Raw genomic sequence first — 131,652 nt, 5'->3', positions numbered from 1 at the left:
TAATCCTCTTTCCATGCTAATACATTAACCATAATACCATACATCTTTATCTTATGCAGCAGCCATTTGTGCGACACCCTGTCGAATGCCTTTTGGAAATCTAGGTACACCACATCTACTCAATCCCTGTTGTTCACCGTAAAATCGCTTTTTTAGAAATAATGGGGCCTATGGGAAAAGTGGGATTTAGGACAGACCACCAAAAAATATCACTCACGATCGCTCAAAAATCACCCAAAAGCCGAACACAAAGTATACAACAGCCTAAATGAACGTTTAAATCATATTTATTAATGAAACAAAAGTAAATTTAACACATTACATTGAAAATATATTGTTAATGCAAGTTCAGAGGGTTATCATCATCACCATCTTCAGGTGCAGTTGTGCAGAAGTGGATGGCTGTGGTTGACTTTCTTCTGATTGTTTCTTAGGGATTGGTTTAAAAAAAACATCCAGTTTTTTCTGCTTTGCCCTCTTCTGTCTTGAACAAACTGTTCGTAAGGCGCCAGATGATATATTTTTGAATGAACTGATACCCTGCTGCATTCTGCATTGTAATTGTCCTCTAAGAGCTGCAACTACCTCACAATTTCCCTCAGGATAGAAGACAAAAAAGAAGTGGAAAGTATTCGTGGTACTGCATCCTGGACTTCATCTTTCTCATCTCTAGCTTCCAGTTCCACCTCCGTGACAAGCTGTTGTAGATCAGCTGTCGAGAAATCTAGCTTCTCTTCCAGTGTTATAGCCTTTCTTTTGCATTTGCCACCCACAATTTTATCACCAGGGTGCTTCTTGCTAAAATTCTTGTCACTATGCTCCTCCAGTTTAGCAAAAGAAAGGATAATCTAAGAGTAGATTGTGTGATATACAATTACAAGAACAAATTAGAAAGGCAAATAATATGTATAAGAATAATGCAGTCCTGCAGGAATTATACAAGGATATTCTCGTGTCAGACGGGGAGCAATGAACATTCATTAGTTGAATTTTTGAGATGAAGCTGCTCAATATATAGTACTGTACCTCTCTCATGCTCTGACAGCAACTGATATCAGCGCATGTGCAGAATGGTGCAGAGACTTCAGTGCTAACATTGGCGCATGTGCAGAACGAAGCATGCAAAACGATCACCAATTGAATCGCCCTGTTGCAAAAAGAGGTAAGTGTTCTGAAAAATACCATTCCCTAATTCTTCAGAGATGTTATAGTCAAATTGTGCTGCTGAAACACATTCTATGCAAGGACTATATGTACTGATTACCTTCAGTTCCTTCCTCTTAGTAAACCCTGTGTTCCCCAACATTTTTGAGATATTATTTGTGACTTCCTTTGTGAACACAAATCAAAAACATGTACTTTATTGGTCTTTAATTAAAGGGACCCAACATTTGTTTTCACCTAAGTTAGGCCATTCAGCCCATTCAGTCTACTCCACCATTCAATGAGATCATGGCAAATTTGGTAATCCTCAACTTCACTTTTATGTCTTTTCCCTATCAATCTTGATTCCTTTCCTGTTTAAAAATGTCTATCTTCGCCCTGAATGTACTTAACAATGCAGCCTTGACAGTTCTCTGAATTCCACAGTACCCTCTGACAGAGGAAATTCTTTGGACCTTGTATAGTTTTAGGAAAACTTCCCTCTTTTGTACTCCATTCCCTCTGAAATAATGTTCCATTTGCCTTCCCTGTTACCCATTGAACGTGGATGCCAGTTTTTTTGTGATTTATGCATGAGAACTCCTAACACCCACTATGCTGTAACTTTCTACAGTCTTTCTCCAGTTAAATAACATTCAGCACCTCTATTCTTCCTGCCAAAGTGCACAACCTCAAATTTTCATTACACTCTATTCCATTTGCAAAGCTTTTGCCCACTCGCTTAACCTCATTATATTCTGTCTACTTGCGTATGGTTAATGCCCATAGTCAGACCATAGTAGGAAAACAGTGAGCAGTATTGGGCTTGTTATTTAAGATAAAATATGCTAGCATATGGAGACATTCTAGAGAAGGGTCACTAAGCTGGCAGCAGGTACAGAGTGACTGTCTTATAACTTGGGTCTGGAGAATCAGAGTTGTACAGCATGGAAACAGACCCTTTGGTCCACCCAGTCCATGCTGACCATAATCCCAATGTAAAATACCTCCCGCACCTGCCTGTACTTAGCCCTTAGCCCTCTACAAGTTTCTTATTAGTGTACTTACCTAATTGTCTTTTAAATGTTGTAACTTGACCCACATGCACCACTTCCTCTGGAAGTTCATTCCATATATGAACCACGAATGTAAAAATGTTGTCCCTCGTGTCTTTTTTAAAATCTTTCTCCTCTCACCTTAAAAAATATGCCCTCTATCCTTAAGGAAACCCTAGCAACACACTGCAGCACCCAGGAACTACAAGCAGCAGAAGAAAAATACTTAGACAGCGTATTGAAGAGCAATGGGTACCCAATAGACACAGTCCGTCGATTCTGAAACAAGAAACTCAAACAAGGAGACACAACACGTCCAGAAACCCTAGCCACACTACCATACATCAAATACATCTCGGAGATGACTACCAGACTACTCCAGCCCTTTGGTATCATGGTAGCCCACAAGCCTATCAACTGTAAATATATTCCTTACTTAAAAAACAGAAGGCTGGCTGTGACTCTGGATGGATTCAGCACTCAAAACCCTGTGGTGACCCTGTAACCCAAGCAGGGGGGGTGGTCACGTGACGTCCCCGGCTCGCACCCGGAAGAGTGCGGGGCGGTCACGTGACGTCCCGTTTCGCACCCCGGAAGAGGGCGGGCGATCACGTGATGCTCCGTTTCGCGCCTCGGAAGTGGGTCGAGGAGGTCACGTGATGCTCCATTTCGCGGCCAAAAGAAGGTCACGTGAGGTCGGACATCTAGGAGTGCGAGGAGGTGGGGAATGGAGTCAGAGCAACACCCAATCAGAAGATAATTCTACCTCACTGTTTATATGACATTTTTTATGGTATAAAAGACTGGGGCAGGGACAAAACGAGGTCTTTCTTTTTGAACTGGCACACGTTGTAGTTTGTCAGGGACAAAGAGGTTTAGACCCAGAGCTCTGAATGCCTTGTCCACTTACTGTGTAAAATAAATTAAGAGTGTGAGACCGAATATCTTCTCCTAGTGCTTCATTTAAAAGAACACGCAGGACTTGGCTCACACATAGAAGAAAGTAAATTTAAATTGGTAGATTGAGCCAAAGTCCAACAAATTGGTGAGCCTGACGTGATGAAGACGGAGAAGTGACAGAAAGAGAGAAAAATAGAAACAACGGACAACTGACATTTGATGACAACAACAAGTGGCGCCGCATAAAAAAGGTGAGCAGACACCTGTTTACATCGAAGTTCTGCAATTGGAGATACTAAATTGATTGTTGTCATGTTACTGCAAGTCTCCTAGTAATAGTAAGTGGACAAAGTATTGATAAGGTACGTACAGGTTTAAAGTCCCTTGGGGTTAGAGTCCCCATAAAAGCAACAAAGTTTGATACGTACAGGTTTAAAGTCCCGTGGGGTTAGAGTCCCCATAAAAGCAAAGTTTGATACGTACAGGTTTAAAGTCCCTTGGGGTTAGAGTCCCCACAAAAGCAACAAGGTACGTAAATGTGAGGAGGTTTAAAGTCCATGGAGCAGGATCTCATAAAAACAACGCTCACAAATTTTGATGTATGATTGATGTTTTGTAAGTTTTAGAAATTATATTGGGGAATGTACGGAGGGTGGTAGAAAAGCCAGTAGCATTTTGAAAACCAAGACGGTGGTGTTTCAGTGAGAGAGAGTTGGTAGTGGAGACCAAAAACTACTGATAAATCTCGCTGAAAGGGTCAGTTGCTTGGGTGTATTTCATCCAAACTGACCAGCCACCGGCTTTGTCTTTGATTGGGTTGGTTGTTTGGTTATATTTATACCTAAACTAACTGTCTACTGGACGGGAGGATTAAAATTAAAACACATAAAATGGAAGGGGAGTTTGATAAAGAGTGTGAAGAATATGGAGGATGTTCTTCCGATTTAATGTTGCCCGTAAAACAGCAGTGGGGTAAAGCCAGAAGTCAGTTAGTCAGTGGGCTTGCAAAGAATAAACAAAAAACAATGATGGAGAAATATGATAAGATTTGGGAGGAATTACAGAAACAAGGCAAAGTCCCTAAAGATGAGGAGAAGAAGAAATTGTCACTGTTTTTAGGAAAAGCAGAAGAGCAAGCTAAATTAGAAGTAGAAGAGCACATGAAGGGAAAGAAAGGGTCAATATTAGTTAGAAGAAAGTGGACAAAAGAAGGTGGGGGGAAAGAAGAGAGGAGGATTCATCTGAACAACATGACGTTAGCCTGTATGGCGGTAGAAACATTACAAAAGAGAGTAGGTGGGACCTTTACAACAGATTTGACAAAGGAGATAGAAAAGGCAGGACCATCTGCGCCATTATATCCTAAATTGCCTGTGGTACAATCACCGCCCCCATATCCTGTAATACAGATGCCACTTATGTATGTTCAAGAAGGGGTGTTAGACATGCGAGAAGTAGGAACAAGAGAGTACAATGTAGTAAAACAGAGACTGGCGGAGGCTGTAGAAGAAAGCATTAGAAAAGTAGAAAAATTAACATTAGAAGTTGATCAGAGGGTTAAGGAAGCGGAGGAAGCAAATAGGGTGACAATGATGCACAGTAGGAACAAAGAACAGCTAAAACAGGGGAGGTGTTTTGCAGGGCAGGAGCCAGATGCTCATTCAACACCATATAGTGCTGAAAATGAAAAGAGGGAAAGATTACATGATTCAGGTCAGTTATTGGATGATGGGTTCTCAGACAGAAGAAGGAGAGATTTGAGGGAAGAACAGGATAGGGAGAAATTGGATGAGGAGGAGTCTAAAAGTAGTATAGATATTGAGGACGAAGAATCCTTGACAGACGATGATCCAAACACCTACCCAGTCACCTTAAAAGGCTCACTTACAATGCATACCGAACATGGCCCTTCACTGAAGCCCATCCCTGAACCAAGTTATAACTTGCGTCAAAGAGACACATTGCGACAACCTATAAAGTATCAGCACCACCAAATGCCATTAATTTACAGAGGCTCTTATCTGGGGAATGTTTATCAGCCTTTCACATATACTGATATGAATTGTATCCTGGACAGAATGCCCCCACCCATAGAGGGAGGTGGGCCCTGGATGACAAAATTTTCTCAATATACACTAGGTCACAAGTTAGCTATGGGCGATTGGAGAGCATTGTTGGGTAAGCAATTGAGTATGTGGGAAATACAGCAGATTGAAGTGTCTGCGGGGACCACCTTATTACCTGATTCGGACCCGTTTGCGCAGCATGCCACCTGTGTGGGAAGGGCAATGAGGGAGAGATTCCCGATTCCACCGGGAGCGATGCACTCACTCACCTTCACAATGAAGGAGGGTGAGGATATGCCTGCCTTTTTGGCTAGGTGTAAGGACAAGTGGACAGACACTGCGGGGAGCCATCCAGGGTCGGGTCAGTTACAGACCACGTTATTTAGGAACGCAGTTATGGCAGGGATGCCTAAGGAAGTAAAAGAGACAATGGAGACTAATCCTGACATCCCAGTTGTTCTACAGAACAGTGGGAAAAACATTTGACGCACCACATGAAGCGTTATAGGACAAAACAGGATGAAGATAAACAGAGTAATGAGTCAGCTCAAGTGCAGTTGTTGAAGTTACAGCTCGATGAGGCTAGGAGGAAGGCTAATGATACAAAGAAGGCCTCCGCCTCCCAAAAGATGACTAATCAGATGGTTCAGCAGCCGTGGCCACAAAACAACCCGCCGAGTTTAGACCCAACACCTGATTGGATGCCACCCTACCCCAAATATGGGGGCAGACCTCTAGGTGTACCAGGAGGAATGCGTGGTAGAGGAAGGGGCCGCGGAGGATTTAGAGGTCAGCCACTCAACACCTGTTTTGAATGTGGCCAACCCGGGCATTGGAGAAGGGATTGTCCCATGTTGTGGGGAATCCAGGGAGGCCAGGGATTGATCCGAGGACAGTATCTCTGTGCAAGTCAGCCTCCTCTTCAACAGGCTGTTCAGCCTTATCAAGTCCCAAATGCAGCTGCAGCCCCGGTGCAAGGACAGTACCCCCAAACTATGCTGGAAGGGCAGGGGTATGAATATTGATGGGGCCCGAGAACCCAGGGGCATGTGGGGTTGGCAGACCCCTATATGCAAATGAGGGTAATGGACAAGAATCTGTCTTTTTTGGTTGACACGGGTGCAAGATTTTCTACCATCACTTGTGATATACCTCGGTCAAGCATGTCATCCTCTAGCGTCCAGTTAGTAGGGTTCTCAGGTAAACCAGAAAATCTGCCTTTGACATCGCCACTAATCACATCAGTGGCCGGACAGACCTTTCGTCACCAGTATATTTCATCACCTGCATGCCCCGTGAATTTGATGGGACATGACTTGCTGGTGAGATGCGGGGTTTCGGTTCTGTGCGGACCAGACGGACTGGTGGTGACCTTTCCAAATGGCCATTCCGTCAACTGTTCTGTGACAATGATTCACTCTGGATCCCAAATGATGTTATCACCGGACACATCACCAACAGCAGAAGGGCAGTGGGCAGATATATACTGGGGACTTCTCGAACCCGAAAACAGGCAAAACAACGGCATACAGTCTTTATACAGCCAATGGCGACCCTGGGTTCAGATGCTGCACCCCTATGCTCCTCCTGCAGATCCCCTTCATGTTACTTTATATTATGATAGAGATGCTAATGAAATCTATCAGCATGCATTCTATCAGCACCTGGAAGGGACTCAATGGGACATTTCTTCCAGTTGCATTCTGCTTGGAAAGGAAGGTGTGGCAGGTGTTGTTGAATTAAGTGCAGAACAGTTGGAATGGTATGAGATGTCTGAAGAAGCTATACCTCATGTCACATTGGCCGTGCATGCTGAATATCAGGCCAAGGATCTGGGACCTATGTCCAAACGCTTGATGGTGCTAACGGACTGGGTGTGGACTCAGTTACCCAGTTTACAATATTCACCATCAGAGGAAGCCTATCGAATTATGTACAGGACAACTGACAAGGTACTGCTGGAACATAGGCAGATTGAACGGTTTCATGGTAGGGAGAAAACAGACCATCCACAGGCTGCGGCGATGCTCGACTCTCTACCAGATACCTTGTGGTCAGCAAGTTCAACGGACGTTGGTTACTGCAAATACGTCACACCAATCACATTTGATTTAATAGACCACACTCCGATTTGGCAGAGACAATATTCACACAAACCAGAGGCTGAAGCCGGTATTGCCGACACAATTGAAGGGTTGTTAGCAGCAGGGGTGCTAGAACCCTCCAGTCAGCTTGGAACACTCCTATCTTACCTGTAGAGAAGCAGAATACAGGCAGATATAGGATGGCACATGATCTTTGACGGATTAATAGTGTCGTTTCTACTCCAACAGTTCCAGTTCCAAACCCCTACACTGCAATGTCTGTGCTGACCCCTGACCATAAGTGGTTCTCGTGCATTGATCTGGCCAACGTGTTCTTTTGTTTGCCCTTAGCTGATCATTTGAGGGACATTTTCTCGTTTACCTATAAAGGCCAACAATTACGTTATACAAGGGTCCCTCAAAGGTTTATTTTGTCACCTGGGGTGTTTAGTCAGGTACTGAAACAGCAGCTGAAGGATCTGACGCTCCCAAAGGGGGTGGTATTGATCCAGTATGTGGATGACATTCTTTTGGCAACACCCGATCATGTTTCTTGTTTGGAAGCCACAAAGTCGTTGCTGTTTCACCTGTATAGTGTCGGTTTTAAAGTTTCACGGGTTAAATTGCAATGCTGCAGACAAACGGTGTCTTTTTCGGGTAGAATTATTTCCGCTAAGGGAACAGGTGTGTCTCCGTCTCATAGATCCTCCATTCTGCATCATACCAAACCAGTCACTGTAAAAGACATGCTCTCCTTTCTTGGTTGGCAGGATATAGTAGACAATTCGTTGCATCATATGGGGAGCTCACTTTCCCTCTCAGGGCCATGGTAAACGAACAAGGTATGAGAAATTTGTCGGCCCATTTGCAGTGGACTACGGAGGCAGACGAAAGTTTCATCTCTCTTAAACAGGCTTTAACGCGGGCTGCTGATTTAGCGGTCCCAGATTACAAAGAGCCATTTTTCCTCAATATTTCTGAAAAATTACACACAATAAATGGTGTTCTTTTTCAGAAAAAAGGGGGAGGCAGGCAGGTGCTGATGTACGTAAGTGTTACTCTTGACCCAGTAGAGGACAGACACCCGCCATGTACACGACATGCAGCAGGGGTAGCAAAAATTCTCCAAAAGGTAGCACATATAGTCATGGGCCATTCATTAACAGTACTGACGACACATAGTATAGTGGCCTATGTGAACTCAACAGCCTTTACAATGACGTCATTGCGGCAAACTAGGTTAGAGAAAATCTTGAATGCACCACATATAATTTTTACACATGAGGGAATTAACATGGCTGATAATATGGGAGAAGGAGAGCCACACATCTGTGAGGAAAGGGTACAGAGAGATACCAAAGTTAGGGCAGATTTACAGGCAATTCCATTAGTAGACCCAGAAGAAGTGCTGTTCACAGATGGTTGCTGTTACAGACATCCAACTGAAGGACTTAAAGCAGCCTATGCAGTGGTGCGACAGACAAGTGAGGGATTTGAGGAAGTGTTGACAGGAAAAGTGACAGGTAAAGAATCAGCCCAGTTGGCTGAACTACAGGCAATGATAGCTGCGTTAGAATGGTCAGAGGGAAAAAGAGTAAATATCTATACCGACTCTGCATATGTGGCAGGGGCTATACAGGTAGAACTTAGTCAATGGATCAGGGCAGGATTCTTAGCAGCAGCAAAAACCCCAATTAAACATGAAAAAGATATGAAAAGATTAGCGGAGGCCCTAATGAAACCTGCAGAAGTGGGGGTGGTCAAGTGTAGAGGACATGATAAAGCAGACACAGTAGTAGCGAGGGGCAATCAGGAAGCAGACTCAGCAGCGAAGAAAGCAGCAGGGTATACACCACAGTATATAATGATGCAAACAGAGAGAACAGTGTATGACCTGCTGCCCGCTTGCGATGCGAATGTGTTAATAAAAGAGCAGCAGAAAGCCTCTCCTCATGAACTGACAGTATGGAGAGAGAGAGGGGCCACAGAGTCAGAAGGGAATTGGAGGTCACCGGACGGTAGACCAGTGCTACCCCCAGGTTTGATAGCCTCTATGCTTCAGGAGGCTCATGGGCTCACACATTGTGGAAAAACACAGATGCAGAGGTATCTGACACATTGGTGGCATCCGTTCTTGCCAGCGATGATTGAAAATTATATCAGGGAATGTAGAACGTGTACAGAATATAACGTGAGACCAACAGTGAAACCACACGAGGGAAAATTCCCTCTTCCAAGAATGTCAGGTCAGGAAATAGTGATTGACTACACTGATATGATAGAGAGAGTAAACGGATATCGGTACCTTCTGGTAGCAGTGGATGCATACACTGGTTGGCCAGAAGCAATACCTGCGAAAAAGGAAGATGCAAAGACAGTGATCAAATTCTTGATAAACCAATACATTCCAACGCATGGGTTTCCAAAGAAAGTCAGGTCAGATATTGGCACACATTTTAAGAATAAAGACCTGCAAGAAGTTGAAGCAGCTTTAGGACTGAAACATGCGTTTGGAACAGTGTACCATCCTCAGTCACAGGGAAAAGTGGAAAGAACGAATCAGTCCATAAAAGGAAAAATAGGAAAAGTGTGTGCACAAACAAAGTTAAGCTAGGTGGATGCCCTACCTTTAGCTTTAATGTCCATTAGAAGCTCAGTAAACTCTATTGCAGGGTTCACCCCGCATGAGCTGACAACAGGGCAGCAGTTCCCGGGACTAGGAGCTGGAATACAGATGTTAGAGGGAGGAGGAGCCTCTCTAAGGTACAAACCTTACTATGACCAACTAACAGCTTTGGTGTCAGCTTTCTCCAAACAGGTTGGACCGGAAAAGGGGGAACGACAGAGCCAGGCGCCATCTACCACAGACTGGGTCCTGCTGAAGGTGATCAAACGGAAGTGGTCGGAGCCGAGGTGGACAGGACCTCATAAGGTGGTGGAGAGGACATCTCATGCGGTCAGACTACAGGGGAAAGGAGAAAGCTGGTACCATTGGAGCCAGTGTGCAGCCACAGAACCGCCAATGAGAACTTTAGAACAAATAAGAACAGAAAAAGAGTAGAAGGGTCTTAAATGTTTAATGTTTGTACGAAGAAGGTTCTGGAAAAAGGGGGAGAGGTTCTCAAGATTTCTAAGCAAAGTTGTGTAAAGGATATAATGTTTATCTCTGTAAGCAGCCCACATTACCTTAGGCTGTGGAGGTTGGGAGTCTTTGCTATTGTTTTATCTATAAGTGTTATGCTGCTGTTAATAGGAGTATTAACCACGAGGGACAAACACACAGGCGAGGGAGGAAGTTCCAGGAATAAAAGAGCAGTAGGACAAGAGGCGGATAAATGTTTAAGGGAGACGAGGAGCCGGGTACATATCAGACACGATAGAAATCATGGTACAACATATCAGTTTGATTTATGCGAAGTAATTGATTGTGGCAAAGATATAGGGAGCTGGAGGGAGTATGATGTATACCTTTGTTTCTATGCCGTTTACGATGACCCATGCCCGTCGTGGGATCATGTATTAACATGGACTGGAGTACGATGGACCCCCAGGAGGTCGTCACTTTCGGATAATAGATGGGACATTCGAGACCATGTGAGCCTGACAAAGGGGCAACTTGATCATTCTTCAGAGTTAAAAAAATCCACTTTTGTTAACCCTGACAAAATTTGATATTAATCCGAGTCCAAAAGTGGTACAGATGTACTGTGAGAGTGATGACAGAAGCTTTTATTTTGTAATAGGTGTAGATCAATCTGGAGTGGATAACATGGGATTATTAAAGGTAACCTTAGTGGACCCTCCTACGAGCCAGCCACAAACTGAAAATACAAGTATGGAGGTAGAACCAAGTTCAGGAGTTGTGGTAATAGACCACAACAACCTTACGAGAAGGGAGATTATTAAATTAGCTACCGGGTATGGGGACAAGAACTTATGGCTGGACTGGATGACAGCGACCGCAACCTCAATGAATATGAGTAATTGCGTCGCGTGTTCTTCGGCAAGGCCAACCCTATTTACTACCCTGGCCCCATTGTTCTCTAATATAGACCCAACAGGATTTCACTGTATGATGGCCCTCACTATGCAGGCAGACCCTCCAAATTGTACCACATTAAGTGCTATTTTCCCACCTGTAAAGAATTCTATGTTGCCTCCAGTGTTTACACCAAGAGCCAACAATTACACGTGTTTTGCTCGAAAGTCAAATATTGTCTTGGGAGACTTGCCCGCTGACTGGTGTCAGGACACAATTAATGTAACTGGCTGGCAGAACGCTAGCACAATGGTTTGGGCCAGAGCTGATCTTTTTTGGTACTGTGGAGATAGAACACTGCATATTAGTCTACCTCCAGATTGGTCTGGAACCTGCGCAATGGTTAGGTTAGGGGTACCCTTATTCCTTTTGGGAGAATGACAACAGGGAATAAATCTGTATACACGAATTCGTAGGGATTTGTTTGATGTCACATCTGGCTCAACCACTTACATAGATGCAATAGGTGTTCCCCGAGGTGTACCTGATGAATATAAATTGGCAGACCAGATAGCAGCAGGGTTTGAGAATCTCCCAATTATCAGTGTTTTATTCCCAGTTACGCCGAATAAAAACGTTGACCGAATTAATTATGTACATTACAATGTACTTAGGCTAGCCAATAGAACTAGAGACGCGGTGGCGGGACTTTCTGAATAATTGGCAGTAACCTCATTGATGACAGTCCAAAATAGAATGGCCTTAGATATGTTGCTTGCAGAAAAGGGGGGAGTGTGCTCTTTGTTTGGAGATCAATGTTGTACGTTCATTCCCAACAATACGGCACCTGATGGTTCGGTCACCAGAGCCTTGGAAGGACTAAGAATTTTGTCTGAAGAAATGCATGAACATTCGGGTATTTACAATCCTCTAGGAGGACTGTTCGATTCATGGTTTGGGAAATGGAAAGGATTAATTGCCTCTGTGTTTATGTCCCTCGGAGGTATGATTATTGTGTTAGTGTTGTGCGGATGTTGTTGTATTCCCTGTATTAGATCTTTGTTGAACAGGGTAATTATTACAGCAATTGAAGGGAAGGCTCCCCCGTCTTACCAGATGTCACAGATGGAGACGGAAACCATGGCTTTGGCAAGAGGGGAAGACTATGCATCAGAGAGTGAATATGATGTATAGAACTGGTTGGTTGGTCTCATTTTCATGAGACCAAAAGGGGGACTTGTAAATATATCCCTTACTTAAAAAACAGAAGGCTGGCTGTGACTCTGGATGGATTCAGCACTCAAAACCCTGTCGTGACCCTGTAACCCAAGCAGGGGGGGTGGTCATGTGACATCCCCGGCTCGCAACCGGAAGAGTGCGGGGCGGTCATGTGACGTCCCCGTCTCGCACCTGGAAGAGTGCGGGGCAGTCACGTGACATCCCGTTTCGCGCCCCGGAAGAGCGCGGGGCGGTCACGTGATGTCCCGTTTCGCGCCCCGGAAGAGTGCGGGCGGTCACGTGATGTTCCGTTTCGCGCCCCGGAAGAGGGCGGGCGATCACGTGATGCTCCATTTCGCGCCTCGGAGGTGGGTCGAGGAGGTCACGTGATGCTCCATTTCGCGGCCAAAAGAAGGTCACGTGGGGTCGGACATCTAGGAATGCGAGGAGGCAGGGAATGGAGTCAGAGCAACACCCAATCAGAAGATAATTCTACCTCAGTGTTTATATGACATTTTTTATGGTATAACAGACTGGGGCAGGGACAAAACGAGGTCTTTCTTTTTGAACTGGCACACGTTGTAGTTTGTCAGGGACAAAGAGGTTTAGACCCAGAGCTCTGAATGCCTTGTCCACTTACTGTGTAAAATAAATTAAGAGTGTGAGACCGAATATCTTCTCCTATTGCTTCATTTAAAAGAACACGCAAGACTTGGCTCACACATAGAAGAAAGTAAATTTAAATTGGTAGATTGAGCCAAAGTCCAACACAACACAGTGAAACAGCTACTGATGAACCTAAAGGACCCTATACCAACAACCAGCAAAACGAATGTATTTCACAATATACCCTACAAAGATTGCAACAAACACTACATTGGACAGACAGGCAGAAAACTAGCACCAGGATACATAAACACCAATTAACCACCAAAAGACATGATCCACTATCACTAGTATCCTTCCATACAGATGAAGGACACCACTTCGACTGGGACAATACATCCATCCTGGGACAGGCTAAACAGAGGCACACATGGGAATTCCTACAGGCCTGGCATTCAAACCAGAACCCCATCACAGACACTCACAACCTCCCATCCCAGACACACACACACATTCCTACAGACACATACACTCCTACGGACGCACACACTTCCACACTCACACATGCATCCTCTCAGAGACTTAGACACTCTACACTCACATACACACACACTCACATTCACAACCTCCCCGCCCCACACACACACATAGACACATACTCACACACACACAAAGATCCATATGCACATATGTACATATATGTTTGTGAAATGAATTTGCAGAGTTACATTGTATTTTGCTGAAAAACTGCATGAATTCATGTAAAACTCTGTTATCTCACTTTTTAGATTAGAATCAGTCTAAATATTATGGCACTGACAGAGAACACGGGGGGCTAACACCTTCAACATATTGTCTGGCTAACATCAATTGTTACAGTTAACCTGAGAATGTAACTTTTAAACAAAAGGTTTTGTGATTTACACATGAAAGAAGTGAAACTATCATGGTATTCAAACAGATGAAAGACTCAACAAACAATCAAGGTATTTTTCAAAGTATAATTTCAGTTACATCACACTGTAAACTTTTGCTGTAAATTTTTTGTCTTACAGTTGTGTCCTCCACTATCACCTGATGAAGGAGTGGCGCTCCGAAAGCTAGTGCTTCCAATTAAACCTGTTGGACTATAACCTGGTGTTGTGTGATTTTTAACTCCATCAATAAACACATCGATTTGGATCCCATTTACCAACCTCTGAGAGAAAGAAGCGGAAATTATATCACCCACCTTAACAGACCAAGACACATAAATAGAAAGCGGGACAGAACACCAACGCTTCATCGGAGGCTCACTGATGATGTTACCTAGCATGGTGACAAAATGTCTGAGAACAAAATTGCCAGCTCAACCAGCAACTTACTATCTTTCTTCACTTTCCATTATACCACCAATTTTGGTGTCATCCGCAAACTTACAAACCATGCCTTCTATATTCTCATCCAAAACATTTATATAAATGACTCACTTAAATTTAGAAGAAAGAGGCAATCTTATTGAATCATACCAGATTCTTCAGGGACCTGACAGGGTTGATGAGAAATGATTGTTTCCCCTCATTGAAGAGAATAGGACCAGTAGGCATAACCTCAGAAATTGAGGTTACACATTTGAAACAGAGATGCTGAGGAATTTCTTCTCTCAGAGGGTAGTGAATCTGTGGAATTCAGCAGAGTGCTGTTGAGGCTGGGTCATTAAGTATATTCAAGATTACAGTCTTCTGGCGATAGACAGAACTTTAATCAAGAAGGGAAACAAGCATTGTAGGGAAAAGACAGCAAAGTGGAGTTTAGGCTCACCAGATTAGCCATGATTTCACTGAATGCTGGAGCAGACTGAATGGCCTATTTCTCCTACTTCTTGCAGCCAAATTGGAAATACATATCTAGAAAGACAAGGGGCGACAAATACATGGGAACCATTTCAAACCATTCGGAGTGGGAGGGGAAAGATCCAGTGGTCATTGTCCATGTAGGTACCCATGACATAGATAAAATTAGGGCAGAGGTTCTATGAAAGGAGTATCAACAGTTAGGAGCTAAATTAGAAAGCAAAACCAAACAGGTAATAATTGCTGGATTACTACCTGAGCCACAAGCTAATTAGCATAGAGTCAATCATATTAAGCAGGTAAATGTGTGGCTCAAAGATTGGTGTGGGAGAAGTGGGTTTGAATTCATGGGACATTGGCACTAGGACTGGGGAAAAAGGAACCTGTTCCGATTGGATGGTCTTCGTCTGAACTGTGCTGGGACCAGAGTCCTAGCGAACTGTATAACTAGGCTGTAGACAGGGCTTAAACTAAATGGGGGGGGGTTCAGTTCTAGGGTAATTAGAAAGCCGAATTAAAGGAGGAGGTAAGAGTGCAGAACTCAGGAGAGGTTATTAAAATCGCCAAGGCAAAAGTGAGGACTGCAGATGCTGGAAAGCAGAGTCTAGATCAGAGTGGTGCTGGAAAAGCACAGCAGGTCAGGCAGCATCCAAGGAGCAGGAAAATTGACGTTTCGGGCAAAAGCCCTCCATTCCTGATGAAGGGCTTTTGCCCGAAATGTTGATTCTCCTGTTCCCTGGATGCTGCCTGACCTGCTGCGCTTTTCCAGCAACACATTTCCACTCTTATCTAAACACTATTAAAATCTCCAGCACAGACACAAATAGGACAGAGAAAAGATTAGCAATCAAACTTCAAGCACATTGGACAAACAAATGACAATGAGAAGATGGACGGTTAATATACGGCTGAAGGTGTTATGTCTGAATGCATAAGGAATAAGGTAAATAGGCTGTGGCAAAATTGGCAGGTCTGACGCGGTGGGCATCATGGAGACATGGCTGCAGATGGATCAGAATTAGGAGCTGAATATTCAAGGACATGCATCCTATCAAAAGGTTGGCAGAGGCGGTGGGGTTGTCTTATTAGTAAGAAATGAAATTAAATCAACAGTAAGAAATGAAGGAGAGTCAGATGGTGTAGAATCTATGTGGGTAGAATTAAGGAACCGCGATGGTAAAAAAAAACATAGCTGGAGTTATGTACAGGCATCTAAACAGTAATCAGGAGCTGGAGCACAAGATCCAAAGGGTTTTTACAAATACATTAAGGACAAAAGGGTAACTAGGGAGAGAATAGGGCCCCTCAAAGATCAGCAAGGTGGCCTTTGTGTGGAGCTGCAGAACATAGGGGAGATACTAAACGAGTATTTTGCATCAGTATTTGTGGAAAAGAATATGGAAAATATAGACTGGAGGGAAATAGATGGTGACACCTTGCAAAATGTCCATATTACAGAGGAGGAAGTGCTGGACGTCTTCAAACACCGAAAAGTGGATAAAACCCCAGGACCTGTTCAGGTGTACCCGAGAACTCTGTGAGAAGCTAGGGAAGTGATTTGCAGGGCATCTTACTGAGATATTTGTATCATCAATTGTCACAGGTGACGTGCCGGAAGACTGGAGGTTGGCTAACGTGGTGCCACTGTTTAAGAAGGATGGTAAGGACAAGTCAGGGAACTATAGACAAGTGAGCCTGGCGTCAGTGGATTTTTTTTTAAGATTACTTACAGTGTGGAAACAGGCCCTTCAGCCCAACAAGTCCTTACCGACCTGCCGCCCACCCAGAACCATTTCCCTACATTTACCCGTTCACCTAACACTATGGGCAATTTAGAATGGCCAATTCACCTGCACATTTTTGATTTGTGGGAGGAAACCGGAGCACCCGGAGGAAACCCACGCAGACAAGGGGAGAATGTGCAAACTCCACACAGAGAGTCGCCTGAGGCAGGAATTGAACCCGGGCCTCTGGCGCTGTGAGGCAGCAGTGCTAACCACTGTGCCACCGTGCAGTGGGCAAGTTGTTGGAAGGAATCCTGAGGGACAGGATGTACATGTATTTGGAAAGGCAAGGACTGATTAGGAATAGTCAACATGGCTTTGTGAGTGGGAAATCATGTCTCACAAACTTGATTGAGTTCTTTGAAGAAGTAACAAAGAGGATTGATAAGGGCAAAGTGGCAGATGTGATCTATATGGACCTCAGTAAAGTATTTTACAAGGTTCCCCATGGGAGACTGGTGAGCAAGGTTAGATCTCGTGGAATACAAGAAGAACTCGCCATTTGGATACAGAATTGGCTCAAAGGTAGAAGACAGAGGGTGGTGGTGGAGGGTTGTTTTTCAGACTGGAAGTCTGTGACCAGTGGAGTGCCACAAGGATCGATGCTGGGTCCACTACTTTTCATCATTTATATAAATGATTTGGATGGGAGCAGAAGAGATATAGTCAGTAAGTTTGGTAATGATACCAAAATTGGAGGTGTAGTGGACAGCGAAGAAGATTACAACGGGATCTTGATCAGAAGGGCCAATGAGCTGAGAATTGGCAGATGGAGTTTAATTTAGATAAACGTGAGGTGCTGCATTTTGGGAAAGCAAATCTTAGCAGGACTTATACACTTAATGGTAAGGGCCTAGGGAGTGTTGCTGAACAAAGAGACCTTGGAGTGCAGGTTCATAGCTCCTTGAAAGTGAAGTCACAGGTAGATTGGATAGTGAAGAAGGTGTTTGGTATGCTTTCCTTTATTGGTCAGAGTATGGAGTACAGGAGTTGGGAGGTCATGTTGCGGCTGCACAGGGCATTGGTTAAGCCACTGTTGGAATATTGCGTGCAATTCTGGTCTCCTTCCTATCGGAAAAATGTTGTGAAACTTGAAAGGGTTCAGAAAAGATTTAAAGAATGTTGCCAGGATTGGAGGATTTGAGCTATAGGGAGAGGCTGAACAGGTTGTGGCTGTTTTCCCTGGACATCAGAGGCTGAGGAGTGATCTTATAGAAGTTTATAAAATCATGAGGGGCATGGATAGGATAAATAGACAAAGTCTTTTCCCTGGGGTGGGGGAGTCCAGAACTAGTGGGCATAGATTTAGGGTGAGAGGGGAAGGTATAAAAGAGACCTAAGAGGCAACTTTTTCACACAGAGGGTGGTACATGTATGGAATGAGCTGCCAGAGGAAGTGGTGGAGGCTCGTACAATTGCAACATTTAAAAGGTATTTGGATGGGTATATGAATAGGAAGGGTTTTGGAGGGATATGGACCAGGTGCTGGCAGGTGGGACTAGATTGGGTTGGGATATCTGGTCGGCATGGACGGGTTGGACCGAAGGCTCTGTTTCTGTGTTGTACACCTCTATGACTCTATACACCAGCAGATAGAAAAGATATATAGGGAAGGCTACGTTACAGTGATCATGGGGGATTTCAATATGCAGATGGACTGGGAAATCAGGTTGGGTGTGGATTGCAAGAAAAGGAGTTTGTGGAATGTCTTTGAGATGGCCTTTTTGGAGTAGCTTGTGGTGGAGCCCACTAGGAAATAAGCAATACTGGCCTTAGTGTTGTGCAATGAGGTAGACTTAATGAGAGAATTTAAGGTGAAGGAACACTTCGGAGTCAGTGATCATAATATGATGGAATTTACTCTGCAATTTAAGAGGGAGAAGATAGAATGAGAGGGAACAGGTATGATAGTTGAATAAAGGCAACTACAGAACCATGAGGGAGGAGCTGGGTAGAATTGACAGGGAGAGAAGCCTAGCAGGACAGGCAGTGGAACAGCAATGGCAGGAGTTTCTGCGAATAGTTCAGGGACTCAGCAGAGATTCATCCCAAGGTAAAAAGAAGCATGGTACAGAGAGGATGAGGCAACCTTTGCTGACGAGATAAGTCATTGATAACATAAAAACAAAAGAGAAAGCGTGTAACATGGGTAAGGGCCGTGGGAAACCAGATGACTGCAAACCTACAAAGACCAAAGTAAGGAGGGAGAAGATTAAATATGAGGGTAAGCTAGTCAACAATATAAAGGAAGACTAAGAATTTATTTAGATATATAAAGGGGCAAAAGAGAAGCAAAAGTGCACATTGGGCTGGAAAATTACACTAGAGAGATAGTAGTGAGAAACAAGGAAATGGCTGAGGAATTGAATAATTACTTCACGTCAGTCTTCACAAGTAATATCCCAAACGTTTAACTGAGTGAGGGCACAGCTGAATATGGTCATCATCAAGGAGAAGATGGCAGAAAAACTGAATGGTGTGAAGGTAGATAAATCACCTGGACAAGATGGACTACACCCGAGTTCAAAAGGAGATAGCTGAAGAGATAGTGGAGCTGTTGGTGGTGATCCTTTCAGAATCGCTAGAATCAGGGAAGGTCCCAGAGGATTGGAAAATTGCTAACGTGATACCCCTGTTTAAAATGGGACTAAGGCAAAAGTAGAAAGTTACAGACAGATTAGTCCAACCTTAGTCATGGATAAGATCCGAGAATCCATTGCAAAGGATGAGAATTCTTAATACTTAGAACTGTATGGTAAAATAGGGCAAAGTCAGCATGGTCTCATCAAGGGGAGGTCATGCCTAACAAATCTGCCAGAATTCTTTGAGGAACTAATGAGCAGGTTAGACCAAGGAGAGCCAATGGATGTTATCTACGTGGACTTCAAGAAGGCCTTTGACAAGGTGATGCACAGGAGGCTACTGAGTAAGATAAAGGCCCATCGTGTTTGAGGCTAGGTGCTTGTTATGTACAGACCTCCTAACAGTGGTCAGGACCAGGGGCGCAACATGTACCGGGAAATAGAGAAGGCATGTCAGAAAGGCAAGGTCACAGTGATCATGGGAGACTTCAATATGCAGGTGGACTGGGTAAATAATGTTGCCAGTGGATCCAAAGAAAGGGAATTCATGGAATGCTTACAGGATGGCTTTTTGAAACAGCTTGTCATGGAGTCCACAAGGGAGCAGGCTATTCTGGACCTAGTGCTATGTAATGAACCAGACTTAGGAAGCAGCGATCATAATATGGTAGAGTTCAGTCTTCAGTTTGAAAGAGAGAAGGCAAAATCGGATGTAATGGTGTTACAGTTAAATAAAGGAAATTATGAGGGCATGAGAGAGGAACTGACGAAAATAGACTGGAAGCAGAGCCTAGCAGGGAAGACAGTAGAGCAAAAATGGCAGGAGTTTGTGGGTAAAATTGAGGACACTGTACAGAGGTTCAATCCCAAGAAGAGAAAGATTATCCGGGGAGGGATTAGACAGCCATGGCTGACAAAGGAAGTCCGGAAATCTATCAAAGAAAAAGAGATAGCCTATAAAGTGGCCAAGAGCACTGGGAAATCAGAAGACTGTGAAAGCTACAAAAACAAACAGAGGATAACAAAGAGAGAAATAAGGAAGGAGGGGATCAAATATGAAGGTAGGCTAGCCAGTAATATTAGAAATGATAGAAAAAGTTTATTTCAATACATAAGAAACAAATGACAGGCAAGAGTAGACATTGGGCCACTTCAAACTGATGCTGGAAGCCTAGTGATGGGAGATAAGGAAATAGCTGGAGAACTTAATAAGTACTTTGCGTCAGTCTTCACAGTGGAAGACATGAGTAACATCCCAACAATTAAAGGGAGTCAGGGGGCTGAGTTGAGTATGGTTGCCATTACAAAAGAGAAAGTGCTAGAAAAGCTAAAAGGTCTTAAAATTGATAAATCTCCTGGCCCTGATGGGTTACATCCTAGAGTTCTGAGGGAGGTGGCTGAGGAAATAGCGGAGGCGTTGGTTGAGATCTTTCAAAAGTCACTGGAGTCAGGGAAAGTCCCGGATGATTGGAAGATCGCTGTTGTAACCCCCTTGTTCAAGAAAGGATCAAGGCAAAAGATGGAAAATTATAGGCCAATTAGCCTAACCTCGGTTGTTTGTAAAATTCTAGAATCCATCGTTAAGGATGAGGTTTCTAAATTCTTGGACGAGCAGGGTCGGATTAGAACAAGTCAACATGGATTTAGTAAGGGGAGGTCGTGCCTGACAAACCTGTTGGGAGTTCTTTGAAGAGGTGACAAGTAGGTTAGACTGGGAAAACCCAGTGGATGTGGTCTACCTAGACTTCCAAAAGGCCTTTGATAAGGTGCCACACGGGAGGCTGCTGAGCAAGGTGAGGGTCCATGGTGTTCGAGGTGAGCTACTGGTATGGATTGAGGATTGGCTGTCTGACAGAAGGCAGAGAGTTGGGATAAAAGGTTCTTTTTCGGAATGGCAGCCAGTGACAAGCGGTGTCCCGCAGGGTTCAGTGTTGGGGCCGCAGATGTTCACGTTATATATTAATGATCTGGATGAAGGGACTGGGGGCATTCTAGCGAGATTTGCCGATGATACAAAGTTAGATGGACAGGCAGGTAGTACTGAGGAAGTGGGGAGGCTGCAGAAGGATCTAGACAGTTTGGAGGAATGGTCCAGGAAATGGCTGATGGAATTCAATGTGAGCAAATGCGAGGTCTTGCACTTTGGAAAAAAGAATAGAAGCATGGATTACTTTCTAAACGGTGAGAAAATTCGTAAAGCCAAAGTACAGAGGGATCTGGGAGTGCTAGTTGAGGATTCTCTAAAGGTAAACATGCAGGTTGAGTCTGTGATTAAGAAAGCGAATGCAATGTTGTCAATTATCTCAAGAGGGTTGGAATATAAAAGCACTGATGTGCTACTGAGACTTTATAAAGCTCTGGTTAGGCCCCATTTGGAGTACTGTGTCCAGTTTTGGTCCCCACACCTCAGGAAAGACATACCTGGCACTGGAGCGTGTCCAGCGGAGATTCACACGGATGATCCCTGGAATGCTTGGTCTAACATATGAGGAACGGCTGAGGATCCTGGGATTGTATTCATTGGAATTTAGAAGATTAAGGGGAGATCTAATAGAAACTTACAAGATAATACATGGCTTGGAGAGGGTGGACGCTAGGAAATTGTTTCCGTTAGGTGAGGAGACGAGGACCCGTGGACACAGCCTTAGAATTAGAGGGGGTAAATTCAGAACAGAAATGCGGAGACATTTCTTCAGCCAGAGAGTGGTGGGCCTGTGGAATTCATTGCCACAGAGTGCAGTGGAGGCTGGGACGCTAAATGTCTTCAAGGCAGAAATTGATAAATTCTTGATGTCACAAGGAATTAAGGGCTACGGGGAGAATGCGGGTAAGTGGAGTTGAACTGCCCATCAGCCATGATTGAATGGCGGAGTGGACTCGATGGGCCGAATGGCCTTACTTCCGCTCCTATGTCTTATGGTCTTAGGAGTAGAGGTTTGGCTGTCTGGCAGAAAACAGAGAACGGAGATGAAAGGATGGCAGCTGGTGACAAGTGGCGTTCTGCAAGGCTCAGTGTTGAGACCACAACTTTTCATTTTATACATTAACGATCTAGATTAAGCAACTGAGGGCATTCTGGCAAAGTTTGCAGACGATACAAAGAGGTGGCAAGGAGGCTGCAGAAAGTTCAGGAGAGTGGGTAAAGAAGTGACAGACGGAGTACCACCCAGGATTCTGTCGAGGATAGCAAATGTGGTTCCCTTGTTCAAAAAGGGGAGTAGGGATAGCCCTAGTAACTATAGGCCGGTGAGTCTCACTTCTGTTGTGGGCAAAGTCTTAGAGAGAATTGTAAGGGATAGGATTTATGCACATCTGGATAGGAATAATGTGATCAAGGATAGTCAGCATGGTTTTGTGAAGGGCAAGTCGTGCCTCACAAACCTTATTGAATTCTTTGAAAAGGTGACGAAGGAGGTTGATGAGGGGAAAGCGGTAGATGTGGTATATATGGATTTTAGTAAGGCTGTTTGATAAGGTTCCCCATGGTAGGCTACTGCAGAAAATACGGAGATATGGCATTGAGGGTGAGTTGGAGGTTTGGATTAGGAATTGGCTGGATGGAAGAAGACAGAGGGTAGTAGTTGATGGCAAAGTTTCTTCATGGAGTGCCGTCACTAGCGGTGTTCCGCAAGGATCTGTTTTGGGACCATTGTTGTTTGTCATTTTTATAAATGACCTGGAAGAGGGGTTAGAAGGTTGGGTGAGCAAGTTTGCGGATGATACGAAAGTCGGAGGAGTTGTTGACAGTGAGGAAGCATGTAGCAGGTTACAGCAGGATATAGAGAAGCTGCAGAGCTGGGCAGAAAGGTGGCAGATGGAATTCAATGTAGCTAAGTGCGAGGTGATTCACTTTGGGAAGAATAACAAAAAGATGGGGTACTGGGCTAATGGTCGGATACTTGGTAGTGTGGATGAGCAGAGGGATCTTGGTGTCCATGTACACAGATCTCTGAAAGTTGCCACCCAGGTAAATAGTACGGTGAGGAAGGCATATGGCGTACTGGCTTTTATTGGTAGAGGAATTGAGTTCCGGAGTCCTGAGGTCATGATGCAGTTGTATAAGACTCTGGTACGGCCGCATCTGGAATATTGTGTGCAGTTTTGGTCGCCATACTATAGGAAGGATGTGGAGGCATTGGAACGGGTGCAGAGGAGGTTTACCAGGATGTTGCCTGGTATGGAAGGAAAATCGTATGAGGAAAGACTGAGGCACTTGGGGCTGTTTTCACTAGAGAAAAGAAGGTTTAGGGGTGACTTGATTGAGGTGTACAAGATGATTAGGGGGTTAGATAGGGTCGACAGTATGAACCTTTTCCCGCGTATTGAGTCGGGTATTACAAGGGGGCATAGCTTTAAATTAAGGGGGGGTAGATATAGGACTGATGTTAGGGGTAGGTTCTTCACTCAGCGAGTCGTTAGTTCATGGAATGCCCTGCCAGTAACAGTGGTGGACTCTCCCTCTTTATGGGCATTTAAGAGGGCATTGGATAGGTATATGGAGGATAGTGGGTTAGTGTAGTTTAGGTGGGCTTGGATCGGCGCAACATCGAGGGCCCAAGGGCCTGTACTGCGCTGTATTCTTCTATGTTCTATGTTCTATGTTCTAAGGTAAACTTGCAGGTAGGAAAGCAAATACAATGGTGGCATTTATTTTGAGAGGACTTGAATATAAAGTAGGGATATACTTCTAAGGGTCCATAAGGCTCTGGTTAGACCACATTTAGAGTATTGTGCACAGTTTTGGGCCCCATACCTCAGCAAGAATCTACTGGCCCTGGCGTGTTCAAAGGAGGTTAATAAGAATGGTCCCAGGAATGAAAAGTCTATCATATGAGGGACGTTTGGAGACTCTGGGTCTATACTCGATGGAGTTTTGAAAGATGAGGGGGATCTAATTGAAACATAAAGAATACTGAATGGACTGGACAGAGTAAATTTTTGAAAAATGTTTCCATTAGTCGGAGAGACTCGGACCTGAGGGCACAGCCTTAGAGTAAAGGGAAGATCTTTTAGAATGGAGATAAGGAGAAACTTCTTCAACCAGAGAATGGTGAATATATGGGATTCCTTGCCAAAGAAGGCTCTAGAGCTAGGTCATTGAGTACAATTAAGACTGAGACATACGTTCTTGAGTATCAAGGGTTACAGGGAGAAAGCGAGAGAATGGGGTTGAGAAACGTATCAACCACGATTGAATGGTGGAGCACACTGTATGGGCTTAATGGCCTAATTTCTGTGTCTTATGCTGACTTAGAAGTGTATCACAATTCCTTCAGGAACACCGGATCAAATCCTGCACAGTACATTGGATGCATCTGCAGCGTAGGTACGTGGTGGTTCAAAAATGCCATTCGCCACAATCTTCTCAAGGGCAGGGTATATATTCCCAGAAAGACTCCGCCCACCTCTTACTGATTGGCTGGCAAAGCAATGGGCGGAATCAACTGCGATGATTGACAGCTCAATTGTCACATGCTCTCCGGCATCTCGCCAGCTCCCCTGACAGAAGGACGAAGGTATTTTCAAACACGGGTTAGAGCGTCCATAACCCTTAGAGTCTCTCGTCTCGAACAACACTATCCACTCATCCTCGCCGACAGACAATGAGCGGCTGCACAACTGGAGCTCGCTGGTCATCCCCGTGGTGGCTTTTAACCTACATCAATCATTTTGATCGATCTTTGTTGCACAATACAGATAACGAATATTGAAATTTAATACGTATGGGTCCTGACGGGGTGAGGAAGATGGAAAATTTGAAAGCGCCGCCGTTAACGGCCATTCCGCGCGCCAGGCACCGCCCTCTGGGAGCTATGGTCGTTCCGGATAGGTTCATTTAAAGAAAACCGTCATGCTCTGCGCCGTCTGATCTCTCCTTGACCTTTCCCTGAGACCCCGCCCACCTCTTCGACCCCGTCTGGGTGAGGCCGGGGAACACACGAACCAATGGGAGGGCCGTTACCGCGGCGATGCGGTGACGGTCAACGTGCAGACTGGCCAATCGATAGCGAGGAATTCACACCCATTTCGTCGGGAGGCGGGCCGTGGTGATGTCACGTGGGGGGGGGTACGGCTTCACTTTTTCCTTCCGCCGGTATCGACTTTTCAAAGCGACTGGATTTTTCCTTAATCTGAGCGGTGTCTGCGTTTTCGTTTTGTGAAGTTATGCCCCGGAAAGGTAGTTGTTTTAAGGTGTTGTTCTCTGTCTTGTTTTGTGTGTGTATTGTGTCTGTTTATTTTTTGCTGCCGGTAATGGGCAGGCTTTCCTTCATCTGGTTTGTTTTAGGCCTCTGCAGCTACAGTTATACGTGATCTCTCAGTTTTATATTGCACGTTTTCCCAACAAGCATCAGGTCTGAAAGTCTGTTTTGTAAAGATTCGTTATGGTCACTGTAAAACATAAGCCCGTAAGAAAGAGGAACAGGAGTAGATCGCTCGGTTGTTCGGGCCTGCTCCACCATTTTACTATAATTATCCCTAATTCGACATTTCTCTTGTCCATTTTCCTTCTCGTTCCTATATTGTACTTAAAAGTGTACAAGGCCTCCGCTCTCCACAGCTATCTGTTACAAGAAGTTCCAAAAATTCTTAAAGCTCAGAGAGAAGAAATTCTTCTTCATCTGAGCCTTTAAGTGGCACCACTGGATCCTGAGTAGGATAAAACATTGGTACACCATCGAGGGCTGAAGCACCTGTACTGTGCTATGAAACTGTGCCCTTCTGTGTGCATATAACTTTTTTTTTGTCTGGATTGAGGCTTGGGATATTTGGTCTTTTTGTATTTAAATGTCTCCAGTCTGTTCCAGTGCCATTTTCCACTACTTTATTGTTTGATGTTTAAGCTGTATGTACACTGTGACTGTGAGCAGAGTGTCACAGAGTCACAGCCCAATTGTACATGTAATATAAGTAAGTGGAATTAAAGCTAAAGGTTGTTATTTGTTTAAACAATTTAGTGCTTGAGGAATTTTTGCTGTGGCAGCTTTTGTTTTACCTGTAATATTAACTATAATTTTAGTAACTTTCTGGCTCTGAATAGAGAAAGGATTTTTGCTTCACTGTTGCTATCTATTGTATCTATACATCTCTCTTTTGTATCCATTACTGTAACCTTTTCATATTGCATCCTGTTCCTCTTTCACTTTAAAATTTCACTGTCCTGCAATTGAAATTAATTCCTATTGGTCCTCTCTTTGTTTCAGGATCTCAACTGCAGAGTTCCTGCTTTTTGTATTCTAAAATCAGGTTCTTAATTGGACAAGTGTTGAATTACAAAATCATGTCTTCTGTCTTGTTGAAAAATGATTAATTTTGTCCAAGTTTTCCAGCTGTCAGGGTATTCACAAGACTAGTTATGAAAAAGAGAACAATGTTTTTATCAACTTTTGCAAGGAGTATTTGATTTGCAAACGAACTTTGATAGAGATGTGACCATATAGATTGTAATAAATATGATAGCTCACTTTCAGGTAAACTAAAACAAAGTAGTACAATTCTGAAACAAAAATAGAAGTGAATTGACAAAACCCAGCAGATCTAGGGGAACAAGGTGTTTTAAAAAATTCTCAAGGTCAGGTTCGTAGGAGAGTAGTCTGACACAGAACAAACGACCAAGAGGCTCTACATGTTACCGGAACTGGGAGCCGTCAGTTCTCGTAGAGCGGTTGCCAACAACCCACGCTCGGCGGTTAAACGTAACCCCGGAGCAGACTCCCGGGTCTGGCTTATACTCACTCTACATGTTACCGGAACTGGGAGCCGTCAGTTCTCGTAGAGCGGTTGCCAACAACCCACGCTCGGCGGTTCCCGTAACCCCGGAGCAGACTCACCGAACTGGAGACTTTTCCAGCTGATATACTCTTTTCCAGATATAAACATTCATGTGAACAGCAGAGCAAGGCTAAAAAACACATTCCATTCTGGTTACATACAGATAAGAAGATTCACACGGGGAGGTGTGTAATAAGATTCACACGGGACTAAGCAACACCTCCATTCCGGTTAGATTCACACATGTATTGGGACATAATTTTTAACCGTTTCACCACATTCCACTGCTTGGCCCAATACATGTGTTACATTATGATTCACACATGTATTGGGACATAATTTTACACCACACAAGGCAAAGTTAACATTGAGACCAATAACTCCTGAAAAAGTTCTGATGAGAGTTATCTGACTCATTGACTCTGCTTTCACCTGTTATGTTGCCAAACCTGCTGCGGTTTGTCATTGCACTTTGAAGCTTTGTTTCAGTTTAAACTCGCAAGGTTGACTCTCGTCAAGATGTTAATTTCTGTAAGTAGTGATCCAGAGAATGGTTGTTGCCTATTTTAAATTGAAACAGGTGCAATGTTTACATCTTTGAGTGCAAAGAACAGTGCCCAACTTAGTACATACAAACAAGGATCAAGAGTAGGCCAGTCACCCTTTTGAGCCTGCTCTGCCAATCAGTAAGATTTGATCTAAATTTAACCTCCATTCCACATTGCTACATGCTCCCAAATATTTTTCATTCCCTATGTAATCAATAACCAATCTACCCGTTAAAAATAATTAGATTCTGTATCCACTGCCTTCTGAGAAAATAGTTCTAAGTCTCAATCCTCAGGAAAAAAAACATGATTTCTTATCTCAGTGGTAAGCACTGCTGCCACACATCAGGGTTCCGTGTTTGATTCCAGTCTCGGGCGACTGTCTGTGTGGAGTTTGCACGTTCTCTCTGTGTCTGCATGGGTTTCCTCCAGGTACTCTCATTTCCTTCCACAATCCAAAGATGCGCAGGTCAGGTGAATTGATCATGCTAAGTTGCCCATAGTGTTCAGGGATGTGTATATTAGGTCTTCTAGTCAGTGGGTAAATATTGGATAATAAGGGAATGAGTTTGGGTGGGTTACTCTTCGGAGGGTCTGTGTAAATTTGTTGGGTCAAATGGCTTGTTTCCACACTCTGGATTCTATGAACTTCTTTGTTAAATGGATGCCTGCCTCCTTTTGTTTTTAAAATGACTCCTCGTTCTGGATACTGCGACAAGAGGAAACATGCTTTCAGCATTCTTCCAATCAAGTCCTGTCAATCTTTTACTAATGTATCTTGCACTTAAATTTAAAATGTGCACCAAAGTAATCTTGAGTTTGGCTAAAAGCAGGTAATGTGATTGTAATAAGTAAATGCTCGAGAGACACGATTTCCTTGAGGGGCGACCAAGTGAGAAGTGCAGATGCTGGAGATCAGAGTCAAGAGGTTGGTGCTGGAAAAGCATAGCAGGTCAGGCAGCATCCGAGGAGCAGGAAAATTGACATTCCAGGCAAAAGCCCTTCATTAGGAATGAGGCTGGGAGCCTCTGGAGTGGAGAGATAAATGTGGGGGGAGGGGGAAGGTAACAGAGTGCGATAGGTGAATGGAGGTGGGGGTAATGGTGATACATCGGACGGTAGGGTGGGGCGGATAAGTGGGAAGGGAGATGGGCAGTCATGAGGGCTGTGCTGAGCTGGAAGGTTAGAACTGGGATGAGGTAGGGGGATGGGAAATGAAACTGGTGAAATCCACGTTGATGCCATTGGTTGGAGGCGTTCTTCCTCCAGGGGTTGGGTAGTCAAGGAGTGGTGATGGAGGAGGCCCAAGACCTGCATCTCCTTTGTGGAATGGGAAGTGGAGTTGAAGCATTTGGCCACAGGGCAATGGGGTTGGTTGGTGCAGGTGTCCCAGAGATGTTCTCTGAAGCATTCTGTGGGTCAGCATCCTGCCTTCCCAATATAGAGAGGACTGCATCAGGAGCAATGGATACAGTAAAAGACATTTGGAAGTGCAGGTGAAACTTAAATTGATGTGTAAGGCTCCTTTTGGGGCCATGGATGGAGGTGGGGGTGGGGAAGGTGTGGGCTCAGGTTTTGCAGTTCCTGCGGTGGCAGGCCAACTTGCCAGGAGGGGAGGGTGGGTTGTTGGGGGACATAGACCTGATGAGGCAGTCACTAAGGGAACGGTCTTTACGAAGAGCGGATGGGATGGGGAGCGAAATATATCTCTAGTGAGGTCTCTTTGTAGTTGGCTGAAATGGTGGAGAATGATGTGATTATATACAGAGGTTGTTGCGGTGGAAAATGTCAACACAGGTGGGGGGGTGGTGTTTTGTCCTTGTTGCGTTTGGAGGGGTGGGGTTCAAGGCCGGAGATGTGGGACGTGGATGACATGCGCTGCCATGGTACCACTAATGTGTTGTCCCATTAGTGATACCATTATAGGGCAAACCAAACAAAGAACAGCCAGGGAATTCCTAGAAGCATGGCACTCATCCACAAACTCCATCAACAAACACATCGACCTGGACCCAATATACCGGCCACTACAGCGGACAGCAGAAACTGACAACCGGAAGCGGCAGGGACAGGCCACGATAAATGCTGGAGGAAACACCACAGAAGCGCTTCACAGGAGGCTCCCAAGCACTGAGGATGTCACCTAGACAAGGGACAAAACGTTTGCAACAAAAACTTCCAGCTCGGCGAACAGAACCACAGCAACGAGCACCCGAGCTACAAATCTTCTCTCAAACTTTGATAGAGGGCACTAATAGAAAGGATGCTTGTGGAATGTAGCAATAGCCTCTCTGTTTTGGGCTTATATGGTTTAGTGAGAAGTGTAGTCTTCTGGATGAAATCCCTAACCCTACCCATCCCCTCCTTCACAGCTCCTTCAAACCTGGACCGTGCCCTAGATGTAGGCCAGAAAAAAAACAAGATGATCCTTAAATCAAGAGAAAAAAGACCAAGTCAGGGTGAGCACTTCACCCATCCCTGGCTTCATGTCACCCCTTCTTGTGACTAACAGAGAAGCAGAGCAAACAGAAAAAATGGGGGAGAGACAACAAAGAACATCCACAAAATTTCCCATCAGAAAATCCAGTTATTTTAAAAAAAATAGAAACAACTTATTCCAAAGTCTTTTCCCCCCTTTCCAAAAAGGAAATTATTTGTGAGAAAGAAAGGAATTTTTAAAAAAAGGAAGGGAAAAATAGGGGAATATATAGAAAAGAGAACAAACATTAACCATATTCTTCAGGCCAGTCCGTCTACTTAAGTGTCCACAAAGTTTTTAGCCTTATCTGCTCAGTCAGTTGTATAAACTGAGTCCTTGTGGCTGAAACAAAGCACTGCGGGGTATCTCATGGAGTATTGGATGCCCAGGTTCCTCAGCCTCTTTTTAACTTAATCGAAGGACTTCCTCTTTTGAATTACAGCTGCAGAGAAATCCTGGAAAAAAAACATGACTTTTGACCCCTTGTACAGCAAGCCTGCGGATCTTATCCCAGGGATCTGGAAGCTTATATGACTTTTTGCTTCTCCTCATGAATGGAAGTGCACTTGGAACGAGCGGGGACGCTGCACCACCCCAGACCTGTGCACTGTAACCCGATAAGCCCTTTCAATCTGTAGCCTGCTGGACTCGATGTGAAGGCCCAAAAACTTCGGCAGCCAGTTTTCGAAGAAGCTGACTGGCTGCCCACATTCCTCGCCTTCAGGGAGCCTGACAATTCAGAGATTTATCCTCTGACCATTTTCAAGGTCGTCGATATGGTCTCGCAAGGCCCGCACCTCTCGCTGCAGCACCTGGATCCGACTGGATGAGGATTCCATCGAAGCTTCCAAGGCTTTAGTTCGACCCTCCACCTCCTCCAGCCTCTCCCTGAGGCCCTGCATCTCCTGTTCATTCTTCTGCAGCATGGATGCGATAGGTTGGATTTCATCCAAGAATCTCCCCACGGATTTCCTCAATCACAGCCCCAACTTTCAAGGTAAGTCTCTCCATCGCCACAGCCACATCCTGTGAGTCTGTCAGGTCCCCAGGGGGTTCAGGAGAGGCTGCTGCAGTCTCTGGTGTACTAGGTGATGCAGGGGAGTGTTCTCCCTGCTGCTGTTTGCTTGCTTCTTTTCCCTTTGGCATCCTTCCCACTCCCGAATATTAACAAGTATGTGTTCTGTAAGGTTTTAAACTAATAATTCCACCACATAAGTTGGCCAGGGATGGCAAAAAACACCAGTATACATACCTTGGCTGTTAGGCAGAGCTATCCACAGCAGTTCTACAGAATCGCCGCCATCTTGCCGAGTCAGTTTTAAATTTAACCATTACTTGGAGATATGTGGATTAATTTTGTTCAAAGACAACTCAGACTTGACTGACTTTTGTTTTAAAATGCAATAACAATGGATTGCTGAGGGTAATGCAGTTTAATATGGGCTTCTATCAAGGTCTTTTAAGTGTTACACAATGAGCTTCAACTTTGCCAGGAAGTTCATTCAATGGAAGTGGAAGTGGCAGTTTGGATATGAAGTTGGCTGAGTGACAGTAAAGGCAAACTGAAGAATAAAATGTAATGGGGTTTCCCGAAGATCGTACCGATCAGGACCAGTTTTGTTTTGACCAACGTTTAAGGACCTTGATTTGGATGTGCCGGGCACAGCTTCAATATGACAGACTTGTCAATAGTGTGATTTCTGAGAAGGTTATTGACTAGCTTCAAGAGGGCATGGGGGTCAAGATTAGAGTGGTGCTGGAAAAGCACAGCAGGTCAGGCAGCATCTGAGGAGCAGGAAAATCGGTGTTTCGGGTAAAAGCCCTTCAGGAATCAGAATTCCTGATGAAGGGCTTTTGCCCGAAACGTGTATTTTCCTGCTTCTGAGATGCTGCCTGATCTGTGCTTTTCTGGCACCACTCTCTAATTTTGGCTCTAATCTCCAGCATCTGCCGTCCTCACTTTTGTCTTCGAGGGCATGGACAAGCTGGTGAAAGTAGACGTAGTTGAATAGGAGATTGAGGAGAAAGTGTTATTGATTTTACAATCATAAAGGCAGGTTCATCAATATACTTGTGAATTAATGTGCATAATGTTTTAAGGTGGTAGTGCAAGTTGTGATTTTAAAAGGCGTGCAGAACAGTTGTCCATAAGTAGATACATATAAAAGCAAGGAGGTTATGATGAATCATTTGATGAATCAACTTCAACTGCCAACTGTCTGCAGTTCTGGGCACCGCACCATGTGGTGTGGATGTGAAAACATTAAGAATGGTGCTGAAAGGATTAACAGCAATGTTTCCAGGAATGAGGAGGTTCAGTTGTATTATAGATAGCTGTCCTTGGAGAAAATAAGGTTGAGTAGGGATTTTATAGAGGTGTTTTAAAGTTATGGTCGCTCAGGATGGGGAATTTATGCCCGTTGGTGATAGGATTGAAAATCAGAGGACACCGATTTAGGGTTACTGGCCAAAGTAGAAAAGACAATGTGGGGAAAAGCTATTTAAGATGTTGTGTTCGGGATCTGGAGTGCATTGCCTGAGTATAAAGGTAATTCGATCAGTTATTAGAAGGGAATTGAATAATAATCTGAAGCAGGAAAATATGCATTATTACTTAGATTAGTAAATTGCTCTTGTCACAGACCTAACTAGCTAAATGCCCATCTTTGAGGTTGTGACATCAGATTGTAATTTTTGTTGTGGTCTCATCTTATTTTAATAAAGTAGTATCTTTATTAACTTTCTAATGGCTGAGTGAAACAGCTTGAGGATAAAGAGCTGCTAAGATAAATGAATTGGGGGCACGTATTTGCTTTAATTGCATATTATCCTTCATGTATGCTGGAGTGGACCCCTTCAGAATTGAGCCGTCAATGTAAATTGTTGGGCATGCAACTGGTGCCTTTTGCCAGCTATTGATCATCGTGGTGATGCACACAGCTCGCAGGTGATGTTTATATTTCCCCCTCTGACCAACTAGTGCCTTTCTAGCACAGAAATTAATGTATAAGCCAATTGTTTCATGTTATCGTGTATCCTGAAGCAGAGCTTTGGGCTTCTCTCTTTCTCTCTAGTTGCTCCATTTATGTAGAAAATCCTTCGACACATATTGACCTTTCATTCTGCGAATGTACCAGAGTCAGCAAAGTTGCCTTTAGTCTAGAGAAGAAATTTTCCTGCTTGCTGTCTTTTTTTTTTTTATTGTTTATATAAATGGTTTGGTTGCTAAATTTACCACTGTTGAGTGCTGTTCTTCCTGGTGCAATGTATTCATGAGGATCCTATCTGAAAATGGGATGTTTTGCAGCAGGAGCTTGGGTAAATCAAGAAAGCTATGGTGTTCAACTGTAAAGTGCAGTAAGACATGTAGTGCTTTTGAGATGGAAACTGTATTGGAGAGATTGTCTGCAGTAGTGAGTAGAGTGGGTTCTTTCTTGACTGTTTTTTGGAGATGAGCCTTTTAATTAAACTTAAAATATAAGCCATAACTATTCATTTTCCCTGCGGCAGTGTTTGTAGAGGAATAAGACAATAAGGAATAGAGGATAGTCAGCATGGTTTTGTGAAGGGCAGGTCGTGCCCTTACTGAATTCTTTGAGAAGGTGACGAAGGAGGTAGACGAGGGTAAATCAGTAGATGTGGTGTATATGGATTTTAGTAAGGTGTTTGATAAGGTTCCCCATGGTAGGCTACTGCAAAAAATACGGAGGTATGGCATTGAGGGTGAGTTGGAGGTTTGGATTAGGAATTGGCTGGCTGGAAGAAGACAGAGGGTAGTAGATGATGGTAAAGGTTCATCTTGGAGTGCAGTTACTAGCGGTGTTCCGCAAGGATCTGTTTTGGGACCGTTGCTGTTTGTCATTTTTATAAATGACTTGGAGGAGGGGCTAGAAGGTTGGGTGAGCAAGTTTGCGGATGATACGAAAGTCGGTGGATTTGTTGACAGTGAGGAAGGATGTGGCAGGTTACAGCGGGATATGGATAAGCTGCAGAGCTGGGCAGAAAGGTGGCAAATGGAGTTCAATGTAGCCAAGTGTGAGGGTGATTCACTTTGGTAAGAGTAACAAAAAGATGGGGTACTGGGCTAATGGTCGGATACTTGGTAGTGTGGATGAGCAGAGGGATCTTGGTGTCTATGTACGCAGATCTCTGAAAGTTGCCACCCAGGTAAATAGTGCGGTGAAGAAGGCATATGGCTTTTATTGGTAGAGGAATTGAGTTCCGGAGTACTGAGGTCATGTTGCAGTTGTATAAGACTCTGGTGCGGCCGCATCTGGAGTATTGTGTGTAGTTTTGGTCGCCATACTATAGGAAGGATGTGGAGGCACTGGAACGGGTGCAGAGGAGGTTTACCAGGATGTTGCCTGGTATGGCAGAAAGATCATATGAGGAAAGGCTGAGGCACTTGGGGCTGTTTTCATTGGAGGAAAGGAGGTTTAGGGGTGACTTGATAGAGGTGTACAAGATGATTAGGGGTTTAGATAGGGTTGACCATGAGAACCTTTTTCCACGTATGGAGTCAGCTATTACGAGGGGGCATAGCTTTAAATTAAGGGGTGGTAGGTGTAGGACAGATGTTAGGGGCAGATTCTTTACTCGGCGAGTCGTGAGTTCATGGAATGCCCTGCCAGTAGCAGTGGTGGACTCTCCCTCTTTATGGAGAAAGTGAGGTCTGCAGATGCTGGAGATCAGAGCTGAAAATGTGTTGCTGGAAAAGCGCAGCAGGTCAGGCAGCATCCAGTGAACAGGAGAATCGACGTTTCGGGCATAAGCCCTTCTTCAGGAATGAGGAAAGTTTTTGTCCAGCAGGCTAAGATAAAAGGTAGGGAGGAGGGACTTGGGGGAGGGGTGTCGGAAATGTGATAGGTGGAAAGAGGTCAAGGTGAGGGTGAGAGGTTGGGAAGAAGATTGCAGGTTAGGAAGGCGGTGCTGAATTCGATGGATTAGACTGAGACAAGGTTGGGGGAGGGGAAATGAGGAAACTGGTGAAATCCGAGTTCATCCCTTGTGGTTGGAGGGTTCCTAGGCGGAAGATGAGGCGCTCTTCCTCCAACCGTCGTTTTGTTGTGGTCTGGCGATGGAGGAGTCCAAAGACCTGCATATCCTTGGCGGAGTGGGAGGGGGAATTGAAATGTTGAGCCACAGGGTGGTTGGGTTGGTTGGTCCGGGTGTCCCAGAGGTGTTCTCTGAAACGCTCCGCAAGTAGCCGGCCTGTCTCCCCAATATAGAGGAGGCCACATCGGGTGCAGAGGATGCAATAGATGATGTGTGTGGAGGTGCAGGTGAATCTGTGGTGGATATGGAAGTTTCCTTTGGGGCCTTGGTGAGGGGGGAGGTGTGGGCGCAAGTCTTGCACCTCCTGCGGTTGCAGGGGAAGGTGCCGGGAGTGGAGGTTGGGTTGGTGGGGGGTGTGGACCTGACGAGGGAGTCTGGAGGGAGTGGTCTTTATGGAATGCTGATAGGGGAGGGAAATATATCCTTGGTGGTGGGGTCCGTTTGGAGGTGGCGGAAGTGACGGCGGATGATGTGCTGTACATGGAGATTGGTGGGGTGGTAGGTGAGGACCAGTGGGGTTCTGTCCTGGTGGCGGTTGGAGGGGCGGGGCTCAAGGGCGGAGGAGCGGGAAGTGGAAGAGATGCGGTGGAGGGCATCGTCGACCACGTTGGGGGGGAAATTGCGGTCCTTGAAGAAGGAGGCCATCTGGGTTGTGCGTTTTTGGAACTGGTCCTCCTGGGAGCAGATGCGGCGGAGACGAAGGAATTGGGAGAATGGGATGGCGTTTTTACAGGGGGCAGGGTGGGAGGAGGTGTAGTCCAGGTAGCTGTGGGAGTCGGTCTATGTCTATGTTCTAAGACGGTGTTACTTTCTGGGTCTGTAGATTGTGAAGAACCAAAAATGGCCTTTATTAGAGTGAAATATGCTTCTTGTCAGATGTGAGAGCTAACAGAGTTTAAGGGTTACTGCGGATTATATCTGCCATAAATGCTGTTAAAAATCACAAAACACCAGGTGAGAGTCCAACAGGTTTAATTGGAAGCACACTAGCTCTTGGAGCGACGCTCCTTCATCAGGTGGTAGTGGAGGACTCAATCCTAATACGCAGAATTTATAGCAAAAAGTTAGTGTGACCTAACTGAAATTATACATTGAAAAATTGATTGTTCAGCCTTTCACCTGTTAGAATACAGTGATAGTTTCACTTCTTTCATGTGTAAATCACAAAACCTTTTTTATTAATTAAAAAGTTGCATTCTTGGGTTTGCTGTTAACAATGGTGATAGCTAGACAATATGTTGAAGGTGTTGGCCCCCTGTGTTCTCTATCTATGCCATGATGTTTAGATTGATTCTAATGTAAAAAGTGAGGTCACGGAGTTTTACATGAATTCATGCAATTTTTGAGCAAAGTACAATGTAACCCTGCAATTACAAATTCACCCCACAGAATGTGTGTGCATGTGGGTCTTTGTCTGTGTGTGTGTGTGTGTGTGTGTGTGTGTGTGTGTGTGTGTATATAGTGAGTGCAGAGTGTCTTAAGTGTGTGTGTGCGCGCGCGTGTGACACGGATCTGTAGCGGAGCGATCAACTTGGACCCCACCGGAAGGCAGCTGCCCTGGGCTTGACATGTATGCTCAAACTGTCAGGAAATATATAAATGCCAGATTCATCAGCCGTACCCAAAAGGTAGAACAAAACATCGTCCGTTCACAACACAATGCCATCTAGCGCCTCAAAACCAATCACAACATTGTCATGAAACCAGCAGATAAAGGAGGAGCCACTGTCATTCGGAATAGAACAGATTACTGCAAGGAAGTGTACCGACAACTGAACAACCAGGAACACTACAGGCAACTACCAGCTGATCCGACCAAAGAACACACCCGTGAATTAAACACACTGATCAGAACTTTGGATCCAGTCCTTCAGAGTTCCCTACATGCCCTCATCCCACGTACTTCTCGTGTAGGTGACTTCTACTGCCTTCCAAAAGGTACACAAAGCCAACACACCAGGACGTCCCATCGTGTCGGGCAATGGGACCCTATGAGAGAATCTCTCCGGCTATGTGGAAGGCATCTTGAAACCTATTGTACAGGGGATCTCCAGCTTCTGTCACGACACTATGGATTTCTTACAGAAACTCAGCACCCACGGACCAGTCGAACCGGGAACATTCCTCGTCACAATGGACTCTACACCAGCATCCCCCACAATGACAGCATCGCGGCACCAGCCTCAGTACTCGACACCAACAACTGCCAATCTCAACACTGTCCTACAACTCATCCGCTTTATCCTTGAGCACAACGTCTTGGGCTTTTAACAACCAGTTCTTCATCCAGACACACGGATGAGCCATGGGGACCAAATTTGCACTCCAATATGCCAACATTTTCACACAGGTTCGAACAAGACTTTTCTCGATGCAGGATCTCCAACCAACATTATACACCAGGAACATTGATGACATTTTCTTCCTGTGGACCCATGGCGAGGAGTCACTGATAAAACTACACAGTGACATCAACAAGTTTCATTCCATCATCTGACTCACCATGGACTACTCTCGACTGTCTGTCTCATTTTTGGACACGTGCGTCTCCATCAAGGATGGACACCTCAGCACCACACTCTACCGCAAACCCACAGACAACCTCACAATGCTACTCCTCTTCTCCAGCTTCCACCCAAAACATATTAAAACAGCCATCCTCTATGGACAAGCCCAACGCGTACACCGAATCTGCTCTGATTGAGGAAGAACTTGACGGACACCTGGAAGTACTCGGATGCCCTCAAGAACAGGGTACGATACTCAACTCATCGACCGCCAGTTCCGACGTGCCACAGCAAGGAACCGTAATGACTACCTCAGGAGACAGACATGTGCTGCAACTGACAGAATACCCTTCGTTGTTCAGTACTTCCCAGGAGCTGAAAAATTACGCCATGTTCTTCGTGACCTGCAACACATTAGCAAGGAGGATGAGCACCTCACCAAGACCTTCCCCACACCTCCACTGCCCGCCTTTAAACAACCGCCAAACCTCAAACAGATTGTTGTTCGTAGCAAGCTGCCTGGCTCTCAGGACAACTCCATACAACCCTGTCACGGTGGACGCTGTCAGATTGTGGACATAGATACCACCATTACGCGTGGGGACACCTCTCACCTTTTACATGACAGGTACTCATGTGACTCAGCCAGCGTTGTTTATCTTATACGTTGCAGGCAAGGATGCCTGGAGGCAAGGTACATTGGGGAAACCGAGCAAAGGCTACGACAACGGATGAATGGGCACCGCACAACAATCAACAGACAGGAGGGTTCCCTCCCAGTTGGGGAACACTTCAGTGGTCCAGGACATTCAGCCTCGGACCTTCAGGTGACCATTCTCCAAGGTGGACTTTGGGACAGGCAGCAGAGAAAAGTGGCCGAGCAGAGGCTAAGTTCGGTACCCATAGGGAGGGCCTCAACCGGGACCTTGGGTTCATGTCACATTACAGGTGATCACCACTGCACTATACACACGCGCGTGTGCACATGCACCCCCTCACAGACTTTAGACACGCACACGCGTGCGCGCGCACACATTATGTGGTGAATTTGTACTTGCAGGGTTATACTTTGCTCAAAAACTACACGAATTTATGTAAAACTCCGTTATCTAAACATCATGTCATAGACAGAGAACATGAATCTTTGCAGGTCCTTGGCTGCCTCCATCGCCAGACCCTGACCACACAACGCCTAGAGGAAGAGCGCCTCATCTTCCGCCTAGGAACCCTCCAACCACACGAGATGAATGTAGATTTCTCCAGCTTCCTCATTTCCCCTCCCCCACCTTATCTCAGATTCAGCACCGCCCTCTTAACCTGCAATCTTCTTCCCGACCTCTCCGCCCCCACCCTCTCTCCAGCCTGTCACCCTCACCCTCACCTCCTTCCACCTATCATATTCCCAGCTCCCCTCCCCACTACCTTTTTATCTCAGCCCGCTTGGCACACCAGCCTCAGTCCGGAAGAAGGGCTTATGCCTGAAATGTCAATTCTCCTGCTCCTCGGATGCTGTCTGGCCTGCTGTGTTTTTCCAGCACCACATTTTTCAACTCTGGTCTCCAGCATCTGCAGTTCTCAGTTTCTCCTAGAGAACACAGGGCACCAACACCTTCAACATATTGTCTAGCTATCACCATTGTTAGCTAGAGAAGGTAAAAACAATGACTGCAGATGCTGGAAACCAGATTCTGGATTAGTGGTGCTGGAAGAGCACAGCAGTTCCGGCAGCATCCGGGGAGCAGTAAAATCGACGTTTCAGGCAAAAGCCCTTCATCAGGAATACAGGCAGAGAGCCTGAAGGGTGGAGAGATAAGCTACAGGAGGGTGGGGGTGGGGAGAAAGTAGCATAGAGTACAATAGGTGAGTGGGGGAGGGGATGTAGGGTTGGCGGTGGGGGGGGTGGAAAAGGATGGAGTGGATAGGTGGAAAAGATGATAGGCAGGTCGGACAAGTCATGGGGACAGTGCTGAGCTGGAAGTTTTTGAACTGGGGTGAGGTGGGGGAAGGGGAAATGAGGAAACTGTTGAAGTCCACATTGCCCTGGGGTTGAAGTGTTCCGAGGGGGAAGATGAGGCGTTCTTCCTCCAGGCGTCTGGTGGTGAGGGAGCGGCAGTGAAGGAGGCCCAGGACCTCCCATGTCCTTGGCAGAGTGGGAGGGGGAGTTGAAATGTTGGGCCACGGCGGTGTGGTTGATTGGTGTGGATGTCCCAGAGATTTTCCCTAAAGCGCTCTGCTAGGAGGCGTCCAGTCTCCCCAATGTAGAGGAGACCGCATCGGGAGCAACGGATACAATAAATGATATTGGTGGATGTGCAGGTAAAACTTTGGATGTGGAAGGCTCCTTTGGGGCCTTGGATGGAGATGAGGGAGGAGGTGTGGGCATATGTTTTGCAATTCCTGCGGTGGCAGGGGAAGTGCCAGGATGGGAGGGTGGGTTGTAGTGGGGCGTGGACCTGACCAGGTAGTCATGGAGGGAACGGTCTTTGCGGAAGGCGGAAAGGGGTGAGGAGGGAAATATATCCCTGGTGGTGGGGTCTGTTTGGAGGTGACGGAAATGTCGGCGGATGATTTGGTTTATGCGAAGGTTGGTAGGGTGGAAGGTGAGCACCAGGGGCGTTCTGTCCTTGTTACGGTTGGTGGGGTGGGGTCTGAGGGCGGAGGTGCGGGATGTGGACGAGATGCGTTGGAGGGCATCTTTAACCACGTGGGAAGGGAAATTGCGGTCTCTAAAGAAGGAGGCCATCTGGTGTGTTCTGTGGTGGAACTGGTTCTCCTGGGAGCAGATACGGCAGAGGAATTGGGAATACGGGATGGCATTGTTGCAAGAGGTAGGGTGGGAAGAGGTGTAATCCAGGTAGCTGTGGGAGTCGGTGGGTTTGTGAAAAATGTCGGTGTCAAGTCAGTCATCATTAATGGAGATGGAGAGGTCCAGGAAGGGGTGGGAGGTGTCAGAGATGGTCAGGTAAATTTAGGGTCAGGGTGGAATGTGCAGTCTCCTCTACATTGGGGAAACTGGACGCCTCCAGCAGAGTGCTTTAGGGAACATCTCCTGCACCAATCAACCACACCGCCCTGTGGCCCAATATTTCAACTTCCCCTCCCACTCTGCCGAGGACATGGAGGTCCTGGGCCTCCTTCACCATCGCTCCCCCACCACCAGATGCCTGGAGGGAGAACACCTCATCTTCTGCCTCGGAACACTTCAACCCCAGGGCATCAATGTAGACTTCAACAGTTTCCTCATTTCCCCTTCCCCCATCTCACCCCAGTTCCAAACTTCCAGCTCAGCACTGTCCCCTTGACTTGTCCTACCTGCCTATCTTCTTTTCCACCTATCTACTCCACCCTCTTCCCCACCCCAACCTATCACCTTCATCCCCTATTGTACTCTATGCTACTTTCTCCCCACCCCCACCCTCCTCTTATCTCGCCTGCCTGTATTCCTGATGAAGGGCTTTTGCCTGAAATGTCAATTTTACTGCTCCTTGGATGCTACCTGAACTGCTGTGCTCTTCCAGCACCACTAATCCAGAAGCTAACCCGAGATTGCAACTTTTTAATTATAAAAAAACGGTTTTGTGATTTACACATGAAAGAAGTGAAACTATCACTGTATTCTAACAGATGAAATGCTTAACAGACAATCAATTTTTCAATGTATAATTTCAGTTACGTCACACTGTAAATTTTTGCTAAAAATTCTGTTATGATTGAGCCCTCCACTACCACCTCATGAAGGAGCGTCGCTCCGAAAGCTCGTGTGTTTCCAATTAACCTGTTGGACGATAACTTAGTGTTGTGTGATTTTTAACTTTGTACACCCCAGTCCAACACCAACATCTCCAAATCATAAATGCTGTTGGTTGCGAATCTTATCAGATCGAATGGATGGGTTGCTTCTAACTGTCTTTCCGATAAGGAATTTGTAACAACAGTGTGATGGATGGCAGTTATAGGACTGGGGGAAAGTCTCAGATACACTCTCACTCACCTTTCCTGGAGTTAACCCATCTGTGTAAGAGAGGCAGGCAGCTAGTGCAGGAGTGTTTTGTGGCTATACCCATTTCAAACAGGTATGCTGTTTTGGAAAATGTAGGGGGTGATGGATTCTCAGGGGGACGTAGCACGAACAGCCAAGTTTCTGGTATTGAGACTGGCTCTAATGCAACGAGGGGTACGTCTGGTTCCAAGAGATCAATTGTGTTAGGGGATTCTCTAGTCCAAGGTACAGACAGATGTTTCTGTGGCCAGCAGCTAAAAAGCAGAATGATGTGTTGTTTCCCTGGTGCCAGGATCAAGGATGTCTCAGAGAGGGTGCAGAATGTTCTCATTGGGGAGAGGGGCCAGCAGGAGGTCATTGTCCACATTGAAACCAACGACATTGAAAGGGAAAAGGTTGAGTGTGAAGGGAGATTACAGAGAGTTAGGCAGAAATTTAAAAAGGAGGTCCTTGAGGGTAGTAATATCTGGATTACTTCCGGTGCTACGAGCGAGTGAGGGCAGGAATAGGAGGATAGAGCAGATGAATGCATGGCTGAGGAGCTGGTGTATGGGAGAAGGATTCACATTTTTGGATGATTGGAATCTATTTTGGGGTAGAAGTGATGGATTGCACCTAAATTGGAAGGAGACGAATATACTGGCAGGGAAATTTGCTGGAGCTGCTCGGGAGGATTTAAACTAGTAAGGTGGGGGGATGGGACCCAGGGAGATAGTGAGGAAAGAGATCGATCTGAGACGGGTACAGCTAAGAACAGAAGTGAGTCAAACAGTCGGGGCAGGCAGGGACAAGGTAGGACTAATAAATTAAACTGCATTTATTTCAATGCAAGGGGCCTAACAGGGAAGGCAGATGAACTCAGGGCATGGTTAGGAACATGGGATTGGGATATCATAGCAATTACAGAAACATGGCTCAGGGATGGGCAGGACTTGCAGCTTAATGTTCCAGAACGCAAATGCGACAGGAAGGATAGAACGGGAGGCAAGAGAGGAGGGGGAGTGGCATTTTTGATGAGGGATTGCATTAAAGCTGTACTGAGGGAGGATATTCCCGGAAATGCATCTGGGCAAGTTATTTGGGTGGAACTGAGAAATAAGAAAGGGATGATCACCTTATTGGGATTGTATTATAGACCTCCCAATAGTCAGAGGGAAATTGAGAAACAAACTTGTAAGGAGATCTCAGCTATCTGTAAGAATAATAGAGTGGTTATGGTAGGGGGTTTTAACTTTCCAAACATAGACTGAGATTGCCAGAGTGTTAAGGGTTTAGATGGAGAGGAATTTAAGTGCGTACAAGATCACTTTCTGATTCAATATGTGGATGTACCTACTAGTGAAGGTGTAAAACTTGACCTCCTCTTGGGAAATAAGGCAGTGCAGGTGGGGGAGCACTTTGGGGCCAGTGACCATAATTCTATTAGACTTAAAATAGTGATGGAAAAAGATAGACCAGATCTAAAAGTTGAAGTTATAAATTAGAGAAAGGCCAATTTTGACGGTATTAGGCAAGAAATTTCAAAAGCTGATTGGGGGCAGATGTTCGCAGGTAAAGGGACGGCTGGAAAATGGGAAGCCTTCAGGAATGAGTTAACGAGAATCCAGAGAAAGTATATTCCTGTCCAGGGTAAAGGGAATGCTTGGTGATGAAAGAAATTGAGGGTTTGGTTAAGAAAAAACAGGAAGCATATGTAAGGTATAGACAGGATAGATCAAGTGAATCCTTAGAGTATAAAGGAAGTGGGAGTATACTTGAGGGAAATCAGGAGGACAAAAAGGGAACATAGCTTTGGCAAATAGAATTAAGGAGAATCCAAAGGGTTTTTACAAATACATTAAGGACAAAAGAATAATTTGGGAGAGAACAGGGCCTCTCAAAAGATCAGCAAGGCGGCCTTTGTGTGGAGTCGTAGAAAATGGGGGAGATACTAAACTCGTATTTTACATCAGTATTTACTGTGGAAAAGGACATGCAAGATATAGACTGTAGGGAAAGAGGTGGTGACCCCTTACAAAATGTCCAGATTACAGAGGAGGTAGTGCAGGATGTCTTGAAATGGGTAAAGGTGGATAAATCCCCAGGACCTGATCAGTGTACCCGAGAACTCTTGGAAACTAGAGAAGTGATTGCTGGGCCTCTTGCTGAGATATTTGTATCATCGATAGTCACAGCTGAGGTGCCAGAAAACTGGAGGTTGGCTAACATGGTGCCACTGTTTAAGAAGGGTGGTAAAGACAAGCCAGGGAACTATAGACCGGTGAGCCTGACGTCGGTGGTGGGCAAGTTGTTGAAGGGAATCCTGCGGGACAGGATGTGTATGTATTTGGAAAGGCAAGGACTGATTGGGGATAGTCAACATGGCTTTGTGAGTGGGAAATCATGTCTCACTGATCGTGTTTTTTGAGGAAGTAACAAAGAGGGCAGAGCAATAGATGTGATCTATATGGATTTCAGTAAGGTGTTCGACCAGGATCCCCATGGGAGACTGATTAATAAGGTTAGATCTCACAGAATACAGGGAGAACTAGCCACTTGGATACAGAACTGGCTCAAAGGTAGAAGATCGAGGGTGGTAGTGGAGGGTTGTTTTTCAGACTGGAGGCCTGTGACCAGTGGAGTGCCACAAGGATCAGTGCTGGGCCCTCTACTTTTTGTCATTTACATAAATGATTTGGATGTGAGCATAAGAGGTACAGTTAGTATGTTTGCAGATGACACCAAAATTGGAGGTGTAGTGGACAGCAAAGAGGGTTACCTCAGATTACAACAGGATCTGGACCAGATGGGCCAATGGGCTGAGAAGTGGCAGATGGAGTTTAATTCAGATAAATGCGAGGTGCTGCATTTTGGGAAAGCAAATCTTAGCAGGACTTATACACTTAATGGTAAGATCCAAGGGAGTGTTGCTGAACAAAGAGACCTTGGAGTGCAGGTTCATATCTCCTTGAAAGTGGAGTCACAGGTAGATAAGATAGTGAAGAAGGCTTTTGGTATGCTTTCCTTTATTGGTCAGAGTATTGAGTACAGGAGTTGGGAGGTCATGTTGCGGCTGTACAGGACATTGGTTAGGCCACTGTTGGAATATTGTGTGCAATTCTGGTCTCCTTCCTATCAGAATGATGTTGTGAAACTTGAAAGGGTTCAGAAAAGATTAACAAGGATGTGGCCAGGGTGGAAGATTTGTTGCAAACGTTTCGTCCCCTGTCTAGGGGACATCCTCAGTGCTTGGGAGCCTCCTGTGAAGCGCTTCTGTGATGTTTCATCCGGCATTTATAGTGGCCTGTCCCTGCTGCTTCCGGTTGTCAGTTTCAGCTGTCCGCTGTAGTGGCCGGTATATTGGGTCCCACCGACCTGGACCCAATATACCGGCCACTACAGCGGACAGCTGAAACTGACAACCAGAAACGGCAGGGACAGACCACTATAAATGCCGGAGGAAACATCACAGAAGCGCTTCACAGGAGGCTCCCAAGCACTGAGGATGTCCCCTAGACAGGGGACGAAACGTTTGCAACAAAAACTTCCAGCTCGGCGAACAGAACCACAACAACGAGCACCCGAGCTACAAATCTTCTCCCAAACTTTGAACTGGTAAGATTCATTAGGTTATAGGGATGACTGGGCAACAAAGGTGACCCAAGAGACACATTATGACATAATGATTGGCCTTAAAAATGGGTGAAGGTGAAGTCGTGATCCACTGTTTAAAGTACTAAAGCCAAGGTATTCCATTGTATCAGTATATATTATCCCTGCAAATCTCCAAATATTTAATTCCTTTTTGGAGCCCATTTTCTTATATTCTGAGTCCATGGTCTTCAGTGGCTGAGAAGTAGTCACCTGTTACAAGCAGGTTTTAAGTGCAGCTCACATGCCAGCTCATTTCTAGGTGGCTTTATCAGGTACTTTCTACTTGAATTTCTCTAAGATGGAGACTGTGGGGAGAAGGAGCTGAGCCTGACTTCCACTGTAGCTATTCATAATTCAACACTAGGGGCTGATTCTTAATTTCCCCAAACTGTGTATTGGAATTCTGTTACATGTCAATACGTTTACAAGATCTCAAACGTAAACCAAAACCACCTCCAAAGCTGTCTATTCTGGTTTTAGCAGTATTGGGTAATCAATCTGTTGGCAAGAAGTAGGTTGTTAATTTGAATATTAAAATGAAGACACACAGCCTTAATTATTGTAACAATCATTAATATTTCATCACAGCCCTCAGGAAATCTGGCAGCTTGAAGGAGGCAAGGAGCTGACTCCATGTATTAAGTACTCATCTGACCATCATTGTGACCAGAATTTACCTCCTGCCCAACCCAACCTACTCTGCCACACATTCTTTCACTTCCGCAGAATACTTGCTCTCTTCGGCTTGAGCCTTGTGAAATCAGCTTCTCTTCTGAAAGTCTCCACACTGTCTGCAGGTGGACACACCAAGGAGTCTAACTATTCAATTTGGCAGGGCATTGTGAAATCTCATTTTCAAGTCCCTGACCTTGCAACAACGTCTCAACGGCACCAACTTACTCGTGTGCGATTAGACTTTGAGAAATTTCAATTGTCTGCTCACAGCAGACAAAAGAATCCCATGGCATTATTTGAGGAAGAACAGGTACTATGATTTGCCCAAAAAAACCATTTGGGTTCTTAGCCTTTTATAATTAGAGGTATTAGTTCAAAAATAGGAAGCTACGTTGAACCTTTTGTGAAGCTGCTGAAGCCACAAATAGTGCCTTTTGTTCAAGTCATCACACCTCGGGATGAGTGTGCAGAAAGGTTGTAATGGTTCTATGAATGCAAGAATTTACAGGAGTACAGGAAGTTTGCATTGGAGAAGGTGAGGTTATCTTTTGAGCAAGAGAAGTTGAAGATGTACAAAATTGGTGGCTTGAGATGAGAGAGATTAGTAAATCTTCCTGGTAGCTGATGGGGCTGGGGAGAGGAATCATAGATTTAGGATATTACAAAGGAAATACAGGGTCGAAGTAAGGATCTTTTCTCTTGCATAATAATAACCTAGTAATACTATGGACCTTGCTGCCAATAAGGATGATGGAAGCAGAAAGTAAAAGAAAAAATGGATGGGCACTTGAAGGAAACAAGCATTGTGGAGATGGAGGGGTGGAATAGGGCTGACAGGGGTTCTCTCTGCACAACCTCTGGGACATCATGAACCAAATGTTTTTTTTTGTTATGTTGTATAGACTTTTTGATTTAATGATACCTCAATCAGCATCTGGTCCTTTATCTTTCATTGTGGAACTTTATTATACACAATTAGACTTTCACAAGTGCTTGAATTGTAGGTTGCTTTAGGATATCAATGAAAGACACTTCTATATTATTCCATTTTATTTACATGGATGAATTAAATGAATTTGTTGTTATTTTTCAGCCTTTTCTGATTGTGAAAATGTACTGTTGCATAATTTCAATTTTAAAAGAGCATCTTACTGGCAATCATTGCAAATACAGGCATGTGTTTCTTGGCTATTTTTAGAAGCGAAGTGAGGTAGCTTTGAGAGAATTATACAGCACCTTGAAGCATGTTTGTGAAGCACCTGTTGAAAAAATGTTTGGTTGACTTTACAAAGTGTGAGGAAGCTCTGGGTAAGGACTAAAGGTGGATCAGTAGAGGTGAGATAAAGATCCGCTTGAACAAATTAAATGATGAAACAAGTTTGAGGGACTGTGACTTGTCCTAACTCTGAAGATGTAGATCTTCAATCAGGTTCATTTTAGTACACAGAGCTGTGCTGTTGTGCTGAACAAAGCATTGAGAACTGTCAATGGAATTATTACATTTAAGAACTGTGTGGGGAGATGGGTGAAATGCAATGTAAAGTCCATTTCGTCAGGAGTGTATTTTTCATTGTTCAGTGTTCCTTAGCCAACCCAGATCTCGATTGGTTTATGGTCATGCAAAGAATTATCATTCTTCAACATATCATCCTGCTCCCTGATTTCATGTTTTAAATACATTTGACAATCTGTCTGTCTTTATGCATCAACTGATTAGATCCTGAACTCATGCCAACACCCAACTGGCTGGGAAGTTTAGAAATGTTATGTCAGTGCACTGCACATACAGCAACAAAAGTGAATTTTTCATACTTTCATTTGTCAGGGACTGTGCTGTGTGAGGCAGCATCTAATCTGTATTATGGTGTATTAGTTCTGTCAGTCTCTTAAATCAGAAGATTTTGGATTCAAATCCCACTCAGAGATTGAGTGCATATTGTAAGTTACCATGAGTTGAGTGCTGTCTTTGAGATAAAACCTTCAACAGAACCCTTACCTACCTTATCAGGTAAACATAAAGTTACCACCATGAGTTCAAAGATACACAAGGGAGTGTATCTCATGCCTTGGCCAATACTTTACTCTCAACCAATATCACTAAATCAAATTCACTGGGAATTTATCCCATTGTGATCTACGGAACACCTTTTATATGTGAATTGGTTACTGGAGTTTCGATGCAGTAACTAAGACTGATATTTAAATACTTTATTAGATCAAAGCACTTCAAGAAGTCCAAAGATGATGTGAAAAGCACTGTATAAATGCATATTTTATTTTCCTTTTTGTTACAGCATATCTCCATGTCATGTCCGGTTGGAATGCGAACTGGTAGATTCTCTCTTCTGAAGCATCATCTGCTTTCACAAAGATTCTGAATTTCATTTGACAACATAAAGGACATTTTAATACTAACTATAAATTAAGGGAGCCAGATCTACAAAATCTACAGACAGAAGACATGTGGCCAGTCAGAAGTTAAGCGTTGATTCAGAAGACATTCCTTGAAAGTACTGATGAAAATCTTTTGAATCTTCTCAACTCTTGTCTTAATTTCAAATAATTTGAGAACGCAATGAGCACAGTAAGTGCAATTATTTTCTCATTTAAGTCGATATCCCAACTTTTGCCAAGTAATACACTACAGCTGAACCCACATTTCAGGTTTTTTGGTAATCAGTAAGTGTTCCATTATGCTTTTCTATTAAATATAAAACTACAAAAATTCACCGCTCTCAGATGGGCCTGAAACCCATTTGGTGGGATTTAAGGTTATATACATGAAAGAACAAATGATGATATCAAATCATGTACTGATGCCATGATAGTATAATGATGCAAAGATATTTTCCCCAAATGAAGAATTTGAAGATTAAATGGAGTGACACAAAATATAGAGAAGACACTGACCCTTTTAAGCTCAGGAAGTGGGACTCAATATTGCATGAGCAGGCAGTCCCAAAAAGGTTTCATGCTAATGCAATCATGTTTGGAAATACTTTGTGTGCAAAACTGTGGCAAATCAATTCTACCCATGCAAATACTTTTGGCATTAAAATTGATAAAATGGCTACTTTCTGAATAGTGGAAAGCTAGGAACAGTGCAGGTTCCAAGAACTATAATGTACTGGTTATACTGATAACTAGGCATTTTATTTGTTGCACCTATGTGTATTTTTTTAATAGAATACTAACTTTTGTGTTGAGCAAGTGAATATAATGGATTAAAAGTTGTTTTCTCTGTATAGTCCTATTCAGACTACATCTAGAATGCTATGGAATTCTGCGCCCTGTAGTCATCACAGAGACCATTTTGGCCCATTTGAGTTGGCAATCACACTCCAAAGAGCACCTAGCCTATTCCCACAATCTTACATTTACGCTATAAGGTAGCCAGGAAGGACTTGAAGAGAGAGCTAAGAGCAGCAAGGAGGGGACATGAAAGGTCCTTAGTTGGTAGGATTAGGGAAAACCCTAAGGCTTTCTATAAGTATGTCAGGAATAAAAGAATGACTAGGGTAGGAATAGGTCCAGTCAAGGATAGTAGTGGGAAGTTGCGTGTGGAGGCTGAAGAGATTGGGGAGACACTGAATGAATACTTTTCGTCAGTATTCAATCAGGAACAGGACATTGTTGTCAATGTGAGTACTGAGTCACAATTAAGTAGAATGGATGGCTTTGAGGTATGTAGGGAAGAGGTGTTGAAAATTCTGGAAAGGATGAAAATAGATAAGTCCACTGGGCCTGATGGCATTTATCCGAGGATTCTCTGGGAAGCAAGGGAGGAGATTGCAGAGCCATTAGCCTTGATTTTTATGTACTTGTTGTCTACAGGAGTAGTGCCAGAAGATTGGAGGCTAGCAAATGTGGTTCAAGAAGGGGAATAGGGATAACCCTGGTAACTATAGGCCGGTGAGTCTCACTTCTGTTGTGGGCAAAATCTTAGAGAGAATTGTAAGGGATAGGATTTATGAACATCTGGATAGGAATAATGTGATCAAGGATAGTCAGCATGGTTTTGTGAAGGGCAGGTCGTGCCTCACAAACCTTGTTGAATTCTTTGAGAAGGTGACTAAGGAGGTGGACGAGGGAAAGCAGTAGATGTGGTGTATATGGATTTTAGTAAGGTGCTTGATAAGGTTCCCCATGGTAGACTACTCCAAAAAATACGGAGGTATGGCATTGAGGGTGAGTTGGAGGTTTGGATTAGGAGTTGGCTGGCTGGAAGAAGACAGAGGGTAGTAGTTGATGGCAAAGGTTCATCTTGGAGTGCCGTCACTAGCGGTGTTCCGCAAGGATCTGTTTTGGGACCATTGCTGTTTGTCATTTTTATAAATGACCTGAAGGAGGGGCTAGAAGGTTGGGTGAGCAAGTTTGCGGATGATACAAAAGTCGGAGGAGTTGTAGACAGTGAGGAAGGATGTGGCAGGTTACAGCGGGATATAGATAAGCTGCAGAGCTGGGCAGAAAGGTGGCAAATGGAGTTCAATGTAGGTAAGTGTGAGGTGATTCACTTTGGTAAGAGTAATAAAAAGATGGGGTACTGGGCTAACGATCGGATACTTGGTAGTGTGGATGAGCAGAGGGATCTTGGTGTCCATGTACACAGATCTCTGAAAGTTGCCACCCAGGTAAATAGTGCGGTGAAGAAGGCATATGGCGTACTGGCTTTTATTGGTAGAGGAATTGAGTTCCGGAGTACTGAGGTCATGTTGCAGTTGTATAAGACTCTGGTGCGGCCGCATCTGGAGTATTGTGTGCAGTTTTGGTCGCCATACTATAGGAAGGATGTGGAGGCACTGGAATGGGTGCAGAGGAGATTTACCAGGATGTTGCCTGGTATGGCAGAAAGATCGTATGAGGAAAGGCTGAGGCACTTGGGGTTGTTTTCATTGGAGGAAAGAAGGTTTAGGGGTGACTTGATAGAGGTGTATAAGATGATTAGGGGTTTAGATAGGGTCGACAGTGAGAATCTTTTTCCACGTATGGAGTCAGCTATTACAAGGGGGCATAGCTTTAAATTAAGGGGGGGTAGGTATAGGACAGATGTTAGGGGTAGGTTCTTTACTCAGCGAGTCGTGAGTTCATGGAATGCCCTGCCAGTAGCAGTGGTGGACTCTCCCTCATTATGGGCATTTAAGCAGGCATTGGATAGGCATATGGAGGATAGTGGGCTAGTGTAGGTTAGGTGGCCTTGGATCGGCGCAACATCGAGGGCTGAAGGGCCTGTACTGCGCTGTATTCTTCTAATGTTTTATGTTCTAAAACACCCAGCCTACGCATCCCTTTTCACCACAGGGCAGTGTAGCATGCCCAATCCACTCGGCCTGGCCTGTGGTAGGTAACTGGAGGATCTGGCAGAAACCCATGCAGATGTGTTGAGAATATGCAAACTCTACATGGATGGTCACTCAAGGCTGGAATTGAACCCATGTCCCTGGTGCTGTGAAGTAGCAGTGCTCACCATTGAGCCACCATGCCATCCAATAGGAAGGATTCTTGGAGGGAATGCAATGTTTATTAAACAAACTGAATCCTCAACTTCAAGGGTTAAATTATAGCATGCAATCAACAAATAAGGTTATATTCCCTAGAATTTGAGGTTAAAGGGTAATTGGCTTTACAGTTTTGAAATATCAAACCGGGCATGGTGGGGCGATTAAGTATTTCTATTAGTTGAGTGTTTTTTTTAGATTAGATTAGATTACAGTGTGGAAACAGGCCCTTCGGCCCAACAAGTCCACACCGACCCGCCGAAGCGAAACCCACCCATACCCCTACATTTACCCCTTAACTAACACTACGGGCAATTTAGTATGGCCAATTCACCTGAATCCGGCACATCTTTGTGATGTGGGAGGAAACCGGAGCACCCGGAGAAAACCCACGCAGACACGGGGAGAACGTGCAAACTCCACACAGTCAGTCGCCTGAGGTGGGAATTGAACCCGGGTCTCTGGCGCTGTGAGGCAGCAGTGCTAACCACTGTGCCACCGTGCCGCCCACGGTAGATGTTTGGTTTTTTGGGGGTTTTGTGTATATAGCTCTTAAATTCTCTGTAAACTTGTTGTAGTTTTTAAGGCTCTATGTCTCGTTGGTGCTCAGTGATTTGTTTAAGTCTAATTTCTCCTCTCGGGAGTTCAATTATTGTTGCAGAAGGTTATGGCTAATGGCACGCTTAAATGGTGTACCTGGATTATTTTTAAGGGGAGCCATTCACCAGTTACGAGGAAAGAGGTACTTTCTAGACTTAAAAAGGAGAGGGTGAACATTGCCCTATTACGGTAGATGTACCTTGATGATCAAGAACATTTGAAATTGCAGCAGACTGGGTTTGATGTGTTTTTGTTGTCTCTTAATACTAGCAGTAGGGGATTGGTCATACTGGTCAAAGAATCTCCCATTTAATATGATCTAGTACTTCAAAGATGAGCATGCACAATTCGTAATCCTTAAACCTTGATATATAGGGAAGAGTATGGCATTTTGAATGTCTATTGACCCCCGGAACAGTCCCTTAAATTCTGGTAGTTGCATTTTTCCAAATTAAGTACCTTTACATTGTGGCACAGTATCGTCGGGGGATTTTTTTATTGAAAAAATTATTACATTTTTGCATTTTGTAAAAATAAAATTCAAAATCTTAGTATAATAACAATTAATGAACTGCTACTCTACTTCACAAACAAACAGCGTCAGTTGGCATACCTGTATTTATTTGGGATTCTTCCTCTCAGGGGCCCCGGCCTGCCGGACACAGCCCTTGCAGTTAGACAAAAGCCCTAATCGATATAGCCGACAAGTCTGCGTCCATATAATTCAAAAAGGGCCGTCACGTCCTATAAAAAAAGGTTCAGTTTTCTGGTGCACCATACTTGTAAGGAAGTCTCGGGGCATATATTCCGTAACTAATTTACGCCATCCCGAAAGTCCTGGGGGATTTTCTGATATCCAGCTAATCCGTTTTCTTACTCTCTCAATATGAACGAATATTAAACAGTTTCTCCCATGCACATCTAAAGATGGCAAACTTGGCAGACCCAAAAGGAGGGACACCGAATCTACCTTGACCTCTGTTCCCACTGGATAGCCTCTGTCATGTAAACAGCAGCGGTGAACGGGGGCTTGTTTCTACCAAGTCTAAAGTTAATCAGACCGTATGCTATTAGTGAGAACCGCTGCCTTAGGAACATTATATAATACTACCACCCGCCTGGCAAAGGCCCTCTTTTCCGCTCTCTCTCCTCTTCCCACCCCCCCCCCCCCCCCCAATCAAACCGTTTCAGGACATAAAAAAATCTATGGCCACTCCACCCGGTAAAATGCTTTCTCTGCATTTCGGGAGACGACCAAGCCAGGTTTGACCTCTGCTGGCACACCTGGACCATGGCAAGTACTCTTCTAATGTTCTTAGAGGAACTGCAACTCTTAAAACCTGTCTAGTCGTCCCTTGCAATAGAAGGCAAGATCTTCTCCAACCTTGCGCCAGTGATCTGGGCCTGTACGAAGCACAGTCCTCTGGGGCTTTCCCTCTCCTGAGAATAAGGGAGATATTAAATTCTCTGCGAGGATGGGAGGCAGTCCTGACTGTATGAATAATTGTACATATCCAACATTGTCCTTGCCAACATGTTTATAAACTCTTTATAAAACTCACTTTTGAAATCCATCTGGGCCAGTGCTTTACCACTTTGGAGCTGTCTCAGCGCTTCCTGTATCTCTTGGATTGTCAGAGGAGCATTCAAAAAGGATGCCTGCTCCACACTTACACCTGGGAGATCCAAGTTCTTGAAAAAGAACTCAATCTTCATCAACCTGTCCTCCCAGCCCTCTGACTGGTACTACTCTGAATAGAATTTCCTAAATGCTGCATTAATCTCCTTTGGAATTGCAAAAAAGTATACCAGCACCCCCCTGTGATCGATGTAATAGATTGGGGAAGCACTCTCCTTCCTGGCCAGGTCAGCCTGGTATCTGCGCAGCTTATCATCCTACTCAATTAACTTGTGTTTCGCAAAAGAGATCTCTCTCTTTGCTGTCCGAGTGAGCACAGAGTTCAGAACAGCCTGAGGGCTGTAATCCGCTGCAACTTGGTCACACATGGCCTATCAAAGTTTGCCACCTTGGCTGCCTTCAACCAGACCTCAAAGATACGTTGCTGCAATCCTCTCTGCTGCTTCCGGGTTGCCGAGTAAGAAATAATTAAACCCCCTGCCCAGGCCTTGGCAGTCTCCCAGACCACTGACTGGTTACTAGCTGGACCTGAATTAATATCTCAAATTTTAAAATCCTGTCAAAAGTACTCAATAAATTTACTGCCTTTCAGGAGAAAAGGATCCATGCGCCAATGCCACAAGCCTGTCCCATTCCCATTGGCCTTACCCATGCGGCAGTGTATCGGGAGGTTATGTTCCCAATTCTACAGGACAGCACAGAATCCAAAAAGGCAGGTGGAGCAAAAAACATGCCAATCCTAGTGTGGCATTTCTGTGGGTTGGTGAAGAAGGTCACACATCCACCAGCCCCAACTCCCCACACTCGTCCACCAGTTGTTTGGACTGTTAGGAGGTGCCTGGAAGACCCCTGGGCATCCTGTCTACCTCTGGGTCCATGAGACAACCGCACTTGGAATACTGCGTCCAGTTCTGGTCGCCCTATTATAAGGAAAGATATGGATGCTTTGGAGAGGGTTCAGAGGAGGTTTACCAGGATGCTGCCTGGAATGGATGGCTTATCTTATGAAGAGAGGTTGACTGAGCTCGGACTTTTTTCATTGGAGAAAAGGAGGAGGAGAGGGGACCTAATTGAGGTATACAAGATAATGAGAGGCATAGATAGAGTCGATAGCCAGAGATGACTTCCCAGGGCAGAAAGGACTAACACGAGGAGTCATAGTTTTAAGCTGGTTGGAGGAATGTATAGAGGGGATGTTAAAGGCAGGTTCTTTACACAGAGAGTTGAGAGAGCATGGAATGCGTTGCTAGCAATAGTTGTGGAAGCAAGGTCATTGGGGACATTTTAAGAGACTACTGGACATGCATATGGTCACAGAAATTTGTGGGTGCATACATGATGATCAGTGGTCGGCACAACATCGTGGGCTGAAGGGCCTGTTCTGTGCTGTACTGTTCTATGTTCTAAAAACTACTGAAGCAAAACTTCTAAAAACTACTCCTACAATGAATCAACACAGAAAACAAATAAGAGGACACTTTCCCCCTTGCCCCCAGGGGACACTCACACTACCCACTAACACCTCGATGGCTGCTCCGAGCTGAATCCGCGTCTGAAACCCAGGCAAAACAAAGTAAAGAGTACATGTATCTTATAACAAGAAAATTAGAAGTGGGCATTCAACCCATCCCACCGGTACATCAAGTGCAGTCATTACTGAGTTTAAAAAAAAAGCACCGCCCCCCCCCCCCCCCCCCCCCCCCCCCGCCCCCATTCCAAACCGAGAGAGAGAAAAGTGTGTGGTTTGGAGGGGGGGGTGGGAAATGAAGACAATGGAAGGTGGGAAAGAACAGAAAAAAAGGAACCCGATATATTAAAAGAATAAAACCAGGTAAACAATTGAGAAAACAAAAGAAACACTATTGTTCATATTACTTTAAACCGGCCAGTCTATTTTAAAGTGTCCAGGAAATACTTTGCCTTTTCTGATGAATCAAAATTGTACGCAGACCCTCCGAGGCTGAAATGTAGCGCTGCCAGGTACCTCACAGAATACTGAAAATTCAAGTCTCTCAGTCTCTACTTTACCAAAGGTCTTCCTCTTGCGGATCACAGCCGCAGAAAAGTCCTGGAAAAACATAATTTTTGATCCCTTGTATATCAGAGCCTGTGGATCCTTCCCTGGTGCTTTGGAAGCTTCCAACACCATTTGCTTATCTTTATAGTGCTGGAGTTGCACTAGGACTGGGCAGCTGCAGTCCGATGCTGGTCCGATCCAGGCCTGCACTCTGCGAACCAGTGGGCCTTCTCAACTCTCACCTGGCTTGCCTCAGCTTCCAGCCTCAAGAACTGCGGGAGCCATTGCTCCAGAAAGCTGACAAGCTAGCCGCCTTCCTCCTGTTCTGGCAGACCCATAAGACGGATGTTCTTCCGGTGACCTCAATTTTTGAGATCATTGAACTGCTCCACTAAAGCCTGGACCCAACCTGCTGAGGATTCTGTCAAGGTTTCTGCCATCGTCTCTGAAACCGCGGTCTGCTGCTCCACCACCTCCACGTGCTGCCAGAGAAGTTGGATCTCATGCTTTTGCAACATGGTCGAGATCAGTTCCAATCTGGTCTGAGTCTCCTCCATCGCTGATTCCATCTTCTCTCGGAGCTTCACGAGCTCCAAGACCAGGCTCTGCTGCGCAGGTAGGTCCAAAGGAATGTCTGCGGAGGTCGACACTGCGACCACAGGTGTATCCATTGCTACAAGGGAATGCCCTACTTGTTGTGATCCATGTGGCCCTTTTCCCTTCGTCATTTTCCCTGTTGCCAGAACTAAAGCACAAAGATTCTGGGGACCTCAAATTGTTGATTTTTGCAAAATCACTAATTAAAGGGAGGGTAAAAGCACCAACTTGTCTGGGTTATGGTGCAGAGCTCAGCAGGGCAGACATATTTGATCGTCGTCATCTTGGATCATCATCGGAGGGCAAGATTTTAAATGTTTTTTGGATCCCACAGTGGACAGAATGTCCAAAGGTCTCCCAATGCTCTCTTTGCAATCTCAGCAACTAGTGGATGAATGTTGGAGCTGGTTGATGTCTGGAGGCAGCTGCACCCCTCAGGTAGGGACTTTATGTTCTTCTCTAATCTGCACCAGTGTCGTACTAGGATTGATCTCTTTTTAACCCCCATGGCATTCTTGGACTCAGTGGCATCCTGCACAATTGGGAATATTACCATTTCTGATCATGCAGCAGTATACTTAGTAGTTAAGATAAAGTGCAATATAACAGGTTCATGGCACTGCCAAATGGATCCCTTTTATTCTAAGGACAGTAAGTTCATTGAGGACTTAAATGAATTTAAAGCTTTCTTCGCCATTAATTTGGAAATGGCCAGTTAGCCGTCTGTTCTCTGGGAAACTGCTAGGGGGATAATTATTTCTTACTCTGCCAGTCGGAAGCAACAGAGGGTAGAACAGCAATGCTTGTTCAAGGCATGACTGAAGGCAGCCATGAAGGCATATTTTGATAGGCCATCAGTGGCTAAGCTACAGCGGGTCACAGTACTTCGGTCACACAGACAGCTAAGATGGAACTCTTTTGCAAAGCCAAGGTTGTTTGACCATGGTGATAGGTCGGGCAGGTATCTAGCATATTTTGCCAGGAAAATGAGCCCCCTTCACCCCCAAATCCATTTCCTCAATCAGGTAAGGGACTGGGACTCTTACCTGCAATTCTAAAAAGATCCATGCTGCGTCTCTGAGAGTTTAGTCCGAATTGTATCAATCTGAAAGTTGAGGATGGGTGGGCTAAGATGGAGTCTTTTTTTTTTGTGTGTGCCTGGATCTTTAAGGTGTAACCTGCAAGCAGGTGTCTTTTCTTCATGCTCCTTTAACAATGTCGGAGGTGCAGGAGGTCGTGAAGCCGCTTCAGAGCGGAATGATGCTCAGCTCTGACTGTCTTCTGAGTGAATTCCCCAAAGAATTTATAAATACTTTCAGGGCCAACGCTTAACATGTCCAATTACTCGTAGTAGAAACATAGAAAGAAACATAGAAAAAATACAGCGCAGTACAGGCCCTTTTGCCCTCGATGTTGCGCCAATCCAAAGCCACCTAACCTACACTAGCCCACTATCCTCCATATTCCAAACCAATGCCCGTTTAAACGCCCATTAAGAGGGAGAGTCCACCACTGCTACTGGCAGGGCATTCTATGAACTCACGACTCGCTGAGTAAAGAATCTACCCCTAACATCTGTCCTACACCTACCACCCCTTAATTTAAAGTTATGCCCCCTCGTCATAGCTTTCTCCATACGTGGAAAAAGGTTCTCATGGTCAACCCTATCTAAACCCCTAATCATCTTGTACACCTCTATCAAGTCACCCCTAAACCTTCTTTTCTCCAATGAAAACAGCCCCAAGTGCCTCAGCCTTTCCTCATACAATCTTCCAACCATACCAGGCAACATCCTGGTAAATCCCCTCTGCACCGGTTCCAGTGCCTCCACATCCTTCCTATAGTATGGCTACCAAACCTGCACACAATATTCCAGATGCGGCCGCACCAGAGTCTTATACAACTGCAACATGACCTCAGGGCTCCGGAACCCAATTCCTCTACCAATAAAAGCCAGTACGCCATATGCCTCCTTCACCGCACTATTTACCTGGGTGGCAACTTTCAGAGATCTGCGTACATAGACACCAAGATCCCTCTGCTCATCCACACTACCAAGTATCCGACCATTAGCCCAGTACCCCATCTTTTTGTTACTCTTACCAAAGTGAATCACCTCACACTTACCTACATTGAACTCCATTTGCCACCTTTCTGCCCAGCTCTGCAGCTTATCTATATCCCACTGTAACCTGACACATCCTTCCTCACTGTCAACAAATCCACCGACTTTCGTATCATCTGCAAACTTGCTCACCCAACCTTCTAGCCCCTCCTCCAGGTCATTTATCAAAATGACAAACAGCAATGGTCCCAAAACAGATCCTTGCGAAACACCGCTAGTAATTGCACTCCAAGATGAACCTTTACCATCAACTACTACCCTCTGTCTTCTTCCAGCCAGCCAATTCCTAATCCAAACCTCCAACTCACCCTCAATGCCATACCTCCATATTTTTTGCAGTAGCCTACCATGGGGAACCTTATCAAACACCTTACTAAAATCCACATACACCACCCATCTACTGATTTACCCTCGTCTACCTCCTTAGTCACCTTCTCAAAGAAATCAATAAGGTTTGTGAGGCACGACCTGCCCTTCACAAAACCATGCTGACTATCCTTGATCACATTATTCCTATCCAGATGTTCATAAATCCTATCCCCTACAATTCTCTCTAAGACTTTGCCCAGAACAGAAGTGAGACTCACCGTCCTATAGTTACTAGGGTTATCCCTACTCCCCTTCTTGAACAAGGGAACCACATTTGCTATCCTCCAGTCTTCTGGCACTATTCCTGAAGACAACGAGGACATAAAAATCAAGGCTAATGGCTCTGCAATCTCCTCCCTTGCTTCCCAGAGAATCCTAGGATAAATGCCATCAAGCCCAGGGGACTTATCTATTTTCACCCTTTCCAGAATTTCCAACACCTCTTCCCTACATACCTAAAGCGGTCCATTCTAATTAATTGTGACTCAGTATTCACATCGGCAACAATGTCCTGTTCCTGAGTGAATACTGACGAAAAGTATTCATTCAGTGTCTCCCCAATCTCTTCAGCCTCCACACACAACTTCCTACAACTATCCTTTACTGGACCTATTCCTACCCTAGTCATTCTTTTATTCCTGACATACCTATAGAAAGCCTTAGGGTTTTCCCTAATCTTACCAACTAAGGACCTTTCATGTCCCCTTCTTGCTGCTCTTAGCTCTCTCTTCAGATCCTTCCTGGCTACCTTATAACTCTCAATCGCCCCAATTGAACCTTCACGCCTCATCTTTACATAGGCCGCCCTCTTCCATTTAACAAGGGATTCCAATTCCTTATTAAACCACGGCTCCCTCACACGACCCTTTCCTCCCTGCCTGACAGGTACATACTTATCAAGGACACTCCATAGTTGCTCCTTGAAAAAGATCCACATATCAATTGCGCCCTTCCCTTGAAGCCTACTTTTCCAAGCCACGCATCCTAAGTCGTGCCTCACCGCATCATAATTTCCCTGCCCCCAGCTATAACTCTTGCCCTGCAGTGCACACTTATCCCTCTCCATCACTAGAGTAAAAGTCACCGAATTGTGGTCACTGGCCCTAAAGTGCTCACCTACCTCCAATTCTAACACCTGGCCTGGTTCATTACCCAGAACCTAATCCAGTATGGCCTCACCTCTTGTTGGCCTGTCTACATATTGTGTCAGGAAACCCTCCTGCACACATTGGACAAACACCGACCCATCTAACGAACTAGAGCTATAGCTTTCCCAGTCAATATCTGGAAAGTTAAAGTCCCCCATAACAACCACCCTATTACTTTCACTCTTCTCTTGAATCATCCTCGCAATCCTTTCTTCTACGTTTCTAGGACTATTAGGAGGCCTGTAGAAAACTAGTAACGGAGTGACCTCCCCTTTCCTATTCCTAACCTCAGCCCAAACTACCTCAGATGGCGAGTCTTCATCCATCGTCCTTTCCACCGCTGTAATACGATCTTTGACAAGCAATGCCACACCTCCCCCTCTTTTACCCCCACATCTGACCCTACTAAAACATTTAACCCCTGGAACCTGCAACAGCCAATCCTGTCCCTGTTCTACCCATGTCTCCGTAATAGCCACAACATCGAAGTCCCAGGTACCAACCCACGCTGCAAGTTCACCTACCTTATTTCGTATACTTCTTGCATTGAAGTATACACACTTCAAGCCATTTCCTGTTTACAGGCACCCTCCTTTGAGATTGATGCCATGTTCCTAACTTCTCTACACTCCAGGTCCTGCACCCTAAAGCTCCAGTCTAGGTTCCCATGCCCCTGCAGAGTTAGTTTAAAGTATTTTGTGTAGTGATGTCATTTCCTGTTTGTTTTCTGAGGGGTTGATAGATGGCATCTAGATCTGTGTGTTTGTTCCTAGAGACCTGGCCCTCCAACCACAACACCATAAACAAACACACAGATCTAGATGCCATCTATCAACCCCTCAGAAAACAAAGAGGAAATGACATCACCATAAACCCCAGGAACCCCATCCAGGAGAAAGATATAAATAGAAAGCAGGAGACAACAGCTTCACTTCACTTGGAGGTTGCCACTAATGATGTTACCTAGCCAGGTAATGAAACCTCTGGATATCAAACCTACAGCTCAGCGAGCAAACCTACACCCTTGACTATGAAATCACTAATGTCGTACCATTATTCAAGCAAGAAGGAAGATTACTAAAGCTTTTGTTGTCCTGCTCCACTTTCCAGAACTTGCATAAGAAGGATTTCCTCCTTTTTGCTTGGAGTTGATTTATCACCCTCTGGTCTGACGCCACCTTTTTATGTCGACCAATTTTTTCTGTACTTGAGCAAGGTCCCTCTGTAACCATGCCCTTCCTGAACTGTAGCAATTCTATTTTCTATTTCTGTAAAGATACAGTCCACAATTCACTACCAGAAAAACTGCTTTTGGTGAATAATTGAGAGTAGCAGTTAAGCAATTAAACTTAAGCAATAGACCATACATTTGTCACAGTCAGCAAAATTTAGGTTGTTTTATATTTTCAGACACAAAGAAAACGTAGGATGGTACCACCTCAGCAATCCAGAAGGGCACGCCGTCAACGCAGATCAGTAGAACCAGCTGAACCAGAGGCTGAAATCGTAGAGACTGGTAAGGAGCAAGCTTTGTTTACAAAACCCCTTCTTTTGATAGGAACCAAACTAATGGAAAATCGTTACTGTCAGTATTTGGTAATAAAACATGACCACGGGTGATCAGTTTGCTTCTAGGCCATCTTAAGTTAGACATCTTCCTAGGTTTGTTCTTAACTGTGTGAAGCAGGATTTGAAAGTGCAGTATTGCTTTGACTAACAGGCATTACCTATACAACAGCTGTACATTTTCTGTCTCCATCCAGGCACTATTTCTTTTAAGTCAGATACAGATAGCGGGGAGGTGCTGGGGAGAAGATAACAAAGAGTACAATAGATGAAATGGAGGTGATAGGTTAGAGAGGAGGGTGGAGCGGATATGTGGGAAGGGAGATTGCCAGGTAGGATTGCCATGAGGATAGTGCTGAGCTGGAAGGTTGGAGCTGAGGTAAGGTGGGGGAAGGGGAAATGAGGAAACTGTTGAAGTCCACATTGATGCCCTCTGGGTTGAAGTGTTCTGAGGTGGAAGATGAGGCGTTCTTCCTCCAGGCGTCGGGTGGTGAAGGAGTGGCAGTGGAGGATGCCCAGGACCTCCATGTCCTTGGCAGAGTGGGAGGGGGAGTTGAAATGTTGGACCACAGGGCGGTGGGGTTGATTGGTGCGGGTGTCCCCGAGATGTTCCCTAAAGCGTTCTGTGGAGGCATCCGGTCTCCCCAATGCAGAGGAGACTGCATTGGGCGCAACGGATACGATAAATGACATAGGTGGATGTGAGGGTAAAACTTTGGATGTGAAGTGCTCCTTTGGGGCCTTGGATGGAGGTGAGGGAGGAGGTGTGGGTGCAGGTTTTGCAGTTCCTGCGGTAACAGGGGAAGGTGCCAGGACGGGAGGGTGGGTTGTTGGGAGGCGTGGACCTGACCAGGTAGTCACGGAGGGAATGGTCCTACTTGCCAATCTCCCTTCCCACCTATCTGCTCCACCCTCCCCTCTGACCTATCACATCCATTCCCACCCCCATTCACCTATTGTACTCTTTGCTACCTTCTCCCCAACTCTCCTCCCCCTTTCCCTCCTCCCCCCAACCCCACTTATCTTTCCACCCTGGAGGCCTCCTGCCTCAATTCCTGATGAAGGGCTTTTGCACAAAACATCGATTTTCCTGCTCCTCGGATGCTGCTTGACCTGCTGTGCTTTTCCAGCACCCCTCTGATCTAAACTCTGGTTTTGAGCATCTGCAGTCCTCACTTTTACATTATTCACTAATATCCAAGGCAAACCCACCAACTCTGACCATTACCTCGACTATATTTCTTCATACCTTGCTTCCCGTAAGAACTCCATTACAAAATCCTACATTGTCCATATCTATTGCATCAGTTTGACCGATCCATCTCGGAGATGCCTCCAATATGTCTTTTTGTTTTCCTTGAACTTAATTTATTTCCCCAGTGGTTATCTACCTTCACCCTGTCCACTTCTGCCCAGAACAGTTGGGTTTCTCTTGTCCTTCTTGCCACCATCAGCCTCTGCATTGAAAGGGTCATCCTTCCCAATTTACATCACCTCCGCAGGATGGCACAATCTTGCACACCTTCCCCGACCCTCCTTTGCTAGCATTCTTTAGGAGCTGTTCTCTCCATGACACTCTTGTCCATTCCTCACTCCTAACACCTCTTCACCTTCCTGTGTAATTGCAGAATGTGTATAACACTTATTCTTTTACCATGTTCTTTCAACCTAATTTATTCACTCTTCACAATACAATATCCTCTACATTGATGAAACCAAACCCTGTCTGGTTGCTGTCTGTTTGCTTATAGAATACTTCTGCTCTGTCTGTAAGAATGACCCTGACCTTCTAGTTGATTACCATTGCAGCACACCATCTTGCTATTTTACTTGTATTTCTGCTTCAGGCTTGCTGCAAGGCTCTAGTGAAACCCAACTCAAGCTGGAGGAACAGTGACTCATTTTCCACTTCACAGCCTTTAGGCTCAACATTGAATTGAACAACATCAGACCATGAGTATTGTCCATCAATTTTGATTATATCCCCTTTCATAACTGCTCCTCACCAGTGTCTTGTTACAATGGGTTTGCTTACAGGACAGCAGGTGCCAATTGTCAGACCCCTCCTCCTACTACCCTCTTGATCATGACCTCTCCTCCCATCACCAAACCATCATTTCCCAAACCATCCACAACCTCATCACCTCTGGGGAGCTCCCATCCACATCCTCCAACCTCATTGTCCGTGAACCCTGCACTGCCTGATTCTACCTCCTTCCGAAGATTCACAAACCTCACTGCCCCAGTTGACTCATTGTCTCAGCCTGCGCCTGTCCCACTGACTTCATCTCTTCCACCCTCGACCTCTTAGTCCAGGAACTCCCCACCTACATTCGTGTCCCCACCCACACACTTCACCTCTTCCAAGATTTTTTTCTCCCCAGTCCGCAACATTTCATCTTCACCATGGACACACGGTCCCTGTACACATCAATCTGCCACGACGAAGGTCTCCAAGCCCTCCGTTTCTTCCCCTCAAGCCATCCCAAACAGTACCCTTCCACTGACACCCTCATCTGTCTGGCTGAACTAGTCCTCACCCTCAACAACTTCTTCTAATCCTCCCACTTCTTCCAAACCAAAGGGGTAGCCGTGGGCATCCTCATGGGCCCCAGCTATGCTTGCCTGTTTGTCAGGTATATGGAACAGTCCATTTTTCGCAATTCCACCAGCACCACCTGTTCCTCCACTGTATCAGTGACTGTATTGGTGCAGCCTCATACTCCCACAAGGAGGTTGAACAGTTCATCAACTTTACCAACCACTTCCACCTTAACCTCAAATTTATCTGGACCATCTCAGACACCCCCCTCCCCTTCCTGGACTCTCCATCATAGTCTCCGGAGACCGAATAACCACAGACATCTACTACACGCTCACCAACTCCCACAGCTACCTAGGCTACCTCCCCCCCCCCCCCCCCCCCCCACTCTATGTCCTGTAAAAATGCCATCCTTTATTCCAATTCCTCCGCTCCACCGCATCTGTTCCCAGGATGACCAATTCCACCTCAAAGTCCATGATGGCCTCCTTCTTCCATGGTCACAACTTCCCCCCTCACATGGGTGACTATGCCCTCCCAACGCATCTCCTCTACTTCATGCACCAACACCCTTGAACACCACCCCTTTCACCCCATCAATCTCTGCATATCAACCTCATCTGCCACTTCCACCACCTCAAAAACAGACCCCATCACTAAAGATATATTTCCCTCCCCACCCCTATCAGTGTTCTGGAAAGACCATTACCTCTGCGACTCCCTCATCAGGTCCATGCTCCCACACCAGCGCACACCCCACTTCTGGCACCTTTCCCTGCCACCGCAGGAAGCGCAAAACCTCTGCCCACAGCACTCCCCTCCCTTCTGTCCAAAGCCCCAAGGGATCCTTCCACATCTGTCAGAAATTTACCTGCACATCTACCAATGTCATCTACTGCATCTGTTGCACCCAGTGTGGTCGTCTCTACATCAGGGAGACAGGACACCTTCTTGCGGATCATTTCAGCGAACATCTCTGGGATACCCGCACTCACCAACCCCATGGCTGAACACTTTAACTTCCCCTCCCATGCCGACAAAGACATGCAGGTCCTGGGCCGCCTCTGCCGCCAAACCATTACCACCCAATCCTTGGAGGAAGAATGCCTCATGTTCCGCCTTGGGACCCTGCAACCACACGGGATAAATATGGATTTCAACAGCTTCCTCATTTCCCCTCCCTCACATTATCCCAGTCCCAAGCCTCCAAACCGGCACTGCCCTCTGGACCTGTCCATCACTCCCAACCCCCCGACCTATTGTCTTCTCCCTCTCCTTTTATCCACCTATCGCTTTCTCAGCTGCCTTCTCCACGACCTCACCCCCCTCCCATTTATCTCTTAGCCCCAACCCATAAGCCTCATTCCTGATGAAAGGTTTATGCCCAAAACGTCGATTCTCCTGCTCCTCGGATGCTGCCTGACCTGCTGTGCTTTTCCAGCATCACAGTCTTGACTCTGATCTCCATCTGCAGTCATCACCTTTCTCCAAATGTGACTGCCAAACCTTCCTCCTGTATCAATCTAGGCCTATTTATGCACTGCATTAGACAAAGTCCTAGATGTAGACGCTGTTGAGCAGTTCCTTGCCGTTGGTCACCCATGCTCTAATACTACCACAATGCCAAACAGGGAGGCAAATCATGCCAATTCCAGATCTTGGAATCGATAGTGTGCCAACACCTCAGGTTGATAGCTGTTTCTTCACTTCCCTGAAAGCTATAGCTTAGCTACGTGACCATTCCCAAGGCTGACTTTTTTTTTAAGGAGTTAATGCAAAATTGCCAAGCTGGAAACCAGGTTATGAATGAACTTTCCAAAATAGTTTACCACCTGAAAGAAAGATCTGAGCTATGGTACAAACATGGGAGCTGGGGTATCTTTGATCGCCCTCACTTTATCTTCCAATGGGTGTAACTTGGTCTTGTCAACTCTAGCTCAGGTATGCAACGTGGGGAAAACCTGTTATTCCATCCTTAGGTATGCCCCTGCCTGGGAGAAATGTCTAAGGACTGTGTCCAAGTTCTCTGTGTTCTCCTATTCCTCCCTGTTATTGCACGGGATGACAATAAACCAAATACATCTCATATATTGTTACAAATCTTAAGGTTATTAAATATTTCTGAGAATCCATATCTAACCACTGCAGAAAGTGGTTTATTGTTGGTATAAAATCTCCGCAAAGGCGAACCAATCCGTTGGGCTTCCAAATTGAAGCAATCGGTGCTGCCATTTTGCAAGCTGGGCTGGTTTGAGGATTCCTTCTCCTTTTCAGCCTTCTGATTTCTGCCTCTACGTGTTTCCTGTGAGACAAGTAGTAGTGGGCAGGCCTTGTGGAATTGCTTCCTAGTGAACATGCAAGGTGACGTTTGATAGTCCCTAGACTTTCCTGAAAACCTCCTCTCTGTCTCTGTCTCTGTCTCTGTCTCTGTCTCTGTCTCTGTCTCTGTCTCTGTCTCTGTCTCTGTCTCTGTCTCTGTCTCTGTCTCTCTCACACGTTTACCCAGCAAGCTTGGGCCCGGCCCTTCCACTACTATCACTGATAACTGAACCAGCTGCTTCTCGTTAGTGCGAGCCGTGGCCTTGCAGTCCAGAACTGGTTTTGCTAAAGGCTTGTTGTCATCACTGTAACTTCACCCTCCCTTCACAACAGATGACAATTTAACCATTCTAATTGGTTCTGATTTAGATGTTACTTAGCAATTTAACTGTTCCAGATGTCGGTGAACTTCCCAGGGTGTGCGCTCTTCATGTTAACCTATGAGCTGTCCTTAGTCTGTTTAGGTCTAATGGGACAGCTTTGCTGTCTTCATTCAGCATATTGGCAAGGACTATGTCAGGTAGAGCTGGACCCTGAACAAAATTGCACCCCTTTGGCTGGGGCTTGGCTTTGTTTTAGGGATTTTGCTGTGAGCTGACCTAGAGCTCCTTTGTTCAGGATTTGTCCTGAGTGAGACTATGCATATGCCACCACTCAAGTGGTGTTCCCCTCCAGCTCAGTCAGACTGGTGAGGGTGTCCTGACGCTGTCAGAACATCCGACAACTCATGCTCCACTTGCCACGTTTTCCAATGGAAAAAGCCAGTTGTGGTGCATGTTTAAAGTCCAGTTGAGCTTCAGCTGATAGGTGCTTTGCATGGTTACATCACTAATCCCACATACCAACCGGTCTCGAAGCATCTCGTTTAAAAACTAAACTGAATTCACACATAGTCACAAATATGTACAGAACAGAAACTGACCTTCAGTCCAACTCGTCCATGCCAGCCAAATATCCTAACCTAATCTAGTCCCACCTGCCAGCACCTGGCCCATATCTCTCTAAATCCTTCCTATTCATATAGCCATATCCATGCCCCTCATAATTTTATAGACCTCTATAAGGTCACCCTTCAGCCTCTAATGCTCCAGGGAAAACAGCCTCTGCCCAAACACCCTCAAAATATATTACGATATTAGGCTAGACTGTAACTTTATCTTGTTCTAAAGGAAAGTGTAAGATGTTGTGTTCCAGATGCAATTCGATTAGTCAAGCTACTTTACTTTAAGCAAACCACACTTGTATTTTACACTATAGCCAAACTACAGACAAAATACAAAGAAAAGAAAGTAATTTGCTTAATTGTCATGATCAAAATGCCTAAAATGATACACTTTAACTACTACTAATTAACAGTTCCAACATCCCCTGGCACACCCTTGGCAAAGGAAAATTCAGTAATTACAGAAGCAGGAAGAGAGCTCCAGTTTCTCGTGGTAACAGAGAGAGGAATAAGGCTTTCCACATCCAGCTTCAAGCGAAAACTAAAAATTCAGGTTCTGTGGTAACTCAATCCCACCCATTTAGGCTGCTTCTATTGTCCCAACATTTTAAAACATAACATCCCCATGGCTCCTCGAGGTATTTACTGTATTAGCTTTGAGCAGCTTGCTCAGTACCTCTGTCTCCACCTTTGTCCTTTAAAACCAAAGGACAAAAGACACCTCTTAAAGCCATAGTATTGTCACAATAGCACCTCAGAATTAGAAGAGGCTTAGGGTTGTTTTAACATTTGATGCCTCAAGGAAAGTTAGGCTCCTAATAACAAAAAATACTGCAGGTCCACAGGTTGTCAGGAGAGTTACTCGTTGCTTTTCATTTGCCCCAATGTCATTTGCCTGGGAAAAAAAAACATGTATTTGGGGGCCCTGTGTTCAGTGATTGAAGCCTCCTAAATAACGTGATGATGCCAGAAATGCTGACCCCAACTTGAAGATGAATATTGCAATGAGTTTTTTTAGTAACATACCTCACTCTTGTCACCACTGAAACAACTCCACAGAGGCTGGTATCACTAAGTCACCTTTACTTGCATGTGGAAAGCCCTTGACACCGGTCCAGCTCCCTGAGAGTCATCTGAGTGAATAGGATGTCTGACACTCATCCTTTTATGTCAGCCAGAGTTCCTTAATTGGCCTAGATTAACGTTCCCAAGTAGGGAACTCTTGTTGTATGGAACAATCATGCTGCCAGACATGCTGAGCTTTTCCAGCAATTTGTTTTGAGGTCCACCTGGTTGACCTCATTACAATGGAGGAGAAAGTGAGGTCTGCAGACGCTGGAGATCAAAGCCGAAACTTTATTGCTGGGAACTAGGGAACAGAAGATTCGACGTTTCGGGCTCATTCCTGAAGAAGGGCATGTGCCCGAAACGTCGAATCTTCTGTTCCCTAGATGCTGCCTGACCTGCTGTGCTGTTCCAGCAATAAAGTTTCGGCTTTGACCTCATTACAATCACTACTTTCCTATGTGCCAGGTATGATTTCAAACAAACAGTTTGCTCCTGGGTACCCGGTGATTCCAGTTTTGCGAGGGCTCCTTGATGCTGTCACACTCCTTACCTCTGGAATTCAGTTTATTTGTCCATGCTTGAACCAATGCTGAAATGACTTCAGGAGCTGAGTGACCCTGGTGAAACCCAAACTAGGCATCACTGAATGAATAGGTTTGTGCTGAGTTAGTGCTGTTTGATAACAATATTGATGACACCCCTCATCATTTTACTGATGATCGAGGTGCTGAGTTAGTGCTGTTTGATAACAATATTGATGACACCCCTCATCATTTTACTGATGATCGATAGTAGACTGACGGAGCGATAATTGTCCAAGTTGGATTTGTCCTGTTTATATACAGCACATACCTGGGCAATTTTCCACACTGGGTAGATGCCAGTGGTGTAAATGCATTGGAAGAGCTTGGCTGGAGGAGCATCAAGTCCTTGAGCACAAGTCTTTTACTATTTACCAGAATGTTGTCAAAGCCCATAGATTTTGCAGTATCCAGTGTCTCCAATCTTTTCTTGATATCACGTGGAGTGAATTGAATTGGCTGAAGACTGCTATCTGTGCTGGGGATCACTGAGGAGGCCAAGATGGATCATCCGCTTGGCACTTCTGGCAGAAGATTGCTGCCTTGGATGTGGATGAAAAGCTAATGCAGTGGTAAAGCACAGCAGGTCAGGCAGCATCCGAGGAGCAGGATTCTGCTGCTGTGCTTTTCCAGCACCATTCTATTTGACTCTGATCTCTAGCATCTGCAGTCTTCACTTTCTCCCCTCTTCCATTATTAAGAATGGGGGTATTTGTGGATTTGTCTCCTCCCGTGAGTTGATTAATTGTCCACCACCGATCTCAATTGGCTGTGGCAGGACTGCGGAGCTTAAACTTGATCCATTCTCTGTGGGACTCACTTAGCTCTGCAGACTTCTTGCTGCTTATGCTGTTTAGCCCACCTATCTGGTAGCTTCACCCAGGTTGGCACCTCCTTTTTAGGTATGCCTGCTGCTGCTCCTACCATGCCCTCCTGCACTCTGTTGAACCAAGGTTGATCACCTGGCTTGATGGTAATGGTTTAGTGGGGGATATTAGCCCACAGTGTCTCCTGGATGCCCAGTCTTGATTGTTAGATCTGTGCAAAGTCTGTCCTATTTAGCACAGTAATAGTGCCACACATGAAGGAAGGTATTCTCTGTGTGAAGGTATTCTCTCTGTGTGGTCAGAGTCATAGAGATGTACAGCATGTAAACAGACCCTTCAGTCCGACCTGTCCATGCTGACCAGATATCCCAACCCAATCTATCTTATGTCTAATGCACGAAGCATTAGACATAAGATGGATGAGCTTGAGGCTCTTTTGGAAATTGGCAGATACGATATTGTGGGGATAACTGAGACGTGGCTTCAAGTGGGCAGGGCCTGGGAAATGAATATTCAAGGATACACGTGTTATCGTAAGGACAAACTGATGGGCAGAGGCGGTGGGGTGGCCTTATTAGTAAGGGATGATATTCAGTCCTTTGCGCGGGGGGACCTAGAGTCAGGAGATGTAGTCAGTGTGGATAGAGCTTCGAAATACCAAGGGTAAAAAGACCCTCTTGGGAGTCATCCACAGGCCCCCAAACAGTAGTCTGGATGTCGGATGTAAGTTAAATCAGGAGCTGAAATTGGCCTGTCGCAAAGATGTTACTACAGTTGTTATGGGGGATTTTAACATGCAGGTAGACTGGGAGAATCTGGATGATATTGGGCCACAAGAAAGAGACTTTGTGGAGTGCCTCAGAGACGGATTCTTAGAGCAGCTGGTGCTGGAGCCGACCAGGGAGAAGGCAATTCTGGATCTGGTATTGTGTAACGAACCAGAATTGGTCAGAGACCTCGAAGTGAAGGAGCCATTGAGAAGTAGTGACCATAATACAATAAGCTTCAATCTGCAATTTGAGAGGGAGAGGGTACAATCGGAAGTGACAGTACTTCTGTTGAATAAAGGGAATTATGGAGCTATGAGGGAGGAGCTGGCCAAAGTTCAATGGTGCAATACTTTAGCAGGGATGACCGTGGAGGAACAATGGCGGATATTTCTGTGTATAATGCAGAAGTTGCAGGATCAGTTCATTCCTAAAAGGAAGAAAGATCCCAGGAGGAGGCATGGGCGGCTGTGGCTGACGAGGGAAGTAAAGAAACATATAAAGTTAAAAGAGAAAAAGTATAACTAAGATAAGTGGGAAAACTGAGGACTGGGAAGCTTTTAAAGAGCAACAGAGGATTACTAAGAAGGAAATACGCAGAGGAAAAATGAGGTACGAAGGTAAACTGGCCAAGAATATTAAGGAGAATAGTAAAAGCTTTTTTAGGTATGTGCAAGGCCAAAAAATGGTTAGGACAAAAATTGGGCCCTTGAAGACACAAACAGGGGAATATATTACAGGGAGCAAAGAAATGGCAGAGGAATTAAATGGGTACTTCAGATCTGTGTTCCCTGGGGAAGACACAAGCAATCTCCCTGAGGTAACAGTGGCTGAAGGACCTGAACTTAAGGGAATTTATATTTGCCAGGATTTGGTGTTGGAGAAGCTGTTAGGTCTGAAGGTTGATAAGTGTCCGGGGCCTGATGGTCTGCATCCCAGGGTACTGAAGGAGGTGGCTCGGGAAATCGTGGATGCGTTGGTGATTATTTTTCAGAGTTCAATAGATTCGGGGTCGGTTCCTGAGGATTGGAGGGTGGCTAATGTTATACCACTTTTTAAGAAAGGTGGGCGAGAGAAAGCAGGCAATTATAGACCAGTTAGTCTGACCTCAGTGGTGGGAAAGATGCTGGAGTCTATTATAAAGGATGAAATTACTGCACATCTGGATAGTAGTAACAGGATAGGACAGAGTCAGCATGGATTTATGAAGGGGAAATCATGCTTGACTAATCTTCTTGAATTTTTTGAGGATGTAACTATGAAGTTGGACGAGGGAAATCCAGTAGATGTAGTGTACCTGGACTTTCAGAAAGCTTTTGATAAAGTCCCACACAGGAGGTTAGTGAGTAAAATTAGGGTGCATGGTATTGGGGGCAAAGTACTAGATTGGATTGAAAATTGGTTGGCTAATAGGAAACAAAGGGTAGTGATAAACGGCTCCATTTCGGAATGGCAGGCAGTGACCAGTGGGGTACCGCAGGGATCCGTGCTGGGACCGCAGCTTTTTACAATATATGTTAATGATATAGAAGATGGTATCAACAATAACATTAGCAAATTTGCTGATGATACAAAGCTGGGTGGCAGGGTGAAAAGTGATGAGGATGTTAGGAGATTACAGGGTGACCTGGACAAGTTAGGTGAGTGGGCAGATGCATGGCAGATGCAGTTTAATGTGGATAAATGTATGGTTATCCACTTTGGTAACAAGAACAGGAAGGCAGACTACTACCTCAATGGAATCAATTTATGTAAAGGGGCAGTACAGAGAGATCTGGGTGTTCTTGTACACCAGTCAATGAAGGCAAGCATGCAGGTACAGCAGGTAGTGAAGAAGGCTAATAGCATGCTGGCCTTCATAACAAGAGGAATTGAGTCTCGAAGCAAAGAGGTGCTTCTGCAGCTGTACAGGGCCCTAGTGAGACCACACCTGGAGTAGTGTGTGCAGTTCTGGTCTCCAAATTTGAGAAAAGACATTCTGGCTATTGAGGGAGTGCAGCGTAGGTTCACGAGGTCAATTCCTGGAATGGCAGGATTACCTTACACTGAAAGACTGAAGCGACTGGGCTTGTATACCCTTGAGTTTCGAAGATTGAGAGGGGATCTGATTGAGACGTATAAGATTATGAAAGGATTGGACACTCTGGCAGTAGGAAACATATTTCCACTGATGGGTGAGTGCCGAACCAGAGGACACAGCTTAAAAATACGGGGTAGACCATTTAGGACAGAGCTCAGGAGAAACTTCTTCACCCAGAGAGTGGTGGCTGTGTGGAATGCTCTGCCACAGAGGGCAGTGGAGGCCCACACTCTGGATTCATTTAAGAAGGAGTTGGATAGAGCTCTCAAAGATAGTGGAATCAAGGGTTATGGAGATAAGGCAGGAACAGGATACTGATTAGGAATGATCAGCCATGATTATATTGAATGGCGGTGCAGGCTAGAAGGGCTGAATGGCCTACTCCTGCACCTATTGTCTATTGTCTATCCATTCCCACCTGCCAGCACCCGGCCCATATACCCATCCAAATGCCTCTTAAATGTTGCAATTGTACCAGCCTTCACTTCCTCTGGCAGCTTATTCCATACACGTACTAACCTCTGTATGAACATTTGCCCCTTAGGTCTCTTATATTTTTCCCCTCTCACCCTAAACCTATGCCCTCCAGTTTTGGACTCCCTGACCCCAGGGAAAAATCTTTGTCTATTTATCCTATCCGTGCCCCTCATAATTGTGTAAACTTCTATAAGGTCATCTGGGCAGCTGCATCTGCAGCAGCAGATTAGTAAGGGTGAGGTCAAGTATGTTTTTACCTCTTGGTTCTCTCTCCTCCTGCCACAGTCTAGCAGCTGTATCCTTTAGGACTAGCTTGATCAGTCGTGCTGCTACTGAGCCACTCTCGGTGGATTGAAATCCCCCACCCAGAGTACATTTTGCACACTTGCCACCCTCGGTGCTTCCTCCAAGTGTTGCTCAACATCGAGGAGTACCGATCATTCAGCCGAGGGAAGGCACTGCATGGTCATCAGCAAGAGGTTTCCTTGCCCATGTGGCTTCATGGAATCCAGAGTTCATGTTGAGGACCTTTATGGCAGCTTCTTTCGGACTGTATACCACTGTGCTGTCACCTCTGCTGGGTCTGTCCTGCCAATGATGGTAATGTGGTGGCAGGGGCATAGTCTTACTCACGCATCGTACTTTGAAGACAATGTTGGGTTGTTGTTTTGCCGGTCTGTGAGCGAGTGCTCCCAATTTTCACGAGCTCCCAGATTTAGAAGGGAGGACTTTACAGGGTCAACATGGCTGTTTCTGCCATTGTCTTTGCCATTGCCTCAGTTGATGCCAGGTGGTCTACCTGGTTTCATTTCTTTAAGGCTTTGTAGCAATGATACAACTGAGTGGCTTGCTAGGCCATTTTGGAGAGTACATGAGAGTCAACCATGTTGCTGTGGGTCTGGAGTTAAATGCAGGGCCAGACCAGGTGAAGATGGCAGATCAACATGGAGGTGCATCTGTCCATGATATTGCTAAAAGTGACCACCGCACCGTTCTTGTGGAGACAAAGTCCTGTCTTCACATTGAGGCATTAATGAGCCACATGGATTTTTCTGACAATTGATAATGGTTTCATGGTCATCAATAGATTCTTAGTTCCAGATTTTTGTTATTGGATTCAATTTCCACCATCTGCTATGGTTGGATTTGAACCCAGGTCCCCAGAACATTTAGCTGAGTTTCTGGATTACTAGTCTAGCGATAGTACCACTAGGCTATCACCTCCCCTGTTAAAGACTGGTGAGTCTTGCTGTTTCTGATGGAATAAATGTCAGCTCTACTCTAGGTTCATGACATTTTCTTCATGACCTACTCAGCGTATTCATAGTAAGTGGTTAATAATTTGGCACAAGTTCCACATAGTCCAGAAAGTTGGAGATGGGAATAAGAAAGGAATGGCACTTGAGGACTAGAAATCATCTATTTCAGCTGGTGCAAAGAAGGCCCAAGAGGAGGTTTTGCCGAAGAATTTACATTGATTAATGTTCCGCAAGGAATGAATGAGCAGACACTTTCTCTGGGCGTGTTGTTTATTGACAAGGAATCATGATGTAGAAGGGAGTGATAAGGATAAATTTTGTTTACAAACATAAAGTTCAAAATGTGGTTAAGGATGCTTATAATAGTTTAATCCCTACAATGTGGAAGCAGGCTATTCAGCCCATCAAGTCCACACTGATCTTCCAAAGAGCATCCCTCCTAGACTCCCTGACGAAGGGCTGTGATTCCAGCATCTGCAGTCCTCACTTTCTCCTAGTTAACTATCAGTGTTTATCTACTTGGTGCATTGTCCATCACTGTGTCTTTATCATTTAAAGTGAACTTGTTAGCCGATCAGCATACTTCTCTATCCGGTATAAATATTGTTTTGCCTTTACATTCTTGTGAACTACCCTGGCGAATGAAAGACAAAAAGCTTTGAATGTCTTCTTTCTGCAGTACTGAAGTTCTGTACTACCAATGACTAATTGCGTCAATATTAATCTAATTACCTGTTCTTTTGAAGTATAAGTTGGTCTTATGGTAAGTCCAAACTTGACAGCCTAATTCTTAAAAGGATTGTTTGTTTGGTGTCTCAGGTGCAGAAGTAGTTGACTTGACATGTGAATCCGCTGAACCTGTGGTTGTTGACCTAACCAATAATGATTCTGTTGAGGTAAGTGATTTCATAGAAATGTTCATGGAATCCTTAGTGTGAAAACAAGCCATTTGGCCCAACAAGTCCACTCTGACCCTCCGAAGAGTAACCCACCCAGACCCATTCCCCATTGCTCTACATGAATAATGCACCTAACCTACACATCCCTGAATACTATATGGGCAATTTTAGCATGGCCAATTTACCTAACCTGCACATCTTTGGATTTTTGCAAGGTTTGTGAAGGTTTGTAGCTCAGGTTGAGGTTTAGGGTGTAGGTTTGCTCGCTGACCTGTAGGTTTGATATCCAAATGTTTCATTACCTGGCTGGGTAACATCATCAGTGGTGACCTCCAAGTGAAGCGAAGCTGTTGTCTCCTGCTTTCTGTTTATATGTTTGTCCTGGATGGGGTTCCTGGGGTTTGTGGTGATGTCATTTCCTGTTTGTTTTCTGAGGGGTTGATAGATGGTATCTAGATCTGTGTTTGTTTATGGTGTTGTGGTTGGAGTGCCAGGCCTTTAGGAATTCTCTGGCATGTCTTTGCTTAGCCTGTCCCAGGATACATGTGTTGTCCCAGTCGAAATGGTGTTTTCTTTCCTCCGTGTGTAGGGCTACGAGTGAGAGAGGGTAGTGTCTTTTTGTGGCTAGCTGGTGTTCGTGTATCCTGGTGGCTAACTTTCTTCTTGTTTGTCCTATGTAGTGTTTCTGGCAGTCCTTGCATGGAATTTTGTAGACGACGTTGGTTTTGTCCATGAGTTGTACTGGGTCTTTTAAGTTTGTTAACTTTTGGTTGAGAGTGATTAGACTTTAGATTAGATTAGATTAGTGTTGGTGGGTTTGTGTGCTTTAGGATTCCGAGGGGTCTTAGTAGTCTGGCTGTCATTTCTGAAACTTCTTTGATGTATGGTAAGGTGTTTGGTCTGCTTGTCATGGTTTGTTCTTGAGGAATCTGCGGACTGTATTTTTTGAGTATCCGTTCTTCTTGAATACGTCGTATAGGTGGTTCTCCTCTGTTTTCCGAAGTCCGTCTGTGCTGCAGTGTGTGGTGGCTCATTGGAATAGTGTTCTGGTACAGCTTCGTTTGTGTGTGTTGGGTTGGTTGCTGGTGTCGTTAAGTATTTGGTCAGTGTTTGTCGATTTTCTGTAAACGCAGGTTTGTATTTCTCCATTGTCCTTTCTTTCGACTGTGACGTCCAGGAATGCGAGTTTGTTGTCGGTTTCTTTCTCCTTGGTAAACTTTATGCCTATGACAGAGTTGTTGATGATGTTAAATGTCTCTTCTATCTTGTTTCGTTTTGTGGTGACCAAGGTGTCTTCTACATAGCGGACCCAGATTTTTGGTGATGGTTGGTAGGGCTGTTTTTGTTCTAGTTTTTGTATTACCGCTTCCGCTATGAATCCTGATAGCGGCGATCCCATGGGTGTGCAGTTGGTTTGTTTGTAGGTTATGTTGTTGAAGGTGAAATGGGTGGTGAGGCACAGACCCACGAGCTTCATGATGTTTTCGTTGGTAATGTGATTGGTGGTTGGGGTATGTGTGATGGTCTCTTCTAAAACTGTGGTGAGTGTTTCCTTTGCTAAGTCGATGTTGATGGAGGTGAACAGTGCTGTTAAGTCAAGTGAGATCATTGTTTCGTCTTCCTCTGTTTTGGTGTTTTTGATTTTTAGGAATTCCTGGGTGGAGTGGATGGAGTGCTATGACTCTTCTACTAGGTATTTCAGTCTTGTGTGTAGTTCTTTGGCCAGTCTATAAGTTGGTGTTCCAGGTAATGAGACTATGGGTCTGAGGGGGGCTCCTGGTTTATGGATTTTTGGTAGTTTTGGTCAACATCGACCTGGCAAAGGAAACACTCACCGCACTTTTAGAAGAGACCATCACACACACCCCAACCACCATCAATCACATTACCAACGAAAACATCATGAAGCTAGTGGACCTGTGCCTCACCACCAACTTCACCTTCAACAACATAATCCACAAACAAGCTATATATATCCAGACAAGAAGAGAGTATTCTATCACCTAGCCTATGATTTTACCTAGCCAGGTAATGAAACGTCTGGATATCAAACCTACAGCTCAGCGAGCAAATCTACATCCTAAACATCTTTTGGATTGTGGGATGAAACCAGAGCACCTGGAGGAAACCCATGCAGACATGGGGAGAATGTGCAAACTAAACACAGACAGTCGCGTGAGGCTGGAATCGAACCCAGGTCCCTGGCACTGAGAGACGGCAGTGCTAACCACTGAGTCACCCAAGTGATGGTGAGCTCCATTTCACTTCACTCATCACTTGCAGTGATTGGCTGACCAATCCTTCAGTTGCATTTGAAAATGACAGTAAATACTGAAAGGAAACTGAGAGCAGAGCGATGTTATCTGTTAGAAACTGACAGCACGTCGAGTCCCGTCTTACTGCACCTAAAACCTCTTCGTTCAGACCAAAATGTTGGGGAAAAATTTTAGTGCTTGTTTACACAAATGAGTGGCAATATTATCATTTGAAGTATGTTTTTCATGCCTTTTATAGTTTTCAATATTGTCATTTGATCCACCATTTAAAGTGCCACTGAACATGAGATCGATAACACATTAATCTATTCTCCATTCCTTCAGTAAATGGAAAAAGAATCAATATAATTTTGTAAGCAAAGTCCACTATTGACATCTGTGCACACTGTTAACTTGAATTTGAAGTTGACATACCTACATTTTAAGGGTCAAAGTGTGGTGCTAGAAAAGCACAGTGGGTCAGGCAGTATCCGAGGTGCAGGAGAGTCGACGTTTCAGGCATAAGCCCTTCATCAGGAAGGCCTTACAACTGAAACATTGACTCTCCTGTTGCTCGGATGCTGCCTGATTTGCTGTGCTTTCCAGTGTACACGTTTTGACTCAAATCTCCAGCACCTGCAGTCCTAACTTTATACTTTAAATTTAAGTTAAACTGACTTGAATTGTCACAATTGTTAGACTTTCCTTTTGTAAGTGGAATGTGAAAGCTTTGCATGGACTGGTTAAGATGCAAATATCAGTATGTCATTTTAGCAGTATAACATTAAATTGAGGTTTGTTAGCTGCTATTGAAGTGAGAGCTCATTTGCATGTATGAGCCCTTCTTCAGTGTTGCCATGTCCTCTCCTCTCGTGCTTGATTTGAAGATAACATCATTTGTAACTCACTGTATGTGTATTCAGAGTTGTTTCATTTGTCTCTAAGGAAACTGCCTTCATGTGTACAAATTTCATGTGCTGCTGACACTACAGGGTTCCTTTTTATAGAGGCTTCCAAGTGTCTGTCACCCATACTTTTGCAAATTAGAGTTGATTTGTTGTAGGCTTGTTTCTCACAAGCTTATAATAGATGGAGCCACCTTACAATTTTGGTCATTTTTCCCTCGAGCTTTCCTGGCCTTTTAATTAAATCATGGCTGATCTGCCCCAGGTCTTCAGTTCTCTCATGTCTGATCGTCAGCCCTCAATGCTCCAATATTTTAAAAATATATCTACCTCATTTTTAAATACTTGTAGAGTTCTAGCCTCTACACCTTTTTGAGGTAGCTAATTTCAGACATTCGCGACCTTCTGAGTGGGGAAATTCCTTCCCTTTCCCATTTTAAATGAGTATCTCTCTATACTGTAAGTACACATCCTAGTTTGAGATTTCCCTGCTAGTGGAAACATCTTCTCAACATCTAAATTATCAAGCCCCCTCAATCTTGTATGTTTCAATAAGAGCACCTCTCGTTCTTGATAAGTCAACCCTTCATCCCAGGATTCAGCCTTGTGAATCTCTTTTGAACTATGTCCAATGGTAGTATATCTCTTAGTTATTACAGGGACCAGAACTGTACACAGTACTTCCAGGCCTCACCTGAACCATACTTAGTCATCGCAAGTCTTCCCTGTTTTTAATGTTTTGACCAATGCCTCCACTATCTTTGCAGATATGAACTGGTTCACCATTATCTATTCTACACTTTACATTCTCAAAAATCTCCAGTAGACTAGTTTAGCATGTTTCCCCTTTCATAAATCCATGTTGACTTTATGTAATCCTGTTGCTATTTTCCATGTCCTGTTATTTCATCCTTTGTAATAAACTCAAGTATTTGCTGATTGCTCATGTTAAGCTATGCTGTCTGTAATTCTGTTTTCATCCATCCTCCTTTATTAAACTGTGGTGGTGCATTTACCACCCTCAAATCTTGAGATTGTTTCAGAATTTACAGAATTCTGAAGCCAGTTTTGAGAAGATCTGTAGCTCATTTACAGAATTTTGAAGATTGACAAGCAATGTTTCCATTATCTCTATGCCTGCCTCCTTTAGTACCATAAGACATCGATTATCAAATACCATGGGTTTGTTTAGTATCTCTAGTAGTGTTGATATAGTGGACTTATGTACTCTCAGAAGACTTTTGTAAGGTCTTGTATATGAGTTGAAATGCAAAATTAAAGCATGGGGATTGGAAGTAGTGTACTGATATGGAGAGAGAACTGGTTGTTTAGTGGTAGAATTCTCGCCTGTCACAAGGGAGGCCCGTGTTCGTTTCTCAGCCAATGCGTGGTGTCCCTTTCTGCCTGTTCCCTGTGGAATTTATTGCCACGGAGCACAGTGAAGGTCAGGACATTGGGTGTCTTCAAGGCAGAGATTGATAAATTATTGATCTCGCGAGGAATCAAGGGCTATGGGGAGAGTGTGGGTAAGTGGAATTGAAACTCCTATCAGCCATGATTAAATTTTGGAGTGGATTTGATGACCTCGCCTCCACCCCTATGTCTTAGGGTCTTGTAGTTGACAGGCAGGCAACAGTAGGAATAAGTGGGACTACTTCTTGAGTGGCAGACAGTGATTGTTGGGATAATGTAGGGATCATTTGAGACCCCAGCTATTCACAACATCTTAATGATTTAGATGAAGGAACTAAATGTAATATCACCAAGTTAGCATATAAAACAAAGCTGGGCGGGAGCATAAGATGTGAGGAGGATGCAGAGATTCTTCAGGATGATGTGGAAAAGTTGAGTGTGTGGATAAATTCATGGCAGATGAAGTAGAATGTTGATAAATGTGAAGTGATCCACTTTGGTAGCAAAAGGAGGAAGGCAAGTTATCAACTGAATAGGGATAGATAGGGAAAGCCAGAGGTGCAATGAGATCTGGGGTGGTCTTTGTACACCTGCCCGGTGAAATAGGTAGTGAAGAAGGTGAATGTTTTATTGGCTTTCGTAGCAAGAGTATTCAAGTAGAGGAGCAAGGACGTAATGCTACAGTTGTGCAAGATCTTGTTAAGACCATGCAGGGAGTATTATGTGTAGTTCTGGAGTCACTCTCTGAGGTAGGTGATCTGGCCATCAATGACTGCAATAAAGATTTACCAGTCTGAGTCCCAGAATGGCAGTTTTGGGATATGTCAACTTGGACTGAGATGAGCAGTTTCTTCTCCCAGATCATGGCAAACCGGTGAAATTCTCTGCCATAAGAAACAGTCAAGCCAAAGCATTGAATGTTTTACAGGAGTTAGGTATAGTCCTTAGGGCTAAAGGGATCAAATGGTATATGGAGAAAGCTAGAAGAGTCACAGTTGTACAGTATAAAACAGGCGCATCAGCCCACCATGCCTATGCTGGCCAACAAACCAGACTACACTAATCCCATTTACCTGCAATTGGTCCATAGCCTAGTAATATCAAGAGTGTCTGCCTCTCCCACCCTTTCAGGCAGTATTGTCCACATTACCACCACCCTCTAGGTGAAAATATTATTTCTCAGGTCCTCACAAAACCACTTGCTCTTCACCTTGAACCTATACTGTCTGGTCTTAGACACGTCTGCCATGAGGAAGAGATTCTCAGAATCCACTTTGTTTATACCCGTCATAATTTTGTATACCTTGATCAGATTCCCCTGGTATTGGGTACTGAGTTGGATGATCAGTTATGAATGGCGGAGAAGGCTCAAAGCACTGAATGGCCGCCTCCTTTTTTCTGTTTTCTAACAGCTTCAGTCCCATTAATTTCTCCAGTATTGTTTTTAGGAATATTAATCTCCTTCAATTTCTCCTTCCCAATAGACCCTTTCTCCCCTAACATTTCTGGGGTATTTTGTGTCTTTGCTAAGTATAGAACTCACGTAATTGTTTAATTGAACATGTTATTCTCGATCTCAATTAAAATTGTTAAAATCTCTACTGTGTAGCTAGAGGCCATTCAGTCCATCGCATCTGCACCAACCTTCCGCAGAGCATCCCATCTAGATCCATCCATACCGACATTTACCATTGCTAATCCACCTAACCTGTACATCTTTGGACTGTTGGAGGAGACCAACACACACAGGGGATATATGTTTACTCCCTGCAGACAGTCACCCAAGGTTGGGATCGAACCCAGACATTTCCTGAATTCTGAATTCTCCTGTATCAGACTAGGAGGGTCCTACCTTTTGCCTTCACTAACCCTTTCCTTTATACATACTTGGAAACTCTTAAACTCTGCTTGAATGTTCCTTGCATGATTGCTTTTGTATTTGATTTCACCCCTCTTAATCTCTTTTATTTTCTTTGCTGAATTATAAACTGCTCCCAGTCCTCTGGCTTGCTGCTATTTCAAACAACTTTCTATGACCAATCTTTGAATCTAACACAATTATTTTTAATCATGATTCAGCCACTTTTCCTGTTCTATTAGTTTATTCCTCAATATACATGTTATTGCTCATTTGATTTGCCCAGTCTATATGTAGATTGGAGTTACTCTTGATTATTGAGATACTGTCTTGTTCGATTTATCTCCATTTTCCTGTTTACTACTATTCCCTGCCTTATCACAACTGTTTGGAGATCTTTACAAAGTTTCCATAATTTCCAGGGCAATTAAGTGCTAGCCTAGCCAATGACACCCATATCCCATGAATGAATTATGTTGAAAGTGTATTTTAGAACAATGCTACCAGTTCCATGTTACAATTTATATTTGTTACATCTTTCCTTGTCTAATCTACTTCTCTCTCTCTTTATTTTCAACATCACCTGTGTGTTGTCCAGATCGTGGATGAAGGTGAGTTCAGCAAATTAAGAAGCTTCGCCAATTCATTAGTTCAATGTATTCTGTAATAAACCCTCATGCTTTTGTTTAGGTAGGTAATGTGAAGTAACTAATAGTTTCCAAGTGTTGATGGCAGCACACCGAATCACTGTATATTTCTTGTCTGTGTTTGTGGTTTCACATTCAATGATCAAAGTAATGAATTATGTCAAGTACTCGCATATTTAACATGATTGAGACATGGCATAAATTCATGTCTTCTGTTTCAATCTTGTGGTTCTCATTTCTGTTTTGAATATTTAGATGGCTTCTGAACCTTTAATTGCTAATAGATCAATAATCCTTATTAAATGGGGAAGAAGTGACTGGGCCTGTCATTGTCCCATTTTATTTCACAAACCCCTGCGGATTAAACATTATGCAGTGTATTGTTTTGAGAATAATTTGGAGCTGCACCTGTCATCCCTTTCTCTCAAAAGCAAGCTGTTAATAATAGACATGAAAATTAGTCCCCCTACTCCCCTGCTGTGTGCTCTTTATATCCTGTGAAAATTGACACTGGATAAATTGGCTCTTTGGTTACTGTCAGTTAAGCTCGTTTTGACTCTGCATTGTTGTAGTTTAATTTCAGTGAACTTGCTCTGAGTTGTTTGTTGTATTTGGGGTGAAAGATTTTCGTCAGTAGAATCCTACTTGAGTGAAGTATTAAGTTTTAACCGTGAGCTTATTTTTCGTTTTGCTAGGCCCCACTTGTACTCTGATCCTCCTCAAAGAAATCCAAGTAATAGCAAATTGTTATTGTTCCATATATTGTCATTTTGCAGATCTCTCCTCAAATAGTCAGTCAAGTTCAGCTGATGACCAGCCAGGCAGAACGCAGTCAGACAGCTGTATTCTCTGCAGTGATGAAGAAGACACCAGAACAGATGGAAGTAGCAGTGTGACTTTAACAAGTGCAGCAGCTGTACCTCAGGGAAACAGTCTTCATCCTGTCTTGTGCAACCAAGACTTAAGGTTAAAAAGTTTTTCTTTAAAAAATAGCATTTTTCACATGTACAACAGTGCTTTACAGCCAAGGATTTACTTTTGCAATGTTATCGCTGTCGCAGTGTAAGAAATCTAGACGCTAATTTGTGCAAATCTTCCACTAACAGCAGTCTGATAATGAAGAGATCTTCTGTATTTGTTAGTAACTGGCTAAGAGCCAAATACTGGTTAGGATAACAGAATTTCTGTAGAATCTTTCAGTCTATCTGAAAGGGCAATATGGGCCTTGTTTAATACCTCTTCCAAAAGTTAACACATTCTGACAGGACTCTTTTTTTTTCATGTTGGACTGTCAGTCTAGTTTGCATACTTTAGATCATAGAATAGAATGGAATCCCTACAGTGTGGAAGCGGGCCATTTGGCCCATTGAGTCCATTTCACCCCCTCCTACCCTGTAACCCCGCATTTCCCCATGACCAATCCACCCTAACTTGTACATTTTTAGTCTGTGGGAGAAACGAGAGCACCCAAAGGAAATCCATACAGACATGGAAAGAATATGCAAATACCACACAGTTGCCTGAGGCTGGAATCCCTGGTGCTGAGAGGCAGCAGTGCTAACCACTGAGCCACCGTGCTGCTCCCTCCAGCATCTCGAGTGAGGCTTGAACAAGTAAATCTCTAATACGAAGGCAAAGTTCTACCCACTGAGCAGCAGCCAGCACCAAATCAGTCCTGGCTGTTCTGTTCTAAGCCTTTGATTTGTGTTGTGAGAGAGAGACTTTCTTTTACCATTGACTATTTCCCATCTCCAACGAGCAGCATGATGCAAGCACTCGGGCACCATATGAAAATAAGTCATGTTGTCCTACCACATGGACTATTGGCTTCTGGCTGGCAACGTCACTGAAAGCACAGGTGGACTATCTTTGGGATATTGTGTGACAGCCCTTGAACCTAATTAATATGACCATTCTCTTCAACTACTCTTCAAAGTAGGGCTGTGAATGTGATGTTCAATGACAACTGCACAGTATTCTGTACCACTCTTGACTCCTGTCATATTGAAGCAGTGAGAACCTGCATGCAGCAGAACTTGGACAACATTCAGATGTTAGCGAATAAGTGGCTCCTAACATTACACGTCCCATGTGTGGTGCAATGACCATCTTCCCTTGATGTTTAAAACCATTTCTATTACTGAAACTTCATCATTTACATTCTGGGACCTATTACTGATCAGAAACTTAAATGGGCCAGCCATATTACTGCTGCAAGAACAAATCAGAAGCTGGGAATTTTATAGCGAGTAACTTGCCGCCTCTCTTCCCCCAATCCTGTCCATGCCATAATCCAGGAGTGTGATAGAATACTCTCCTCTTGTCTGGATATATACAGCTTGAAAAGCCCACAATGCTCCGAACAAGACTCGTGACAAAGCTGCCCACTTGATTGGCACCCTGTTTATTCCTATCAAACATTCACTTCATCCACCAACAATGCTCAGTGGCAGCAGTGTGTACCATCTAAAAGATGCAGTGCAGTAACTCCCCATGACTTCTCCAACAGCATTTTCCAGACTATTTAGTAAGGAGAAGATCATTTTTTGAATTTAAGTGTATGACATTATCTATCCCAAAGAAAGAAAAATATTGAGTAAAGTTTATTTCTAGTTTTATATAAATCTAAAGCCAAGTATATTTAATTATTAATTTGTCCTTACACTCAAATCTCATTGTGACATCTATAACTGCGCAATACCTGCTAGTGCCTTGAAGTCTGAATTGTAACTGGAGACTGCTAATGTATACAATAGGTCAAATAGGTATCTGAGCAGTGGGTGCAGTACTTGACTTGATTATCTCCATTTGGGAGAACACTGTCTATGACTAGGGTACATGCAGCCAGAGTAAGCTTTCACTTTAAAAACACATGATAGGGCCAGGTATTTTATGTTTACAAGCCCTCAAAGGTTGCTGTCCCTCGGTTGAACTTGCAGCTCAATATCATTTTGTGTAATAATTATCTCAATTTCAACTTCACTTTGTTGTCAATCAAACACCTGATGGAAATTGGTAGCCAACCCACTGATGCTTTCTTGAAGGAATAGATTTGAAACAGACATGATTTGTTCCATCACACCTAATTCCCGAAATTGCCTGTTGAATTCCTCTGCTAACTTCAAAGGTGTACACAGATGGTTTCTGGGTGGTCTTTGATCTTTTTTCCAGAATTTTCTCCAGACTCAGCTGTGTCTTATGTTTTAATTCAGAGGACGACAGACCCAGTTTGAATTTGAATACATTCACAGCACTGATCATATGTGCTAAGTCTGTGTCCTTTCCCTGCAGTTCATGGTTCAGCTTGTTCAGTTTGACATTGTCTGTAAGAAACTCTCTTTAAAAGGCAAAAAGGTGAGACGATTCTCTTTAGTACTGTCCTTTAAAAACCATGTACACAGTCAGCTGGCCTGCACCAGAAATAACTAGCCTATCAAAGTAATTACTTCACCCTTTTCTGCGTTAATTTTCTCTGTCACTCGTCCACCTATTCCACTAACTTGTCTATGTTCTTTTGAAGTTCTACACTATCCCTTTTCATAGTTCATACTGATTCCAAGTTTCATATCGTCCATAAATTTTGAAATGGTGTCTTGTACACTGAACAGTGGGTTATTTATCCATATGAGGAAGAGCAAAGAACCCAATTTGGGAGGTAGTGACTTAGTGGTAATGTCACCAGACTAGCAATCCAGAATGTCAGGCTCATTTTCTGCAACATGCTGCAAGGGAAGGCAATGGCCCAATGGTATTATTGCTGGACTGTTAATTCGGAGACCCAGGTAATGTTGCAGGGACATGGTTTCAAATCCCGCCACAGTAGTTGGTAGATTTTTGAGTTGTATAACAACCTGGAATCAAGCATCTAATGATAACCGTGAATCAATTGCTGGTTATCAGAAAAAGGGAAAGAAACTGCCATCTTTACTTGGTCTGGTCACATGACTCCAGATCCACTGCAATATGGTTGATTCTGGGCAATTTGGGATGGGCAATAAATGCTGATAATGCCCTCATCCCACGAATTATCATCATGGCAAATAGTGAAATTTTAAAAATAAAATATCTGGTATTAAAAAGCTTTTTGATTTTCATTAAAAACCCTTCTGGTTGACTAATGTCCTTTCCAGAAATAAATTTGCCACCTTTACCTGGAATTGACTATGTGGGACTTCAGACCCACAATGATTGTTAACTGTCCTCTGGGCAATTAGAGATGGGGAATAAATGTTAGCTTAACCAGTGACACCTACATCCATGAACAAATTAGAATGAAGAAAATGTAAATACCAACTCCTAGGAACTCCACTACACTCTTTCCTCCAATCCAAAAAACACACATTAATTACTACTGTTTGCTGGCACTCCAACAAACTATAGCCTTGTTGGCACTTACAGTACTGGAGTTATGACTTTGCTGACACATCTCTTGTGTTACACTTTGTCCATTTACTTTCTAGAAGTCCATATACAGCATCCCTTTCAGTTACTCTTCCAAAAGCTCCAGCAAGTTAGTTCAATGTTATTTGTTATTAACAAATTGGTGCTGCTGTTCTTAATGGATCTGCATTTTCCTAAGGGGTGACTAATTTTATCCCAAATTCTTATTTCTAAAAGCTTTCCAACACTGAGTTTAAACTAATTGGCCTTGCTTTGATACTAAATATTGACCAATTGTACTTTGGCAAGAATGAACCAGTTTTTGTTTTGAAAGGTTCTTCCACATCCTTTACCTCCTGGATTAGGATTATATCTGACTCAGCTATGAATTGAAAGACTGAAGATATTAAATGCACCACATTGAGACTCCCTACAGCCTACATCCCAGTGGATCTATGTACCACTTTCTGCTTGGGTGGGTGTAATATGGAGTGTATGCAACCAGTGAGTCCTTGAAGGAAAAATGTCATTTTGGTGGGTAAACTGCTTGCAGTAAAAGGAGAACACGGAGCAAATGGAATTTTTTCTGCAGTGATAGCACCCCTGACCCCATTCCAAAGCCAAGATTGACCATCTTTATTTATTTGATCATGGCATGTGGGCATCACCAGAATTTGTTGGCCATTCCTAAATGCCACTGAGAGACTCTCTCAGCATGGAAACTGACCTTCAGCCCACTGTCTATGCTGACCAGCAAACACCAAACTACACTAATCGTATTTACCTGCACTTGTTCCATAGCTTACTGTCCTGACATTTTAAATACACGTCTACGTATTTCTTAAATGTTGCATGAGTACCTGCCTTCACCCCATCACAGCAGCACATTCTATATGTTTTACCACCCTCCGGGTCAAAGGTTTGTTTTTCTCGGATCTCCTCTAAACCACTTATCCTTAGCTTAACCTTCTGCCCTCTGGTCTTAGCCATGTCTGCTATGGGGAAGACATTCTCATGATCTGCATTATCTCTACCTCTTAATTTTGTACACCTCAATCAGATTCCTCCTCACCCCCCACCTCCTCCACCCTCAGCCTCCTCTGCTCCAGGGAAAACAAGCCCAGCCTATCCAGCTTCTCGTAACTGAGACTTTCCATCCCAGGCAATCCTGGCTAACGAAGTTAAGCATTCTGTATGCTGCCTTCATCTCCCTGTCTACCTGTGCTGACACCTTCGGGGATCTATGGACCAGCACTCCCTAAGGATCTACCATTCATTTAAATCCTTCATTTATTAGGCCTCCCAAAATGCCGGATTAAATTCTATCTGCCATTGTCCAGTTTACCAGCTGGTCAGTGTCAGACGCTAGTCTGAGACCATCCTCCTCACTATCAAAAACGCCACAATTTTTGAGTCATCTGCAAACTTACTACTTATACCTGTGACATTCACGTCAAAATCACTAATGTACAAAACAAACAGCAAGAGTCCCAGCGCTGATCCCTGTGGTACATGGTTGGTCAGCACTGCCCTTGAAGAAATGGGTATGAACTGCTTTGAATCTCTGCTGACCTGTGGCAGAGTCATCCAGCAGTGCTTTCAGGCAGGGAGCTCCAGAATTCTGATCAAGTGATGATTGAGTGGCACTCTACTTCTAGGTTGGAATGAGTTGCTGATGAAGCTGTTCTATATTTGCTGGACTGATGGAAAAGGTGACCACCTTTAGCAGACACGTAAAATGCTGTTTTAAAGACCCCCAGACTGCAGTCTTTCAAGCTGTAAACTCAGTTAGTGGTGCTGCCTCTCATTTGGTACAGAATTGATGGAAGACCTTTGGATACCAGAAGAAGTTATTTGAGCACTCTGCTTCCATCTGTTGCAGCCCCATTTGTCTTCTCATTCTTTGCATCCATTAAGGTTTTGCTTTCGGTGTGGTGTTCTTGACCCAGCCATTCCTGGACTGGTCAGTCAGCTGCTTTTTAGGAGGTAGGAACAAAAGGAGTAAATAACATGAATTTCTGCTAGTTGAATAAAATTGAATGCCGACTTATAACTAGTGAAGCAAGAACCTTACATAGTCGCATCTGTTTCTTTTGTTTTTGACAGATCTGTTCAAACACACCGCAGGGCTTGCTCAGGAACAATTAGCTGCCCCATATGTATGGATGGTTATACAGAGGTAAGACATTGGTTTCAGCATCTAAGGAGGCTACTCAGACTAGTGTGTCTGTTGCTGACTCGTAGTTGGATCCCAGTGTCCAGTTCGCTTCCCCACAACCTGCTAATTTTTCCTTTCAAATATATATTGAATTCACATTTTGAATGTTACTTTGAATCAGTAACACCAGTGATCTGAGGCAGTAATAATGTTCTGGGAGCTAAGGTTCAAATCCCATCATGGCAAATGGTGCAAATTGAATTGAATAAATTGAACAGAATTAAAAGTTGAAAGATGACCATGAAAGCACTGTGGACTGTTGTAAAAATACATCTGTTTCAATAATGTCCTTTTGGGAAAGGAATCTGGTCTGGCCTACATGTAACTCCAGATTCATGACACTGAGTTTGACTCCTGACTGCCTTTGGAAATGGATTAGTGGTGCTGAAAGAGCACCGCAGTTCAGGCAGCATCCGAGGAGCAGTAAAATCGATGTTTCGGGCAAAAGCCCTTCATCTTTTGCCCGAAACATCAATTTTACTACTCCTCGGATGCTGCCTGAACTGCTGAGCTCTTCCAGCACCACTAATCCAGAATCTGGTTTCCAGCATCTGCAGTCATTGTTTTTGCCTTTGGAAATGGGCTAGCAAGCCACTCAGTTGTACAAACCTTCCCAAAGGGATGAAATCAGATGAACCATCTGGCATCGATTGGGCAACCCTGCCAAGTCCTCCTCTTTGTCATTTGGAGGCTAGTGCTAAAGTTGGGAATGCTATCCTGCCCACTAATGATGCAACAGTCTAGCATGATGTACTGAGCCATTCATTACCCACTGTCTCGGGGACTATCACCAGCCCTAGATATACTTCACTGACAGGATAGATAGTGCTCATGGCCACTTAACTTCTGACCAATTACAGCCTTGGTTCAAAAGTGGACAAAAGAGGTAAATTCCAGACATTGCCCTTGACATCAAGACCACGTTTGAACAACTTTGACATCAAGTAGCCCAAGCAAAGCTGGGGGTCATTGGGTCAAATTTAATAGCGTTTTTTGAGATTTTAAAAATACAGAATGTATAAAGGAGTGTCAGTAGATGTTACTGAGATTTTTAGTATTAGCACATTCGTGAATGCCTTTAAAAAATCTATGTTCAAAGAAAGTTACTGTGCAAGATGAGTGAGTGGTCATTTAGTGGGAAAAATGTCAGGTTGGTAAACAAACCAGCAGAGCCACAAAAGCTTCCATGTCGGAGCCTTAACACCTTACAATCTGTATTGGTGATTTAGGTAAGGAGGTGGAGACCAAAGCAGGTGTGGGAATTGAACTTGTGCTGGAGGATTCGCTGTGCATCATAAACCAGCCATCCAGCCAATTGAGCTAACTAACCTGAATGTCACAATGAAGATCCCATCTTCTGAACCTCTCCCCCTTACCTGAGGCATTAATGACACTCAAAATAAACTCCCTACCAGTCGTCTCGCGCTCTCCGGCCCGCGCGCGCGCTCTCCGGCCCGCCCCTGAGTTTAGAAGATCTTCTTTAATCAAAGATTGTGATGTTGCTTGTGAGGGTAGCTGCTGAGAGAATAGGTATGAGTCTGTCATTACAAATGGAAATGAGGAATAATGTCTTCTGAGGGTTATTGATCTTTGGATTTCTGTCACCCAGGGAGCAGAGGCAGCTGAGTCATTCAAATTTGAGTTAGACAGACCTTTGATCAACATGGGAGTCAGTGGTTACAAGAAGAGGGCCAAGTAGTGAAGTTCAGTCTACAATTAGATTGGCCACAATGCTGTTATGTAGAAGAGTTCTTATAACCAAATGTTATTTCTGATTCTTTTCTAGATTGTCCAAAGTGGGAGACTTATTGTCTCGACAAAATGTGGTCATGTTTTCTGCAGCCAGTGCATCCGGGACAGTCTCAAAAATTCACACACGTGTCCAACTTGCAGAAAGAAATTGAACTCTCGCCAGTATCATCCAATTTACATTTGACTGTGAAGTCTTTGTCCTGAACTTTATATACCCAACAAAGTGCCAGCCGCATTTAAATCCTCTTTTGCTCTTCAGTTTTCTCTGAAGAAATGTGTGGTTCCTATAGGAGACTGAGATGCGTTCGCAAGGTGCACACACTGTCAACTGACCATCCTTCGCTATCTGACCCTGTCAACTGGCTGTATTTAAAATGCTGTGGGGAAGACATGTGGTGGGTGGGTGAGTGGGATGAAGGGAGGGTGAGAAATAAAACAAAGCACCAGCATATTCCAGTCACCAACTAACTCATGTCTGTTTTGTATCTCTGTCTCTGTCTGTCTGTTTCTTTCCCTATTCCCATGGTCAGTGACAGGTAATCACTACACAAGGTTTGTAACCCTTGTTGTTTAAGTGATCTTTCATTGTATTGACTTGCAAACCCACCTTGCTAAATGCAGGCCAACTCTCCTTAATCCTAAGGACTGTCAGTTGGTGTGGATCCTGCTCTGGTGCTGCAGGTGGTGCCTTTTTCAGTTGTGTACATCTCAATCTGTGAGAGACACCAAGAAAGTATGCAGAGAATAAACTGAAGGGTGGGGTGTAGAGTGGGAAATGCAATTCCAAGTTACAAGGAATACATGCTTTGACAATTCTGAATATCCCTACTCAGGAAATCTTTCAAAGCCTGAAATGTGCTGAAGGCTAGGTTTCAGAAGTTGATATTGCAGCGGGCAAGGAATACTCTATGCATGACTGTAAGTTTCCCTATGTTTTGGGACTATCTTGCTGGGTTTTTTTCCCTTTTAAGTTAATCTTTTATTGTAACTGAGATCTGAATCACTAATACTTTTGACCAAAAAGGTTCCTGGAGTTGTTACATCATCAGACTGCGCCTTTTCTGAGATGACCAGTATTTGGGAACTGTGGTTTTATGTGGAAACAAATCAAATTTCATGTGTTGAAATGCAGATACCTTTGCAAAAAATAAAAATAAGATTAATTTTTTTAAAATGTTACAATGAAAGTATTTTGAATAATTGGTTAAGTATTTGTTTTTGTCAGATTCTTTGTGCAGAGTCTTTTATTGATTTGTAATAAAGTACCCAGACTGTCCTGTCCTGATATTCTCTACGCCAGTTTCTCCCATTCCACTACCACCACCTCTGCAAAAAGATGGGACATAATTTCTGGGAAAAAAAAGGGTGGAACTAAAAGGAAAATGGGATTAGTTTTTTCCTTCCCGTTTTGTCTTTATTTCAGGTTAATTTCTTGCTCCCTTTCATTTGATTGAACAGTGCACAGGCACTATCTCTTCTCATCATATCCTTTTCTTGTACATTTTCCTCCAAGCCTTTGGTTTGATTACAGTGTTCAGTTCTTGCTGTATGTCTGCAAGCATTACCATCTCTTGAGTGAAATGCATGAGCTACACAACCAGCATCCCTTCCCCATCCTTGCAGCCCAATATCTCATGATCGCAACTACAACACATTCAATTATACCCACATCCTGTTTTTGATTTTAAAGCAGCTTTGCATTGAAAGAGTAATGAGCATAACCATTCCAAAATTGAAAAGCATCAATGTCCCACTTTTAAGTTTCCTTTGGGAAAGGATGCCCTCCTTCTGGGCTTTGTGAATCATCGGTGTTTAACAAATGGCAGCATTGTGCAGCAGTTCACGGTAGCAGTCTACAAGGTATGGTTTGAATATTGTTCAACCTGGCACTGTCAAAATAAGTGCGCTTCTACAATTTGGTTCACATCATCCTGGTTGGTTGGGGCTGACTGTGAATACACTGATTCAGTACTGCCAATACCAGTGTGTGCCAGTTCACAGATTGACCACTGTTTCTATTAATATGTCTGTTTCTAGAAAGTGTATTTATCAGGAGCGTGCTGGCTTTGTTTGTAAATGGAGAACACTACTCTGGAACCAATCTAATGGTGTACTTGGGGATTGATAACTCTGGTTCATATCAAATGAATAGTTGGTTGAAAGCTATTAATACTGAAGGTGTAGGAGACCGCTCCTTCCTTCTGTTGTGTCTTGTGAATATTGAATTTCAATTGTCCTAACCTGTTTGGAATAAGGTGATGTTGGTCTTCCTTTACTTGCTTTAGGTTGTAATCTCATATTAAAATGTGAACTTGCTGTGTGATTGAGAAATGTGACTGAAGAAGGATTTGCTGTTTTTGAAGTCAAACCACAAAGGCTGACTACAATTAAGAGCTTTACACTTCAACCTGCCTACATTGTATCTGATCATCAAACCCTTCATGAGCACAGGCAGGTCAAGTGAAGAAACTTTATCAATAAACGGTCAGTGTCTGAGCATTTTGGTTAAAAATAATCATGCTTTTTTTTAAGACATTAATCTGTCTTGGCCGTGAACCCAGAAAATACTTGAATGACAGCTAAGCTATCTCCATACTTGCTGGGCCATTTCTGTACACCAGAAAGTAAGGCTTAGAGATTTGAATCAGTGTTCCACTGTGTTTCTATTTGATGGGCAGAGCCGATGGATAGGTTGTCAACTTTGCAAAACAACTGGTGCCAAATTCAGCATCCAGGATTATACCATTCCACATAGTACTGTCATGGTAGTACTGTACTAGGGCACTAGAGAAAATTAACTGATTGTCATGGGGTCTTTAATATCAACCTGAGAGACTGGGCTTCGTTTGACTTATCTGAAAAACAGTGTCTCAAGTACGTACTTGGTGTTTAGTACTGGACCCTAGTGCCAGTTCACTGTTATGTACTGAAGTCCTTGGAAAGGAACTCTGCTGATAGCTGTGTAAGTTACAGAACAGGACCATGCCTCTGCTGAGGAATGTGATTTCAATAGAAAGTGGCACATACAAAGTCTTCCGGATTCCTGCTGAGTTCTGAATGGAGAGAATGTACCACCCTTATGCTTTTGTCAAGAGAGAAATTGGAAGCTATGTTGAGCATTGAGTGAGGACAGCCAGAGGATCTGGTGTAGTTGGTCACCCTGACAATTCACCATTGAGATAATGTGGACAAAGCAAATACTACAGGGCACCTCAACACAAAAGAGTCAACACTGCCTATAACACCCATACCCCAAATCCTCAATGATGCGGCACAGGAGCTCGTCTTACCCGTGCTTTTTGTTGGATCTATTCTATAGTATTTTAATAGGATTTGTTAGTGTCAGTGGAAAGATCAACACTTACTGACTATCCCTAGTTTCCTCTCCAGAAGGTGGTGATGAGTCATCTCTGTGGAGCGCTGCAGCCCCAATGTTGTAGGCACGTCAGAGTGATGCTGAGAAGGGAATTCCTGGATTTTGACCTTGTGACAGAAGAAATGGTGATGTATTTCTTAGTCAGGATACTGTGCAACTTGTCAGGGAATTTTACAGTTATGCTGTTCCCATCTGTTGAATTAATTCCAGTCCTCTGCCTTTGTTCACACAGCCCTGTAATTCTTCATTGAATTATTTATCGTACTTTCTTTTACATTTATCTGTTAAACATGCATCATGCCTTCAAATAGTGCATAAACAGGTCATTGTAAGAAATAATTGTCACTTTTTTTTTCATTAATCTTCTTACATTCATGAATGTCAGGAGTGACAGGTCATGAGGATGTTGCTGAGCTGGTAGGTTGGAACTCGGGTGAGGTGGGGGAAGGGGAAATGAAGAAACTGTTGAAGTCCACATTGATGCCCTGGGTTGAAATGTTCAGAGGTGGAAGATGAGGCATTCTTCCTCCAGGCGTCTGATGGTGAGGGAGTGGGGGTGGGGGAGGCCCAGGACCTGCATGTCCTTGGCAGAGTGGGGGGGGGGGAGTTGAAATGTTCGGCCATGGGGCGGTGTGGTTGATTGGTGCAGGTGTCTTAGAGATGTTCCCTAAAGTGCTCTGCTAGGAGGTGTCCAGTCTCCCCAATGTAAAGGAGACTGCATCGGGTGCAACAGGTACAATAAATGATATTGGTGGATGTGCAGGTGAAACTTTGGATGTGGAAGGCTCCTTTGGGGCCTTGAATGGAGGTGAGGGAGGTGGTGTGGGCGCAAGTTTTGCAATTCCTGCGGTGGCAGGGGAGAATGCCAGGACGGGAGGGTGGGTTGTAGGGGGGGCGTGGACCTGACCAGGTAGTCACAGAGGAAACGGTTTTTGCGGAAAGGGGTGGGGAGGAAAATATATCCCTGGTGGTGGGGTCTGTTTGGAGGTGGTGGAAATGTCAGCGGATGATGCAGTTTATGCAGAGGTTGGTAGGGTGGAAAGCTCCCTCCTTGCTGAGGTTGGAGGGGTGGGGTTTGAGGGCAGAGGTGCAGGATGTGGATGAGATGCGATGGAGGGCATCTTCAACCACGTGCGAAGGGAAATTGCGGTCTCTAAAGGAGGAGGCCATCTGGTGTGTTCTGTGGTGAAACTGGTCCTCCTGGGAGCAGATGCGGTGGAGGAATTGGGAATACGGGATGGCATTTTTGCAGGAGGTAGGGTGGGCTGAGGTGTAATCCAGGTAGCTGTGGGTTTGTAAAATATGTCAGTGTTCAGTCGGTCATCATTGGAGATGGAGAGGCCCAGGAAAGGGTGGGTGGTGTCAGAGATGGTCGGGGTGGCATGCGTTGAAGTTTCCGCTTTGCGCAAAGACCGTTTCCTCCATGACTACCTGGTCAGGTCCACGACCCCCAACAACCCACCCTCCCATCCTGGTATCTTCCCCTTACACCGTAGGAATTGCAAAACCAGTGCCCACACCTCTTTCCTTCCCCCCCCCCCCCCCCCCCCCCCCCCCCTCACGTCCATCCAAGGCTCCAAAGGAGCATTTCACATCCATCAAAGTTTCACCTGCACATCCACCAATGTCATTTATTGTATCCGTTGCTCCCGATGCAGCCCCCTTTACATTGGGGAGACTGTTGTGGTTCTGTTCGCCGAGCTGGAAGTTTTTGTTGCAAACGTTTCGTCCCCTGGCTAGGTGACATCATCAGTGCTTTGGAGCCTCCTGCGAAGCGCTTCTTTGATGTTTCCTCCGGTGTTTATAGTGGTCTGTCCCTGCCGCTTCCGGTTGTCAGTTTCAGCTGTCCGCTGTAGTGGTTGGTATATTGGGTCCAGGTCGATGTGTTTGTTGATGGGGAGACTGGACGCCTTCTCACAGAGTGCTTTAGAGAACATCTCCGGGACACCCGCACCAATCAACCCCCACCACCCTGTGGCCCAATATTTCAACTCCCACTCTGCCGAGGACATGCAGGTCCTGGGCCACCTCCACCGCCACTCCCTCACCACACGATGCCTGGAGGAAGAACGCCTCATCTTCCACCTCAGAACACTTCAATCCCAGGGCATCAATGTGGACTTCACCAGTTTCCTCATTTCCCCATCCCCCATTTTCCTCCGGTTCCAACCTTCCAGCTCAGCACGGCCCTCATGACAATCTTCCTTCCCACCTATCTGCTCCACCCTCCTCTCTGACCTATCACCTTCATCCCCACCTCCATCCACCTAGTGTACTCTTGACTACCTTCTCCCCTGCCCCACCCACCTCCCATTTATCTCTCCACTCCGGAGGCTCCCTGTCTCATTCCAGATGAAGGGCTTTTCCCTGAAAAGTTGATTTTCCTGCTCCTCGGATGCTGCCTGACCTGCTGTGCTTTTCTAACACTACTCTGATCTTGACTCAATCTCTTTGTATAGAATCAGAGATGTACAGCATGGAAACAGACCCTTCAGTCCAACCCGTCCATGCCGACCAGATATCCCAACCCAATCTAGTGCCACCTGCTAGCACCCGTTCCCTATCCCTCCAAACCCTTCCTATTAGTATACCCATCCAAATGCCTCTTAAATGTTGCAATTGTACCAGCCTCCACCACACCCTCTGGCAACTCATTCCATACACGTACCACCCTCTGCGTGAAAAAGTTGCCCCTTAGGTCTCTTTTATATCTTTCCTCTCTCACTATAAACCTATGCCCTCGAGTTCTGGATATCATGACCCCAGGGAAGAGACTTTGTCTATCCTATCCGTGCCCCTCATAATTTTGTAAACCTCTATACGGTCGCCCCTCAGCCTCTGACGCTCCAGGGAAAACAGCCCCAGCCTGTTCAGCCTCTCCCTGTAGCTCAGATCCTCCAGCCTTGGCAACATCCTTGTAAATCTTTTCTGAACCCTTTCAAGTTTCACAACATCTTTCCTTTAGGAAGGAGACCAGAATTACACGCAATATTCCAACAGTAGCCTAACCAATGGGCGGCACGGTGGCACAGTGGTTAGCACTGCTGCCTCACAGCGCCAGAGACCCGGGTTCAATTCCCGCCTCAGGCGACTGACTGGAGTTTGCACGTTCTCCCCGTGTCTGCGTGGGTTTCCTCCGGGTGCTCCGGTTTCCTCCCACAGTCCAAAGATGTGCAGGGTCAGGTGAATTGGCCATACTAAATTGCCCGTAGTGTTAGGTAAGGGGTAAATGTAGGGGTATGGGTGGGTTTCGCTTCGGCGGGTCGGTGTGGACTTGTTGGGCCGAAGGGCCTGTTTCCACACTGTAATCTAATCAAATCTAATCAAATCAATGTCCTGTACAGCCGCAACATGACCTCACAACTCCTGTACTCAATACTCTGACCAATAAAGGAAAGCATACCAAATGCCTTCATGTCTGCACTTTCCAACCTGTCTGAAAACTGTATGGATTAACAGCTAAGACTCAATAGGAAGAAGATGCAAGTTCTTAAAAGCATCCAAAAGTGTATGAAGTATGTAAATATTATAGCTGAATATGATAGACTGGAGAAATGCTGTCAGCCACAAGATGGAGCAGTTGTGTAGACAGTTTCTGTTCCTTTGCATAAAACCTACTGTGCAGAAAGAAGAAAATTTCATAATTATTCCATTCCAAAATTCCAATTATTCAACCAGTTTAATGAGGGGTAAAAACTTGCATTTATGCAGCACTTTTCATAACTTCAGGATGTCTCAAATCTGGTTTTCAGCTATGAACTACTTCAGGAGTAGTCATTTTATTAGGAGTAGTCAGTTTGTGTCGCTCCCAGAAATGAGATGAGGGCTAAATAACAACATTTTTCTCATGTTGATTGACAAGTAAATAAGTCAGGGCACCAGGGGGAATGCTTCCCCCTCTTCCTAGAAATAGTTGTGATATTCTACATTCAACTGAAAGAGGAGAACATCTTCCAGGCGCCAACACCTCCAGCTGTGCAGCAAGCTGTCAATGTCGATATGTCGGCATATGTAGGATCATGGTGTATCTACCAGAAGACTTGGAACAAATTCCTGTAGAACTCCACTTCTCACTGCTCCCAAGTGAGCTGTTTTCAGTTCATTAACACTTTTTTTTTTCGCTTCCTTTGTCCTTCCACTTTTCAATTCAGCTTGGCAACTTGCCAATAGTTTCATGAGGCAATTTTTCTTAACAGATCATTTTCAACTTGGCAAGCTGTAATCACTGGACTGTGATTGGAAGCAATACCAGGTCCTTGACTATTTACAATATTCCTCAATAAGTATGTGGGAGCTAAATTTGCTAGTATTAGGATAAGTAATGTGATGAATGTTTGTAGAACATTGTTAGTATTTGAAAACAAAAATAGAAATTGCTGGGAAAGCTCAGCAGGTCTGGCAGCATCTATGAAGAGAAATCAGGATTAATGAATTAAGAGAAAATTAACCTTCCAGCTCAGCAAGTAAACTTGCATCCAGGTCAGAGTTAACATTTCAGGTCTGCTGACCCTTCCTCAGAACCCTGGTCACCGAAACGTTAACTCTGATTTCTCTTCACAAATGCTGCCAGACCTGCTGAGCTTTTCCAGCAATTTCTGGTTTTGTTTCTGATTTACAGAATCCATAGTTCTTTCGATTTTGTTATTATTTGGGAACTTGAATTCAGAAGTGGAGAGAAAAAGAGATTTTAGTTTTCAGAACTGTGAATGTGACTTGTTTCTTTTCATGGAAGTCAGAAAATCATTTTGAACAGCAAGTTCAAAACCATCATTTCCAAGAAAATACGTGGCTCACGTTCAGAATAAGATAAACTACCTAAAGTATTACAACATTCAGCAAAACAAACCAAGGATCACAATCTGGTTTCTGTTGAGTGGTTCGCTACTAGAGAAGGATGGTTTGTGGCAGTCCACGCTTTCCAAACTAGAAAGAAGTTTTGAAACTTTTAGCAGTGTAAGTAGACGGGGTTTTCTTGGGTTCCCGTTAGGTAAAGTCAGTGATGAAGCTAGTGTGTGTGCAACTCAATGGAGATGGTGATGTAACAAATCATATTTAAGAATGTATAGAAAATTGTTGATGGGGAAGACTTATGACCTCATCAGTTAATTAGGAAATTAAAAACTTAAGATAGGAATGATATTTAATTGGGATTGAATGTCTGTATAGGATATTGGTGGAAAAAGTGTTAGACCACAGGAGCAAACTACTCTGCCCTAATACATCTGCTTTGCCATTCAATAAGATAGTGGCTGATCTAATAATCCACAACTCCACTTTACTGTATAACTCTTGATTCCCTCGCTGGACTGCCTCTAATGCCAAAGTATCTTTCCAGGGTTGGTCTGACTAGTGCCTTGTATATTTTTTACAATACCTCCCTACTTTTATGGTATTTGAAATAAAGGACTCTAGTTACCCAATTACCTGCCTAACTCAGATGCTGGCATATTCTGCTTTGTGCAAGGGGACCCCCAAATCTCTCTTCTATCCTTCTTGCCAAAGTGCATAAGCTTGTCCCAATCCCTAACTGTATTTTTGTGTTTTCTGCAAACTGTACACTCATTTTTCTTATGCAGTCATGAATTTTTTTCTTCTTTTTGCTGCTCATGTTAAGATGTTTCTACATTCTATCATAAGGACTGTATAGCGTCCTCAGATAAGACAAAGTGTGGAGGGGTTTGCTTTTTAATCAACAATTTGTGGTGCACGGACATGGCAACGCTGGGCAGCCATTGCTCCCCAAACCTTGAATTCCTCACCATCAAATGCCGCCCCTTCTATCTACCAGGGGAATTTACTGCTGCTATACTAACTGCTGTGTACATACCAACACAAACAAAGGTTGAGGAAGTTCTGAATGTGCTGTACTCCACCACCAACACCCTGGAGATGGAACACCCCGATGCCCTGTTTATTGTGACTGGCTTGATTGAAGTCACCAATCAAAGGAAGGTGTTGCCCAAGTACCACCAGAACATTACTGCCCCACCAGGGACCCGAACATTTTACTCCACTGCTACACCACTGTGAAGAAAGCCTATCGCTCCATCCCCTGGCGTCATTTTGGGAACTCCAACCACAATGCCATGCTGCTTCTCCAGGCTTACAGGCAAAAATTCAAGCAGGAGACCCCCTTGCGGATACAGGTACAGTGCTGGTCGGAGAAGGCAGAGGATCAACTCCGGTGCTGTCTGGAATCGGCTGATTGGGCCATGTTCAAACAGTCTGCAGGTACCTTGGACGAATACGCCACCACTGTCACAGACTTTATCAGCAAGTGTGTGGAGGACTGTATACAGAGGAAGTCAATCTGAGTGTTCCCCAACAGGAAACCCTGGATGAATCGAGACATACAGAACCTGCTAAACACCAGGTGTGAGGCCTTCAGATCAGGAGAACCAATTAAATATAAGGAATCCAAGTATGACCTCCTTCGCAGAGCCATTAAGACAGCCAAGGACCAATACTGATCCAAACTAGAGACCCAGACAGATACCCAGTGACTATGGCAAGGACTGAATTACATCACTGGTTCTAAACAAAAGTGACAGTGCAAGATAGCAGACGATGACCTATCTTCCCAGATCATCTCAATACCTTCCACATTCACTTTGAGCAGAATTTCAGTGGAGAGGTAACACCTATGGGCAGCATGGTGGCACAGTGATTAGCACTGCTGTGGCACAGTGGTTAGCACTGCTGCCTCACAGCGCCAGAGACCCAGGTTCAATTCCCGCCTCTGTGCAAACTCCACACGGAGAGTTGCCTTTCTCCCTGTGTCTGCGTGGGTTTCCTCCAGGTGCTCCGGTTTCCTCCCACAGCCCAAAAAAAATGCGCAGGTTAGGTGAATTGGCCATGCTAAATTGCCCGTAGTATTAGGTGTAGGGGAATCTGTCTGGGTGGGTTGCTCTTCCGAGGGTGGGTGTGGACTTGTTGGGCCAAAGGGCCTGTTTCCAAATTGTTAGTAATCTAATCTAATCTATTCCAATAAATTCTGACGAACCTATCCCAACAGTCACTGCATCAGAGGTCTGATCAGTTTTCCTTCGTGTGAATCCAAGGAACATAATGGGACCAGACGGAATACCAGGCCGTGTACTCAGAGCATGCGCAGATCAACTGGCAGAGGTCTTTTCGGACATCTTTCAACCTCTCCCTGCAGCAGGCCACTGTCCCTGCCTGTTTCAAGAGGGCCAACGTCATCTCTGTGCATAAGTCTCATGTAGCCTGTCTCAATGACTACCGCCCAGTGGCCCTAACTTCAGTGGTCATGAAGTGCTTTGAAAAGCTGGTTGTGGCAATAATCAACTTCATCCTCCCCACTACTCTTGACCCACTCCAATTTGCCTATCGGATCAACAGATCCACGTCAGATGCTGTGTCACTTGCCCTTCACTCCTCCCTAGAACATCTTGACACCAAGAAAAACTATATAAGAATCCTAATTATTGACTACAGTTCAGCCTTCAACACTATTATCCCCTCGAGACTGATTACTAAACTTTGTGATCTCAGACTAAGCCCCACTCTCTGCAACTGGATCCTCAGTTTCCTGACCCACCAGCCGCAGTCAGTGAAGATTGGGGACAAGCACCCTACTGTACTCACTTTATACCCATGACTGCGTCGCCAAATACCAGACTAGTTCACTGATGACACCACCATAGTCGGTCGAATCTCAGATGGCGACGAAACAGACTACAGAGGGGAGGTGGCAGACCTAGTAAAATGGTGCACTGAGAACAACCTAACTCAAATGCTGGCAAAACAAAATAATTCATTATTGACTGTCGGTGGGATGTTACTCATGCACATTAACAGCACAGAGATGGAACAAGTGGAGAGTGTCAAGCTCCTGGGAGTGGTCATCCACAACAAGCTTTCTTGGACTCTTCATGTGGATGCACTGGTTACAAAGGCCCAACGATGTCTCCTCTTCCTTCGGCAGCTAAGGAAATTTGGCATGACAGCGAATACCCTTGCCAATTTTTATAGGTGTGCCATCGAGAGCATTCTGTCTGGATGTATCACTACCTGGAATGGCAACTGTACCATTCAAGATCAGAGATGGTTATAGAGTGGTGCACTTGGCTAGGACAATCACAAAGGCCAACCTCCCATCTATAGAATCCATCTACCAGTCCCGCTGTCAAGGAAAGGCCACCAGCATTCTCAAAGATCCATCCCACCCTAGCAGTGTTTTTCTACAACCTCTACCATCAGGGAGAAGGTACAGAAGCCTGAACATATGCACCAGCCGGTTTTGTAATAGTTTCTACCCTACTGTCGTTAGAATACTGAATGGACTCACAAACCCTTAACATCCGCCTGCACCTGTGTTTTTGTTTTTGCTGCTGTTTACCTATTATTTAGTTAGCCCTGTGACCTGCCTGTATTGCTCGCAAGACAAAGCTTTTCACTGTGCCTCGATCCACATGACAATAAATTCAATTCAATTCAACAAATGCTCTCCAGAACCTGTTATGTGCATGTGCGTCTATGAGGAAAGGTTGGACAGGCTGGGCTTTTTTTCACTAGTGTTGACAGTGTGAGAGGTGAGTTGATTGAAGTATATAAGATCCTGAACGGTCTTGACAAGGTAAGCATGAATAGCTGCTAATGGGGACAATTGTGGCAGTTGTACATTCCTTCAAACTGACCTTTTCACCCCTCCTTTGTCTGTCCAACTGTTTTCGTCTCTCTGTAGGCTATCTTCAACTATTGCTTACTCTCCCCCATACTCCAACCACCCCATCTACTGTATATAAATCATCTTTTTCCTAGCTACCATCAGTTTTGAAGAAGGGTCACTGGACCCGAAACGTTAACTCTGATTTCTTTCTACTGTATGACTTTATGACTCGGTTACTAAGCTCAACCAGAATGTAGAGCAAGGCACTGCCACTGTTTCCAAATAAAAATCATCCCCGCACCCCAAAAACATTCATACTAAGTACTGTGAAATATCTCCATGCGATGTGACAGTAAATCATTGTGATCATTTTGGTTCCTTGATGGCAAAGCAATGTGGAAAAAAAAAGTTAAGACTGACCTCCAAAGGAGTTCAATTATTGTTTCAGCATGTTACCAGACATTCAAAGTGTAATGGTACTTAATTTTAAAGCATCAAATGATGTGAAATATACATTGGGTTGATGGAGGTAAAAAAAAAAGAAAAGCAAAGATGTTTATAGAAGTCGTGTCCAGGCCCCCAAATAATAGCTACTCTTTAGGAAAGGGGGTAAATCAACAAATATTAGGTTCAGGGAAAAATAATAGAGCAATAATTATGGGTGATTTAATCTTCATGTTGATTGGGTAAGTCAAATTGGAAAGGGTAGCTATGCAACACATTCATCGAGTGCATTAGGGAAAGTTTCCCAGAGCAATATGTCATGGAGCCAACAGGGAGCAAGCTAGTTTGGATCTGGTAATGGATAATGAGGCAGGTTTAATAAATTATCCCAAATATAAGATCCCACTATATGAGGAATACAGTGAAGAGGCAGTTCAGAGAAGATTCACTAGGATGATCCCTGTATGAAGGGATTGTCTTACAAGCAAAGGAAGCTTAAGGGACTTAACAGGGTAAACGCTGAGAGAGTGTTTCCCCTCATGGGAGAATCATCAACCAGAGGGGTCAAAGACTATGTTTCCACCATCTTTTGGGGAAGAGAGTTCCAAAGACGTACAATCTTCTGTGAGAAAATAATATCTCCTTATCTGTTTTAAATGGGCAACCCTTTGTTTTCTAACAGTGACCCTTAGTTCTAGATTCTCTCATGACACATTCTCCACATCCACCTGGTCAGCATTTTCAAGATCTAGCTTGCTGCTCAGTTGTGCATTAGCAAGTAGAATTCCTTCCTATTGATGAAGGCTTCTGCCTGACCTGTACTTTAGTCAATCAAACTTCAACTGAATACTTCATCATCCGAGCCTAAATCACCTCTCACAACGGTCCTCTTTTTATTTCTTATTAACAGCTACCCAAACAGCTTTTCCACTCCTCCTGTCTCTCCGAATGGTCAACTATCCCTGAATGAAGGGCTTTTGCTTGAAATGTCAATTCTCCTGCTCCTCGGATGCTGCCTGGCCTGCTGTGCTTTTCCAGCAACACACTCTTAATATCTATCCCTGAATGTTAAGTTCCTAGTTTGGATCTCATTGTAACCATGCTTCTGTAATAATTGAGATCACATCATATTCCAAATGCTTCATGCATCAAGATCCACAGCCTTTAAGTTTGTCCTATTTAATGAGTTTCCCTGCACTTGTATGATTCCTTGGTACAATGTGAGATTCACACATACTGTGCCTTCCTTTTATTTTGTGGTAACAATCAACCCCATCACTAACTTCATTCTCCTTTACCTTTTATTTTTAATTTTCCAACCAACTAAAGCTTGTGACAAATGTGGTTACTCTGAGCCAAAATGGGGTCCACCAGCTCTCACATTCAGGTACAACACACGGCCTGGCCCTGAATCTGTTTTATTTACTTAGTTCTTAGTTTGTTTTTGGTTAATTCCTACTAGTCTTTGCTATTTAAGTTCATTCTGAAAGTAACCTATAACAGAGAGCCAAATAACTAACCATGGCTGGCCAGAAAGTGGCTGGTGAAATTCAACGTGAGCAAGTGCGAGGGCTTGCACTTTGGAAAAATGAACACATGGATGAATTACTTTTTAATTCATAAAGCCAAAGTACAAAGGGGTCTGGCAGTGCTAGTCTAGGATTCTGTGGAATTCATTGCCACGGAGCGCAGTGGAGGCTGGGGAGATAAATGTCTTCAAGGCAGGAATTGATAAATTCTTGATCTCACAAGGAATTAAGGACTACGGGGAGAGTGCGGGTAAGTGGAATTGAAACACCCATCAGCCATGATTAAATGGAGGAGTGGACTTGATGGGCTGAATGGTCTTGCTTCCATTTCTATGTCTTATGGGCTTATTAGCAGTGATGGCTAACATGAGAGGACATATCTTTAAATTGAGGGATGATAAATATAGGACAGATGCCAGAGGTAGTTTCTTTACTCGGAGCATAGTAGGTGTGTGGAACGCACTGCCTGCAACAGTAGTGGACTCGCCAACTTTAAGAGCATTTAAACGGTCATTGGATAGGCATATGGATGAGAATGGAATAGTATTGGTGAAATGGGCTTCAGATTGGTTCCACAGGTGGGTGCAATATCGAGGGCTGAAGGGCCTGTACTGCACTGTAATGTTCTGCCAATCAATGAACATATTGTTTTCCTGTGACTCTTTGTTTTGTGCTGGTCCCTTATACTGGGCTCAATGTATCCTGCGAAAGTAAAAACCTGACAAACTAGGAGCCTAAAAAGCACCTTTTCCCCTCTGCCCCAAATCCCCACAGTGCTTCCAAAGATAGGGAGGACAGAAGGAAGCTGTGACTAGTTATATTTAAGTTGAGTGAATGAGTAAAATCGGTGCAGATGTGGTACAATGTGGGGAAAATATGAAGTTGTTCACTTTGGCAGGAAGAATGGAGAAAAGAATATTCCTTTCATGGTGAATGGCTGCAGATTTCCCAAGGTGTGAGGAAATTCTAGTTGTTTTAATGAAGAATAACAAAAGGTTATTTATTATAAAGGAAATTGAACATATATTTAAAAAGATAAGCTTTAGTTATGCAGGCTATTAGAGAAAGTATATCTCGAACAGTATGGTTTTGGTCATCTTTAATAACAGTTGCAGAATTGTTACAGTACAATTGTTACAGAAGGAGGACGCTTGCTCATAGATTCCCCACAGTGTGGAAACAGGCCAGTTGGGCCAACAAGTCCACACCGACCCTCTGAAGAGTAACCCGCCCAGACCTATTCCCCTATCCTATATTTCCCCTGACTAATGCACCTACATTACACATGCCTGAACACCATGGGCAGTTTAGCATGGCCAAGCCACCTAACCTGCACTGAGGGAGGAAACTGAAACACCCAGACGAAACCCACACAGACACGGGAAGATTGATGTCTGCACTGTGTGAGCTTTTTAACTTAGAGCCAATCACCCGTCTTTGGTCCAGAATCCTGCATATTGTTTTATTTAAATAATCATCCAATGCCCACTTGAAAACCTTAATTGAATCTTCATCCATCACATTTCCAGACATTGCATTCCATACCTTAACGTTTGCACACAGCAAGTACTTTTCTCATAACCTTACATTCGCTCCTTTTGCAAAATTCTTTAAATCTGTGCCCCTTGGTTCTTGTTCCATGCACAGGAGTAATTTCTCCCTATCTACACTGTTCAGACCCCTCATTATTTTGAAAACTTCTTTTAAATCTCATCTTGAACATCTGACTGCGGAAAGCAGTCCCAACTGCTTCAACCTGTCCTCCTAATTGAACAGTCCACTTCCCTAAAAACATTCTTGTTAATCTCTTCTGCACTCTCACCAATGCATTCGCATCCTCTCTATAATGTATGTAATGCTTCAGCTCAGGACTAATCAGGTTCTTAGGTATGTTCATCATAACACCTCTACTCTTGTACTCTATGCCTCTGTTTATGAAGCCTGAAATACTGTGTGCTTTCCTAACAGCCCTGTCCTCCTGTCCTTTACCAACTTAGATACATCCTGATTTCTCTATTCCTACACACCCTTTAGGACAATACCCTACATTTTATATTGTCCCTCAATGTAACAAAGTCCGTCCCTTCATATTTCTCTACATTAAACTTCATCTGCAGTCTATCCAACCAGCCCACCAACTTGTCAATGTTCTTTTGGACCTCTGAACTGTCTTTCTCACAATTTACAATTTTCCCAAAGTTCTGTGCCATTCGCAAACTTTGAACTTGTCTCCTACACACCAAGATCTACATCATTTATGTATATCAGAAAAAGCAAGGATCCTACCACCAACCTCTGGGCAACTGCACAAAAACCTTCCTCCAATCCAAAAAATACCCATTAACCATTGTTGTTAATTAATTAGCTTAATTAATTATTCCTTTACTATCCCTATATCAATACTGGATCCATGTTGCTACTTGGAGAAAGTGAGGACTGCAGATGCTGGAGATTAGAGTTGTGGGTGTGGTACTGGAAAAGCACAGTAGGTCAGGCAGCATCCGAGGACAAGGAGAATTGATGTTTCATGCATAAGCTCTTCATTAGGTCTCATTCCTGGAGGCGGCACAGTGGCTCAGTGGTTAGGACTGCCGCTTCACAGAGCAGGGGTCCAGGTTCAATTCCAGCCTTGGGCGACTGCGTGGAATTTGCACATTCTCCCCATATCTGCATGGTTTTCCTCCAGGTGCTCTGGTTTCCTCCCATACTCCAAGGATATGCAGGTTAGGTCAATTGGCCATGCTAAATTGCCCATAGTGTTCAGGGATTTGTATGTTAGGTGCATAAGTCAGGGGCAAATATGGAGTAATAGGGTATGGGAATTGGTCTGGGTAGCTTACTCTTCGGAGGATCGGTGTGGACCTGTTGGGCCTAAGGGTCTGTTTCAACACTGTAGGGATTCTATCTCTAACCCTTCTCTTTAGTCTGCTATGTCATTGTATTGATCTTTTGGAAGTCTACGGGCAGCAAATCAACAGCCTTGCCTTCATCAACCCTCGATGTTACCTCTTCAAAAAGTCACAGTAGAGATGATTGTCCTTGAACAAGTCCATGCCAACACTTACAAATCAGTCCGCATTTTTCCATGTAACTATTCTATCCCAAGTAATTGTTTTCCAAGGTTTCCCCATACCAAAGTTAAAACAGGACCTGATCAGGGGTACCCGAGAACTCTGCGGGAAGCCAGAGAAGTGATTGCTGGGCCTCTTGCTGAGATATTTGTATCATCGATAGTCACAGCTGAGGTGCCGGAAGTCTGGAGGTTGGCTAACGTGGTGCCACTGTTGAAGAAGGGTGGTAAGGACACGCCAGGGAACTATAGACCGGTGAGCCTGACCTCGGTGGTGGGCAAGTTGTTGAAAGGAATCCTGACGGACAGGATGTACATGTATTTGGAAAGGCAAGGACTGATTAGGGATAGTCAACATGGCTTTGTGAGTGGGAAATCATGTCTCACAAACTTGATTGAGTTTTTGAAGAAGTAACAAAGAGGATTGATGAGGGCAGAGCAGTAGATGTGATCTTTATGGACTTCAGTAAGGTGTTCGACAAGGTTCCCCATGGGAGACTGATTAGCAAGGTTAGATCTCACGGAATACAGGGAGAACTAGCCATTTGGATACAGAACTGGCTCAAAGGTAGAAGACAGAGAGTGGTGGTGGAGGGTTGTTTTTGACTGGAGGCCTGTGACCAGTGGAGTGCCACAAGGGTCGGTGCTGGGCCCTCTACTTCTTGTCATTTACATAAATGATTTGGATGCGAGCATAAGAGGTACGGTTAGTAAGTTTGCGTTGACACCAAAATTGGAGGTGTAGTGGACCGCAAAGAGGGTTACCTCAGATTACAACAGGATCTGGACCAGATGGGCCAATGGGCTGAGAAGTGGCAGATGGAGTTTAATTCCGATAAATGCGAGGTGCTGCATTTTGGGAAAGCAAATCTTAGTAGGATTTATACAATTAATGGTGAGGTCCTCGGGAGTGTTGCTGAACAGAGACCTTGGAGTGCAGGTTCATAGCTCCTTGAAAGCGGAGTCGCAGGTAGATAGGATAGTGAAGAAGGCATTTGGTATGCTTTCCTTTATTGGTCAGAATAAGAGTACAGGAGTTGAGAGGTCATGTTGTGGCTGTACAGGACATTGGTATGGCCACTGTTGGAATATTGTGTGCAATTCTGGTCTCCTTCCTATCAGAAAGGTGTTGTGAAACTTGAAAGGGTTCAGAAACGATTTACAAGGATGTTGCCAGGGTTGAAGGATCTGAGCTATAGGGAGAGGCTGAACAGGCTGGGGCTGTTTTCCCTGGAACGTCGGAGGCTGAGGGGTGACCTTATAGAGGTTTATAAAATTATGAGGGGCATGGATATGATAAATAGACAAAGTCTTTTCCCTGGGGTCGGGGAGTCCAGAACTAGAAGGCATAGGTTTAGGGTGAGAGGGGACAGATATAAAAGAGACCTAAGGGGCAACCTTTTCACGCAGAGGGTGGTACGTGTATAGAATGAGCTGCCAGAGGAAGTGGTGCAGGCTGGTACAATTACAGCATTTAAGAGGCATTTGGATAGGTAAATGAATAGGAAGAGTTTGGAGGGATATGGGCTGGGTCCTGGCAGGTGGGACTAGATTGGGTTGGAATATCTGGTCGGCATAGACGGGTTGGACCGAAGGGTCTGTTTCCATGCTGTACACCTCTATGACTATGACTCTATGACTATGAGATTGTCCCAGTAATTACAGACAATCTTTACAAACCTTTTTTGAGCAACGGCATAATATTTGGAATTCTTCAATCCTCCGACATTACCACCTGAATCCAGAGAAGATCAAAATATTATGGCCAGAGTCTCTGCAAATTCTACTCTCGATTTTTTTCAATATCCTCGGATGCATCTCATCCAGTCCTGGAGTCTAACAAACATCTCGGCCAGAACCTCTTCCTGATCAGTTTTAATCCATTCTAGTAATCCAGTTTCTTCCTCTGCTACTATGGCTTGGACAGCATTCTTCTCTTTTGCAAAGACAGATGCAAAGTATTCATTTAACACCTCACCCATTCTCCCTGCCTTCACGTAGAATTCCCCTTTCCCGTCCCTAACAATTCCTACTTCTCTTTTACTTTTGCAGTCCTGCCAGATGACTTCGGAATATCCTGTTATCTTAGCTACCAGCTTTACAGAAGAGGCCCTTTGGCCCATCAAATCTGTACTGTCAAAAAATTCACTGGAGTCAAAGAGTCATAGAGGTGTACAGCACGGAAACACCTTTGATCCAATTCATACGTGCCGTCCAGGTATTCCAACCTAATTTAGTCCCATTTGCCAGCACTTGGCCCATATCCCTCTGAACACCCCCTATTCATATACCCGTGTAGATGCTTTTTAAATGCCGTAATTGTACCAGCCTCCATCACGTCCTCTGGCAGCTCATTCCATATATGTACCACCCTCTGTGTGAAAAAGTTGCCCCTTAGGTCCCTTTTATATCCTTCCCTTTTCACCCTAAACCTATGCCCTCTAGTTCTGGACTCCACCACCCCAGGGAAAAGACTTTGCCTATTTATCCTAACCATGCCCCTCATAATTTTATAAACCTCAAAAAGGTCACCCCTCAGCCTCCGATGCTCCAGGGAAAACAGCCCCAGCCTGTTCAGCCTCTCCCTATAGCTCAAATCCTCCAACCCTGGCAACATCCTTGTAAATCTTTTCTGAACTCTTTCAAGTTTCACAACTTCCTTTGGTTAGGAAGGAGACCAGAATAGCACACGATTTTCCAAAAGTGGCCTAACCAATGTCCTCTGCTACCACTGCACAAGGTCCTCTTTCACACACTAGGCCCACAGCCTTGACTATTATGACATTTTAAGTTTTAAAAGTTGCAAGGTTTCCCCATCTCGACTATCCTCCGTGTTGGTGCATTCCAGATCCCCACTACTCTCTAGATGAAAAATGTCTTTTTCCTCGGGTGGGGGAGTTCAAGACTAGGGGGCGTATTTAAGATGAGATGAGAAAGATTTAAAAAGGACGTGAGCGGCAACATTTTTATAGAGAGTGGTTTGTCTGTGGAATGAACTGGCAGAAGAAGTGATGGATGCGGATACAGTTACAACATTTACAAGATATTTGGATAATTGCATGAATAAGAAATGTTTTTGGAGGCGTATGGGCCAAGTGCAGGCAGGTGGGACTAGTTTAGTTTGGGAACATGGTCAGCATGGACCAGTTGGACCGAAGGGTCTTTTTCCGTGCTGTTTGTAGTCTTCCAGGAAGATCTATGGGCTATCAGAGGAGCCAAGGCCATCTTGCATGATGACCCAGAAGTAATTCCATGAATCTGCAAGGTCTGCTCAGTGCCATTTGCCTTACAGGCAAAAGTAGAGGCAGAATTCAGAAAGCTGGAAAATGAAGAAACCAGTCCGCTTCACAGAACAAGCAACACCGATCATATTGATTTTGAAACCCAACGGATCAGTTCATCTTTGTGGGGATTTTAAAGAAATGGTAAACCACTTTTTGCAGCTGGATAAACACCCAGGCCCTTGCAGAAAGGATTTATACATAAAGTTGGCAGGGGCTTCATGAAGCTGTCGTACTTGCAACTGTGTTTAGAGCAGGATTCCCATGAGTATGCTACAATTAAAATACATAAGGGTTTATACTAATAATGAGACTGCTATTTGGGTATCATCAGTCTGTTCAATATTTCAGCAGATGATGCAGAACATTTTGCGAGGTCTACATCAGATCACCATTTACCTAGATGATGTTCTAAAAACAGGGAAAAGTCATAAGGAACACTCTGAGAACTTTCTAATTATGACAAAAAGTTCATACATAACTTGGCCTCCATCCTGGCACCTTTGCATCAACTCCTAAAAAAGGGTCAGCCTTGGAAATGGTCGCATAGACATGGCTTTCAGGGAAGTGAAGAACCAGCTCTCCTTCTCGAAGGTGTTAGCAAACTATGATCCCAAGAAAGATCTGGTATTGACAGGCAATGCCTCACCTTTTAGCTCATTTTGACTAGCATTAGCTCATTGCTTCAATGGACAGGAATACCAAACAGATTATGCATCCAGGACTTTGACTAATGCAGCGTGTAAATACGCCCAGATAGAGAAGGAAGGTTTGGTGGTCATATTTGGAGACAGGAAGTTCCACCAGTTCTTTTATGAATGAAAATTTGTGGTAATCACATATCACAAACCCCTACTTGATCTGCTTAAGGAAGACATGGCAGTGCCTCCCGTAGCTTCGGGACAAATTCAGTGGCAGGCTGAAATACTAAGAGCTTACAATTACAAGTTAGACCACCATCTGGGCAGCCAAGTAGCAAATCTGGATGATTTGAGCCATTTCCCATTAGCAGATACACACTATTAGCAGGTACTCCCAATGGAAGAGTCTGCAATGATATTAAATGTTCTAGACTTCCAGTCACAGCTGACAGCATCAGACCTTGAATGCAGAAGATCCAGTCCTGGCGAAACTGGAACCGCTGGTGGTGATGGAGAAAACAAAAGGGCCATCATAACCAGAACTGAAACTTTTTTTGGACCCGGAGAGACCAGCTGTCAGTAGAGGACGGCATACTGTCATGGAGAGCAAGAGTGATTGTCCCAAGGAAAGGTCACCACCAGATACTGTCTGAACTCCACCAAGGTCATCCAGGAGTCTCCAAAATGAAGATGCTGGCAAGGAGTTATGTCTGATGGCCAGGATTGGATGCAGACATAGCTGCATTGATGGGGCAGTGCCCAGACTGCGAACAAGGACAAAAATTACTGCCAGCAGCTTACCCACGTTTATGGGAATGACCAGGTAAACATTGGACTTAGTTACACATTGATAATACAGGTCCTTTCATGGGCTCAATGTTCTTAATGATTGTAAATACCCACGCAAAGTGGTTGGACCTGTATGGGTTCCATTAATTAAACATGGGATGATGAAAGAAAAACTGGAGTCCTGGCAGTGTTGGTCACAGTGTTGGGCTATTGTTTATCTGTAGGGAGTTTGGGTATTTCCTAGAGTCAAATGGGGTTCCTCAAAAGAGGACATGAGGGGCACTATTTTTATAGAGTGATTCGTGTGTGGAATGAACTGGCAGAGGAAGTGGTGGATGTGGATACAGCTACATATCATCCATCATCAAATAGCCTGGCAGAAAGAGCCTTCCAAAATGTGTAGGTAGGCTTAAAGAAACAGCTTACAGCCTTGCTCGAAACCAAGTTGTCATGGTTCCTATTTAATTATAGGGCCTCTGAACATGCAACAACAGCAGAATTGCTAACAGGTAGAAAGGTTCAGCACCAGGTTAAATCTGATTTTCCTGGACTTGGGAATGGATGTATACAAAGAAAGATTTGACCAGCAACCAGTAGCTGATTGGTTTGTTAACCAGTTACCTGGTAATAACTGTGAGATTGGCTCCCAGCTAGTTGAACAGCTTGTGGGTGTGAGCGATATGGTCAGAAGCCTTTGGAACTCTAGAAACAAAAGTGGTGTCTTTCTCTCTGGAGTGAAAAAAAACTAAAACTTGAAGAAAGGTAGTTTATTTTTCTTCACCTCTTGCAATACAATGTTGCTTTTAGCAAATAAGTCAAAGACATTATATGTTGTGAGCCAGTCACTCTGTACTTCATAGAGGTAAATGCAGGTGCCTGGAAAAGATGGGTGGCACAGTGGCTCAGTGGTTAGCACTGCTGCCTCATGGAACCAGGGATCCAGGTTTGATCTGACCCTCAAGTGACTGTATGTGTGGTGTTTGCATGTTCTCCCTGTGCCTACATAGGTTTCCTCCAGGTGCTCTGGTTTCCTCCCACTGTCCAAAGGTTAGATAGGTTGGCCATAGGAAATGCAGGGTTACAGAGACAGTGTAGAGGGATAAGTCTGGGTTGGATGCTCTTCAGTTGGTTGGTGTGGACCCAATGGGCTGAATAGTCTGCTTCCATCAATAGGGATTGTATGATTCTAAGAGAGATTGAGGAAGAACGACAAGTCAGAAGGGTGAACCTGCACAGGGAACATTGAACTGCCTTCCCAGTGCTCCTTACCAAGGAGAACAAGCCCAACTTCTTCAATCTCCTCGGAATCAAAGTTCCTCATCTCTGGAAGCATTCTTGTAATTTGCTCCTGCACTCTCTCCAATGCATTCACATCTTTACTTTTTGAGTGGGAGCAGCGGCCGAGTAAAGGCGAACCCGGGAGACTACAGCTAAGGTAAAACAGTTTGTTTCAAAATTACTTACCTGTAGCGGGCAGCGGTGTTTTTTATTCTCTCTTCACAAAAAGAGCAGGAGCAGCAGAGGAAGTGACGGCAAACAGGGGCAGCCGGGAAGGAGAACTGTGAGTATAAATACTCACCTTTTAATCACCAACGGTCATTTGAGTGGGAGCAGCGGAAGTGAGGTTGGAGCGCATAGCTGGGCGGGAAGGTAAGTGATTAGTATTTGAGTGGGTGTGTTCTAGACCCCAGGTCCTACTTCCGTAGGGCCTCCCTCCCACCGTCCTCCTCTAACCTAACTTTAAAGTCCACAGGTAAGTGACTCAGTGTTATTGACTCAGTGTTCTTGTTTTTGGAGAAAGTGTACAGTCATGGCAGCGCAGGCGGTGGAATGTTCCTCCTGCAGAATGTTTGAGGTAGGGGTGACCACCGATACTCCTGCCGACTTCATCTGCAGGAAGTGCAGCCAGCTCCTGCTCCTCACAGACCGCGTTAGGGAACTGGAGCTGGAGTTGGATGAACTGAGGATTATTCGAGAGGCTGAGAGGGTGATTGATAGAAGCTACAGGGACATAGTTACGCCGGAGAACCGAGGTAGCTGGGTAACAGTTAGAGGTGGGAAGGGGAAGAAGCAGGCAGTGCAGGGTTCCCCTGTGGTCGTTCCCCTAAAAAATAAATACACAGCTTTGGAAACTGTTGGGGGGGACAGCGTTGCAGGTGTAAGCTGCAGTGAAGGGGTCTGTGGCTCTGAGACTCAGAAGGGAAAGGGGGAGAGGAGGAGAGCGCTAGTTATAGGGGACTCTCTAGTTAGAGGGACGGACAGGCGGTTCTGTGGACATGGGCGAGACTCACGGATGGTTTGTTGCCTCCCGGGTGCTAGGGTCCGAGACGTCTCAGACCGTGTCTTCAGAATCCTTAAGGGGGAAGGTGTGCAGCCAGAAGTCGTGGTGCACATTGGCACCAACGACATAGGTAGGAAGAGGGGTGGGGAGGTCATTCAAGAGCTCAAGGAGTTAGGCTGGAAGCTAAAAGCTAGGACAGACAGAGTCGTCATCTCTGGGTTGTTGCCGGTGCCACGTGACAGTGAGGCAAAGAATAGGGAGAGAGTGCAGTTGAACACGTGGCTGCAAGGCTGGTGTAGGAGGGAGGGCTTCAGATATTTGGACAATTGGACTGCATTCTGGGGAAGGTGGGACCTGTACAAACAAGACGGGTTGCACCTGAACCAGAAGGGCACCAATATCCTGGGGGGTAGGTTTGCTAGCACTCTTCGGGGGGGTTTAAACTAATTTGGCAGGGGGATGGGATCCGGACTTGTAGTCCAGCAAGTAGGTTAGCTGTTTGTCAGGATGCCCAAGAATGTAGGGAGGCTGTGGAGAAGGTAGCACTGACAGGGACTACTTGCGGACACAGAGACGGGCTCAAGTGCGTATACTTCAACGCAAGGAGTATCAGAAATAAGGTGGGTGAACTTAAGGCGTGGATCGGTACCTGGGACTACGATGTTGTGGCCATCACGGAAACGTGGATAGATGTGGGACAGGAATGGCTGTTGGAGGTTCCTGGTTACAGGTGTTTCAGTAAGATTAGGGAGGGTGGGAAAAAAGGAGGGGGGGTGGCATTGCTAATTAGAAATGGTATAACGGCTGCAGAAAGGAAGTTTGAGGGGGATCTGCCTCTGGAGGTAGTATGGGCTGAAGTCAGAAATAGGAAAGGTGCAGTCACCTTGTTGGGTGTTTACTATAGGCCCCCCAATAGCAGCAGAGATGTGGAGAAACAGATTGGGAAACAGATTTTGGAAAGGTGCAGAAGCCACAGGGTCGTAGTCATGGGCGACTTCAACTTCCCAAATATTGATTGGAAGCTCTTTAGATCAAGTAGATTGGATGGGGCGGTGTTTGTGCAGTGTGTCCAGGAAGCTTTTCTAACGCAGTATGTAGATTGTCCAACCAGAGGGGAGGCCATATTGGATTTGGTACTCGGTAATGAACCGGGACAAGTGGTGGGCTTGTTAGTGGGTGAACATTTTGGTGATGGTGACCACAATTCTGTGACTTTCACCTTGGTTATGGAGAGAGATAGGTGCGCACAACAAGGTAGATTTTATAATTGGGGGAAGGGAAATTACGATGCTGTAAGGCAGGATTTGAGGAGCATACGTTGGGAGCTTAGGCTGTCAGGGAAGGATGTGGTGGAAATGTGGAACTTTTTCAAAGAGCAGATACGACGTGTCCATGATATGTATGTACCTATCAGGCAGGAAAGAAATGGTCGTGTGAGGGAGCCTTGGTTGACGAGAGAGGTTGAATGTCTGGTAAAGAGGAAGAAGGAGGCTTACATAAGGTTGAGGAAACAGGATTCAGACAGAGCAGTGGAGGGATACAGGATAGCCAGAAGGGACCTGAAGAAAGGGATTAGGAGAGCTAAGAGAGGGCATGAAAAATCGTTGGCGGATAGGATCAAGGATAACCCCAAGGCATTTTATGCGTATGTGAGAAACCTGAGAATGACGAGAACGAGGGTAGGGCCGATCAAGGACAGTAGTGGGAGACTGTGTATTGAGTCGGAAGAGATAGGAGAGGTCTTGAACAAGTACTTCTCTTCAGTATTTACGAACGAGAGGGACCGTATTGTAGAAGAGGAGAGTGTGAAATGGACTGGTAAGCTAGAAGAGATACCTGTTAGGAAGGAAGATGTGTTGGACATTTTGAACAACTTGAGGATAGACAAGTCCCCCGGGCCTGACGGGATATATCCTAGGATTATGTGGGAAGGAAGAGAGGAAATTGAAGTACCGTTGGCAATGATCTTCTCGTCTTCACTGGCAACGGGGGTGGTACCAGGGGACTGGAGAGTAGCGAATGTTGTGCCCCTGTTCAAAAAAGGGAATAGGGATAACCCCGGGAATTACAGGCCAGTTAGTCTTACTTCGGTGGTAGGCAAAGTAATGGAAAGGGTACTGAGGGATAGGATTTATGAGTATCTGGAAAGACACTGCTTGATTAGGGACAGCCAGCACGGATTTGTGAAGGGTAGGTCTTGCCTTACAAGTCTTATTGAATTCTTCGAGGAGGTGACCAAGCATGTGGATGAGGGAAGAGCAGTGGATGTAGTGTACATGGATTTTAGTAAGGCATTTGATAAGGTTCCCCATGGTAGGCTTATGCGGAAAGTCAGGAGGCATGGGATAGAGGGAAATTTGGCCAATTGGATAGAAAACTGGCTAACCGGTCGAAGGCAGAGTGTGGTGGTAGATGGTAAATATTCAGCCTGGAGCCCAGTTACAAGTGGAGTTCCGCAGGGATCAGTTCTGGGTCCTCTGCTGTTTGTAATTTTTATTAATGACTTAGATGAGGGAGTCGAAGGGTGGGTCAGTAAATTTGCAGATGATACGAAGATAGGTGGAGTTGTGGACAGTGAGGAGGGCTGTTGTCGGCTGCAGAGGGACTTAGATATGATGCAGAGCTGGGCTGAGGAGTGGCAGATGGAGTTCAACCCTGCCAAGTGTGAGGTTGTCCATTTTGGAAGAACAAATAAGAATGCGGAATACAGGGTTAATGGTAGGGTTCTTAGTCAGGTGGAGGAACAGAGGGATCTTGGGGTCTATGTACATAGATCTTTGAAGGTTGCCACTCAGGTGGATAGAGTTTGTAAGAAGGCCTATGGAGTATTATCGTTCATTAGCAGAGGGATTGAATTCAAGAGTCGTGAAGTGATGTTGCAGCTGTACAGGACTTTGGTTAGGCCACAGTTGGAGTACTGTGTGCAGTTCTCGTCGCCTCACTTTAGGAAAGATGTGGAAGCTTTGGAGAGGGTGCAGAGAAGATTTACCAGGATGTTGCCTGGAATGGAGAGGAAGTCGTACGAGGATAGGTTGAGAGTTCTCGGCCTTTTCTCGTTGGAACGGCGAAGGATGAGGGGTGACTTGATAGAGGTTTATAAGATGATCAGAGGAATAGATAGAGTAGACAGTCAGAAACTTTTTCCCCGGGTACAACAGAGTGTTACAAGGGGACATAAATTTAAGGTGAAGGGTGGAAGGTATAGGGGAGATGTCAGGGGTGGGTTCTTTACCCAGAGAGTGGTGGGGGCATGGAATGCGCTGCCCGTGGGAGTGGTAGAGTCGGAATCATTGGCGACCTTTAAGCGGCATTTGGATAGGTACATGGATGGGTACTTAATCTAGGTTAGAAGTTCGGCACAACATCGTGGGCCGAAGGGCCTGTTCTGTGCTGTATTGTTCTATGTTCTATGTTCTATGTTCTAATGTGGTGTCCACAAAACTCCAGCTGTGGTCTAACAAGTGTCTTATACAAGTTCAACGTCACCTCCTTGCTCTTGTACTCTACACCCCTATAATAAAGGCGGGGACAATGTATTAGCTGCTCTCTTCACTCATCCAGTTGCGTTCAATGATTTGTGCACATTTACACCCAGGTCCCACTGTTCCTAAAGCCTGGTTAGAATTGTACCTGCAGAGCAACAGGGTTCGACAGTGCCAGGCACTCAGTTTCAATTCCAGCCTCAGGTGACTGTCGGTGTGAAGTTTGCAAGTTTTCCCCGTATTTGTGTGGGTTTCCTCCGGGTGCTCTGGTTTTCTGCCACTTTCCAAAAGATGTGCAGGTTAGATGGATTGGCCATGGGGAATGCAGGGTTACAGGGATAGGGTAGGGGCTCTGGGTCTGAAAGGGATGCTCTTCGCAGGTTCAGTTTGGACTTGATGGGCTGAATTGCCTGCTTCCTCACTGTAGGGATTCTATAACATAACATTGTCTTTCAGTTTGAAATGTCATTATGAATTATACAACACACATTGGAGCCATGACCTGAATGGACTCCTTCACATCCATATATGGCTTTGTATCTGGGTAACCCCTGCTCAATGCTCACCCTGAAACTGCAACTCCCAGCTGGAGGTGGCATCAAAGGTACATAGCCATTAGTTTGATACTCAGCATCACTGTGGCTTCCCACTGTCTCAGACTGGGAGTGACCTGTGCTATCACTGTCTCCATCAGCTGCTCCCTTGTGCCTTTGCTTCAGTTTTCTATTCATTTTAAGAGATATTTAAAGCTGTGAACTGAATGTTGTGTGCCGGAACACATCAAGTTATGAGCAGTTCTCATTCAGCAGACCCTGTCCACAGCAATCTTCATCAAGCAGGTAGAAGACAGACCAGAAGGAGACGAGGAAGATTGAGGGAGGAGTTACCTAACACCTCGGTTAGAAAGATGCTTCACCATTTTAGTGAGATTGAAACATTCTGTGCGCATAGTCTGTCTATTCTGTGGTGTCAGTGAATGATCCCCAAACATCAGTGAATCAGCCCAAACATGGGCAGCACTTCGCTCAGTGGTTGGCACTGCAATCTCACAGCACCAGGGACCCAGGTTTGATTCCAGCCTCGGGTGACTGTCTGCTTGTAGTTTGTACATTCGCCCCGTGTCTGCGTGCGTTTCCTCCGGGTGCTCCGGTTTCCTCCCACAATCCAAAGATGTGCAGGTTAGGTGAATTGGCCATGGTAAATTGCCCATCGTGTTCAGGGATGCGTAGGTTAAGTACTTTAGTCAGGGGTAAATATTGAATAATAAGGCAGGGAAATGGGTCTTGGTGGGTTACTCTTCGGAGGGTCTGTTTTCCACAAATCACTGAAAGCCTATTCCAGGTAACTGTGATTGTGAACCCCCTGAAACATATACTGGCTTCATGTATGTTTAATCAAACATACATGATGGGAGAAACCCCTAAGACTGATGCTCCTGAACCTGACTGACAAAAAAAAAGTCAAGAAATTGGGAAGAGAAAGAAATTCTGAACTTGGCTCAATCTTCATTGGCTCAGCTTCTGCATTCTTGAAAAGAACAAATATGATGAGAGTCAGGGATAACCATAGAGATTCCTAATCCTCTTAAATCCTTGACACAAGGCTTCATTCACTCCGAGGGAAAGGATTAGAACTCTCAGTGAAAAGACTAGAATCCCTTTTCTGCCTCCCCTCTACTCCCTGCACTCCTTCCAGTAATTATCTTCCAAATACCGATATCACTAACTTACTGAAGACTGAGTGCCAGTTGTAATGAAGTTTCCTTTCCTTGTTTAGAATTATAGGACCAAACAGTACAGCAAGCAGGTGGTGTTCAGCTATTGTATCTGTCCTGCCTTTTGTAGGGTACATTCGAATTGTTCTAAACCTCTGTTCTTACCCCGCAGCCCTGCAAAACTTTCCCCTTCAATCAAAATTGCATGTTGAAAGTAGTTATTGAATAAGAAATGAAGCAGCTGTTGTGCAATCAGCCCTCAAGCCTGCCTTGTTATTCACAGGATCATAGCTAGTCACCTGAAGCCTGAATTAGGCCTCTCGGTGTGATCACTTTTGGAGCTTTATGAGTCATCTCAGCTCTATTTAAAAAAGGGTCTGTTGAAAGTACATGATCAGTAAGATTCACACAAGCAGTTGGGAGAGAGCACGTCTTTAGCGAGGCGCAGCCAGCGTGAGTGTTCCTGGAAATGTGGAGCACCATGGGAATTCAGTGCAGAGGATAATATTGACTTTTTTCTTATTTTTTTTACTTTCGAGTTTGTAAGGAATATATTGTAAAGAGGACCAGGGAATAAGGACTGTGGAGTAATTGACATTGTTATATATTAAGCACCTTCCAAAAAGTTTAATTTAAAAGGGGTAAGGCATGAGAGTTGAGCTCAAAGTCATGATATACGCTTTCTGTTCTATGTGGGAAGACCAGCTCCAGCATGTTTGCAGCAAGTGCCTTCAGCAGCAACTCTGGGAGTCGAGGTTTTGGAGCAAGAAGACTGGGAACGCAGTGGGGCAACCGTGAGATGGAGAGTATCATGGATAGCACATATAGAGATATAGTCACACTGCAGGCTAAGATGTCACAGACAAGAAGGGAATGGGTGACCACCAGACAGAGCAAGGGGAGTAGGCAGAAAGTGTGGGAATCCCCTGTGGCAATCCCCTGCAAAACAGGTATACCACTCTGGATACTGTTGAGGGGAATGGCTGGGAATGGTCTCTGAAAGGAAAGCAGCAACAGGCAAATCTGCTGCACCATGATTGGCTCTGCTGCACAACGGATGAGTAAAAAATGTGAGAGTGCAATAATTACAGGGGATTAAATTATAAAGGGTATAAACAGGCATTTCTGGGCCACAAATGAGACTCCAACTATGTTGCCTTCCTAATGCCAGGATTAAGGATGTCTCAGATTGACTACAGGACATTCTGGAGAGGGAGGGTGAATGGCCAGTGAGCATGATACATATGGGTAAAAATGACACAGACCGAAAAAAGGATGAGGTCCTAAAAGCAGAATATAGAGAAGTAAGTTGAAAAGTTATGATCTCAGAATTGCTACCAGTGCCACATGCTTGTCAGAGTAGAAATGGCAGGATATAATGTTTGAATACATGAGTGAAGAGATGGCGCAAGGGGGAGGGTTTCAGATTCCTGGGACACGAGGACCAGATCTGATCGAGGCAGGACTAGTTCGAATGATTCCTCGGGGACTATATGCTGGAGTGGTTGGGGTAGCTTTCAACTAAAATGGCAGGGCATGGAGGCCCATACAAGGAGGCAGGGACGGGGAATCAAGGATAAAACTGGTGATTGATACTTACCTGAATATTTATTCTAAGAGTCAGTCCCACCCTTCAGATTAGATCATTCAGATTTGGTGTGTGATCAATGACAGAAGAGTGTGACTGCAGTTGAGATAGATACGGGACTCAAGGAAGTGTGTGGGGAGTGACAGTCTGACAGTTATGAAGTGTTTGCAAGCTGTGCAAGGATTTCTGGGAAAATAAGTAAACTGGCCATGGTACTGTAGTGCAGAGAGGTACTCAAGTGGAGAGAGAAATAGAAATATTATAACAGTAGGGGCAGTATAATTAGGGGGAGCTGCAAGTGGAAGTCCCCAAAGGCTATGTTGCCTGATGCCAGGGTTAAAGATATCTCCTCAGGGCTGGACAGGAGCTCGGAGGGAGGGTAGGGGTTCAGTTGTTGTCATCCCCATTGGTAACAGCACCATTGGTAGGTCTAGGAAGGAGGTTCTACTGGAAACATTGAACAGTTAGGAGCTAAATTAGAAAACAGAACTCTAAGAAAATAATCTCCCTGAGGTATAGTCAAACTGACATATGATAAATAAAATCAAGGAGTTTGGGACTAATAGGGCTAAAGGCTAGACCATGGATGATGAGATGCATCCTAAGATATTAAAGGAAAAGACCACTGAGGTAGTTAATGCTGTGGTAGTAGTTTTCTAAATATCCTTGTATCCTGCAAAGTCATACAGGATTGGAAAACTGCCAATGTGATGACTTTACTCAAGTAAAAGAGACCAAAAAACACTTAACAATAGCACAGTTAGCTTGATATCTATTTTTGGGAAAATACTGGAATATATTATAAAAGATGCAACATCAGAGTATATAAAAATACATAACAAAATCAAACATCATCAGTGTGGCTTCATGAAGGGGGCAATCATGACTGACAAATTTATTAGAGTATTTTGAGGAGGTAATAAGGAGGATAGATAAAGGGGAAGCAGTGGATGCAATATATTTAGATTTTCAGAATGTATTAATAAGAAAGAGTCCATGATGTTGGCAGTAGTATATTAGCATGAGTAGAGGATTGGCTAACTAATAGAAAACAGAGAGCTGGGATAAAGGTGCCATTTTCAGGAGAATTGGGCTCAGTGCTGGGGCTACAGTAATTTACAATATATATTCATGACTTTGATGAGGAGAGTGAATGTACTGTACACAGCAATAGGTGGGAAGGCTAGTGGTGTTATGACTGCACCTTGTTTTTGGCCAAATTCCGTAACTTGTGCTATCATCTTTGAATATTTGTGTGCATGCACCACCACGTCCTGCATCCCCTTCAGCTTTTTACGGTTTAATTAATATTGTTGCTTCTTATCCTTCTTCCAAAAATGCATCTGTTCAGACTTCTCTACGTTAAATATCATCTGCTGTGTGTTTCCCCATCTCACTGCTCTGTCTCAATTGGGAAGACAGCACTGATAATTGAGCCTCACAATTTCATAAGCTGCCACAACATGTAACCACCCAATTAAACCACCAAGATCATCAATTTGCCTGACAGGCTGCTATTCAGGACAATTGTAATTCCCACCAGGTTACATCATGAACATGAAAATAACGTATTGTAGATAAACCTATTCTTTAACAAAAACTGATTGCTCATTATTACTATTCAACTTAACTATACCTGTTTAAAACCCTAAACACACACATTGATTCATGAATAGAATACACAAGGACAGATGTTTTCACATATATTCTGCGTGGATAAATCTGGACAGAGACAACAAATTCTGTAGATTCAAGAGTCCAGTCCACTGGGGTGAGGTGAGTTTTTCTCCCAGTCTTTTCATTTGTTTTTGGAGGTGGTGACACAATATTGTATACAGAGCAATTGGTGATTTTTATTTCAATATCAGGTGATCTTTCAGATTTTTCAAGTTCTGCCTTTTTCCCTCACAGTGAGAGATGGTGAGAGTTGTTTCTTGTTTGCAGCCTCGAGATGTCTCGGAGTGCTCTGTAATCACAGGTGGGGACCAAACTGCAGCTAGAGGTCTATCACTTAACTCATAGACTCCTGGTGGTACCCTGTCACATAAGGCATCTATCTCACCATTCTAAAATGTATCATACTCTTGTGCAGCTAAATTGTACAGCAGAAAATGCCTTATGATTGTCATAGAGTAATAGAGATGTACAGCATGGAAACAGACCTTTCGGTCTAACCTGTCCATGCCGACCAGATATCCCAACCCAATCTAGTCCCACCTGCCAGCACCCGGCCCATATCCCTCCAAACCCTTCCTATTCATATACCCATCCAAATGCCTCTTTAATGTTGCAATTGTACCAGCCTCTACCACATCCTCTGGCAGCTCATTCCATACACGTACCACCCTCTGCGTGAAAAGGTTGCCCCTTAGGTCTCTTTTATATCTTTCCCCTCTCACCCTAAACCTATGCCCTCTAGTTCTGGACTCCCTGACCCCAGGGAAAAGACTTTGTCTATTTATGCTAACCATGCCCCTCATAATTTTGTAAACCTCTATAAGGTCACCCCTCAGACTCCGACGTTCCAGGGAAAACAGCCCCAGCCTGTTCAGCCTCTCCCTGAAGCTCAGATCCTCCAACCCTGGCAACATCCTTGTAAATCGTTTCTGAACCCTTTCAAGTTTCACAACATCTTTCCGATAGGAAGGAGACCAGAATTGCACGCAATATTCCAACAGTGGCCTAACCAATGTCCTGTACAGCCGCAACATGACCTCTCAACTCCTGTACTCAATACTCTGACCAATAAAGGAAAGCATACCAAAAGCCTTCTTCACTATCCTATCTACCTGCGACTCCACTTTCAAGGAGCTATGAACCTGCACTCCAAGGTCTCTTTGTTCAGCAACACTCCCTAGGACCTTACCATTAAGTGTATAAGTCCTGCTAAGATTTGCTTTCCCAAAATGTAGCACCTCAGACTTATCTGAATTAAACTCCATCTGCCACTTCTCAGCCCATTGGCCCATCTGGTCCAGATCCTGTTGTAATCTGAGGTAACCCTCTTCGCTGTCCACTACACCTCCAATTTTGGTGTCATTTGCAAACTTACTAACTGTACCTCTTATGCTCGCATCCAAATCATTTATGTAAATGACAAAAGGTAGAGGGCCCAGCATCGATCCTTGTGGCACTCCACTGGTCACAGGCCTCCAGTCTGAAAAACAATCCTCCACCACTACCCTCTGTCTTCTACCTTTGAGCCAGTTCTGTATCCAAATGGCTAGTTCTCCCTGTATTCTGTGAGATTCAACCTTGCTAATCAGTCTCCCATGGGGAACCTTGTCGAACACCTTACTGAAGTCCATATAGATCACATCTACCGCTCTGCCCTCATCAATCCTCTTTGTTACTTCTTCAAAAACTCAATCAAGTTTGTGAGACATGATTTCCCACTCACAAAGCCATGTTGACTTTCCTGAATCAGTCCTTGCCTTTCCAAGTACATGTACATCCTGTCCCTCAGGATTCCCTCCAACACCTTGCCCACCACCGAGGTCAGGCTCACCGGTCTATAGTTCCCTGGCTTGTCTTTACCGCCCTTCTTAAACAGTGGCACCAGGTTAGCCAACCTCCAGTCTTCCGGCACCTCACCTGTGACTATCGATGATACAAATATCTCAGCAAGAGGCCCAGCAATCACTTCTCTAGCTTTCCACAGAGTTCTCGGGTACACGTGATCAGGTCCTGGGGATTTATCCACCTTTAACCATTTCAAAGACATCCAGCACTTTCTCCTCTGTAATCTGGACATTTTGCAAGATGTCACCATCTATTTCCCTACAGTCTATATCTTCCATAAGCTTTTCCACAATAAATACTGATGCAACATATTCATTTAGAATCTCCCCCATTTTCTGTGGCTCCACACAAAGGCCGCCTTGCTGATCTTTGAGAGGCCCTATTCTCTCCCTAGTTAACCTTTTGTCCTTAATATATTTGTAAAAACCCTTTGGATTCTCCTTAATTGTATTTGCCAAAGCTATCTCATGTCCCCGTTTTGCCCTCCTGATTTCCCTCTTAAGAATACTCCTACTTCCTTTATACTCTTCTAAGGATTCACTCGATCTATCCTGTCTATACCTGACATATGCTTCCTTCTTTTTCTTATCCAAACCCTCAATTTCTTTAGTTATCTCGCATTCCCTATACCTACCAGCCTTTCCTTTCACTCTGACAGGAATATACTTTCTCTGGATTCTTGTTATCTCATTCCTGAAGGCTTCCCATGTTCCAGCCGTCCCTTTATCTGCAAACGTCTGCCTCCAATCAACTTTCGAAAGTTCTTGCCTAATACCGTCAAAATTGGCCTTTCTCCAATTTGAACTTCAACTTTTAGATCTGGTCTATCCTTTTCCATCATATTTTAAATGAATAGAATTATGGTCGCTGGCCCCAAAGTGCTCCCCACTGACACCTCAGTCACCTGCCCTGCCTTATTTCCCAAGAGGAAGTCAGGTTTTGCATCTTCTCTCGTAGGTACATCCACATACTGAATCAGAAAATTGTCTTGCACACATTTAAGAAATTCCTCTCCATCTAAACCTTTAACACTATGGCAGTCCCAGTCGATGTTTGGAAAGTTAAAATCCCCTACCATAACTACCCTATTATTCTTACAGATAGCTGAGATCTCCTTACAAGTTTGTTTCTCAATTTCCCTCTGACTATTGGGGTGTCTATAATACAATCCCAATAAGGTGATCATCCCTTTCTTATTTCTCAGTTCCACCCAAATAACTTCCCTGGATGTATTTCCAGGAATATCCTCCCTCAGCACAGCTGTAAAGCTATCCCTCATCAAAAATGCCACTCCCCCTCCTCTCTTGCCTCCCTTTCTATCCTTCCTGTAGCATTTGTATCCTGGAACATTAAGCTGCCAGTCCTGCCCATCCCTGAGCCATGTTTCCGTAATTGCTATGATATCCCAGTCCCATGTTCCTAACCATGCCCTGAGTTCATCTGCCTTCCCTGTTAGGCCCCTTGTATTGAAATAAATGCAGTTTATTAGTCCTACCTTGACCCTGCCTGCCCTGACTGTTTGACTCACTTCTGTTCTCAGCTGTACCTGTCTCAGCTCGATCTCTTTCCTCACTATCTCCCTGGGTCCCACTCCCCACCTTACTAGTTTAAATCCTCCCAAGTAGTTCTAGCAAATTTCCCTGCCAATATGTTAGTTCCCTTCCAATTTAGGTGCAATCCATCCTTCTTGTATCGGTCACTTCTACCCCAAAAGAGATTCCAATCATCCAAAAATGTGAATCTTCTCCCATGCACCAGCTCCTCAGCCATGCATTCATCTGCTCTATCCTCCTATTCCTGCCCTCACTAGCTCGTAGCACTGGGAGTAATCCAGATATTACTATCCTTGAGGACCTCCTTTTTAAATTTCCGCCTAACTCTCTGTATTCTCCCTTCAGAGTCTCAATCTTTTCCCTTCCAATGTCGTTGGTTCCAATGTGGACAATGACCTCCTGCTGGCCCCTCTCCCCCGTGAGAACATTCTGCACCCTCTCCGAGACATCCTTGATCCTGGCACCAGAGAAACAACAAACCATTCTGCTTTTTCTCTGCTAGCCGCAGAAACGTCTGTCTGTACCTCAGACTACAGAATCCACTAATACAATTGATCTCTTGGAAGCCGACGTACCCCTCGTTGCATTAGAGCCAGTCTTAATACCAGAAACTTGGCTGTTCGTGCTACGTTCCCCTGAGAATCCATCACCCCCTACATTTTCCAAAACAGCATACCTGTTTGAAATGGGTGTATCCACAAAAGACTCCTGCACTAGCTGCCTACCTCTCTTACCCTTCCTGGAGTTAACCCAATTATGTGACTGTATCTGAGACTTTCCCCCTTCCTATAACTGCCATCCATCACATACTGTTGCTGTTGCAAATTCCTCATCGCTTCTATCTGTCTGTCCAACCGATCCATTCAATCTGATAAGATTCGCATCCAACAGCATTTATGGCAGATATAATCCGCAGTAACCCTTAAACTCTCTTTAAATCCCACATCTGACAAGAAGTACATATCACTGCAAAGGCTATTTTTGCTCCTTCACAATCTACAGACCCAGAAAATAACACTGTCTTATTCCTCGACAAACACTGCCCCAGGTTAAATTAATAGCTATGGCTTATATTTTAAGTTTAATCAAGAGACTTATCTCCAAAAACATACAATCAAGATAGAACTCACTGTACTCACTACTGCAGCCTTTCTCTTGGACAGACTTAAAACAACGATTAACTTCTCTGATTCTGTGCTGTGAGCTTCACCCAACAGTTCCTCCAAGATTAGTTGTGAATTTCACTGTTTGTTAATTTTCCCAGATGCACTCCGATGTCCAGCGATACATGAATTCAAACAGCAAAGGCGGTAACTGTGCAGGTTCTCTCTCTCTCTCTCCTGCACTGAACTCACCATGTGCTCAATATGCAAAAGTCTATCTTGGTACTTGAGCAATATATCAGTATAATTCAAAAGGGAAAAAAAAAGTTTGTAGTCCCTTACAGAAACTTTTATCTAAAACAAAAGTCCATTGTGAGCTTTAATGACGTCTTTCAGAAATCATTCTTGATATGTTGATAAGTTTTGAAAAAATTCCTTTTCCCTCAATTCTTCACAGCTATGTTGTTATACCACACACTATTCTCCTCACAGTTTAACGTATTTCCACATGCGATTGTATTTGAAAACAATGAAATTATCTCCTCTGTATCAAAATTCAGGTCTGAGACGATGCAACCCCTTTAACAAGGTTATGTTGTCCTTGGTTTTTTTTTCAGGAGGGGTTGTAAAGGCAGTGGTGCTGAAATAATTAACGGAAATTGCCTAAGTCAACAATCAGAGGAGGCCTTTTTTTTAAACACAGTTGTACAATGAAAAGGGGAGTGGCCAGTTCTCCCAGTTCAGGATTTTCCTAGTTTAGTTTAATTTTTTAGCAGGGAGTCAGAAACTGCTGGGACCCTAGAGAAGCAGCTACAGTGAAAAAGGTTCCCTGCTTCAACAGAGGTTTCTCGCCTGAGTTTTCTCTCTAAAATCTCTTCTGCCCATAATCCCATGTTTGAATTTACCTTTTGACAGAGGGTATGTTTATGGGATGTTGCAGGAATTGGAACAGCTTTGTTCAATTGTGACAGAGTCAGGTGGGTTTTCAAATAAGTTAGGTTATTTAAATTCTGTTTTCTTTTGTTTGTGGATCATCGGTCGAGTTTAAATAAATTCAATTTTGTTTAAAGCCGAGTGGCTTGACCAGCTGCATCACTCCTGGAGTACCCATTACACATCTGCCTCTAAAATAGAAAAAGTTAGGGTTTGAGCTACCTTCTTAAAATGTTTTCAGGGGGTCTAGCCTGGTCTATAAAAAGTCAATGGAGAAATCAATAAAATGATACAGACCCAGACAGTCATGGGGGAGGCTGGATAGGAATGAAATTGTTTTATGCTTCTTTCCAATCTAATAATTATCTTTCACCTTTCTTCTGTCTCCTTTCCATTTAGCAGTTAGAGCCATAGAGATGTATAGCATGGAAACAGACCATTTGGTCCAACCCGTCCATGCCGACCAGATATCCCTATGAATTCATTAACTATCCTTGTAATCCTAAATGTAGCAATTTTTTTTCTAACAAAATTGACTTAGAGGCACATTTTCAAATGTCTTTTGAAGTCCAGAGACACATCAGCATCTACACCATTCCAAATAGCCCATTCCATCACTTCACCAAAGAATTTACGGAATTTTTCAAACAATGGTCAAGCAGTATTTGTTATGCAGGACAATACCCAAGAGGGTTACCTGATATCACAAGATAAGTTCCACCCATCAGGAAGTAGAGGACAGCAAGTTGACCAGTGTTTGCACCGTTACTCAGTTCTGGTGCTGAGTTTTTGCAGTAACGAATGCTTATGGATAATTTGAGCCTGATCACTATCTGAGATGTAATGTAACTAGCTACTATGTAATATTTAGTAAACCTATTTACAGTTTATCAAGACCAAGTCTCTCTTTGAGCAAGGACTTTGTGTGGGCATCCTTCTCCATGTGGTATTGGTGTCTTAGAGACAACAAGAAGGTTTAGTGGCAGTGAATCTATGCAAGGCTTCTCAGTCGTACCATTACACTATGGTGACTGTGGTGAGGATCCCACATAATAATGGCCATGTCACTGGACTAGTAATCCAGAGATTCAGTTTAATGCCCCATAAACAAGATTCAAACCACACAACAACAGCTGGTGGCCTTTACATTGATAACTCTGTACTTGAAAGCTAATTTCAGTAATACTAACCGCAAACCCCTCATCAATCCTCGTAAAACAAAATCTGATTTATTAATATCCTTTAGGGAACTAAGTCATAAAACATCGAGTTACACAATGCAGAAACAGACCCTTCAGTCCAACTTATCCACATCAACCAAGTTTCCCAAACTAAATTAATCCCATTTGCCTGCAATTGGCCCATATAGGAAGGATGTTGTGAAACTTGAACGTGTTTAGAAAAGATTTATAAACATGTTGCTGGGGTTGGAGGGTTTGAGCTATAGGCAAACGCTCTATAGGCTGGGGCTGTTTTTTCCTGGAGCATTGGAGGCTGAGGGATGACCTTATAGAGGTGTATAAAATCATGAGGGGCATGGATAGGATAGATAGACAAGGTCTTTTCCCTGGGGTGGGGTGGGGGAGTCCAGAACTAGAGGGCATGGGGTTAGGATGAGAGGGGAAAGATATGAAATGGACCTAAGACGCAACTTTTTCACACAGAGGGTGGTACGTGTATGGATTGAGCTGCCAGAGGAAGTAGTGGAGGCTGGTACAATTAGAGCATTTAAAAGGCATTTGGATGGGTATATGAATAGGAAGGGTTTAGAGGGATATGGGCCAAATACTGGCAAATGGGACTAGATTAATTTAGGATATCTGATCGGCATGGATGAGTTGGATCGAAGGATCTGTTTCCATACAAACAATCTCTATAAAGATCACTCTATCCCTTTAAACCTTTCCTATTCACATAGCTGTCCAAATATCTTTTAAATGTTGTAATTATACCTGCATCTACCAGTGCCTCTGGGAGCTTGTTCCATATACAAACCGAATTGTCCCTCGGGTCCCTTTTAAATTGTTCCGCTCTCACCTTAAAAATGCGCCCTCTAGTGTTGGACTCCCCTACCCTGGGGAAGAAAACCTTGGCTATTCACCTAGTCATACTTCTCATGATTTTATAAACCTTTGTAAGGTCATCCCTCGATGTCCTACTCTCCAGTGAAAAATGTTCCAGCCTATCCAGTCTCTCCTTATAACTCAAACCGAGTATGTCATCCTTCTTTGATCTTACTTAAATGTGACTCCAGATCCACAGCAATGTGGTTGACTCTTAACTGCCCTCTGGAATGGGCAAACAAGGCACAGGGTTCAAGAGCATTTAGGGATGGGCAACAAGTACTGGCTTTATCAGTGATAGCCTCATCCCATGAAATAATTAAGAAAAACTGCGTTTCATTTATTAACTCCTATTTTTCCAAGAGGCAACAAAGTTCCATCCAGATTATTGTCTCCAATGACTCCTTAACCCTGCCACTAGACTGACTGGCCACTACCTATTAGCTTAATGTCTTCCCATTTCACCATTTTAGAATCTTCTGGAGAGATCCTAACCCCTTGGTTGGATGTGACAGATCCCACTGAGCCACTTTGGAAAGGATCAATCACACAACACCAGGTTATAGTCCTATAAACTGGTGTTGTGTGATTTTTAACTTTGTACACCCCAGTCCAACACCGGCATCTCCAAATCTTGAAAAGGATCAGATGACCTGCTCAATAATTATCCCTCTGCTAATTGTTAGAAACAGATCATCCATACATTACTGCATCACTTTGCTGTTTGTAGGAGTGTGCTGTTGTCATATCTCACTGGGATTGCGCTTTGAAATCAGGACTCACTATTTCCAGAATTATCACAAAGGGGAAAATTTGACTAAGCCACTGGATTGTCACAATTCTACCTAATGGTCTAATTCAAGATAAAGGAAAAGGCACACTTGGGGTTTCCACTAACAAGAAAATAACTATTTATTATAATTGAATATTTTTTAACTAATGTCAAGAAAAAAGCATGAATTGCTAACTTATAATTTTATAATTTTAAC

General features: G+C 44.3%; 1 protein-coding gene across 1 annotated transcript; it reads left to right on the top strand.

Moving 5' to 3' along the window:
* The first annotated feature begins 25,291 nt into the window (after nucleotides 1–25,291).
* Nucleotides 25,292–91,943, top strand: rnf4 (ring finger protein 4). The gene is made up of 8 exons (XM_043704051.2): nucleotides 25,292–25,427; nucleotides 48,211–48,500; nucleotides 61,317–61,422; nucleotides 75,155–75,231; nucleotides 82,264–82,276; nucleotides 83,089–83,278; nucleotides 88,799–88,871; nucleotides 90,697–91,943. Exons 2-8 carry the CDS (start codon nucleotides 48,492–48,494, stop codon nucleotides 90,844–90,846), a joined length of 618 nt encoding a protein of 205 aa, XP_043559986.1. The 5' UTR covers nucleotides 25,292–25,427; nucleotides 48,211–48,491; the 3' UTR covers nucleotides 90,847–91,943.
* The last annotated feature ends 39,709 nt before the right edge of the window (nucleotides 91,944–131,652 follow it).

This window comes from Chiloscyllium plagiosum, unplaced genomic scaffold (assembly GCF_037043375.1).
Source record: "Chiloscyllium plagiosum isolate Xiang-an unplaced genomic scaffold, Cpla_swu_hap1 HiC_scaffold_2, whole genome shotgun sequence".
Taxonomy (NCBI): domain Eukaryota; kingdom Metazoa; phylum Chordata; class Chondrichthyes; order Orectolobiformes; family Hemiscylliidae; genus Chiloscyllium; species Chiloscyllium plagiosum.
Note: the sequence above shows the minus strand (reverse complement) of the source record. Positions and strands in the feature narration are given on the sequence as shown.

Excerpts from the sequence above, each read along its gene's own strand:
- rnf4 (XM_043704051.2), top strand. Across the intron at positions 61,423-75,154 it reads GGCTGAAATCGTAGAGACTG|GTGCAGAAGTAGTTGACTTG; the intron begins GTAAGGAGCAAG and ends TTGGTGTCTCAG. Across the intron at positions 88,872-90,696 it reads GTATGGATGGTTATACAGAG|ATTGTCCAAAGTGGGAGACT; the intron begins GTAAGACATTGG and ends ATTCTTTTCTAG.